The 143,705-nt window shown below is 37.5% G+C and overlaps 1 protein-coding gene across 2 annotated transcripts; it reads left to right on the forward strand.

Annotated features, from left to right (window-relative positions):
- Positions 1-2,488: 2,488 nt before the first annotated feature.
- On the forward strand, positions 2,489-111,921 carry Strn (striatin). 2 transcript variants are annotated; one of them, XM_042675479.1, is made up of 19 exons: positions 2,489-2,815; positions 44,107-44,210; positions 51,491-51,564; positions 61,905-61,983; positions 65,954-66,121; positions 68,553-68,685; positions 73,195-73,330; positions 78,707-78,817; positions 80,843-80,929; positions 81,383-81,526; positions 86,360-86,496; positions 88,698-88,873; positions 91,208-91,255; positions 92,757-92,878; positions 94,210-94,377; positions 100,481-100,621; positions 104,485-104,592; positions 106,093-106,179; positions 106,266-111,921. In XM_042675479.1, exons 1-19 carry the CDS (start codon positions 2,582-2,584, stop codon positions 106,433-106,435), a joined length of 2,427 nt encoding a protein of 808 aa, XP_042531413.1. In that variant the 5' UTR covers positions 2,489-2,581; the 3' UTR covers positions 106,436-111,921. The 2 variants fall into 2 exon arrangements, with proteins under 2 accessions (XP_042531413.1, XP_042531414.1); XM_042675480.1 differs by lacking the exon at positions 80,843-80,929.
- Positions 111,922-143,705: the final 31,784 nt, after the last annotated feature.

Below are 143,705 nucleotides of genomic sequence, written 5' to 3' on the forward strand. Positions count from 1 at the left end.
TATTTTCTTAAATTAATTTAGGAATTTTAAGAGAAGGCCTTCTACCTAAAAATGCTTTGTTTTGTTTTTTTGGTCAAACTACACACCAAATATTACCACATGGAAATTTTTTTCTTTTTTCTGTCAGTTGTGGGGCTTGAACTCTGGGTCTGAGTGCTATCCCTGGGTTCTTCAGCTCAAGGCAAGTGCTCTACTGCTTGAGCCGTGGAGCCATGTCTGGTTTTCTAGTGGTTTATTGGAGATAAGAGTCTCACAGACTTTCCTACCCAGGCTGGCTTTGAACTTTGATTCTCAGATCTCAGCTTACAGGCATGAGCCACTGGCGCTTGGTGGAAAATTTTTCAATGTGAGAAATACATTTCTTCATAATCCCAATTTACTATAACTATTCTTAGTATTTTTTATAATAAATAGTACTGATAACAGATCACTAATACTATTTTGGATGTAATTATGTCCTTGCAAAACAAAAAAAAAACATTGCGAGTAGTAAAGTTTATGAATTGAAACAGTGCTTTTTAAAGTATGTTGTATTCTAGATTATAAATGTAATTATGTTTTATATTCTGATGTGAATTGCCTTAAGGGAAGTGTCAGTCATGTCTTCTATTAGAGAAATAAAAGCTCTTTTTAAATTTGTAAAGTTATTTACATTTGTTATATGAAAAGCAGAATGCTTTGGTAGTAATCCGGTAAGGCTAATGAGAGAAGTCATCCTGTTAACGAAGCTGTCACTGAACTGGCAGGCAAACTGGGTGCTAGCTTTGACTTTCACTCACTCCACGTTTTTCTTTCTCTCACCAGGGACGAGTCTTGATTTCTTTGAACTATAGTTTCTTGAGTTTAAATGAGAGGATTAGGTCGCATCTCAAAGGACATTCACAGCCCAAGTAATTTATGACACAGGGAATGTGGCCAGTCCTGGATCAACTTTTTATGATAATCAAGAATGAATTCACAAAGCAGAAACATTCAGTAACTGGGAGAAGAGAGCTTGCCATCTTTATTTGCAACCAGAGCAGATACAATGTGTTTCCTGTCTTTTCCACAGTACCCATGGGAACGGGGGAGGGAGGAGGGGACAGGGACAGGATGTCCTTCCCTTGCATGTCACTCATTACTCTATATACTCTTTAAAAAAACAATAACTCCCATAGCTACGGGGTCTGGAATCTTACAGTTCATTCCTCCGCGTCCCCCGCCCCCCCCTTCAAAAAGAACCTAGTAGGATTACAGAGAACTAGTTATAGCTTGAAAAGCAGTAATACTTAATTTCATTTTCATTCCTTCCATATTTTTCAGGCACCGTCTTTTCTCCCATCCGTGTTGGGTGATTTTGTTGTGATTTAATGGGAGGAGGGGGGAATCCAGAGAAGGAAATATTCAGTCACTTAACAGGAAAGGACTTTGATGAGTAGAAGGCTGATACCCTACAGGTGAAAGATGGAAAGAAAACAGTAAACAAACAAAAACAAATGAAAAAAGGAGAGGTAGTGGACACTCCAGAGAGCTCTCCAGCACCAGAGGGCCGCGTCCTGCGGGCTACATTAGTCTAGATACTTCTGTCCAATTAAACGGAGTCAAAGCTGTGCAGGAAGGACAGGAAAAGCGAGGCTTAAAAAACCAAACCCACCAGCCACAGCACCTGTAATTAGATAGCTAATTAAGCTTTGACCGGGTTTGCTGGGCTCTACGAGGAAAAGGGGACTTCAAAGCCCAGGAACTTTTCTGAGGCGAAACCCCAAGGAGCCGAGGCGTGGACTCCCAGGGAAAAGAATGAGAGTTCTTGATAAGTGGTCAGGAAACAGGTTTAAAAAAGGAAAAGAGAAAAGGCAGGCGTGACGGCGACCCCCGTGCGACGCGGCGGCGCTGGGCCCGGCAGGGGCGGTGGGCGCCGTCCGGGATCCGAGAGGAAGGCAGAGGGTTGCCGGCCGGGGCTGAAACCGCGGCGCATCGCGAGCTTGTCTTTTTAAACGAACCACCAGGAAGCCCTAAAAGAAGTGCGGCTTGGACTGGCATTTTGGCGTGATAACTTCCGTGTGTGTGTGTGTGTGTGTGTGTGTGTGCAACAGGGAGCGCCGCTCGAGAACTTCCGCGTGCAAGCGAAGCTGCGTTGGCGCGACCCAGAGCGGGGCACAGACCAAGCCCACCCAGCCCGCCCAGAGGAAACCGACCGCTCCCCGCCCTGCGGTTCCACCACGCAGGGCGGAGCACCGCCACGGAGGGCGGGGCATGGGCGGGGCGACGGGGATGGGGGCGGAGCCACGGCCCCGCCCCCAAAGCCAGGCGAGCAGCCCCACAGGCTGCTGCGCTGCACGCTCCGCCCTCCGAGACTACATTTCCCGGCGAGCCCCGCGCGCCGCGCGCCGCAGTTGACCCACTTCCCGGCCCGTCACGGGCTCGCCCGGCCTCCGCGTCCAGGCGGCTGCTCCCTGCTGACTGGGGTGTGGGCGGGGAGCGGCGGTAGCGGCGGCGGCGGCGGCGGCGGCGGCGGCGGGAGGAGGAGGTGGAGGTACTGCTGGTTGCCGCTGTTGCCTCCGCGGCTGGGCGCCTGGGCTGAGCCCGGGTTTCTGCGGCCACCATGGACGAGCAGGCGGGTCCCGGCGTTTTCTTCAGCAACAACCATCCGGGCGCCGGCGGTGCTAAGGGGCTCGGGCCTCTGGCGGAGGCTGCCGCGGCCGGCGACGGGGCGACGGCGGCGGGGGCGGCCCGAGCCCAGTACAGCCTCCCCGGGATCCTGCACTTCCTGCAGCACGAGTGGGCCCGCTTCGAGGTGGAGCGAGCCCAGTGGGAGGTGGAGCGGGCGGAGCTGCAGGTACGGACCCTCCCGGCCTGGCCCTCGGCATCCCGCCTCTCCGCTCCTTCCCGCCCCGCCCCGGACCCTCTCTCACCCGCAGCCCCCCGGCCCCCGCCTCCCTTCCCCCGCGCGCCTCGGCCCGCGCCCCCCCCCCCCCCGCACCCCTGGCTTTCGCTGACCCCACTTCTTCCACCCCGCGCCTCCACTCCCATCCCGGATGCGTTGTTTACCCGCACGGCGCCTTTTTGGCGTTGGCTGCCTCTCGCTCACTCTTTAACTCCCAGTCGCATTTCAACTCTCGTTGCCCCCCCCCCCCCCCCCCCCCGGCCCATCTCAGGGCGTCCCTTTCAGTCTTGCGAATCGGGCTGACCGTAAGTTTTCCGAGACGCGGTGCCAATGGCCCTGTCTTAGCGAGTTCCCATCCCGGGTCTCCCGGACGTTCACCGCCAAAGGTGTTGGCAGTTGGCTCCCTCCGCGGGGAAGGTGATTAAAGACAGCACAAGTTGTGTCAGAGAGGCCCTGGGCTTTTTCTGCGTGAAGCTGACGTTTGGTCGGGCAGAAGTGTGAATAGCAGTGTCAGCTCCCGGTTTTAATGTGTGTCAACAATGCTTCTCTACTCTTCTCTCTTTTTCTTCTTTCCCTTCCCCTTCATTCCCGTCTCATGTTTCTTTTAGATTTCATGGATTTTCAATGAAGGACCTAAGTGATCACAGTCGGATGATGAGAAGTTCCGAGATGGTTCCCTTGAAACTTCTCAAGAATTAATGTCATGTGTATAATGTGAGATTGACACGTACTTTAAAAGAAATGAAAGAGGCTTGGACGTTAGTTACATTGCCTTGCATAATCTGCAAGATAAAAGCTGTATCCAGAGAGGAGTTTTTGTGGGCCTGAGAAGAGAGAAAATGAGGTTGATACTTTACAGGTCACTCTGAGTTGGTAAGCAGTAGTGGTTCTCAAAACTAAAGCATAGACTTAATTTTAGGATAAACTTAGAGAATTGTGAGTGGTCATGTCTTTGTGCTTTATAGGCCAATCCTGAGTGCTTATGGCTTATGAGATGCATGTGCTGTTTTTTTGTTGTTGTTGTGCAGGTCCTTGGGCTTGAGCTCAGGGCCTGGGCACTGCCCCTTATCTTTTTCACTCAGGGTTGGTGCTCCACCACTTGAGCTACAAGTCTACTTTGGCTTTTTAGTGGTTAATTAAAAAGTCTCATGTACTTAACTGGCTGGACTGGCTTTGAACCATGATCTTCAGATCTCAGCCTGCTGAGAAGCACTTAAAGTTTAAATGCTACTCAATGTGCTGCTTTTGTGTGTGTGTGGGACATGCATATATATGAATATATATGTAATATATACATTTTTTGGCACTAAAAAACAAAAATCTGCTTAATAGAATCTATGGTTAAACTTTTTTGCTTGTTGCTAGCTCTGCAACCTTGACCTCTTTGGGCTTAGTTTCATTATTCACCCCATGTTTACTGAGTGCCAGCTATGTGTTTAAACTGACAAAGCTTCTGCCCTCATAGGATTTATATTTTAATGGGAGGGCAACCAAGAAATGCAACTATATAATAAAATGGTGTATACCAGAGACTGCAATGAGGAAAAAAGTTAGGGGTCAGAATAGAATGTAATAGGGTCAGTTATTTTAGATATGGTGATCAGAGAAGCTTCTGGAAGAACAATTGAAGTGGAGGGGAGATGGACAGCTTCTATGACTCCTTTTTCCTTCTAAGTCTTTGACAACTTTTTCATCCCTATTATATTGCTTTAATATCTAGTCTATTTGTAAGTTTCCTTAGAATTAGCCTGATCACAGCTATCTCGTGCCCAAGAAATTCAAATGCTTATATAATTCACTATTACTGGTGATGCATTCTATAAACAAGGACTTTGGGCTTCAAGGAAGTGTGAAATGTGCAAGTTCATGAATTTTTTTGTATGCAAATGCTTAACTTTCAATTTCTTTAATGTAAAATGAGTTGCATGAAAATAATGCTTACCTTTCTGTCTGTAGCAGTTTAGGAATTTACAACCTACCTGCCCACTGTTCACCCTCTTTCTTTATGTTTAACTTTACAATTTACTCATGAATGTAGTTAGTCTTGAGTTTACACACAGATATGTGTGTTAAACTTCAAGTAAGTTTCCCATTGATTCTCATGATATTTATTGACTACATTACGTTCTTTTTTTTTTTTTTTTTGGTCAGTTGTGGGGCTTGAACTCTGGGCCTGGGCGCTGTCCCTCAGCTCTTCAGCTCAAGGCATGCGCTCTGCTGCTTGAGCCACAGTGCCACTTTACATTATGTTCTTTAACAGTGTCTTTTTTGTTTGTGTGAACCTTCCAGGAAGAAACTTAGAAATTGTGTCATGTTTTCTGAACATACTAATATTACATATTTTGGGGGAAGAGGGTTTATAGTAATGGATGATCTTTGACCTCCTTATTATCATAATTGAGACATTAAAAAACTTACATTAGACTAACATTAAATTAGAATCTTTCATTGGAATATTCTTAGAAAAATAAGTAAAATATTTTCATGGTTGGTGGGTGAACTATTCATCACTTGGTGTCCTTTTAAATTTCTTTTCAAGTCATTAACACCAAAGTCAACGAAATGCTTCTAAAATTTAGTCTCATTTGTCCTTTCAGGAACCTGTCAGTCCTGCTCTTTCAAGCTACCTGGGTAAAGTTGTAAAAGCAATCTAAGTTCTCATCTATTTAGGGTGTAAAGAAATAGCCACATTGTATCAGAAACACCTTTTATCATTTATTTCTCCCTTGTTCATTAGTTAATAGACCCTCTTTCTCTTTGAAGTAGTGCTCTTCCTGTTTTGTGAGAATAGATAATTCAGGGGAAAGAAAAGAATGACCAAGATCTCATGGAGCTTTATGTTTGTGAAAGGAATTGTGGGCATAATAATAATAATATTTGAAACTATTTTCTACATGTGAGGCCTTATTTGAGAGACCCTCTAAAGTAAAGCATGCAGCCTAGTAAGAATGATAGAATATAATCAACATGTGGAAGAATCAGATGATTATCATTTGGGGGCCAGGTGGCTAATTTTTGGCTAATTTTCTTAGAATAGCGTGAGAAGATTTAGCAGTGAATGAGGAGAGGAGCAGAAGAAAACTTTATGAAGTGATGAGAACCTAAGGCTCAGTATTTGACAATTACTGACTTCTGGGAAAGTGAAAATGTAAATAAAAGTAATGGCCCTGGGCTGGGAAGGTGGCTCAGTGGTAGAGCGCTTGCCTTGCATGCCTGAGGCCCTGGGTTCGATTCCTCAGCACCACATATGCAAAAAGAAAAAGCCGGAAGAGGGCGCTGTGGCTCAAGTGGTAGAGCGCTAGCCTTGAGCTGAAGAGCTGAGGGACAGCGCCCAGGCCCTGCGTTCAGGCCCCACAACCGGACCCAAGAAAAAAAAAAAAAAAGTAATGGCCCTGAATTTTGGTATGCATTTGTGGCTGGGTGTGGGGAGACTTAGATTATTTACCTGGAAATTCTAGAATTGTATGGAAAAGTTCAGAAGTTTGAGTAATGTTGGGCCTATGTATTTGGAGGCTATATGCTGGAGTATTAATGGATCTGGGCTTTGGTGTTAGTGATTTATATTTTCATTAAGGACATAATTTTCAAGCACATATTTCATACCAGACACTGTTATAAACATGGAGAAGATACAACTGTGAATAAAACCGGCTCTTGCTCTCATGAAGCTTAATCATGAGGGCAGGCAAACAATGATATATACCTGAAATGTTGGAAGATAATAAATGTCCTGATAGGGTAAGGGAGATAGGGAGTAATGCTTCACTGATGAGGTATCATTTGCGCTTTAAATCTGAAAAGGTGATACCTGAAGTGAGGAAAGTAATCTAGGTAGAAGGAACAGCTAGGGAATGGGAGAATGCTTGGAATATCAGAAGACTAACAGGGAGGCAAATGTGGCTAGAGTAGAAGAGAAGGAAAGAATGTCAGAGAGTACTAGGTCTTATCCATTTGTAAATACTTTAAATATGCTTTGAGCCAAGAGCAACTTTAAAAAGGATCGCTTTGCACAGGTTCAGAATAAACTTGGGAAATAGAAGCAGGGAGACCAGTTAACATGCTATTGTAGTTAATTCAGGCCAGATGAGTGAGAATAGTGAGATTTGAGAACGTTCATTTTGATACGCTATCAAAATCTGATGGATTCTGGACACAGGAAGGTAGAACTAGCAAGATGTGCAGAGGGATCAAATGTGAGGTCTGAGTTAAAGGGGAGTCAAAATTATTGAGATCTTTTAACTGAACAGCTTCATAAGACTGCTGAACATTAAATAGTACAAAAACACTTAAAATGACTTTCAGAAGTTCAGTTATTTACCAAATCATGAAAGGCAACATGATAGAGATCTCGGTATAAATTCTTGTTCTAAAACTCACTGTTGTATTTCATGCCTATTGTACACGTTTTAATTTTTTCATGAATAAGGTGAAGATAATGAATTACTTTGTGATAATTAAATAACATGTTTTAAGTACCTAGTCTGGTTCATAACTCCAGTAAGCATTGAATAAATACATACACAAATGTTAGCAAAAACTTTTACTTATTTCTTTATCTCTAGACAGAAAAGCATAATCTTCAGTCATGAACTCTTCTAAAGTTAAGAGCATTTAGATGCCATCTTGAGACCTTGCTGGACACTATTGCTGGAGACTATTCTGGGTACTATGGGCATGTGTGTGTGAGTGAGTGTGTGTGTGTGTGTTCTAGAACTTGGCCTGGGCACTGTCTCTAAGATTTTTGGCTCAAGGCTATTGCTCTACAACTCCACTTCTGACTTTTTGGTAGTTAGTTTGAAATACAAATCTTGTGAACTTTTCTGCCGGTGATCCTTTTGAACTGTGATCCTCAGATCTCAGCCTTCTGAGTAGCTAGGATTACAGGTGTGAGCCACTGGTTGGTACCTGGCACAATATGTCTTTTAGTAAGAATGAATGATGGCCTTCAGTGACTGCCTCAAAACGATTAGAATATTATGCAGTGGGTGGTGGCTATCTTGGAATTCGTATCAGCTTTTCTGAATATAATTTTCTTTATGTTTTGATAACAAATTTTATACTTTTAATAACTCCTTTATAATACTAATCTTCAGTTTTATTTGGTTCTTTAAGCCATTTTAAATTTGAAACAGGTGAACCCTTTTGTGATATGGAATAGGTTCATTTTTTTCACTCTGTTCATATCCCTGAGAATTTAATCCTTGATCTTTAATTACAATTTGGAAAGGTTGTAGAAATTTTACTCTTTTAAAACATCCTGTTATTTGTCACTTTACTGTTTCTCAACAAGAATAATTTGGGGGAGAGGGGCTTTTTAAAGATAGTCTTTCCTGAACTGTACTGTAGACCAGTTAAATAAGAATCATAGGAATTAAGGCCCCTGTCGGTCTATCTATCTATCTCAATATTTATATCTAATATCTGTATCTATGTATATATACATAGATATAGATTTTTTCTCCTTTGTTCTAGTGTGCAGGGATTGAGAACCAATGCTTTTCTTTTTATGCATGCATACACATGTGAGTACACAGTGTATAAAAAAGTTTGGCAATTTCAATACTTGTGTTGGTGTATGGATGACTTTTTATAGACTTTGGGATATAAGTCATTATGTTTCCATTGTTCTTTCTGATAATAGCATTTTATTTTTAGGCAGGCAGTTGAATATTATAATTTGAATTACCTCCCACTGACTGAAATATATAATGACAGTGTAAGCTTTGAGCTGGAATGAACTTTGGAAATAACTCCAAACTTTTTGTGTAAGTAAAGTGAAGTCAGAGAGAGGTTAAATAACTAGGAATGAAATATTTTTTTTTTTTTTTTTTGTTGTTGTTGTTTGTTTTGCCAATCCTAGGGCTTGAACTCAGGGCCCTGAGCTGCTTTTTTTTTTTTTTGTCCGGTTGTGGGGCCTGAACTCTGGGCTTGAGCGCTGTCCCTCAGCTCTTCAGCTCAAGGCTAGCGCTCTACCACTTGAGCCACAGCGCCACTTCTGGCTTTTTTCTTTTTGCTTATGTGGTGCTGAGGAATCAAACCCAGGGCTTCAAGTATACAAGGCAAGCACTCTACCACTGAGCCACAACACCAGTCCCAATTTTTTCCTGTGTATGTGGTACTGAGGAATCAAACCCAGAGCTTCAGGCAAGCTAGGCAAGCACTCTACCACTAAGCCACATTCCCAGCCCTGAAATAGGTTTCATTTAACTCTGTCACTGTTTTCCAAATGTTTTTTGTACAATTATTTTCAGATACATTAGCGTTCTCCATCTCTTTCTACTTTTTCCAACGTTCTCTTTCTCTTCCTTGTTCATTTTCTCCCTCCTTCTTTCTTCCTTTCCTTCCCTTTTTTCTTTTTGTGTATATGCCAGGAGCTTGAACTCAGGGCCTGGATGCTGTCCCTGAACTTTTGTCCACAAATCTAATACTCTATCACTTGAGTTACAGTTTCACTTCTGGCTTTTTTTCTTTTTCTTTTTTTTGGGGGGATGAGGAGGAACAGGTTGGTCAAATGGAGTTTAGAGTCTCACTGACTTTCCTTCTCAATAGCTTACAGTTGTGAGCCACCAGCATCTGACTTTCCTTCTTTCTTTTTCTCTTTTTTCTTTTGCTGGTTCTGAGTGTGGATGCTGTCCCTGAGCTCTTTTTGCTCGAGGTTAGCACTCTATCCCTTGAGCCACAGCTCCACTTCTGGCTTTTTCTGTGGTTAATTGGAGATAAGAGTCTCATAGATTTTCCTGCCTGGGCTGGTTTCAAACTCTGACCCTCAGATCTCAGCCTCAGGAGCCACCAGTGGCAGTTTCCTTTTTTTCTTAATCTTTCTTCTCTTTTGGTCCTGGGGCTTGAACCCAGGGTCTGGCACATGGCCAAGCATACCCTCTACCAGTAAGCTAAACCTGGACCTACTATTTCTTACGACCTTCTGAAGTAATCAGCGCTACACTGTTACTTAATGTTTTTCTTTTTACTTACATATTAGAGGTTTTATTGCACAGTTTATTAATTGCATTTAAGGTTTGTTTTGGTAGTGTGTAGTTTCATTGATTTGTCTGGGTAGATGCCTTTTCATTTCGTGTAAGACTTTAAAAAAAATTGTATTTTTTGTCAGTGGTGTGGTGGTGGTGGTTTGGTGATAGTGACAGTGATGGTGCACTTCTCTAACATCAAAAGTTGGTGGTTGACATTTCATTAAATATGCAGATTATGTTAGAATTTCTAAATATGTCCCCTGCTAAACTTGCTCTATTTGGACGTCTAATTGTACATGTTTTAGGCTTTTTCCTTTTTTGTTCTCTATATTTTCCATCTTTTTATACTTCTGCCCTTTATTGTGGATAATTTATTCTGGCTTCTTGTTCATTGGTTTTCTTTTTAATTGAGTACAATCTATTGTTATGCAAATCTGCTGGAACTTTTCTGTCTTCCTCTTTCTTTCTTTCACTCTCCCCCTTCTCTCTCTTCCAAGTGTGTTGTCCTTTGCAACTATTTTCCAGATACTGTTTTATCCTTTAAATCTAGTAAGTTTTCACTTCTAGTTGGTGTCTCTATAGTTTGATATTTGAGTTTGTTGTATCGTTTGTAGTTTTTGCCGATTATGGTTTATTATGACTTGTTCCTTTGCAGTTGTTTTTGGCCTTCCTTGGGTTCCAACTCAGGGCTTCACACTTGCTAAGCAGGCCTCATATTGCTTGAGTCATGCTGCAGACCTAACTTGTCCTTTTGCAGTCTTAGTTTATCTTGTTTTGTGTGTTGCTCACTATCCTTGGAAAAACATAAGACTGGGTTGTGTCTTTGCTTCTGGTAGGTACATGCTGAGGGCGTTACTAGTCCAAAAGTGGTGTAAAGAAGATTTGTTGCTTAAGGAGTTGAGGACTATGGAGCTGATGTGAATTTTGGTTATGAATACATTTGGGGGTGACTACTTCTGCCACCTTTGTCCTGAGGTTCTAAGCACTATAAAAGTTTCTTACCTAAGTTCTTGTGAGATCTATATGAACTGTAGACTCTCCACTTGGGATGGATTGGTCTTTGAGTTTTTGCCTTTTGGGTTCTGCAAGGCTGTTGAAACTAAAATTTAGATTTGTTCTGATTGGCAAATACCCAAAGTGAAAAAAGTGGGCTTTTGTTAGTGTATTTCAGAGGGTTTCTGTTTTCTGTTATTTTGTCCAGAATTTTTCAGTAAGAAAGTCACTGTAGTTCACTGTTACAGGAAACTGATTTTTCTCCTGGTACTTTTTAAAAAATTTAATAAATAACAAATAATGGGCTGAGTAATTATTTGATGAAATTAACACTGATAGCATTTCTTCTGTAGTTGTTGTTTTGACTGTCGTGGTGCTTGAACTCTGGGCCTAGGTCCTGTCCCTGAGCTCTTAAGCTCTACCACTTGAGGCACAGTGCCACTTTTAGTTTTCTTGTGGTTAATTGGAGATGAGTCTCATAGACTTTCCTGCCTGGGCTGGCTTTGAACTGTAGTCCTCAGATCTCAGCCACCTGAGTAGCTAGGATTACAGGCATGAGCCACCAGTGCCTGGCTTGCTTTTTTTAGTCAGTTGTGGGGCTTGAACCATGGACCTGGGCACTGTTCTGAGCAGTTTTGCTCAAGGCTAGCTCTCTACCACTTTGAGCCACAGTGCCACTTTCAGTTTCCTGGTGGTAAATTGGAGATGAGAATCTCAGGGACTTTGCTGCCCAGGCTGAATTTGCATACTTGGGATATGGAAACAAGAGAATCATAGTAAGTCCAGCCTGTGAGACCCTAATCCAAATTTTGGAAGACTCTCTTTCAAGCCCGCTGCATCTTGTATATACATTTCTCTAATCTGGGGAGGGGAAGGGGAATAATAAAACGCTGAAACAAGGACACAGGATGACCCATTGCAACAAGTATACACACAGGACAGTATATTGGAAATGAACTTTACAACTTGGGGCGGGGAATGAGGTGGAGAGGGGAGGAGTGTGGGAGGTGGGGGAGGGAAGGGATAGTGGGACAACAACAAGGGAAGGGGTAATAATGATTGACAAGTAATGGACTCATTGCCTTACTCACGTAACAGTAACCCCTCAGTACAGCATCTTTACAATAAAATTAAATTAAGAAAAAAAAAAGCAAGCTGGCTGTGGTGGTGCCCATCTGGAATACCAGCTACTCTGGAGGTGGAAGTAGAAGGATCATAGCCAAAGCTAGCCTTAAATTCATGATCCTCCTGCTTCTACCTCTATGGTATTGATTATAAGCTTGTGCCAGTGCAACTGGTTCTATTTTTTTCCACCCTCTTTCCCTTTCTTCCTTCTTCCTTTCCCCCACCCCATCTCCCCAAGTTTGCAGCGTACTGTCCTGAATATTGCTGTTGCATTGGTTTACACTTTGAATCCTTTAAACTTTATTTCTGTATCTACATTTCTTTGAATTCCATTAGTAGGAGGTGACCTACTGTTTTTCTCTTAAATCTTGGTAATTTAGGCAGAAACTGTTCAAAATTGATCACTATGCAGTCTTTGAGAAGGGTTCAGAGTCCAAATAATTTGATTTCTTTCTGCCAAGCTACTTAGCTACTCGATATCAACTATACCTTTTGATTTATCAATGTTATTAATGACATATCGGTTTCATTTCTGGAATATTAAAAATAAAGTTTCCCTTATCATCCTTGGAGTTGTTACCTGGCTGGTTAATATAACAAAGCAGTCTTTTGATCATCATAATTTAGCAGTGGGGCTTTGAATTAGACATCTATGTTCTAGTTTTTAAATTTTCTAGGCCTCATTTTTATTTGCAAAATGTTGATAATCCCAACAGTAATGGTAAAGCTTAAAAAGACATGAAGTATGTAAAATTCGAGGTGCATGGTGGTTGCCCAATAAGTGGTTTTCTTTCATTGGTTGAGATGTTGGTAGACAGAATGCATTGAATTGTATTATTTACTTAAATCATATCTTAGAAACCAGTAGATCCATTCAGCATAATAGCTTCTAGATTTTCTTTCCATGTAAGTAGTGGTTTAAGGAAAATAAATAGTTTTTTGTTTTGTTTTTGTTGGCAGTGGGGCTTGAACTCTGGGCTTGGGCGCTGTCCCTGCATTCTTCAGCTCAAGGAAGTGCTCTACGACTTGAGCCACAGTGCCACTTCTGGTTTTCTAGTGGTTTATTGGAGATAAGAGTGTCAGGGACTTTCCTGCCCCATGATCCTCAGATCTCAGCCTCTGGAGTAGCTAGGATTACAGGCATGAGCCACCGGTGCCTAGCACAATAAATAGTTTTTGAAGTTAGAGGATTGGGTAGAGATGGCAGGCTGTAGCAGATGGAGATAGCTTGTAAGTTCTGAGGACTGGAGAGAATAATAAAGGAAAATTGGGGGTTCAGAGAGAAACTTGAGGCAAGAAAGAGTAGTTGGAGAAACAGTAGAAGAGGAGGAAAAAAACAAGACAGGAACAGAAGGGTAGAGAGGACCCAGGCAGAGGAAGAGACTGTATACAATGTTAGTGATCTATTTTTTCTTTCAGCATTTATAATTACATAATTATAGAGCTTCCTTACCCTGCCCAGTGTCTCTATTCACCTTTATATCTTTTTTTGAGATTAGTGATTACATAAATTTCACAGTATTGTGAGATAGTGATACTTAGCTAAAGTCACAAACATTTTAACCTTTACAAGGCAAATTGTCATTATCATGATCTATAAAGTTTATGAAGTCTACAAACTTTGACAGTACAACTATTTCTTCCAAATCAGTTGATATGTACATTTCTTTCCTTGTGCTTAGTGCTTAGTGTAAGCTGTTCCCTCTTTCCCTCTCATTCCCTCCCTCTCTATCTCCTTTTTTTTCTTTTTATGTTGGTTGTGGGGCCTGAACTCTGGGCCTGGGTGCTGTCCCTGAGCTCTTCAGCTCAAGGCTAGTTCTCTACCAACTTGAACCACAGTGGTACTTCCAACTTTTTCTGCTTATGTGGTGCTGAGGAATCCAACCCAGGACCTCATGCATGCGAGGCAAGCACTCTACCACTGAGCAAATTCCCAGCTCCTCTTCCTTTTTTTTTTTTTTTTTTTTGTTGTTGTTGGTTGTGGGGCTTGAACTATGGACCTGGGCCCTGTCCCTCAGCTCTTCAGCTCAAGATGAGTGCTCTACCACTTGAGACACAGCACTGCTTCCTCTATCTTCTTTTTTTTATACCAAGAATATTTTGCTTCTACAGGAACTTTAAAATTTAAGTAATCTTATCCCTTTTTAGTTAGAACAAGAGTCGTAGTGATTTATCTGAGGTCATTCTTAGAGTTAGTGTAGACTTAGTTTAAAATTGAGTTGTTTTAGTACCCAGGCTAGCATTTGTTTTCTATACCAGTCCCTTCCTTTTATTGCTTCTTTACTTGTGTGTAATTGTTCCTGACCTAAAGAACCAAGCACATTGAGATATTTAGAAGATTAAATATTCTTTGAATGGCTATTATAATTTAATTTCTTATCGTTTATTAAAAGGTTTTCTTGGGTTGGGAATGTGGCTTAGTGGTAGAGTGCTTGCCTGGCATGAGGCTCTGGGTTCGATTTCTTAGCACCACATAAGCAGAAAAAGCTGGAGGTGGCGCCATGGCTCAAGCGGTAGAGTACTAGTCTTGAGCAAAAGCAGCTCAGGGACAGTGCTCAGGCCCTGAGTTCAAGCCCCAGGACTGGCAAAAAAAAAAAAGTTTTTCTTCAAACAGAACAATAATAAATACCATAAATGATAAAGCTAGAAGCTCAGGAAAGTAACAATTTATTTTCTTAAAAAAATGTTTGACAATATATTATCCTAAATGCTTTTAATAATTTCATTTTTGTGTAGGGAATACTAAAATGTTTCTTTTTTTTTTCTTTTTTGTATTTTCTTTTTGAAATGTTTCTTTCTTTTTTTTGGCGGGGGGGTCTGGTTGTGGAGCCTGAACGCTGGGCCTGGGCGCTGTCCCTCAGTTCTTTAGCTCAAGGCTAGCTCTCTACCACTTGAGCCACAGCGCCACTTCTGGCTTTTTTCTTTTTGCTTATGTGGTGCTGAGGAACCGAACCCTGGGCCTCAGGCATGCAAGGCAAGCACTCTACCACTGAGCCACCTTCCCAGCCCCAGAAATGTTTATTTCTTAAAAAAAAAAAAAAAATCCTGCTGGGCGCCAGTGGCTCACGCCTATAATCCTACTTACTCAGGAGGCTGAGATCTGAGGATTTGGGGCAGGAAAGGGCAGGAAAGTCTATGGCACTCTTATCTCCTATAAACCACTAGAAAACCGGAAGTGGCTCTGTGGCTCAAGTGGTAGAGCTCTCAGGGACAGCGCCCAAGCCCAGAGTTCAAGCCCCACGACTGACAAAAATAAAAAAAAAACAAAAAACCCAACACTCCAAATTTGAGACTTTTCCACCTTGTGCTAAGGTTAGCTTAATTATGTTCAATGTATATATTTTAATATAGTGTTCATTGATTACACAATAATTTAGTTTTGGTTATTAGACTTTTCTTAGCCTATTTTACATACTTTATGATAGGTCAAAATAGTAAATATGTCAACTGTTTATTTGTTCTTATGCAGCAAGTTACTTGGGGAAATCACTTTCTTTGGCAGACTTTGTTTTACTTTCGTTAAAAAATATTTTATTTGAATAAGATAATGGAATATTACAAAATATAGTAAAGAAGTAAATTGTATTGTAGAGTTAGCTTGAAGCAGATTAGCAGAAGAAAAAAGGAGTAGGTGTTTTGGAGGTGCGGTGGGGAGTAAAGTACGGGAATAGGAGTTCTGGAATTAAGGTGAACTTGGGGAAGTATTGAATAAGGTTGGATGGAAAGGTATTTTGGGTGTGGCAAGTAGGTTTCTTTTTGGCATAACTACACTGGTGAGATCCTTTCCTAGGAAAGAGCCCAAGGGAATATTTGATTGCTGATCACAGAAGTTTCATTAACACTCATAAACATGTGACAGAAATTGGATCCAATACCTGTATCTCTACTTTGGAGAAATAAACACGATGTCTAATTCCACAAGGGTGATACCAGTTTCACCCAATGGAAAATTACAGCCCAGTTTAGTAGTTGCTCTCAGGTTTTTGTATTTTTTGTTTATGCTTCCTCAATGGGAAGTTTAAGCTGTGAGCAAAGGAGTTTAAATTATAGGCACAACCCCAACCTGTCTTGAAGAATGCAGATTCCTATAAAGCTGAAAGGAGGGACAGGGAGGAGCCTGGAGAACTGGGTCAGCACAGTCACTGAACTTAAAAGAATAGAGTTCAACGGGGAAGAAAGCACCCTTAGCCTCAGTAATTCATCCCATACTTTTATGTTTCCTCTGTCCTTTCTTCTTTAACCTCCCCAACCAATACGTTTCATTTATTGAGCCTTTATCTTGCCAAAGCACAATGCTAACCACTTTATATGTAAAATCTCTTTTAATCTTTGTAAAATTTTATTGGTAGTTATTAACCCTAATTCATAGATAAAGAATTTGAGGGACAAGGATAAATAATAATATGCCATAGATAAAGGTTGACTCATATAGATCTGGGTAGAGTAAGTGGAAGGAAATATTTTGACATTTTAAATTTTCTTCATGCTTCTGGGTCAGTGTGTAGGACATGAGTTTTTTTCCTTTTGTCTGCCTACTAAATTTCTAATCATCTCTGAAGATTAAGTTTACTTTCTCTGGAAAACCTATCTGCCTTCCAGATCCAAGGAAACATCCTCTGTTAGTATGTATATAAGGTAGAAGCATTGTTATCCAATACCTTTTAGACTTGTGGATGATCATTTAATCAGAAAAGATAGTCATAATGATACCTTAAATATTTTTTGTTAAAAAATATATTTGTCAAGCTAGACATTGATGGCTCACGCCTGTAATCCTAGCTCCTCAGGGGGCTGGAGTCTGAGGATCATGGTTCAAAGCCGGCAGGGACAGGAAAGTCCTGGGAGACTCTTATCTCCAGTTAACCACTAGAAAACTGGAAGTGACACTGGGTGGTAGAGCTCTAGCCTTGATCAAAACAGCTCAGAGATCAAGCCCAAGCTTCACAACTAACAACAATAAAAAATGTGTTTGTTTGCTAATGTCACTTTTTTCTCCAAACACAGATTAGAGTTCTATATTATCATTCTTGAATAAGCCACAGTTCTATTGTTTATGATTTCTGGTTTTGGTTTTCTTTGAGTAAAGTACTCTGAATGCAGAATCTTTTTTTTTTTTTTTTTTTTTATGACCTTTACCCTAGTCTTAATGGTTGTTTCTTCCATACTAGTTTGAAAGTGTTGTTTTTGATGAGTCTCCTTTATTGTCTTGTTGTTGTTGTTTGTTTGTTTATTTCTTGCTTCTTTAGGAGAGAAGTGGAAGTGCTGGAGATTGAACTCAGCCTCATTCATATATGTTAGTCAACCACCAAGTTCCATTCTTTGAATGTCTGATTTTATTTAAGTAGTATTTGAATTACTCAATTAAAATAACAAGTACAACTAGCATAAACAATTTTGGGATGAGTGTTGGTGAGCTTTTACAACTCTTATGGAAATTGAAATGTATGGGTGGACTTTAAAGAATGGCTACCACCTATGAGTAAGATATCTGGGCTTTGGGCAGTGTTTTACAAAGGGACTAGATAATACTGGCTAAACCATCTGGTTGGTTAAAGGGATTAGTGGCAAGAACATCTACTGTTGTATCTATTACATCACCTATCTCATACTTTCTGTATTTGTTTCCTCCTAAACTCTGAGTCACTGAAGGGTGTTTTTATTTTTATAAGGTGTAGCAGAGTGACATAGTTATTGCTTAATAAATGGTTCTTAAGTGAATAAATATATTGTTACTGAATGTATATTCAGTGTCTGTTTCTCTTCTGTTTCAGAAAATTGTGTTATTAAAGGCAGGTCCTGTATCTCAGCCTGTTTGATATTTATGTGACTATGAAAGTTGTAGTAGCTAGGGAACATTGTACTTGTCCCTTTTGTTACCTTATGACTTCCACTGGAAAAAGCCTTTAGAGCATTGAACCTTGACAGATCATTTTGACAAGAGTTTATTTCAGGATACTGCTGGCTACATACTTGCTGCTGGGTGTCAGCTGCAGCAAATGACAGTTGAGTTTTGGTAATTGTGAGTTGTCTCCTCAGTTCTTTGTCATGTGTTGAATGCTGACTATCAGGAAATGTATTTGACATCACTTCCTAAAAACTTAATCAGCAGAATTCTGTAACATTTTTCTTTTCTTAAGCTCCTACCTTCAGATTTTTTTTCCTTTTTTTGTAAAAATGCTGTACAGAGGGATTACATTTCCTATCCAGCATTGTTACCTCCTCCTCCCTTCCCTCCCACCTCCACAACGCCGCCCCCCCCAAGTTATAAAGTTCATTTCAACATAGTGTCTACCTTCAGATTTTATGTTTCTTATTTCTTCTAAATAGATAGCTAATTGAAGGTAAATCTTATTTTAAATAAAAATATCTAACCCGAGCAGATGCATTCCTATAATCCCAGTAATCCAGTAGCTAAGGCAGGTGCATGACAAATTCGAGCCAATCTGGACTACAAATGGAACTCTGCATTAAACATGAAAATAAATATGATTATCATTATTTTTTATTTTCTTTATATGTTACATTACTAATATACTGTGATATTTAGACTTTTTTGAACTCCTTTAAATAAATGATAGTGTAGTAGGAAGACCCCTACTCAGGCAGGCAAGCCCACCTAGTCGTCTGGAGTGACAGAGCCTACCGCAACAAAGTTGTTAACAAAGAAGCAACATTATTGAGAAGGTTCCTACACTGACGGGTCAGGGCCACAGCACAGGCTAGGGAGCTGAGACTGTGACCCTGAGCGGCCCACATACTTTGGTTTTTAAAGGCAAAATCCACGAGGTCGAGCCTGGTCATGCGTATGTGACCAATGGGATCATAACACACACAAACGATTGTACTGTCATACAAGACCACACACAGGTGGCCAATAGGCGGAGTTTACTGTAAGCATGTGCAAAAGGCAGGGTTTACCATAAGCATGTGGTTTCACCAGTTGGAGCCAGATTACAACCTATCTGTTTTATGGATCAGTCTTTAACTCAATAATCAAGGGTAGGTTAGGTTGTTAAGGGGAGGGGGACCAAATGTATTTTTTTCATTACAGGAGCTAGGCCCATCAAGTCTAAAATCTCTAAAACAAAGGCAAAGCTCAAAATGGAATCATACCAGCTGGGGCCCCATCTCAGGGTCCACTTCAGGTAGAAATACTTAAGTTATTCAAAGCTCAGAATGAACTTGTTTGAGCTTTCTTTTCATCAAAACTTAAGGCTTAACAGGGTGCTGGTGGTTCATGTCTATAATCCTAGCTGAGATCTGAGGATCACGGTTCAAAGCCAGCTGGGGCAGGAAAGTCCATGACACTCTTATCTCCACCAGAATACCAGAAGTGGCACTGTGGCTCAAGTGGTAAAGCGCTAACCTTGAGCTGAAGAGCTGAGGGACAGTGCCCAGGCCCAGAGTTCAAGCCCAATGACTGACCAATAAAACAACCAAAAAACCCTTAAGGTTTAGTTGAAGTTGTATAGTTAGTAAAGTAAGACCAAATGCAAAAAAGACTAGAATAGATAGAAAACAAACTTGCCAAAATCTCATTGAAAATGAGATCAAGCCCAGCTCAGTGGTGTATACCTGTAGTTCTAGCTGTAGGTGGTCTTGAGTCAGGATGATCAGTCCAAGAGTTAAAGACAAGTATGGGAAACATTGAGACCCTGTCTTAAAACAAACCAGAATGTATCATGAAAAATTTATATATTTTGTTGTGGCTGTACTGGAGTTGAACTCAGAGCCTTATACAGATTCTCTGCTTGTTGTACAGAAAATGTAGGGCACTTAACTGAATATCTAAATTCTCTTCACAGAAGAGATAGTAGAAAAGAGACAGATATGGTCCCAGCTCATATGAAACATTTAATTAAACAGTAATTCTTAGGGTCCCAGCTCACATGGAACATATAATTAAACATTAATTCTTAACTTTTGGTCCGCTCAAGTCTAGTATATCAATGGTAATGCTCACTTCAGCCATGCCATATTAGTTTCCCCTATTTAAAAACCAGGTAACAGAGTAAGCTAAAGAGAAATCCCTTTCTCAGTTCTCTTATCCAATAGTCATTCCATCCCAATTCAATTTTAGTTTGGTTTGCATTTCTCTGAACAAAGATCACATGTACTACCTTCAACCTTTTTTTTTTTTTTTTTCTTTTTGGTGGTTTTGGAGTTTGAGCTAGAACATTTGCTAGGTAAGTGTTCTACTCCTAAGTCATGTCTCTAGCCCTTTTATTTTTTTGTGCCAGTTCTGGGGCTTGAACTCAGGACCTGGGTGCTGTCCATGAGTTTATTTGCTTGAGGATAGCACTTTACCACTTGAGCCACAGCCCTTTTTTTTTTTTTCTTGGTGCTGAATTGGAGATAAGTCTCCTGAGCTTTCCTGCCTGTCCTGGCTTCAAACTGCAATCCTCAGATCTCAGCTTCCTGAGTAGCTAGGATTACAGGCATGAGCCACAGTGCCCCTGCTATGTTGGTTAGTTTTTGAGCTAAGGTCTCATTTCCTGTTCAGGTTTGAACCCTGGACTGTGACCCACCAATTTTTAGCTTCCCATTGCAGCTAGGATGACACCTTGTTTCTGTTGAGAATGAGTCTCTCAAACTTTTCTGGCTAGGCATGCCTAGAACTGTGCAGTCTGAGCTATCCATGAAGCTAGGGTGATGAGTGTATACCACCACCCCAACCATGAATTGAGAAGTGGTCTCATGTGCTTGGGCGTCTTGCACTGTGATTCTCCTATTCTCAGTGAGGATTATATTTTATTTTGGTTGTTTCTTAGATTAGTATTGACATTTCAACAGAAAACAATGACAAGCTGGATAATCTGATATTTTTCAAGTAGATAAAATGAAATAATTGAGATCTTTATTTCAGTAACATTACTTAAAATAATAGCATTAGATTTATTTTAAAAAGGTTTCTTTATTAAATGAATTCATTAATTATTATTAATTAACTAATTAATTGGTATTCAGGGCCATTTGCTCTTAGTCAGCTTTTTTACTCACAGCTGGCATAACTTGAACTTTGCCTTTAATTCCATCCTTAGGTCTCAGCCTTCTGAACCACTGGCAATGGGCAAAATATATGTCTTCTTTTTTTTTTTCGGTTGTTCATGGGGCCTGACCTCTGGGCCTGGGCGCTGTCTCTCAGCTCTTCAGCTCAAGGCTAGTGCTGTACCACTTGAGCCACAGCGCCACTTCCAGCTTTTTTATGCTTATGTGGTGCTGAGGGTCAAACCCAGGGCCTCATGCATGCGAGGCAAGCACTCTACCACTTGAGCCACCTTCCCAGCCAAATATATGTCTTTTTGCTCTTTTTTTTTTTTTTTTTTCCTCCATCTGACTCTTCATATAGAAAAGATCAGAATGAGGGCTGGGAAGGTAGCTCAGTGGTAGAGCGCTTGCCTTGCATGCATGAGGCCCTGGGTTTGATTCCTTAGCACCACATAAGCAAAAAGAAAAAAGCCGGAAGTGGCGCTGTGGCTCAAGTGGTAGAGAGCTAGCCTTGAGCTGAAGAGCTGAGGGACAGCGCCCAGGCCCAGAGTTCAGGCCCCATGACCGGACCCCCTCCCCCACCAAAAAAAAAAAAAAGAAAAGATCAGAATGAAATTAAACAACTGTTCATATTGGTTACCTGTGTGGGTGGGATGAATTAGAGGAATAGATCTTTCAGTTCTTCCTTTATGTTTTTAATGTAGGTTAGTTTCTTCCCCCTGCATTTTATATGATGTTTTAATGATTAATAAGAATTTTTCCAAGACAAATTAGTTTGCTGAACTTTTTTTTGAGCATTTGACCTTAAGTAGTAAATATACACACATATATTAATTATCATCAAAGCAGTACACAGTAAAGTAATGTGATACACTTTTATATTTTAAAATTTCAAATAGATGAAAACTAATTCAGTGTTGGGAGAGTTGTGTTAGACTTTTACTATGTTGTTGCTAGTGTTATTAAGGATACTATATTTCACATCATGGGAAATAGTTAAATATTAACCTGTTAATCTCACTTGTGCTATTCTCAGGGAGATAAATGTAAAAAATTAAAGTATGCATGAAGAACAGTATTGGAACCTATTTTATAAAAGTGAAAAATTACACATATCAAAATGTACAATTATAGTGGGATAAATTATCAGTTAAGAATACTTTGGGATACCGGTAAACCCCAGTGGCTTTCAAAATAGAGATCATGTTCTCTCACATGAGAAGAATGTAATTGCTGTAAGCTTTGTGCACTGGCTTAGTGATGACATAAAGAAACTGGTTTTGGGGGCTGGGCATATATCTCATTGGTAATGTGTGCACTTAAGGTTTGCAAATCTAGTTTTTTCCATCTTCTTATCTGCCACCCCTCATTCCCAGTATTTGTTGCTTGTCCTCTGTTAAATTAGCACAGATTGCTATAATGACACACATTAAGACCACCAGGCAAAACAGCAGAAATGTTTGCTTGGGTTATTTTTGGATTGAGTCTCCTTAATCAGTGAATGATAAACTTTCCCACAAGTGCTTTCTCGTGGTCTCTAGCAAACATTTATATATATATCTCTTGGTCACATAGCCATGTCTGACCACAACAGTCTTAAGAAAGCAAGCAGTTGGCTTTCCAGATGCTATAGGGGGAAGCTTCATAGTAGAGCGGCTTAGGAATGTGGATTTTTTTTTTCTTGTTCTTTGGGGCTTGAACTCAAGGCCTGGGCACTGTCCCTGAGCTACTTTGGTTCAAGGTTAGTTCTTGAGCCACAGTGCCACTTGTGACTCTTTCTGTTTGGGTTGTACTGAGGAATCGAACCCCGTGTTTCATGCATGCTAGGCAAGCACTCTACCACTGAGCCACATTCCCACCCCCAAGAATGTTTTTTTTTGAGTTTGAGTAGCCAATCTATATCATGTTCCACATTGCTTAAGTTAGTTATGGCACATTTATTTCAAGATATACAATGTAACAAATTAAAAATGATCGTGTAAAACATATTTAAGAATTACTATTTTCAGAGCTTTTTATTAGCCTATTACTATTTGTTTCTGAGTAGGACCTAGTTGTTGACTAATATTTATAAATATTGACCTAAAAAGGTAGCCTATGATTAGGTATTTCTTGTGCATATTATTATTCCTTTGAAACATATAGACCATTGTGTAAAATGTCTTGTATTTTAAAGTATTTACTACGTGTCTTCCTCAAGTTTTGTGTTAGTATGGATTTATGTATTTTACTTGTTAAACTAGTTTAAATCCTATTTTTTTTTTTTTTTTTGTCGGTTGTGGGGCCTGAACTCTGGGCCTGGGTGCTGTCCCTGAGCTCTTCAGCTCAAGGCTAGCGCTCTACCACTTGAGCCACAGCACCATTTCCTGCTTTTCCAGCTTATGTGGTACTGAGGACTCAAATCTAGGGCCTCATGCATTTGAGGCAAGCACTCTGTCCCAGCCCCAAGTTACATTTCTATTCACTTTTTCTTCTCTTCAGCAAAGAATAATTATGTTCAAAAAACATTGTTAGACAGTAGTGATTCATAGGTAAATAAACCAGGTGCTTTTGGCTCACGCCTGTAATCTTAGCTACTCTGGAGGCTAAGATCTGAGGATTGTGATTCAAAGCCAGCCCAGGCAGTAAAGTCTGTGACACTCTTATCTCCAATAAGCCATCAGAAAACTGTAACAGTGCTGTGTCTCAAGTGGTAGAGCACTAGCCTTGAGCTGAAGAGCTGAGGGACAGCACCCAAGCCCAGAGTTTAAGCCCCATAACTGACAACAACAACAAAAAAGACACAGTTCATATTTTGAAGTAGTTAATAATTAGTCATCTCACATGGACTCTCCCAGCATCATGCTATATTCATAATTAATATATCTAGCAAATATATTTAAGAATTTTTGTAGAGTAATACATGCATACATTTAAAGGCAGATAGTACTAAAAGGTTTATGATGAAAACTAGCTGCTGCTTTCTGTACTATTTCTTTCCTCAAGTATAAAAGTATAACTTCAGAATCAATCATTTATTTTTTTTCACTTTTTTATTTATTTTTATTTTATTTTTTTTATTATAAAGATACTATACAGAGGGTTACAGTTACATGAGTAAGGTAATGAGTACACTTCCTAAGAATCAATCATTTATAATTTTAATTTTTTTTTTTTTTGATCCTGGGACTTGAACTCAGGGCCTAGTTGCTGTCTTTAAGCTTTTTGACTCAAGGCTAGCACTCTACCACTTTGAGCCACAGTGCCACTTCTGGTTATCTGGTGGTCACTTGGAGATAAGAGTCTCACAGATTGGTTTTGTACCATGAGCCTCAGATAGCCTCCTGAGACGCTAGGATTACAGGTGTGAGCCACTAGCTCCTAGCCTCAATAATTTTCAATTTTTTTTTTTTTTTTTTTGCCAATCCTGAGGCTTGAACTCAGGGTCTGGGTACTGTCTCTTAGCTTCTTTTGCTCCAGGCTACCACTTGAGCCACAGTACCACTTCTGACTTTCTGTTTATGTGGTACTGAGGAATGGTACCCAGGGCTTCATGTATGCTAGACAAGCACTTTACCACTAAGTCACATTCCAAGCCCTAATTTATAATTCTTATATACCATTTCTGGTATCGTCATACTAATTTTTCTTTTTTTTTTTTTTTTTTTGGGTCCGGTCGTGGGGGCCTGGGCGCTGTCCCTCAGCTCTTCAGCTCAAGGCTAGCGCTCTACCATTTGAGCCACAGCGCCACTTCCGGCTTTTTTCTTATGTGGTGCTGAGGAATCAAACCCAGGGCCTCAGGCATGCAAGGCAAGCGCTCTACCACTGAGCCACCTTCCCAGCCCTTCATATTGTTTTGTTACTATCCTTTATCAATTTTAAATATTATCTACTAACCTTTTCTGCTTTATGTCCTACTTGAATTCATTCAATAGAGTTGGCTCTTAGTATTTAATATGTACATATCATGCATGTATGAAAACACTTTTTCATTTCTAAGCCAACCATGTTGTACAACTTTTCATTTTTCCTAGAGTTAAAGATTAGCTTTTTTAAAAAATAGATTACTTCGTTTTCTTTCACTAGTAGACCTTTTCTCAGTAACATTTTAAGACATATTTGTGTGTGGTGAAATCTATAATTTCTTGGTCTCTCCTCCTTGCACCACTCCACCTTTTGCAATACAGTCTCTTATTCCTGCCATGCTCTGTTGTGGGCTATGTGCTATTTAGACCTGTGTTCTAGCTGTTACTCTACAACTGCATTTTGCCTCTCGTTAGGACACTTATTTCCTGGATCCTATGTTTTCTTTTTTAGTCTGTCCTTTCATTGTAACAGCACTATTGGTCTCTTTAAAAAGAATATTTGGTAAGTAACTTAGAAATGTGTTTGAAAATGATTAATTAGTGGATTTCCAGGTTCAGTATGATTTTAATACACTGCCTCATCTTATTGTAGCATTATTCTAATTCTTCTTAATTCTGTTTCGTCTCATTTTTTTTTTTTCTTTCTTGAAAACTTTTCATCTCTGGTGTGTTTCACTTCTGTTACATAGTAGTGAATTTGATTTTGCTTTTCAGTTCTGATAACTTTGTTTTAACATTGGTTGATATTCTCTTCATTTTCTCGTTTGCTTGATGGAATTTAAGACAACTAGATGATTAATCTTGTATTTTTGTTTAAAATTTTGCTTATTATTTTCCATTTCTGTTTTGTTTATATTTTAGGAAACTATTTTTATCTTATTTCAGCAATGGGAATAACAGTTTTATAGGGTTATATAAAGATTAAGTACAGTAATACCAAGGCTCTTGGAACATTTAATATTTTTTTCTTTAAAAATATCAAAGTCTTGGAAGTGGTGCTGTGGCTCAAGTGGTAGAGCACTAGCCTTGAGCTGAAGAGCTGAGGGACAGTATCCAGGCCCAGAGTTCAGGCCCCACGACTGGACCCAAAAAAAAGAAAAGAAAAAAATATCAAAATCTTTTCAGGTTTGTTCGACATTTGCAGCATCTATTTTCTCATCTTTATCTTTTTTGTTTTTATTTTACCTTTTTTTTGTGCTGGTATTCTGGCTTGAATTTAGTGCTTGGTTACTGTCTCTTAGCTTTTTTGCTCAAGACTGGTGCTCTACCAGTTGAGACACATCTCTACTTCTGGCTTTTTGCTGATGAATTGGAGATAAGAGTCTTTTTTTTTTTGAATTTTTGTCTTTTTATTAGCAAATATTAATTTCACATAGTAATTTTATTGTGTTAGGAGATAAGAATCTTATAGACTTTCCTTCCCTGGCTGGTTTCAAACTGTGATCCTCGGATCTTAGCCTTCTGAATAGCCAGGGTTACAAAGATATAAACCACCAGTACTTGGCCTTCATCTTTATCACTTACTAGCTGGAACCTTTTTTTCAAGAATCTAATAGATCAGTAGTTCTCCTTCTCAGTACAAATAATGAACTCAGGTCCTTGAGCTTTGCTCAGCTTGCTTGTTCACATCTGGAGCCTTGAGTCATGCCTCCAGTTTTGCTGGTTAGAGATACAGTCCTCCTGGACAATATATATATATATATATATATATATATTTTGTTTTGGGTCCAGTCGTGGGGCCTGAACTTTGGGCCTGGGCATTGTCCCTCAGCTCTTCAGCTCAAGGCTAGCACTCTACCACTTGAGCCACGGTGCCACTTCCGGCTTTTTTTTCTGCTTATGTGGTACTGAGGAATCGAACCCAGGGCCTCATGCATGCAAGGTAAGCGCTCTATCACTGAGCCACCTTCCCAGCCCCCCTGGACAATATTGCCTGGACTTGCTTTTCTAGGATTATAGGCATGAGTGATTGGCAATATGCTTTTAATGGACATGTGTGTGTGTATGTGTGTGTGTGTGTGCGCGCGCGCACGTGTGCTAGCTCACTACCACTGAGTCACACTTCCGCTTTGGTTATTGGAGATGAGAGCTGAATAGTTAGGATTACAGGTGTGAGTCACTATCCCTTGGTTTGTAATGGGCCATTTTTAAGAGTGGCAGCTTCTGTTTGTGGATTAGCAGTAGTAACATACAGGCTTCCCTGAAGGATGTTTAGGCCTTCACTGTTGGATGGTGTGGATTTAAGTCTGTTGGGTGTTCTGTTGAAAGACTCCAAATGTCATAATTGAATCTTTTTTTTTATTCTGAACTTATTCAATTTTCCAGAAATTTTCTAGAAAATGGGAATTTTCTAGAAAACTTTGAGAAACAATTTGAGAGATGGGGCCTAGATGATAGGTATTGTTGGAACCTTCCTGGTGAAATAAACTAGAGGTCTTATCTTTAAAAACTGTTCATTTGTTATCTTTTTTGTTATTTAGTGCCTCATTTTTTTTTGGGGGGGGGGGGCGGTCGTGGGGCTTGAACTCTGGGCCTGGGCGCTGCCCCTCAGCTCTTCATCTCAAGGCTAGCGCTCTACCACTTGAGCCACAGTGCCACTTCTGGCTTTTTTTTCTTTTTGCTTATGTGGTGCTGAGGAATAGAACCCAGGGCCTCAGGCATGCAAGGCAAGCGCTCTACCACTGAGCCACCTTCCCAGCCCTTAGTGCCTCATTTTTATCTTCTGTTTACTTACTGCTCTTGAGTCAAGACCGGTTTCATTTTTTCACAGTAAGTTTCTGATGTTTTGTAAAGATAGAAAAATTGTCTTCTGAACACAAATAGTACAGGTAGATTCCTTGGAGCTAAGACTAGTTTTCATATTTTTATATAAAAAAATGTTCATTTCATTCAATAGTGATAGGGATTGACCCAAGGCTTTGTACACATGAGACTAATATTCTTACCACTGAGCTGTATCTCCAGTCTTAAAAGCCTGTTGTTTTAAGCCTTGTTATACATGTGCCCCATCTATGTTTGTCATCTTCTAATTCCTAAGCATTTTAAGGCACTTTTGAGGAAGCTACTAGCTTCTCCTTGGAAGGTTCTTTGCAGAAACTTAGTTTCTGATGTGCTGAGTTAGCGACCCTTTTAAAATTATTTTCTACTCTCTAAAGATTATTGTCCCTGGACTCCTGTTGCCCTTGTTTAATATCCTCTTTGATTTTGTGGGCTTATGTCTTTTTAAAAGATTTATTGAATGTTATTTTTATGGGTTTTGGGGGAAAGGTCTATTCTATCATCTTTTAAAATCTATGTATTATCTTCGTTACTACATTGAAAGTGCATGGATTTATTTTCCTTTAACTTCCTTTAGTATCCTTTGGTTTTTCATATAGCTTTCAAGTTCTATAAATTATCTCAAGGGACTTTTTAGTAGTTCATTTTATCTTGATTAAGTCTGTACATTAGTGTTTTGTTAAGTAAATTTTGCTAATTAAAACAGTAGTGCCTTTATCCCTCTGGAACCAATATGGGAGCTACTAATTAATCAAAATACGTAAGATAATTCATGCCAGGCATAGGTGGCTCACTTTTGTAATCCTAGCTACAATCTGAGGATCACAGTTTGAAGCTAATGCCAGTAGGAAAGTCCACAGAGACTCTATGTCCAATTAGCCACCAAAAAAGCCAGAAGTGGAGATGTGGCTTAACTGGTAGATCACCAGCTTTGAACAAAAAGGTTCTTTAACCCTGAGTTCAAGCCTTGTTATGGCCACAAAAAATAAAGAGAGAAAGAATTCAGTTACTTAACCACTAGCTATACATTTTCAAACATGAATAGCCACTACAGGTAGCGTAGTGGCTTTATTGTATACCACAGATAAAGAAAATTGCCATTATTACAGAAAGCCCAGTTGGACAATGCCGTTCCAGAGTGGTTTTGCTTTTTGTTTTGTTTTGTGACATTAGGGATCAAACCTAGGACCTTGTGTATATGAGGCAAGTGCTATAACTGAGCTTTAGTCCCAGGCACTGTTCTAGAATTTTATAGATTTTTTTTCAGGTATATGTCTAATACCCTCAATAAAATTACTACCAATGTATTCATTTGTTATTTGTCACTATTGTAAATAAAATCTCTTTTGTTTATTGCTAATAAATGACATTACATGAAAAAGTCCTTATAGACTATGTGGACAGGCCACATGTAAGATGACTAGATCCTCTGCTTTATTATTTCATCTTAAAATTCTTGTTTTATTAACCAAGTACACAACAGATTTAAATGATGTTTTTAAAATTCATGGGAGCTTTGTTCTTCTAGTGACCAGAATATTTATAACCTATGTCTAGGTATGTGCTGTAGAAAACCTGGGAAATCAAACTGGTAATCACAGATTCACTTGGTGAATTTGGATTTGAGTAAAGGAAACAAAGGCATGAACTCATTTTGAAAAGTTCACATGAAAAACCCTCATGAATTATTGTTGACCAGTAGTATATATTTCTGTAGTGACCCCAGATAATATCTTATATTTCAATTATATATTTGGGAAATTCTTATAATTTTTTTATAGTTATATTTTCCTTACAGACTCCTTCCTTTATATCAGATATCATTGCTTTGAAAGTTAAGTTGCAATACAAATGATTAGTTATATACTTGGACACAAGGTACTGGACCATCCTGCCAAAACTTGAGTTTTCCAAGTTCTTTTAAGTGACCTACTTACAGACCATATTTAGAATTGGAAACTGTAACAGATTATTAAGGTTTTTTTTTTTTTTAAATAGTGATTTTGTTGTTCTTATTCTTGGAGGGTAACCATCTGCCCTATTTGTAGATTGAGAATGAAAGAATGGTACTGGGTTTTATGAACTTAATTTATATCCTTCCACCTTGCTAATTCACATGTGATTTTTAACTTTTTCCAATTTCTTTGGGAAGCTATATAGTCTCTGTAATTATAAAAAATAATAGTTTCTTTTTTTTCTTTTTCTTTTTTTTGTTGGGTGTGGGGCTTGAACTTGGCACTGTCCCTCAGTTCTTTAGCTCAAGGCTAGCACTCTACCACATGAGCCACAGCGCCACTTCCAGCTTTTTCTGCTCATGTGGTGATGAGGAATCAAACCCAGGGCCTCATGTATGTGAGGAAAGCGCTCTACCACTGAGCCACCTTCCCAGCCCCCAAAATAATAGTTTCTTAATTAATGGAACTGGAGATCCTCATGGTAACTAAGATAAGTCATGTTCAAAAAGCCAAATATCACATTTTTGCTCTTTGTGTAAGCTAATACTAATTAAGACATATATATAGATACATACATGCTTACGTACATATATGTGTATAAACACATACATAGGGGACTGTTTGGAGGGATGAGGTGAAAAAGTCATGAGTATGACTAATATTATAATGCATTATGTATGTATATAGCATAAGGAATGTCACTGAAAACTGTTGTATAATAAAGGCGTAAGGGAATGGGGAAATAGCAAGCAATAGAAGATCATCTTGCTATATATATGCATGTGTGACATGCCATGATGAAACCATATTATACAATTAATATACACTTAAAATGATGAAAAAAAGGAATGAACAGAAAGTAAAACAGGCTCTGTTGGGAGACAGGTTCTAGCAGGAGAGGGGAGGGCCAACAGAGGATGAATGAAAATTAATGTGGCTAAAGTATTTTATATACATAAATATAAACAGAACAATGAAAACTGTTGAACTTGACGTAAGAATAGGGAAGGAGATGAGGGAGAGTGCCAGAGGGGGTGAGTTTGATCAGTGTGTTTTGTATTTATGTATAGAAATATCAACAATTAGGTAAAAAAAATTGCATGAAAAAAATTAATACTCCTTTGCTTTCCTCTACCCCACCTAATTGTCCAGTAGTATATATTTCTGCAGTGACCTAGGTAATGTCTTCGATTTTAATTGTATATATGGGGAATTTTTTTTTCTTTTGGTTGGTTGTGGAGCTTGAACTGGGCCTGGGCACTGTCCCTCAGCTCTTCAGCTCAAGGTGAGTGCTCTATCACTTGAGCCACAGCGCCACTTCTGGTTTTCTGGTGGTTTATTGGAGGTAAGAATCTCATGGACTTTCCTGCCCGGACTGGCTTTGAACCTTGATCCTCAGATCTCAGCTTCCTGAGTAGCTAGGATTATAGGCGTGAGTTACCAGTGCCTAGCTTGGGAAATTCTTATGTGTTTTTATTTATATAATAATATTTTCGTTGCAGACTCCTTCCTTTGTATCAGACATCATTTTTTTTCCCCTGGTACTAAGGCTTGAACTCAGCCTTAACCTCACTCAGCTTTTTCACTGTTTTTCTGTCACTTGACTCATACTTCTAGTTCTGGCTGTTTGGATATTTGGAGACAGGAGTCTTGAGGATGTCTGTCCAGGCTGGCTGTGAATCCCAATTTTCAGATCTGAGCTTCCTGAGCTAGGTATATAGATATTGTGCCACCAATGCCTGGCCTCTTTCTTCTTGAATGGTATAAACATACAGTTGTATATAAATCATTTTTATTACTGTGTTAATGAAATTGATGACAGTGTCATTTTGGATCATCTTTAATCTTCTCCTTTAAATGTCATTGTGACTTACTTTTAGGCAGTTAGTGCCAGTCCAGTCCCTGAAGACACAGTTCTGATTGCCATAATCCTGAATGCTGAAATTCAGAAGGATGTTGAAATTCAGAAGGATCAAAATTCCTTACATCTAAACTCTCTACAGTGACAATCCCAAAAAATTAAGTAAGAACGTTGAAGTTCTGAAAGTTGAAATCCCCAAAATCACAATTTCCGTTAAACTACTCAGAAAAAGCTGGAAGTGATATTGTGGCTCAGATGGTAGAGTGCTAGCCCTGAGCACAGAGAGGCTCAGGGACAGAGCTCAGGCCCTGAGTTCAAGTCCCAGACTGGAAAAAATAAAGACAGTAAAAGGAAAGTTAGAAGCCAGGTGATAGTGGCTCATGCCTGTAACCTCTGAAGATTATGATTCAAAACCAGACCATGCAGGAAAGTCTGTGGGACTTTTATTTCCAATAAACTAATCAAAGAAGTAGTGCTGTGGCTCAAGTGGTAGAGCACTAACATTGAGTAAAAGAAATTTGGGGACAGTACCCAGACCCAATGTTCAAGCCCTAGGACCAGAAGAAAAAAAAAAGTAAGAAATCTGAATATTTAAGCCGGGCGTCAGTGGCTTACGCCTGTAATCCTAGCTATTCAGGAGGCTGAGATCTGAGGATCGTGGTTCAAAGCCAACCTGGGCAGAAAAGTCTGTGAGACTCCTATCTCCAATAAACCACTCAGAAAATCAGAAGTGGTACAGTTATTCAAGTGGTAGAGTGCCAGCCTTAAGCTGAAGAGCTGAGGGACAGCTTTCAAGCCCAGATTACAAGCCCCATGACCGACAAAAAAAAAAAAAAGGAAAATAAAAAGAAATCTGAATATTTAATATTTGTGATTTTTCATATGTTAGTATCAACCTCTTCCTTTTTTTTTTTTAAACGGAGATAAAATTGTTTTATTATGTCGCCTAAGCTGGCCTTGAATTTCTTATGCCTTCTGGGCTGGCTTTGAACTAGCTATCCTCCTGCCTCAGCCTCCCAAGCGCTAGGCTTATAGGTGGGAGCCACCATGTACAGGTAGGACTAAAACCTTTTTTTCTTTTTTTTTTAAATTTGGTTGGTCATAGGGTCTGAACTCTGGGCCTGGGAGTTGTTCCTTAGCTCTTCAGCTCCAGGGGAGCGCTCTACCACTTGAGCCATAGTGCTACTTCCGGCTTTTTCTGCTTATGTGGTGCTGAGGAATCGAACCTAGGGCCTCATGCATGCAAGGCAAGCACTCTACTGAACCACCTTCCCAGCCTTAGGACTAAAACTTCTACTTGTTTAGTTTCAGTAGTACAGTTGTATTTCACTTTCACAGTCACCTACATGGTAGGTTAAATGAGAATTTATTTTCAAATTTCAAAGCTCTAAGATAAAGAACTTCACAGCTTATGGCAATTAGTTTTTATACTTAAAGGATCCAGAACATTTAAACAGGATTTTTTGCTTTCAGATAGAAAGTACTGTGTTCTTGAATTTCAGAGAAGAGTGAATTGAGTATACACATGCTCAGATTTGATGAAATCTGAAAATGAAAGGGTTTTGGAAGATAGGAGGGAAGACAGTAGAGTAAAGGCCAACGCCTGTGAAATTCAGGCTGTATGTATTAAACACTGATGGCTTCAAGTTGGAGCGTTTGTAGAGATTGTGAAAAACAGCTGGAAATGGCAACTGGGAATGAGAGCTGGGGACAGATTGTGAAGAAACCTTATTCCATTGAAGTGTTTCTGATCTGTGTGTATGCTACCTTAGATTTATAGGTTCATCCTTTACATATAGAAAATGGATGCTTTAATTATGAGTGTGGTCCTTTAAAGAATGCTTCCTTAAGCCAGGCTCTGGCGGCTCATGCCTGTAATCCTAGCTATTCAGGAGGCTGAGATCTGAGGGTCAAGGTTCAAAGCCAGCCTAGGCACCAAAAAGCTGAAGAAGAACTGTGGTTTAAGTGTTAGAGCACTAGCTTTGAGCAAAACAGCTCAGAGACAGTGCCTAGGCCCTGAGTTTATGACCCAGGACTGGCACCAAAAATAAAACAAAAGCTTCTTTAAAGATTATGTATTTCTCAAAAAGCAATTTTTAAAATTAGCATTAGAAGTTTGTTGGAGCTTTCTAATCATAAGCAAAGTCATATTATATATATCATATTTCATTTGTACTTTCTGGGACCTAATTTTAAAATTCAGAGATCTGTGCATAGGATAATTACTTTTACTGAATTATATTTCCATTGAGAGACATTATACACACACACAGACACAGACACACCTATTATTCAGGTTAATATTCTTTTGAACTTAAGTGAATTTATTTCACTTGATGAATAATTTCTGTGCAGCTTGGATTATTTGATGAACTAGTTTAATCTTTTTTTTTTCCTGAGACCAGAACTTGAACTTAGTATCTCACTCATTCACTCATTGGTTGGTACTTTACCATCTGAGCCACGCCTTCAACCTCAGTGGTTTTATATAGCAAACATGTGGTGGACTTGTTTAATTCAGACCTACAAGCTGTTACCAAATTTGACATTCTGTTCTTTTTCTTGTTAAGAGTTTTCATTTTCTTAGTCCTTAATATTATTCTTCCAATACTATTACTAGTGGCTTGGCTTTATTTGGTGGTGATGTGGCTGACATTTTCCATTTAAAAACAACAGGTGTTTTAAATAAAAATTTTAGTTGAAAAAAAAAATCTTTTAACTTGGAGATGTATAGGAGTTAGATTGAACTCACATGTTTCTAGTCTTTGGATTGGGCCTTAGCCTGTGTGCATCTCTATACGTGTCTCTACATGGCTCTCAAAACAGTCTAACATTCAGAATGTGGTAGTATACTGCTATAGTTCCAGTACTGGGGAAGCTGAGAAGGAGGATAACAAATTCAAGGACAACCTGGGCTATATAGCAAGAACCTATCTAAAAGAACGATCAAAACGGTATTCATGGAAATTATTATTACTATTCTTGCCAGCTCTGAGGGCTTGAACTCAGAGCGTTGGTTCTGTGCCTGGGCTTTTTTGCTCAAGCTTAGTGCTCTTCCATCTGAGCCACAGCTCCACTTCTGACTTTTTAGGTACATTGTAGATAAAAGTCTCCCAGACTTTCTTGCCTGGGATGGCTTTGATTCACGATCCTCAGATCTCAGCCTACTGAATAACTAGGATTACAGGCATGAGCCACCGGTGCCTAGCTAAATATTAAAAATTTAAATTTAGATGACATATGTATATCCACGGGAATTCCTCTGTTGATATCTTATTTTTTACTCCTCCATTTGTGTATATGTGCATGAGAATGCATGTGTATGTGTATATATGTGTGTATATATGTATATTTTTAGTTTTTATTTAGAATCATCAGGTTAACTGTGTGTGTATGTGTGTATACATTTATAGATTTTATTCAGAATCATCAGTTTAACTCTACAGTCCAGCTGTTGTTGGAGAGGAATACGGAAAAAACAGAATCCAAACTGTTGGAGTGAGAGCACAAGAATTGTAGGTTATTTTGCGCAGGGAAGGGTCTTCTCCTGAACCACAGAAAGAATGGTCTAATGGTTAAGATTAATAGGCGTCAGGGGCTGGGAAGGTGGCTCAGTGGTAGAGCGCTTGCCTTGCATGCATGAGGCCCTGGGTTTGATTCCTCAGTACCACATAAGCAGAAAAAAAAAAAAGCCAGAAGTGGCGCTGTGGCTCAAGTTGTAGAGTTCTAGCCTTGAGTTGAATTGCTGAGGGACAGTCCCTAGGCCCAGAGTTCAGGCCCATGACCAGACCCCCCCCCAAAAAAAAAAAAAGATTAATAGGTGTCAAATGTAGTTGTCCACAGTTGGTAATGTTGATATTCTTAGTTGAAAGCCCTCTGTGGCTTCTAGGATGTCCATGCCCTTTTCCACCTTCCCAAAGACTACATGCTTGCCAACCAGCCACTTGTTTGTGGAAATGTAGATGAAAAGCTGGGAATCCTTTGTTTGGTCTGTTGTGAGTAGAACATTTGATAGGTCCTCCCTCTCTCCCTTTTAATTACTTATTTTAGACAAGAGTTTTAAATGTAGGCCCCTGAGTGTGGGATCACAAATGTGTGCCACTATGCTCAGCAGGAACTTGGTTTGCCTTTTCTATATTCTCCTTTGCAACAGGCTTAAATATAATGAGTAGTAGCTAATACCAAACATGATTAAACTTAAAAATGCATTGATTAATTTTATTTCCTTACCTGGAGACTGCTAACAATATAGTCATGAAGAAAGAACTTGGAAGAGTTTCAAAAGCTAGTATGTACTAGTCTGTTAGGTTGTGTGACTGTGTAAGATGCCATACTTTTGGTGGAGTGAAGAGCTGGAGTTGTGAGATGGTTCTGTTCCTTTCTTTGTAATAGCCTGTTTACCTTTTCTTTGGCCATCTAACTAACTATGTCACAGATGTGTAAGTCTGTGGTTTTCCAAATGTGGTCATGGATCAACAGCATGAGCATTACATGGGTACTTGCTGGAAATGCAGACCTGCAGTTCCCACTACAAAGCTCCTGAATTAGAAACTGGGAGTGGAGCCCAAAGCAATCTGTGTTTTAACAAGTCTTCTAGATATCACCAAGTCATCATTCTGTCATTAAGGGAGAGGACTAGAGGCAATGTTTATATGGGAGAAAACCAACTAGCAACTTATTATATTAAAGTGTAGGTAGGGGTCGGTGGTGTGGCACAGTTGGAAGGATGCCAGCTAATGAGTGAAAGCAGGCAGGTTCTGAATTTGAGTTCTAGTCTCAGGCCTAAAAAAAAAAAAAAAAGAGTAATTCAAAGTTTTTCTAAGGACACAGGTATGGTTTATAAGAAGGGATTAAGACACAAAGCAGATTATTGAAACTTTGTGGTATAGCATTAATATAAGTAAATTATATTACTGACATTTCAAATATTTTGCTTGTTTTTTTTTTTTTTTGTGAGTTTGTGTTCAAGTTGAAAGGAGACCTTCTGGGCTGGGAAGGATTACAGGCGTGAGCCACTGGTGCCTGGCTGTATATTTCTTTTTGAATATACTTTTTCAATAATTTCAGTTTTTTGAAGTCTAACACCTTTTGATTTTAGACTAGTGATAGTTTTCATTGGTTTTAGTAAATTATGTGGTTCCTTTTTAACATTTTGCTTATTACTGTGTCTCCATACTTAGAAGATTCCTGTTTCTTATACAAATTGAATATCCTTTATCTGAAATGCTTGGGACCAGAAGTGTTTTAGATGTTGGAGTTAGAATATTTTCATTAATCTCATTGGTTGACCACTCCATATCTGGACATCCACCATCTGAAATGTAGCATGATGCTCAGAAAGTTTCAGAATTTTTTCTTTTCTGTGCTGGTACAGGAGAAACAAACCAACAAACTTGAACTCAGAGGCTCAAGGTCTTACTCAGTTTTTTTTGCTTATGGCTGGTGCTCTGCCACATGAACTACACCTTTAGTACAGTTTCAGATTTTGATGGATTTTTAGATTTCAGATTTTGTACATTAGGGATGTTCAAAACTATGTATATCCTTTTGACAAATTAGAATTGCAAATATAATTTGCTGTTCGTTGTGCAGACGACATGATGAAGTACTTGCCTAATAACTGTTAAGTTTTCTGGTTTTTTAAAAATATGTTTTTATTGTAAAGATATGTACAGAGGGGTTGTAGTTACACAGGTAAGGTAATGAGTATATTTCCTATCGAGCATTTTTACCCCCTCCTTTGTTTTTCCCCTACCATCCCATCCCTCCCACTTCCCCAACTCCTCCCTCTCCCCACTCCTGAAGTTGTAAAGTTTGTTTTCAACATAGAGTCTTGTACATCTCATTGTTACAGTAGGTCAACCTGTATCTGTTTCAGTGTTTTTGTTATTTCCCTTCCCCTCCTCAAATTAGAAAAAATGTATATACAAGATGCAGGGCATTGGAATCAAATACAGTGAAAACGGGTTATACTATGGGGGAAGAATATAAAAGAAATTTTTTAAAAATCACATAGTACATAAAAACATCAGCAGCAAAGATAAAACCTCATGTCTCTATCTTGGGGTTCATTTTGCTTAGCATCATCTTATATGGTCATATGTGCATAGCTTGTTTGGTAAGATTATCCTAGACATATACTGGTTATTGAAAATAAGGGAATCCACGGGATCTATGTTTCTTTGGGTCTGGCTCACTTCACTTAATATAATTTTTTATTAACAAATGGGGTGGTATCATTCTTTCTGAAGGAGGCAGAGAATTCCACTGTGTGTGTGTGTGTGTGTGTGTGTGTGTGTGTGTGTGTGTGTGTGTGTGTGTGTGTGTGTGTGTATAGTAGATGAATGGATCAAGAAAGTGATATATATATATATATATATATATATATCACATCTACTGAGGGGCATTCATATCTTAGCTATAGTGAATAATGCTGCAATAAACATAGTTGTGCTGGTAGCTTTTTTTTTTTTTTTGCTACTAGGAAATTTACAATCTTGTAAGATCTACTGTTAGGTAAACTTACAAAAACTTAGAAAGCATCATGGAAGTTTAGTGTTATTTTCCTTGGAGATTATTCCAAATAAAAAAAATGTGCCACTATAATAGGCTTACTTATACAGATATATGGATTATACTGATGTGAGATTTTTAGATTATATTTGTAACACTTAAAAGATATTTTCACATACCTTATCTGTTTGATCAGGTTGAATTTTTCTAGTTTTCCCAATTTTTTCTTAAGATATTGATAGCAATACAATTTTATTTATGTTTTCCTGTTTTTGGAAAGTTCAGGATCATTTACCTTTCAGAATAATGACATTAGGGGCTGGGAATGTGGCTTATTGTTAGAGTGCTTGCCTAGCATGCATGAAGCCCTGGGTTTGATTCCTCGGTACACATAAACAGAAAAGGCCAGAAATGGCTCTGTGGCTCAAGTGGTGGATTGAGCACAGGGAGGCTCGGGGACAGAGCCAAGGTCCTGAGTTCAGGCCCCAGTACTAATTTATTAGTATAGGTGACTGAGATTTCTAAAAAAAACAAAACCAAAAACAAATCAACATGTTAATGATACATAAGGAAATATACTTATAAAATACAAAATTAAACAGTTGAATCTTTTCTTCCTTCCTTCACAGTTGCTAGGCAAGCACTTTACTGTTTGAGCCATAAATCCATCCCTTTTTAAGATGGAGGCCAGCCTGGACCTTGATCATCATCTTTATAGTTTCTGCCCTCGATGGTATGGCAGGCATGCACTACCACATCTAGTTTTTTCTATCCTGGCGGGGTAGGGTCTTGTGAACTGTTTTGCTTTGGTTAGCTTAGAACCATTTTCCTTTTCAACTCAGCCTCCTGAGTAGCTAAATATAGGGGAAACCCAAATAATCTCCATATTGCTAAGTTTGGAGATGAGAATCATGTATTTATTCTCTAACTAGAATTTTCTGTTTATTTCTGCTGGAAGTCTTATAGTGATGGATAGGGAGAAGTTAAAGGTTCCTCTTGATTCTCTGTGAAATCCTCATTATTGATAACCCCCTATGTTCAGTGTGCTTCTTGATTTTTCCAAGTGATAATGCATTTATAACTTGGACCGTCATCTTAGTTCATTTGTGAGAATGCTGCTGTTAGAAATACAAACCACTTCATCTCTCAATGCTTCATTTTATTCCTCTCTAAAAATAATGAGTTTAGCCTGGAACATCAAGACAGTGTGTCTACAAATAATGGGGTATGGGTTTGGATTTGGTGGATATGTTTTGTTTGGTTTTAACACTTTGCAATTAAAATTCTTTTAAGCATAGTAACTATGGTTCAATCTTCAAAATGCGTAGGGGGAGAGGGAACATTTAAAGGTGGGCTTAAACAGTATCTCCATCTCCTTGTCACCTTGTTAGCTGTATAAGCATTTATAGTTGCTGTATATTTGTGAATTATTCTAGTGGTAATAACCTACACATAGAGTTATAATGATATATTTACTTTTTTCTTAGAAAACCAATTAGTGGCAAACTATACACATTGTCTTATGTATTACTTTCCCCTTCCCCCATTTACTTTTATCTTGGATATAATTTATTATCAATCTCTTTAGAACTGTCTCCCTGAAACAGCTGTATGGTATCCCTTGATATAGATGCCTCCTTCTGTTCCTTCTTTTCTTCTGCTTTACCTTTTTCTCTTTCTGTCCTCTCAGTCTTCTGCCTTTCACTCTACTCTTGCCAATTCAAACAGCAGTATATTGCCACATTTAGAGAATGTTTAGTTGGAATTTATGCTTTAAAGTAGCAATTATTATGTTTTAGATATACATTTTTTTTTTGGGTCCGGTCGTGGGGCCTGAACTCTGGGCCTAGGCGCTGTCCCTCAGCCCTTCAGCTCAAGGCTAGCGCTCTACCACTTGAGCCACAGCGCCTCTTCCGGCTTTTTTCTTTTTTCTTATGTGGTGCTGAGGAATCTAACCCAGGACCTCAGGCATGCAAGGCAAGCGCTCTACCACTAAGCTACCTTCCCAGCCCCTGATTTACACTTTTTTTAACAAAAAGAAAATAATTTCCTTATGTAGGAACATGTGCTTTAAAGACTAAGTTTTCCAGAGGAAAAAAATTCGAGATGCTGGGCATTGGTGGCTAACTCCTGTAATTGTAGCAGCTCAGTAGGCTGAGGTCTGAAGATCGCGAAAAGCAAAAAAAAGCAGAAATGTCTCCATGGGACTCTCATCTCCAGTTAACCACTCAAAAAACTGAAATTGGGCCTGGGAAGGTGGCTCAATGGTAGAGTGTTTGCCTTGCATGCACGAGGCCCTGGGTTCAGTTCCGCAGCACCACATAAGTAGAAAAAGCTGGAAGTGGGACTATGGCTCAAGTGGTAGGGTGCTAGCCTTGAGCTGAAGAGCTGAGGGACAGTGCCCAGGGCCAGAGTTCAGGCCTCAGGACCGACCAAAAACAAAAACAGCAACAACAAAAAACCCTGAAGTTGTGGCTCAAGTGGTAGAGCCCTAGCTTTGTGCAAAAGAGCTCAGGGACAGGGCCCAGGCCCTGAGTTCAAGCCCCATGACTGAAAAAAAAAAAAAAAAAAAAAAGAGATTGTCATCTCATGAATAGAAACAAAGTGAACCTCTTGTAATATATTCCATGTTCACTAAATTTTTTAAGAATTAATAAATTGTAATTTTGATTTGCTTTAGTCCCAGTGATTGAACGTAGGGCCTTAGCAAATCTTAGTCAGCACATCCTCTACCATCACACTACATCCTCCAGACTAACCCATTACCCTAATTTTAAAAGTTTCTATTTGGGTTTGTGCTTTGACTATTTTGTACTATAATTCTGTCCATCAGTGCTACTTGTTAAGTGACTATAGAATTGTAGGATTATGTTTTAAAGTATTTTAAGGTATGATGTTTATTTTTCAGTTGCTGTTGTTTCAGTCAGTCAAGGTTGCATAGTGTTTAAAGATTAGAGAGAAATGAAATTATTATAATGCTGAGTGCATGCATTTAAGGATCTCTGAATCTTTTCATGTCATTTTTGCTGTGCTCTTTAGTAAATTATTTTTAATTTTCTTTGTATAACTTTTTTTTTTTTTTTTTGGATGGTACTGGGATAGAACAAGCACTCTATCACTATGCCACCAGTCCTTTTTGCTTTAGTTATTTTTGCCTGGGCTTGCCTTAAACTATGATCATTTCCAGTCTCTGCCTCCTGAGTAGCTGAGATTACAGGCATAGATACTGTACTCAGCTTATATAACTTTTTTTTTTTTTGTCGGTTGTGGTGCTTGAACTCTGGGCCTGAGCTCTGGCCCTCAGCTCTTCAACTCAAGGCTAGCGCTCTACCACTTTGCGCCTCAGTGGCACTTCCAGTTTCCTGGTGGTTTATTGGAGATAAGAGTGTCACAGACTTTCCTGCCCAGGCTGTCTTTGACCATGATCCTCAGATCTCAGCCTCCTGAGTAGCTAGGATTACAGGCGTGAGCCACCAGTGCCCGGTTTATATAACTTTTTAATATCCATTTTGTTGGACTTACCTGGTACTTGCTCATACTGTTTCTAAGTTTTTTTTTCTATTTTCTTACAGAGGAAATAGAAAAATTTCTTACTTGACAAAATTGCATTGGCCAGCGCTTCAAGCTCAATGTTGACTAAATGTTTGTGGGGACACGGATACTCTTATTTCATTCTAACTTTATTATCTCTGTTTCTAGGGTTTCTGTGTACATAGTGCTAGTGTTTGAGTAGAGAATTTTATCTTTAAGAATGTTGGCAAAATATTTCAAAATTTTAACAAAAGCTTAAACTGAAAGTATAATTAGAAGGATCATACAAAGAACTTTTTTTTTCTTGAACCATATGAGCTAGCTGCTAGCTAACTTGATAGTCTAGTGGCTTCTACCAAATACTTCAATGTTTATTTCTTATAAACAAGTACTCTCCATGTAACCACATATCACATCAAAGCCAGGAATTTAATGCTTTCTGATATTCAGACCCCATTCTTGTCCCCATAATGTCTTACAGATAAATGCAGTTCAGAATCATACATTGCACTGGCTTTTCTTGTCTGTAGTTTTCTTCAATCTGGAACAGTTTTCCTTAGCTTTCATGAACTAATAGTTTTGAAGATTATAAGAAAATTATGTGAAGTGATCCTTATTTTAAGATTACCTGCAATTTTCTTTTTCTTTTTTTTTTTTAACCTACTATTTTCTTATGATTGATTTTAGGTTATGTGTCTTTTGCAGGCTGTCTCAGAGGAACTCTGTGGTCATGAAGGAGTATAACAGATTTTCTATTCTTTTATGTTTGCCTTGGCCACATACTCATCTTTGTAATCATTCTCTTTTGCAGTTTTGAGCCATCTCTTTTGATTAAATATTTAACTAATCCAGTGCTTGGAGGATAGGGAAAGCAAATACACTGGGAAAATATAGAAATAGCCAATGTTTTGGAGACTGGGTCATAATGAAGACTTTCCAGTATTAGAGGCTGACTTTTAGAAATATACAGGAACAATGGTAGAGGCAAAATGCAGAGTTAATCAAAAAGTTTAGAGGACAAAATTGGTAATAAATGTTTTTATTCACTGATTAAATAATTGTATTGATTAGATAAATTAATTATTAGATGATTAGGTTATTACATTTTTCAGTTCTTGAATTTATTAAAGCCATTTTAAAGAAGAATGTATAAAATTCTGTTTCAGTGAATTGTCTGGGCAAATATGTTGGGCTATCATTTCCTTTCGTATTTACCTTTAAGTGTATGTATCATTGTTTTAGGTACAATAATTATCTCATTACAGAAAATACAATTTCAAAACACTTTATGATGTTTGAGGCAAGTCTGATGTCTTTTCTTCCATATATAAAATGTATAAAATTGAGTTGTTTTCAGTCTGCTCTTAATTATTTCAATAAGATAAATATTATTTTAATTAAAAGGCAAATTTTGAGGGAAGAAGTGAGCAATAGGAATATGGTGAAGGAGGTGAATTTGTTCAAAGTATTGTTTGCATGTTTGGAAAGATCACAATGAGACCCACTCATATTACAAATGTATGTGAATGTAAAGAAAGGTAAAATTTAAGAGCTCATTGAACTGAAGAAACATTACAATGTGTCTGTCTTGGAGGTTATAAGAGTGGCTTTTATGTTCATTGTAGTACCAAATGAATTTAACTGAGTTTTATTTTTTAGGGATCAGATAAGGTTGTCCTTAAATATCAAATTCTTGCGAATGTCAAATGGATAGCATTGTGGATATATAAATAACGTTGTTATCTGTCTTGGTTAATATAATAGAAATTATGAGTGTGGTAGTATGTGAGAATAGTGAAATTCATAGCTATCCTTCAGGGACCTTAAATAAATAGAGCTCCTACCTGGCTTTTCTAGGTATTTGAGTTACTTGGATGAATTAGTATTTCGTAGATCAATTTTTTAGTTGAAGATACTAAATGTATAAAGATCAAAGTTGTTTAAAGTTTTGTCTCATGTGAAAGTGCAGGGTTCAGTAATTCTTTGTGGAGTGGGAAGTAATGCACAAAAGACCATTCCTTTTAGTTTCCCTTTATCCAGTTTCTGTGAACTATATATATATATTTCCCTAAAGCAATGGTTGGGAGTGGGTGTTGTGAGACAAGGTGTAAGGTATTTAATATTTGTAGGGAAGCTAGTCGTGGTCCATGGAATAAATGCAATAAATATTCTACTGAAAATAATGTAAAGTTGCTCAAGATATGGAAGCCCTCATAAAATTTGTGTGTGTGTGTGTGTGTGTGTGTGTGTGTGTGTGTGTGTGTGTGTGTGTGTGGCAAAACTCTGAATTTAAAAGATTGTAAGAATTCTGATTTTACTTTCCTCCTTCACTCTATTAAAAGTTTTAAAGGCATAAAAGACATTTACTTGAACAAACTGCACTGTATGTCTTCTGTGTGTGTGGGGTGTGTGTGTGTGTGTGTGTGGCTGATTTATAGGTTCTAAGGGAATATAGACAATTAACATGCCTAGTCTGAAGTAAACTGTACATAGGTGCCCCCCTTTTTGTTTTCAGTCATTTTCTCTCTCTCAGTTAATGCTTTCTTGTATTCCTACAAACTTTGTGACTGCTATGCAGAGAAAATATTCTACTTGTTCTGTAATCCTAAGGCTCTTTTTCTTAACTGATTTTTTAAAAAAATGTATTTGCTCCAAACTGATTTTTTCCTTTCTCACCCATTCATAGGCTCAGATTGCTTTCCTTCAAGGAGAAAGAAAAGGTCAAGAAAATTTGAAGAAGGATCTTGTCAGGAGGATCAAAATGTTGGAATATGCTCTTAAACAAGAAAGGTAATTTATTAAAATAGAAAGTATTCTCATAAATTTCAGAATAATTTTTCTACCATTCCTAAAAGAAATCTATATTTTAATATTGAATAGATTAATATACTCTGGAATTCAAGAATATATGTAATAAACATTTTATTTATGATTATAAATGTTAATTTTATTTTAATAATAATGTTCAGTAAACTGATTTGATTTAAAACATTTTACCCACATTTTCCCGCCTCATCAATCCTGTCTTAAGAAACTTATTTCTGGGGCTGGGAAGGTGGTTCAGTGGTAGAGCGCTTGCCTTGCATGCATGAGGCCCTGGGTTCGATTCCTCAGCACCACACACACAAAAAGAAAAAAGCTGGAAGTGGCGCTGTGGCTCAAGTGGTAGAGCACTAGCCTTGAGCTGAAGAGTTGAGAGACAGCGCCCAGGCCCAGAGTTCAGGCCCCATGACCGGACCAAAAAAAAAGGAAACTTATTTCTGATCTTTTATTTTCTTTCTCTCCTTCCCTCCCTCCCTCCCTCCTTCCCTCCCTCCCTCCCTCCCTCCCTCCCTCTCTCTCTCTCTCTTTCTTTCTTAAACTCAGGGTATTAGGTACTATCCCTGAGCTTTTTGTTGTTCAAGGCTGGCATTCTACCACTAGAGCCACAGCTCTACTTCCAGCTTTTTGCTGGTTAATTGGAGATAAGAGTCTTACAGACTTCCTGCCCAGGCTGGCTTCAAACCTTAGATCTCAGCCTCCTAAGTAGCTTAGGATTACAGGTATGAGCCACTAGCACCAAACTATATCTGATTCTTGATAAGATTGAAATTCTTTTTAATTCTAAAGGAAATCTCTGTAACGCTTTTCCCTTCCCCTGTCATCTAATATTCAGTTTGATGTAGTTTCTTAGGAAAAATAGTCTGGCAGACTGCTGAGAATTTTTTTTGTCACTTTGTTGGCAGCTCTTCCTGTCTTTCCAGGTGTTAATGTCTTTCTGTCTTGCTACTGTCTAAGATACTCAGTTTGTATTACAGGTAAAGAAAATAGGGCATGAGTTGAGAGTTTCAGATATTATTATACTGTTTATTTACTTTAATAGTTGGTCTGTAGATTTTTATTTTTGTCAGCAATGTGAAGCAGTTCATTGTTTTCAATAACCTGAATCTTTTTGATAATTGACATTGGAATTCTTTCCTTTGCTACTTGTGTGTGTGTGCGTGCACGTGCATGTACGTGCGTGTGCGTGCGCGTGCGTGCGTGCGTGCGTGCGTGCGTGCGTGCGTGTGTGTGTGTGTGTGTGTGTGTGTGTGTGTGTGTGTGTATGTCTGTCTGTCTGTCTGTCATGGAGCTTGAACTCTGGGCCTGAATGCTGTTCCTCAGCTCTTTAGCTCAAGGCTAGCACTCTACCACTTGAGCCACTGTTCTACTTCCCATTTTCTGAGTGGTTCATTGGAGATAAGAGTCTCACTGACTTTCTTGCTCAGACTGGCTTTGCACCACATTCCTCTGATCTCATCCTCCTGAGTAGCTAGGATTACAGGCGTGAGCCAGTGGGGGCGGCTGCTTTGCTACCTTTTATCCTCTGCTGGTACTAGACCTTATTCAGCACTTGGATGTTGTCAGTTAGCTTTTTTGCTCAAAGCTAGCTTCTACTTCCAGCTTTTTGGTATTTAATTGGATGAGAGTCTCATGGTCAGAGCCACTGGGGCTGGGCTCATTATTTTTAGTAGAATATTTATTGCATTTATTCCATGGTCCAGGACTAGCCTGGACCATGATCTTCCTATTTAGGCTTCTCTTTGTAGCTGGGATGACAGGCACACACCATCACATCAAGTTTTCTATTGGCTGAGATGGGAGGGGATCTTGGGAACTTTATGACCAGGTTAGCCTTGAACTGTGATTAGATTTCTGCCTCCCAAATAACTTTGATTGTAGCTCTGAACCACTGTACTCCTCCCTTTCTTGCCTTTTGAAGTTGGCTGTTTGTGAAACTGCCATAAAACAACATTTATCACATATTTATGAATACTGAAAATAGCTTAAACTTCATTAGAACTTGTGTACATCTTCATAAAGGATCTTTAAATGACATCTGAAATTTTATCTCTGGCTAAAGAATAGATGTTTCCTCTCTTACTTTGAGAAGCTGATTTAAAGCCATATTGGGAAGATAGAAAAAAAAAGTCATTTTAAAAGCAGATGGCCTTGTATTATTTGAAATCTTAAGCTGTCCAAATTGGAGGCTTAACTCAGAGAGAGAGGGGGGGAGGAGAGAGAGAGAGAGAGAGAGAGAGAGAGAGAGAGAGAGAGAGAGAGAGAGAGCAAGCAATAACATTTCTAATAACTATTCATTGAACTGGTATTGTGTACCAGGCCCTGAGGCTTCAAACTAAGTATTCTGCAGTGGCAGAACTTTGGTGGAGCTATGGATGAGATCCTTCAGTATTGTCTAATTCTTAAGGCTGTGCTGTTTACCAGTTTATTTTGCTACCTTACAAAACAGGAGAACTGGAATATACAAATACCAAAGTAACCAGGGGTTATGTGTGTGGGTGAGTGTGCATATCCAGACTTGTAGATCACAGAAGTACAGTGAGTTAGGATAGGTGCTGTGGTAGTGGTATGTGCAGAGTATACAGTCCAAGTCAAAGTGAAGTGAGTAGATATTACCATCTTGGGGGTGATACAGAAAGGTAAACCAGCATTTTAACAAGTAGGTAGGTGCTTGCCATTCAGGCATGGTACAGAGGTAGAACAAAATAGTGTGGTGTTTCAGAGATTTGTCCTAAATTGTGTGTGGAGAGTTGAGAGTTGTGATTTCATGAACAAAAATTTTAGAGGAGGATGAATTAAGACAATGGAGAGTCTACCTAAGAAGTTTAAACTTATCAGTCATGATATGGAACATGGCAGTATTCAAACAAATTTTATTCCAGAATGATCCTAAACTAATGGAAAACTTGCAAGCACTTTTTATGCAGTCATCAACTATCGATTAAAAATTATGAACTGAATTAAAATATGAGTGAAAGTACATACTTGGGAATGTACAGTAGATTACAAGAGATATCATGGAAGGAGAAGAGACAACTAGCAGGCAAACAGTTCAGTGTATGTTTTCAAATTTTTTCTTCAGTATATATATATATATATATATATATATATATATAACAAAAAAAGGTATTTTTTATGTAACCACAGCATATTATCAAATTTAAGAAATTTGATGTTGATATAATTTTGCTATCTATATTCATATGATTCAATAATATCTTCATAGCATATTTTTCTTGGCCCAGGATTCAGTCTGTGTATATGCTATTCAGAATTCTTAAGCATAAAATTTTGTGAAATATATTTTAGAAAGAGCACCCTTTCTCAAAATGGGAGCTGTAGTGTAATGATGTGTTATATCAGGTGGGTAGGTTTTAATAATCTGCTGAAATAAGCATCTTCCTTAACTCATTTTAAGTAGAATCCATAAAATTTAGAGATAAATGAAAATGGTAGAGAAAGTAAGAGAGAAGAGTAATTCAGTAATGACTCCCTGGTTCCTGGCTTGAAAAGCTGTGTGGATTTTAAGTGAGAGTTTAAAAAATTATCAAATGGATTAAAATAAAAGGGTGAAAGTACATTCTTGGAATATACAGTAGATTATAAGAAGTATCATGAAAGGAGAAGAGACAACTAGTAAGAACACAAGAAATGGAAATGTTTGAGGAAAAGGCAGAAGAAGAAGAGCAAACAAAGTAACGGAAGGATAGAACAGTTTTGTAAATGAGCCAATAGGGGAAGGAGTTAAGACAATTGCTGATGCCAAATCTCCAAGTTAAGTTGTGTACTGGAAATAATTTGGATTTGCCAGTGGGCAGTTTGTTATCCTTGCCAGGGCAGTTTCTGCGAGGTAGCAGCAACAAAGGGCAAGTCACAGGGATGAAGGAATGACAATAGGAGACAGATACAGTTGCTTACTTTTTCAAGAAGTTTGACTCTGAAGAACAGACCATATTAAGAACTGGCTGCGTCTGGGGAAGATTTTTCTTCTTAAGTAATGGGAGACTCATGAAAAAGAGTCCCTGATTTTATATCTTTTTGGAGTTATAGAATGTTTTGATTTGGGATTACTCCTGATGCAGTGGCACTTTTAAAGTATGATAAATTAAAGATTTAAAAGGCATTGTGTGATTGTATGTGTGTGTGGGGAGTGGATCTTTCGTAGATTTTAGTTCTTTTTATTCCAAAATTATTTTTCCACGGCTTTAATGCTTGGAATTTAAAAGATGGACTCCTGCAACATTAAAGTGCTTTCATCCTGAAATTATTTTTCCAATGTATTAATGTCAGAAATTTAAAATTTTGTTTGGATTGAGAAATACTTTAACAATTAGTATGTTTGTCATTCTTGTTTAATCATCATGTATTTTCAATTCTAGCCATCATGTCATTTTACCCATACATACTTGAGTATAGATCACTAAGGATCATGTTATTGCATTGTTATATTTTAAGTAGTCCCCCCTTTAATATCCATTATTGAGTAAAAAAAATGAATCTTTAACATTACCAAAGGAATACTTCCTTGGCAATAGATTTATCAAATTATTTCCTAACATGCCAGCACACGGAGTCTTTGAAGAATGCACAGTGTATAATCTGAGATTTATTCAGAAATTTGTATCTGAGTAATTTCAGTACTGTATGAAATACTGTTCGGCTCTTGTCCCCATTTCTCTACAGTCACTGCCACTTCCCTTCTATCCACACCATGAAAGAACCCAGATGTTTTCCTTGCCCCCAATATCTCCGTATTCTACTTCATTGTTACACAGAATTCATTTTTAAAATGGAAATGTGATCATCATGTTATATCCCTGCATAAAAATACCTGAGTAATTTCAGAGTTATTCTTTTGTAAATTTTCTATTACTTTCTCTGAATTCCATTATTTGGGATATTAGTGTACTACTTGGCTGTGTTTTGAGCTGCTGTGTGCTTATTTTTTTACTTCTATGGTATTTGGATAGACTGATTCTCTCCATCAATCCATTTGTCCTACTAGAAAATGTCTGTTTTTTTTGAGCTTCAGCTAAAATCTTATGGGTTAACTTATTTTCAATAACTTTATTTGGCACTGCTTTTGACAGAATTAGATAATCCTTATCTACATTCCAATAACACTTTATATAACTTTTAGTTGTTATCATGGTGTGCTGTAGTTATTTGCATGCCTGTCTCTTAGGCATCCTTTTGCTTCTAATCTCCCCTGACTCCAAGTTGCAGGTTATTTCTAGTAGCCAACACACTACTTGGCATGATATAGGAATTCAATAATAAGTCTTTAAAATTAATGCTTATTTTTAGCATCAGCATTTAAAAGGTGGTTGTGCATGCTATGTTACATTCCTGGCACATTATTTACAGGTTTTGAAATAAAGCTGGAATGAGGTGTCTTTCATCTATATGATTATTACACATTTTTCATGTTACTATATCCAGTAAGGATCAGTTGGAGAGGTCTAGCTGTATTAAATGTGGAGTTGTTCATCATGAAATCTGCTTATTTATCTTGTAGTAAGAATGAGACAGATAAAGAATGATGAACTCAAGTATTAAAACAGTGGAAGCAATATGGAGAAAGTGTTTTGGTGTGTTCACTTCAAAAGGATTGTTATTAAGCTTGAAAAGAGTTCTATTAGTAATTATTATTTATTTTAACAAGTCAGTAAGACAATGGTTTAAGGGACCATAACTTGTCCTATGTTGGCCTAATTTTGTTAAAATTTGTTGGCCTTAATATTATTTTTATTTTGTAGAATTTTTTTCTTCCTTTTTAGAACAAGTTCTGTTGCATTTTGTTAAGACCACTAGAATGCACTATAAATTCAATATTTTGTTTTTGAAATATTTTTACTTTTATAAAAAATATAAGTAAATTTCTTAAAAATTTTATTTTCACTTTTACTTTGAAACCTTAAGTATAATCTGTGCCAAGGATTGTTGTATTCTAGTCACTCTTTTGTTTTCCAAGGGTATATAATTACTTTGTCTTATAGTAGATGAAACATTTCTGAAAAACCAGAGAATGACAATTATATTAAAATTTTTATTTACTTTCTGGTAAATGTAAGTCCACTTAATAATCAACATTATTAATCAACATTGTTAATCAGCATTAACATTATTATATTGAAATAGACTTGGAAAATTTTGTCTGGTGATAAAAATCTCTCTGCTCGCTTGCTCGCTTGCTCACTTGCTCGTTGCTCGCTTGCTCGTTGCTCGCTTGCTCGTTGCTCGCTTGCTCGTTGCTCGCTTGCTTGCTTGCTTGCTTCCTTCCTTCCTTCCTTCCCTGCTTCCTTCCTTCCTTCCTTCCTTCCTTCCTTCCTTCCTTCCTTCCTTCCTTCCTTCCTTCCTTCCTTCCCTCCCTCCCTCCCTCCCTCCCTCCCTCCCTCCCTCCCTCTCTCTTCCCTCCCTCCCTTTCTTCCCTCCCTCCCTTCCTCCCTCCCTCCCTCCCCCTTTCTCTCTCTTTCTCTCCTTTCTTTCTTTCTTTCTTTCTTTCTTTCTTTCTTTCTTTCTTTCTTTCTTTCTTTCTTTCTTTCTTTCTTTCTTTCTTTCTTTCTTTCTTTCTTTCTTTCTTTCTTTCTCCTCTTCCCCCTTCCTTCTTTCTCTTTTTTCTTATTTATTTTTCTCTTTCCTTCTTTCTTTGCAAAAAGTTCAATTCTGAGTCCAGATATGATGTTATACACATGTAATCCAAGCTACGTAGGAGGTGAGAGGCGGGAGATTTTGAGTTTAAGGCAAAGTTAGTGATAGCCCTATCTCAAAAACAAAACAGAAGAACTGAGTGGCTAGCTTAAATGGTAGATTACTTACCTGTACTTGTAGCCTTTGATTGAATCTACTACATTGAAGGAAAAACTCCCTCAATTTGTGAAAGATTAATCTTACCAACTTTATTTCACAGTCTAAACTTTTTTTACTGCCTTGAGATTAAATTCAACTTTCATCAAGAAAATTTGAACAAATAGCTAGAATGTTACATGGTTCATTTGTAATTCTAGAAAGAAGATTTATGGCTCTGAATGTTATTCTTTTGTCTTTTTATAGTAGCATTTGATGATATAGGAACAATAAATGTAGATGATGTTATATTAGTTTGGGCACCACAGAAGAATATGAGCCTTTGAAAGTTCTAGGAGTGTCTAGCCCACACTATTGCATACTTATAATGACTCCTATTACATATCTTAAAGTTCATTTAAATATGTTTTAAGATGGTTTATGTTCTCTCATTTCTTTGTTAGAGCCAAATACCACAAGTTGAAATATGGGACAGAATTGAATCAGGGAGATATGAAGCCTCCAAGCTATGATTCTGGTAAGCTAATTTTAAAGCAAGCTTAAATGATAAAAAGAAGTAAACATCAACTGTTTTGTAGAAATAATATTTATAATTTCTAGTTATTTGCATGCTAGTTACTCTTTCTGACCTGCTTATCATTTGGCACTAATTATTTACTATCACATAACATCTTTTTCCACCATCTTTCTTTTCCCTCCCATCCAACCCATTTTCTGCTTATGTTCTATACTTTGTAGAAAGTTCAACTTTCATGAAGTATCATAAACATAACTTCTGTGTGAGTTTTTCCAGTAGTAATGGGGACTTTGAAATATGTAGTACATAATATATGATGTCCTTAAAAGCCTGAGAAAGAGTAGTAACTGGGGACAACCAGTTTCCTTTCAAGGTACAGAGGAACTGACTAAGCTTAAGGAAAGTTGATTACTCAGTTCAGATTGTCTCGAACTTTTTTTAAGTTTTTAAAATTGTTACTATAAAGGTGGATTATGTAAGTCAGGTAATGGTACATTGCTTTTTTAGACAACATCATCCCTTCCTTTGCTTTCTCCCAGTTTTTCCCTCCCCTCACCATCCACAAGTTGTATAATTAATTTTCCACATAGTGTCTAGTGAGGACCACTGCTGCATTTGTTCACTCTTTGTCCCTCCAATTTTGTCCTGTCCGCCCCCCCCCCCCCAGCCGTTAGACTTTGTTATTCATGGGAAGTTCAGTAAACAGAACATGTTTAATTGTATCTTTTATTACTTTTTGTCTTCTATCGTTTTTTTAAACCACTAAAAATACAAAATGGTATTTGTAACAATTAGATACTAAGGATTACAGACATTAGTTAGTAGGTATAGGGAAAGGATGATAATAGTTATTAGTTAATACCATGTTTCAGATGGGTGACTTTTTTGGTACAATTTCTGATTAAATCCTCAATCAACTATCTGAGAGTATTAACAATCATTTATATTATTTATTGAAATGTCTACCAGCTAAAAGGATACAAAATAAACGCACAAAAATCAGTTGCCTTCCTATACACTGATAACGTACAGGAAGAGAGGGAAATAAAGGGAGCAACCCCATTCACAATAACCTCCCAAAAAATAAAATATTTAGGAATTAACCTAACCAAAGATGTAAAAGAACTATTTAATGAGAACTATAAAACAGTTAAAGAAAGAAATTGCAGAAGACACTAGGAAATGGAAAGACCTCCCATGCTCCTGGATAGGCCTACTTAATATAGTAAAGATGGTAATACTTCCAAAACTAATATACAAATTCAATGCAATTCCTATTAAAATCCCAATGACGTACATCACTGAAATACAGAAAACAGTCCAAAAATTTATATGGAACAACAAAAGACCTAGAATAGCCAAAACAATTCTAGGGGATAAAGACAATATGGGAGGGCTATCCATGCCGAACTTCAAACTCTACTACAGAGCTATAATAACAAAGACAGCATGGTACTGGCACAAAAACAGACCCGAAGACCAATGGAACAGAACAGAAGATCCAGATATAAATCCACAGGCCTACAGCCAGCTGATATTCGACAAAGGAGCCAAAGACATACAATGGAAGAAACACAGCCTCTTCAACCGCTGGTGCTGGGAAAACTGGGCAGCCACATGCAGAAAACTAAAAGTGGACCCCAGCCTATCACCATGCACCAACATCAACTCAAAATGGATCAAAGACCTTAACATTAAACCTGAATCTCTGAAACTACTGCAGGACAGAGTAGGAGAGACACTTGAACTAATAGGCACAGGAAGGAACTTCCTGAACAGAGTCCCAGGGTCACAACAAGTTGGAGAGAGACTCGACAAATGGGACTACCTTAAAATAAAAAGCTTCTGCACAGCTAAATCTATCGCAACTAAGCTAGAAAGACAACCAACTAATTGGGAAAAAATATTTACCAGCAATATATCAGACAAGGGTTTAACATCCTGTATATACAGGGAACTCAAGAAACTAATCCCTCCCAAACCTAACAAACCAATTACTAAATGGGCAAGGGAACTAAAGAGGGACTTCTCAAATGAAGAAATAAAAATGGCAAAGAAACACATGAGGAAATGTTCATCATCCCTGGTGGTGAAGGAAATGCAAATAAAGACAACCCTGAGATACCACCTCAACCCAGTCAGAATGTCCCACATCCACAAATCAGCCAACGACAAATGCTGGAGGGGATGTGGAGAAAGAGGAGCCCTATTACACTGCTGGTGGGAATGTACACTTATACAACCACTTTGGAAAGCAGTCTGGAGGGTCCTTAGAAAGCTAAAGATTGACCTCCCTTACGACCCAGTCATACCACTTCTAGGCATCTACCCTGAACAACAGGAACCAATATACAAGGACACGTGCACCTCCATGTTTATTGCAGCACTGTTCGCAATAGCTAGGATATAGAAACAACCTAGATGCCCCACCACAGATGAATGGATCCAAAAAATGTGGTATCTATACACAATGGAATATTATGCAGCCATTAGAAATGACAAAATAATGGCATTTGCAGGGAAATGGATGGAGCTAGAAGGAATCATGTTGAGCGAGGTAAGCCAAGAACGAAGAGACAAACGGTACATGGTCTCCCTGATAAGTGGATGCTAAATCCAAAATGTTAGGTGATACGACAAAACTAACAGGACTTAAGAAACAAAGAACTCCTGCTCATCTGGTTGAACCACTACTAAATATCCCCATGCTGCTGATCACAAATATGGTATATAACATGTGAACACTGTTATATATTACAGACTGTGGTAGACAATTTGCTCCAGGGAAGTTAGAATGAACTTGTGACTTTGAAATTAGGTAATCACTTAATCACAATCAAAAAAAAAAAAAGAACCTCGGGGAAGGGAGGGAGGGAGGGGATGGTAGGGGGAAAACAATGGAGGGGGTAACAATGTTCAAGAGGAAGTGTACTCATTACCTCACTCATGTAACTGTAACCCTCTGTATAGTATCTTTACAATAAAAAAAAAAAGAAAAAAAGAAATATCTACCAGCTAAAGGCTGTGTTAACTTTAATTCTTAAAAATGGTTACTTACAAAAATAATGTTTTCTTTTTTTGTTGGATGTGGGATCTGAACTCTGGGCCTTGTCACTGTCCCTCAGCTCTTCAGTTCAAGGCTAGCACTCTACCACTTGAGCCATAGTGCCACTTCTGCTCATGTGGTACTGAGGGATTGAACTGAGGGCCTCATGCATGCAAGGCAAGCACTCTACCACTGAGCCACCTTCCCAGCCCCTGTTTTCATTTTTTAAATGTGAATTTTAAACTCAGAGAAATGGGGAAACTTGCCCAAGATCACACAGCTATAAATGATAAGATATGGAGCTGAACACATATTTTTCCCATTTTACCACTCTCTTCAGTATTTAACGATAACATTCCAAAATGAATGCATTCTAAATACATTTCAAGTTTTATAATTAATAGTGTGATAATTATTATTGAATATCCATAGCAGAAAATCAAATTCTTGCTATTTAGAGCAATATCAGTTAGGCCCTGTGTAATTTTTTTCTTTTTTTTTTCTCTCTCCCCACCTTTGGAATATATCTGTTCTGGTTGTCTGAGATGCACTTAGATTTTAGAAATGGAATTTAAAAAAATTTAGGCTTGATCTGGTGTAGCTACTCATGCCAGTAATTCTACCTATTCAAAAGACAGAGATCAAGAGGATTGTGTTTGGAGGCCAAACTAGGAAAAAAGTTGGTGAGCCCTCTTCTCAGCCAATAAAAGCTGGTTATGATGGCATATACCTCATCCTTATTATCCAGGCAGTATAAATAGGAGGGTGGTGTTTTAGATCTCCCTGAGTATAAGTATGAGACCCTACCTGGAAAACAAATGAAGCAAAAAGCACTGGAGGTGTGGCTTAAATATTAGAATGCTCTTGCACAGGGCTCTGAGTTTAGACTCCAGTACTGCCAAAAAAGAAAAATAAACCTACACACTGCTTGCTTCTAATTAAAAACTTCTTCATTATCTTAGTTCAAATATAATTTAAAAACTTAATTTTCCTTTTTAGATATCCCCATAAGTTTGACTGTTTATGAATATAAGGCCTTGATGCAGTACACTTAAAATTATAAATAAGCTTATAAACTTATTTATAAGATTTTGAAATCTTTTTTTTTATATTGGTTGTGGGGCGTGAACTCTGGGCCTGAATACTGTCCCTCAGCTCTTCAGCTCAAGGCTAGCACTCTACCACTTGATTTACAGCACCACTTCTGGTTTTCTGGTGGTTTATTGGAGATAAGAGTTTCACAGACTTTTCTGCCCGGGCTGGCTTTGAACTGCGAGCCTCAGATCTCAGCCTCCTGAGTAGCTAGGATTACAGGCATGAGCCACAGGCGCCCGGCTAGACATTAATTTTCTTAGTACACAGTTCCTAGTTAGTACCTACTATCGTTCTATCTATTTTTTTCTGCCATTTATTCATCTTATATATATTAAATATATATATACTGCTTACCAAACCCAGCAGGAAATCAAGCAAATAAGACAATGCTTTGTTGAAACTTTACAGAAACTATAGACAGTTAAAGAATGATTATAATAAAATGTAAAATTTGTAATGAGGAAGTACTAGGTATTACTAAACATAGTATTAGGGAACTAATTCTAGTCCAAGTGGTCAGAGAATGCTAATTAGAGGGAGTGATGTTTAACTTTGACCTCTGAAGGAATTAGAAAGGGCAAGTAGACTATTTGTTGAATAAGGCAGACTGGGCCATGCAGAATACAGCTACTAAGCTTCTGGGTTTGGTACCTTTGGGAAATAGAAGACTAGATAGTAATGAGAGGGAAGGAAGGAGTGTTTCTGTGGAACTAGGGTTTGCCCATACCAAAAAAATATGTTATAAGGCCTTGAAAAATATGCTAAGGAGATGATACTTTGTTAAGAGGAGAAGGCATTACAAGTATCTCCATTAGAAGGTTGTGACAAGATTTGTTGTTACTATGACACTGTTGCAGAAGGCAGATTAGAGAAGAGCAGAAGAGCAGTACTGAAGAAAGGGTGACTGATTAGAGGTCTGTTTCAGCCACTTGGCTAATTGAGTAAGATTACATTGACAATGGTAACAACAAGAAAGGTGCACACTTATGGTTATATTTAGAAAATATTTAAGAAGTAAATATGCAGGAACTAAGTCTTAACTAGATGGAAGAGGTGAAAGGAGCTTAAATGAGACCAGAAGTAGTTTAGAAATGGTGAGTTCAGCTTGGGATTTATTTCTTAGGCACCCAAGTGAATATGATTAGTATCAGGAACTCAAGCCTGAGGTATGGATTACAAGTGAAGATTTGAGAGGCATCAGATAAAGTAATGATGGAGCACAAAGCTATTGGGGTAGAGAAGATCATCCAGGGACTTTTTTTTTTGGGTCCGGTCGTGGGGCCTGAACTCTGGGCCTAGGCACTGCCCTTCAGCTCTTCAGCTCAAGGCTAGAGCTTTACCACTTGAGTCACAGCCCCACTTCCGGGTTTTTTCTTTTTGCTTATGTGGTGCTGAGGAATCGAACTCAGGGCCTCAGGCATGCAAGGCAAGCACTCTACCACTGAGCCAACTTCCCAGCCCCATCCAGGGACTTTTTGCAGAGTGAGAAAGGAAACTAAAATTAAGCCTTGAGGAATCATAACATTTAAAAGACGAGAAGAATAAACAACCCTGACCTAAGCGTGATGACTCATGCCTATTATCCTCACTACTCAGGAGGTTGAGATAATGAGAACTGTAGTTTGAGGCCAGCCTGGCTAGAAAAATTCACAAGTTCCCCTTTTAACCAATACTGGGGGAGTAGTATATACATGTCATCTAGCTACAAAGAGAAGCTTAGTATATACATGTCATCTAGCTACAAGCTGGTAATAAATGGATTCTTCCAGGTGTCCAGGCAAGAAGTGAGTCCCTATCAGAAACGATTAATGCAAAAAGGGAGGTGGGAGTATCTAGAGACATGGCTTAGGAGTAGAATGCTTACCTAGCAAGCAGAGGCTGTGAATTAGAACTCTAGAACTATTAAGTATTAAAATAAAAACCTGAAAAGGAAACCGAAAAGGACTACTTTAATGATACAGGGTAAATCAGGAGTGTGGAATCTAAGAGGATACAGTTTTAAAATGAGGATTACTCAGCACTCCTAATTAATTTCTAGAAGGTTAAAAGTAGTGACATAAAGTTGACTATGAATGTAATTGCAGTCAGTTTTAGGAGAGAGGTGAAGACAGAAAGACAAGAGTGTAAAATGAAGACTTGAATGTGGTCTGTTTTCAAGAAGCTTAGGTTGTGAAAGTGAAGGAGGATTGGGGGTGATAGCTGAAACAATACTGGGGTCAAGGGGAGTGGGGTGCATGTACACCTGTGTGCTGTGTTTCTTAGAAGAAGAAACATAAGCCGGGCGCTGGTGGCTCACGCCTGTAATCCTAGCTACTCAGGAGGCTGAGATCTGAGGATCGCGGTTCAAAGCCAGCCCGGGCAGGAGAGACCGTGAGACTCCTATTTCCAATAAACCACCAGAAAACTGGAAGTGGCGCTGTAGCTCAAGTGGTAGAGCGCTCGCCTTGAGCTGAAGAGCTGAGGGACAGCGCCCAGGCCCAGAGTTCAAGCCCCATGACCGACAAAAAAAAAAAAAAGAATGATAAGAAGAAGAAACATAAAAGGGAAAGAGTAGAAATACTCATCATAGGAAGGTATCTGAAAAATGATACGGATTTCATAGCAGACAAGTTGGAGGAAAAGCATGCCTGTGAGTAAGAGTGAATGGAAGAAGTCAAGTAATAGTTTTATATGTTTGGATTTCAGTTTGGTGATGGATATTTCAGGGAATGTTCATATGATAGCTTTACGTATGAGACATGATTAACTGCTAAGAGTAGGTCAGACATTTAAGAAAGGCAGAAGTTTGTAATATTGATATTGATCACTAGGAATTAAGTAGAATTGAGAAAAGCTAAGGGTTCAATTGAACTGTTTTTGTTTCAGCAGTCCAATGTTTATAATCTTTCCAATGAATTTATTGTCCCAACTGGCACACATTTGAGAGAGCATTGACACACTCTTAATAGTTATATAGACATGAATATGAGACTATCCCCTAAACCAAGAAATGTGTGATCACTTACCAAATTCTTTTTTGCTTTTAATCTGTTTGATACTTTTCCCTTTTTCTTTTCTAATTAGCATTCACCAGTAGTATAAGGGTTTTCATTGTGACAGTTCTATAGATGTGTACAGTGTTCTTTGAACAAGCCCACCCCCTCTATTATATCTCCTTTCTTTGTTTCTCCCTTTTGCAAACAATATTTGATGAGTTTTATTATTCTATCTCAATCCTCTTTTTAAAGTGATTTAAATAATAATAAGAAAAATATTTCCAAGTCTCATTATCTGGCTTAAAATTTTGTTTTAGCATATCTTGCATATGAGATGCTGGCAATGAATTCTTTTAGCTTTCATAAATTTGAAAAGTATTTTTTTTCCTTACTGACATTGTTTCCAAGACATATCTGCCTTTGTCTTTTTCTTTGTTCCTGTGTATGTAATGTGACTTTTTCACTATTAGTTCTAAACAATTTTATTTTGTTATGTCTTAGTGTACTTGCTTCTCTCTACAATGGTTTTTAGATTTGGGTTTGTTGAGTTTCTTGAATCTATGGGTTTAAAGTTTTTATGACATTTGGAACTTTGTAGCCATTATTTCTTCAAATATTGTTTTTGGTCCTCCTCTCTGGTGTCATGATCAGAACCCCCAGCAGTAGCAGGAGCAGTCATAAAGTTCATCATTTTACTTCCCTTCTGTCAGTGATTATTGAAATACTTGGTGTTTTAAACCCCACTGTTAAATCTATTTATTTTATATTTATTTCAGGTAGATGAGAAAATTAGTTCCTATTGATCCAACATGTCTATTGAAAGTTAGATACTTTCAATAATTGAAGAAGTTAGAAAATTTAAGCTAGTATAGACTTTAAAACACTCACTTTTATATAATGTTATTTTTGAACTTGATAAGGTAAGAAGGAATCTGATAGTTGATCACCATTAAGTAATCATGGAAAAAACTGTGAGCTTGTCCTAGGTATAGAAGTATTAGAACAATTTATCTTCATATTAATTTGTTCTTTTATTAAGGAAGAGTCTACATTCAGTAAAATTGAACACCTGGAGTGCTTTTGAACATATTCAGTGTTATAACTACTATTCTTTGTAGGCACCCCCTTCTTTTACAAACTTTATTGATAACCACTAAAATACTAAAGTATTTTCCATATTTATAGTCTTACCTTTTCCAGAAAGCCATGTAAATTACAGAAGATAGGTTTTCCCTGTGGCTTATGACACTTCACATAATATGTTTGAGATCCATTTTTGTTGGTATGTAGTTCATTCCTTGTTCTTGTTGAGTAATAGTCTATTAAATTAATGTATCATACTTTGGCAGTATCACTAGATTCTAAAGTAGATAGTGGCAGTTGAATGTATCTGAATACAACATTGAAAGGATTTAGGCTCATTTTGATGGGAGATTAAATGCTCTTACAATTTATTTCCATATCTGGAAATTTTAAAGTCTTGAAATGCTAGTATAAATATTCTTGGTTGGCAAGTACAGATTTACTTAATTGACTGAGGAGATATAGCCAACATATTTTGTTTTAAACACAGTTCTGAATTAATTTGACTTAGTGGAAATATGATGTTTGTTTTTTCATTGCTATGACAAAATACTCAAGCAAAACTACTTAAAGGAAATAAGATTTATAGCCACTTGGTTCCATCACTGTGAGCCAGTGGAGAGGAAGAGAAGGCATAATTGAGCAGAGCTTCTCACTTCATGGCAACCAGGAAGCAGAGGAGTATGGAAGGAGGGAAGACAGATGCCTGCACTGGAGGGCTATCTCTCCTTTCCCCTTTTATTCCATCTTGGCTGCTACCCTTTGGAGTAGTGCTGCTATTTGAGGTGGGTGGGTCTTTAGCTAATCCTCTCTGGAGATGATCTTAGACACACTGAGAGGTATGCTTTACTAATCTCTTAGCTACTTCTCAGTACAGATCAAATTGAGAGGATAAACTATCACACCAGATGTATTATTTTTTTCTTAGTATTGGGGCATTGTTTTTGTCTTTTTTTTTAAAAAGAGATTACCTTAGAATAGCCAGGCATTCCTGGTTCACATGTGTTATCATAACTTCCCAGGAGGCTGATATCTAGAGGATTACAATTCAAAGCCAGCCTAAGCAAAAAAAACAAAACAAAACAAAAAAACAAAAATTCCCACAAGACTCTCCAAGATAACTAGCAAAAAGCTAAGGTGGAACTGTAGCTTACGTGGTAAAATGCCTGCTGAGAAAGCAAGCACAGTAAACTCAAAGTCCTGAGTTCAAACTTTGGTATTTCCCCCTCCACAAAAAAAGTAGAAGTTAATTTAATTTGTCTCATTTTTTTTATTCTCATATCTAGTCTACTGCTATTTCTTTGGTATATAACAGAATTTGGCCAACTTATTTCAGGAGAAGAATAAATAGGCAAGATCTAATTCTTACTTTAATCACATATTTCTTTTTTTCCCCTATCATTTTAATGATGGCATGTGGAGGAAAATGTTGGCTCAAGAATGAAGCAGGCAGGATTTTAACACTTAGAGCTGTATTTCTAGGAAGCCTCAAAATTATTCTCTAAACTCTGCTTTCTCATTTTTAAAATGGAGATTGAACACTTACCTTCAGAGGTACTGAGAATTAAAGGGATTTTATGCATACATGTGCACACGAATAGTATATACATACACACACACATATGAGAGAAGGTTTTTTTTTGCCAGTATTGAATTTAAACTCAGTATGCTCATACTCAACCACTTGAGCCACACCTCCATTTATTTCTATGTTTGCTGGTTATTTTCATAATAGGGTCTCGTGGATGCTTCTGCCCAGAGTGGCCTCGAACAACAATTCTTCTATTCTTAGCATCTAGAATAGTTAGGATTACAAATGTGTCTCACTGGCACCTAGACACTGCATACATTTTTAGTACATTGTTGGGAACATAGTAAGCAGGTAGTAAATGATTAATTTCAAATATCACTACTTGTATCTCTATTTGTATAAGACTCTATAAAGATCAAGAGTTTCTCATACTGTAACCAAGGGCTGATTAAAAGTGTAATTGTTTCACATTGTTAAGGTTGAGCCATCATTGCCCCCCCAGAGTAATATAGTCTTAACCTCATAAATGATTATTGGACATTTTTTATGGTTTGAGAGGCCTTTAAATATGTAAAACAAGTTAGCTTTATTATGATTCAATGTTTTCCAGATGAAGGTAATGAAACTGAATTGCAGCCACAACCAAACAGTCAGTTAATGTGGAAACAAGGACGACAACTACTTAGACAGTAAGTATCCCAAGGTTATACTTACAAAGAGTAGAAGGTACTGTCATGTTTTCAACTCAATAGAATAAGCTTTTCTCAAACTACTGATGGAAAGAAGTTTAAGGTAGATTATTTATTTTTCATTTAAAATACTTTCCCTCTAGAGAATTTATGTAATTAAAATAATTTACTGTATTTTTTATTGTAAGGAAAATGTTGAGAGGGGTTACTTATATAACTCAGGTGTTGAACTTTTCTTCTTGAACAGTATTACCTCTTCCCTCGTTTTCTGCCAGTTTTTCCCTCCCAACCCCCTCTCCCACAAATTAGTTCATTTTCAACATATTGTCTATTGAGTATCACTGGCTGATTTAATTTACCCTTTGTCCCACCATTTCTGTGCTTCCCTTTCCCATCCCCATTAAAAGAATTTTATATCTGTAAAGTTTTTCTTCAATTTATATCAACTCCATAAGAATATGTGTATGCCTTAATATAAGTCCAGTGGCTATTTGCAATCAGTAATTTTGCAAGCAGTATTATTAATCAGTAATTTTTTAAGTTTTTTGTTTTAAATCAATTGAAGAACTTGAATTCCCCAAATTTTCCCAATATTGCCTATTTTCTCCTATAAAATGTATTATCTGACCCTAAACAGAGGAAACAAAGCTCTATTGAGGTTCTGATGTCAAATGGTGCAATAGATCCACTCATCAATAGAGCCTGGTCTTGTATACTATTTTTGTAACTAGTATTCAAATTTATGCCAAAGTAATATTAAATCTACATATTTTGGATTTCTGAGTTTTCTTATGACTAGTTTAGATTAAGGTTTCAAAGTGAAAGATTGTTAAATGTTTCAATTGACTATAAGAAACTCTCCTATCTGTTCTTTTATTTAGACAAAGTTGAATAAAAAGTGAATAATAACAATTATGTGGATTGAGTAGATTTTCATTAACATTCATTTTGATCCTATGAGTTACATGAACTTTTTTTTAACCTTCTTTACCAATACTAACATATATATGTTAGGCAAGTGCTGTTAACCATGGAGCAACAGCCAACACTCTTTTACTCCTTTTTATTCATTTTTTATTTCGAGACAGGGATCTCATTAAGTTAGTTGCACATTAAGTTAGGCTGATTTTGAACTTTTTATCTTTCTGTCTCAGCTTTCCAAGTAGATGTGATCATAGGTAGTATATTTCACCATGCCTTTGCTTTTTCTTGTCTTAAATAGGTAAGCGTATGTGAAATGCTGATTTCTTCTTTTTTTTCTAAATGAGAAGTAGTTTCATAATGAGATATTTAACAGATATTTCAGAAAATTGAAAGACATAACCTGCTTCTCAAAGAATTGATGAAGTAATTGTTTAGTAAAAGCACCTTTAGTAAAAGCAGTTTTGAAAAGGTATTTGTAGTGGTCATGTTGCCAAAGGGAGGTGCATATCAAATATTGCTAAAAATAGAAAAACAAGCTAACGCCTGTGATCTTAGATGTAACTTAGGAGGCTGGGATCTGAGGATCTGGGTTTGAATCCAGTGTAGGCAGGAAAGTCCATGAGATTTATCTCCAATTAGCCAGCAGAAAACTGGACGTAGAGCTTGGCTCAAATGATAGACCACTAGCCTTGAGCACAAAAGCAGAGTTAAATTCAAGTTCCAGGTCCAGGACAACAAATTAAAAAAATAGAAAAACAAATATATAAGAACAACTCATTAAGTTCAGGAAAGTTAGAAACATGATTTATGATTTCAAATTTTGATTCAGACTTTTGTGTAGATATTGGGTGAGGCTTAAAAGTGAGCATCTTGCCTAAATAAACAAAAACACTGTTCTCAACCATTGCTTTCTTCTCTCATCAAGTAGACATCACTGCATAAGTCAGTGCTAGCTGGGCGCTGGTGGCTCATGCCTGTAATCCTAGCTACACAGGAGGCTGAGATCTGAGGATCACAGTTCAAAGCCAGCCTGGGCAGGAAAGTCTGTGAGACTCTTATCTCCAACAAACCATTAGAAAACCGAAAGTGACGCTGTAGCTCAAGCGGTAGAGCGCTTGCCTTGAGCTGAAGTGCTCAGGGACAGCAGCACCCAAGCCCAGAGTTCAAGCCCCATGACCGACCAAAAAAAAAAAAAAAGTCAGTGCTTAACATTTCATATCATGTTTGTTAATAGCATTTATCTCTTTTATGATCCTCAAACTGCAGCTTTTGGTGGTTTAATGGTTTAACAATGAATCCAAGTATCAATTCAAAATGTTTTTATGTGGATTCTCAACATTTTTGATGTAAACTTACTGTTTATTTTGCATAAATTCTTTACTAAGCATTCAAGACACTTTTGTTATATGAAACACAAGGATAATAGTCAGCCTTAAAAGAGAGTCTTGTTATCTACATACAATTAGAAGTCAGGACAAAGAAAAATACCCAAGTGTTATTAAATATTAAGTGAAGAATTCTTGGTTTTAAAATCTAAAGTACCATGACTGAAATGCAATAGTAATGATAAAAATGCAAAAGTAATAATAGTAACAAGGACAAATTCAATTTTATAGCTGAGAGTTTTATGTATTCTTGAAGAAAAATACAAAGTCAGAAAGATAAGAAATGATGGTAACAAGTCTTAAATTATTGAATGCACAGTAGTTTTAAATAGGTCTTTATAACTTCATCATTAAATTGAACCTTTAGATTACATGTTCCTAACATTGTAGTTTCATGTCTACTCCATCTTCGTGATGTGTGTTGCCAGCAGTGGTTGTAATGTGGAAAAGCCACAACTAGATTTTATATGTAAAATATTCATTATATATATATATATATTTTTTTGGGTCTGGTGGTGGGGCCTGAACTCTGGGCCTGGGCGCTGTCCCTCAGCTCTTCAGCTCAAGGCTAGCGCTCTACCACTTGAGCCACAGCGCCACTTCCGGCTCTTTTCTTTTTGCTTATGTGGTGCTGAGGAATCGAACCCAGGGCCTCTGGCATGCAAGGCAAGCGCTCTACCACTGAGCTACCTTCCTAGCCCCTCATTATATGTTTACAGATGAAAAAAGTTGTATTATCCCTAGCTAATTGTACAAAAAGGTTCCAGCTCAACACGTTATTTTATGAGTTATTTTATCAGTGCATCTTGATCAGTGTCACCTATTTCATAATCCTCCCATCTCTCCCAACCCCACCCATCCCCTCAATTTTCCTTTTGGTCTTTTTTGGTGTTGATAGGTATTGGGTGTTTTATATATGCCCAGGACAGTATTAGGGATAGCTTTCCAGGGAAGGAAAACTGACATTTAGGAGAATTAAGCTATGCAACAAGTAGGTGGCAGAAATAGGCTTATGAACTAGAAGTAATGCTTAATACAAATGAGCCTGTGCTCATTTGTCTGTATTATTATCTTCCTGATACAAAGTCATACATGTGTACACATACCTTACATCCTACAGTTTAATTGTGGTCTTTTTATTTTAAAGTTGCCTCCAGATAGAAGGTTTTTCTACTGAGGTGACTCTTGGGAAATCTGTATCTTTCCTATACATGATAGAGGAAGGCGTATGTATAAAAAAAAACATTTTCTGTAGATCTTAAACTATCCTTAACTCTTTGCATTAGAAATGTAAAAAAAATCTACTAGAATCATTATTATAAAATAGAAATTTGCTAGAGTTTGAGGGTGAGATTGCCTCTATCCTGCCTAAAGAAAAGAATGTGCCATGAAATATATTAAAGAATACATTCTTCTTAGGATAAATGTAATGAATGGTGTATTGTATAGTTCTTTGATTTTTTCTCAGTGACTGTAGAGGCTGGTACTGCAAGAGACAGCTCCATCTGCAGCTGGAAGATTATTAACAAATCTTACTAGCATAGTACTGTACTGTTGAGTCTTATATAGGCATTGAATTTGAAGAAATACTTTTGTTTACATATTGAATTTTAGAATAGTGGTAACTGTGTGACTAATTTGTAAGGATCTTCTTCACACAGGTATCTCCAGGAGGTGGGATACACAGATACTATTCTAGATGTGAAATCTAAACGAGTGCGAGCTTTGTTGGGCTTTTCAAGTGATGTCACTGACAGAGAAGATGACAAAAATCCGGACTCAGTTATAAATGGCACAGAAGCTGAAGGTAAAGAGACAGCAATGATTGGGTAAGTAGTTTGTCTGGTAAATATTTCAGTTATGAATTTAGTTCTTGTTAAATAATTTTGGTTTGAGTGATATTATACTTTAAGGTAGTGATTTAGAAATAAGTATAGTCAATTAAGTGTCATAATTTTAAGTTTTACTAAACCAAACACAGGGATTGAAGTTATTGCTTATGATTATTTAAAGTAGAGAATATTTGAAATCTTCTTTATTAGGATTTTATTCAACATAAATTTTAATATCTTGAAGCCACATACTGTTAAAATCTCAAAGATTTTACCTAATGAAATTCAGTACAAATCTCTTGGAATGAAATTTTATTATTAGTGAATCTGAAATAAAATTAAAATCATAGAATTTCAAAAAATTTAAGAAGTAAATTTTTTTGACCACTCTTGTTTATGTCAAAATTATATAACTCATCTGACTTTGATACATTGTATCTATTTTAAGTATATATATTTCAATAGGTTAAGCATGAAAAACTGAATTAGCTGTTTGAAATATTTTCTTTTTCTTTTTTTTCTTTTTTGGGAGGGGTTTGTAATTTTTTTTAATTGTGAAAATACCGTATTTTATTTTTCTTTTACCATATATCATGCAATTATAAATAATTCTACTTAAATGCATATTAACAGTTTAGTTAAAAAAAACTTCTTACCAGAAAAAAACTGCATAATTCAAATCAGTAATTTAATAAAAAGTCAATAATTCTGACAAGTCTAACTATGATGTTACTTTGTTTTGACCCATGTTAAGGCTGGAAAAATGGTTTTAACTAAACTGTAAATTTTCTAGTGAGACTGTAGTTCCTGTTATTTGGAAAATAAATTAAAACTATATGATTAGGTAAAGGTACAAAATAAGAATTGTATAAGCAAGTGTCATTGGAACTTTTGTAAAATTACTAATAATTAAGAATGCATTTACTTGTATTTATAAATGCAAAGTGTAGATTATTCCTCTTTGTAGTTATATACCCGCTATTTCTGCTTGCATTTTTGTCTTATGGCTTAAGTTAATTTAGATAATACAGATATAATTTTTTATATTTATTATTTTTGTGCTGGTTCTGGAGCTTGAATTTAGGTCTCTGAGCTTTTTTGCTCAAGCTAGTGCTCTGTCACTTGTGCCACACTTTCATTTCCAGCTTTTATGGGAGATGGTGCTTAGTTGGAGATAAGAATCTCCTGGACTTTCCTGCTCACCTCTCAGATCTCAGCCTCCCGAGTAGCTAGGATTACAGGTGTGACCCACCAGCATCCAGCTTAATATAGATATTTTAAAGAACTATAACGCAGTAACAGTTTACAGAAAATACTACTTTGTTGTGTGTTGAGTGTTGTGGTATTGACCTGTCTTTTTTTTTTTCTTTCTTTCTTTCTTTCCTATATTAGTTCTGGGGCTTGAACTTGAGGGTTAGGCACTGTCCTTGGTTTTTGTGCTCAAGGCTAGCACTCTGCTACTTGAGCCACAGCTCCACTTCGGGCTTTTTGATGGTAAATTGGAGATCAGAGTCTCACAAGCTTTCTTGTCTGGACCGGCTTTGAACCTTGATCCTCAGATCATAGCCTTCTGAGTAGCTAGGATTATAGGCGTGAGCCACTGGCACTTGGCTTGACCTTTCTTTTGAAACTGACAAGGATATTATTCTGCATTTGCTAGATTTTTTTATAGGGATGAAGAATGGTGGAGGACAAGGAGCAAATGAAAGAACAAAACAATAGTTCTCAGCAGATTTGAAATTTAAGATTTATCTGTTCTTAAAGTTCTATCTATAATTGTGGCTTTATTTTTTTCTTCAGGAAAATGTCTTTATCTAAATCATTTCCTAATGAACTAGAGAGAAATCATTCTGTTCTAGATATTAGGAATTACTGAGGTTATTTTGAAGCAATTGTATTCAAACCTTATATTTGAAAAATCCAATAATTTCTCTTAAAAATGGTTTATTTAAGGTCAGATATATGCATAGTAGTGTAATTACTAGAACGTTTTCGATAACTCTCCATGTACATTTGCTATTTTCACTTTTTTAGCCATTTAACAAGTATAAGATTGAGAGAGAAAAAATGACATATTTACTAATTGTCTGTGGTTTTGGAAGCTTTTGAAGCTTTACAAAAAGAAAACAAATGAAAGCAGAGATAGTGAAAAAAAGTACTTCTTTAAAGTGTGTACATTGAACTTGTTATAAGAATCAGAGTATTACTGAATCTGGAGGGAAGGAGTTCTTTATATGAGATTATTACTAGTCTAAATAGGTATGATTATAAAGTGTCATTAAAATAGTAGTATTTCCTGCTTGCTTTTCAGTTAATCCAAAAAATTCAAATAGATGAGACTTAATGTAGGTTATATTATAATGTTGTTATTATAAGGTAAACAACATCTGGAAATTAACTGAGTAAGGATGTATGTGTTTTAAACCAGAAAATCCGAGTTAACAGATTCTGCCTCCGTGCTGGATAATTTCAAATTCCTTGAAAATGCAGCTGCAGATTTCAGTGATGAAGATGAAGATGATGATGAGGGAAGAGATAAAAGTGTCATTGATACTTCAACGGTGAGTTAGATAACTCAGATGGCATAAATATTTCCAGACCTTAACTTTTTTTTTCATGAAGTTGAGGGAATGGGGAAGAATTTTTAGCACTGATTTCAAATTCAAGAATATTTAATATTTCACCTTTGTCATAAAATACTATACTTTGATTTTTTATTAATTCATTAATCATGCTAGCATTTCAGTAGTGCTGGTGAATATGATAAATGTATCTTATAACTGCAGTTTTTTTGATTGTGGTAAGATAATTGAACTGTCGGACATATGATAGTGCCTACAGCAACTAAGATCAGCTCAGATTTATGCTGTTTTTCTCTCTTGTATTCAGAGTTGCTTTGATACACAAGTTCTGTAGATTTTCAGAACTCTTCCATTAAATTTCTCTAAAATTGTTTAGGATATTTCTGTATTTTTGTTTAGATCATTATGTTTATTGATTTTTCTCATGACAGGGAAAGTCATGGAATAAGAAATGTCTCTGAGTGTCTATTTCTTCCTTCTTTTCCCTTCATAACTCTTGTGTTTTCTACTTTTCCTCTTTTTTCCTTCTTCTGTTTCTTTTCTTTTTTTCCTCTCTCTTTTCCTCCTTCTTTTCCTCCCTCTCTCTGTCTCTCTCTGTGTGTCTGAACCCTCCCTCCCTCCCTCCCTCCCTCCCTCCCTCCCTCCCTTCCTTCCTTCCTTCCTTCCTTCTTTTTTGGTGTTGTGTTGGTTGTGGGGCTTGAACTCAGAGCCTGGGTGCTGTCCCTGAGATTTTTTGCTCAACCACTTTGAGCCATAGTGCCACTTCTGGTTTTCTGTGGGGGTTGATTGGAGATAAGAGTCTAACAGGCTTCCTTGCCTGGTCTGGCTCTCTTCTTCTTATTCCTCTTCTCTCTTTTTTTTTTTTAAAGTAAGAAGTTAGGACATGCTTTGTTTTATTTAGGAAATGTTTGTTGTTTTCTTTCATATTTATTTAAGAATAAGAAGGAAAAAAGTAAAGTAATATGAAGCAGACTAGACCTAGGGTTAAAAGATTTGAAACTGCCACTAATAGTGCTTCTTAATGGGTAAGGCTGTTTTTATACTTTGTAAAATGAGGATTATAATAAATACACATCCCCTGAAGATTTTGTGATACAAAAAATACTATATATGAAAGTAAGTTTAGTGGACATATGTGCCATGATAGCCTCATTTCTAGAGGTAGAAATGATGAACAGTGGCCCACACAGAATACCCTATTCCCTTTTCCTGATGGTTCCTGACCCTGTTCAGTGTCCTCAACATCCTATGTGTCAGAAACAAGCACTTTCGTGGTAGTTTTTATTGTAACTGATCACTCAATCCTCTTTGGAAAGACAATGATACTCTTTTCAGTTGTCTTTTAGGATTGGACAATTTGTTAGTAGTTTTGGGACAGTGTTATACTATGGACTGTAATGCAGTAGACTATTTAAAGACACATTTAAAGATATATATTTGATTGATATGAATATGCCTGTTTGCTTTACTATACCTGACTTATTTCATTTCTTAGGTTAAAATGAGAAATATATACTACATGTTTTTGTTTTGGTAGTTAATTGAAGATAAGAGTCTCATGTATTTTCCTGCCCAAGGTTATTACTTGGAACTACCAGCCTCCTGACTTGCAGAGATTATAGGTGTGAGCCACCAGCTTAGAAACCAGTAGTTTCTAAGTGCAATTTCTGTTTTCTTATGTCCTCTTCTTCCGAGGATCCATTAAAGACTCTTAAATTATTACTGCCAAATTGCTGTTTTTCAAGATCACTAATTAGTAATACTGTAATACTGATAACAGCTCTGCCATGATTATTACATGAACTTTAAGCACTCACTCAAAACTTTTCTGATCCAGACAAGTAGTACTGGCATATGCCTTCATTTACAGTGGCAAAAAAAAAAAAAAAACGCCTAAAGGTCCAGAGTACTTTTTCTCTATCCTAGTCACCTGAAAATTGCGAGTCATTATAGTTTCTGTGGGGTGATTGCACTGAGATGATATTTTCTTATCAGAATTCTTTGTAGCCTAGTGGTAAAAAACACTAATTATGATGATGTAATTTTCTTTACTGATTATATCAATTTAAGTATTATCAGTTTAACTATTAAACATATTAAAACTATTTTGAATGCTTTGACTAGAAATTTCTAAGAATAGCCTACATTTCTAACCACTTAATTTTTCTAATTCATCGTCATTTAGGGTTTTTTTTTTGTTTTTTTTTTACATAATCAGATCCGTAAATGTATGTTGTGTCTTTTGTTAAGTGCTCTTTTAGCGAGCACTGGATTTTCCCTGCCTTTTTTGTCAGACAATGCAAACAATTCTCTGTTTATAAAATATTAGTGATGGCTCCTCTAAATTACAACTGGCAGCCTATCTGAGTCAAAGATCAAAGGGGATCAAGTCTCTAGGATAAAGGAAAGTGGAGGTGGCAGTGTATGTATAGATGAGATTTGTATGTGGCCTGTTGATATAACTCTTCAGAAGCATTTCTTGGGCTGTGTAGAGTGCTTGTCTCATATGCACAAGGCCCTGGGTTCAGTTCCTCAGTACCATATAAAAAGCCAGAAGTGGTGCTCTGGCTCAAGTGGTAGAGTGCTAGCCTTGAGCAAAAGAAGCTCAGGGATAGTGCCCAGGCCCTGAGTTCAAGCTCCAGGACCTGAAAAGAAAAAAAAAAAGCAAGCATTTCTTTGGTCTGGTTTCCAGGGAAAATTGGAAGAAATGATCAGCATGGGTTTGTGAGTACTTGCAGAAGACAACCCATCTAATAAGAGCTTTCTGTTTATAACCTGCCATACTAATCTTGTTGTTTCTTGTTTGTTTGCTTGTTTAGTTGCTAGATTTTAGACTGGGAAGTACTTTAAGCATAGAAGTATTTCTTAATTTTAGAAAAATACTCCAAAATTAGTAAACCAAATATAGCATCATTAAATAATCCTTGATTTCTCCTGTTCAGTTTTTGTGTATCCTTATGAATAGTTAAGACAGGTTGAGTCTGTAATGTTAGCTCTGTCCCATTAGTAGTGGCTTCCTGAACTGTGGAGGATTTCTGAGGCTGTGTTTCATCTTTGATGAAAAGAGCTGCAGTTGAAAAGTGATACCTGATGTGAGCATGAAAACAGGGCCATCAAGTCAAGTGTTATTTCTTAGAGTCTTTTTATTTAGGGCTAAACCTTTAAGTACTTTCTAGAGTGTTTAACTTTAGTATGTTTCATTTTAAACACTCAAAAAGTTCCAGGAAAAAGTATAGTCAGGTCATGCTATTTCTGTTTTACATGAAGTAACAAAACTAAAGTCTGGAGAAATTAAGATTTTGAAAGAAGCTCTAAACTACTTATTCTACTTTCTTTGGGCTCATATTGGTTCATGTGACCACAAAGGAAGATAATTTATCAAGAGCACAAACATATTGATCTCAAAAATCATCAAAAAAATTTTTAGCTCTGGATTTGTAATGCTAAACATTTCTCTATAAACATATTAAAATAAGATAATAATCTTTACCATAGTTGGTATTAAATCTAGGATATATTACTTTGAAAGATCAGGTTTTTTTTTTTTGAGGACAAAGTAAATATATAAAGATCTAATATACTACAAGTTGGCACTTTAAAAGCTTAGGCAGGAACATCTCAAGTTTGAGGCCAACCTGGGATTCAAAGCAAGACCCAGTCTCAAAAACTAAAATAAACTGCTATTGGAGAAGGTGATACAAAATTAGAACAGTAGAAATAATAATGGGAACCTGAGAATATCTTGTGATTCTTAAGAAGTATTTCTGAGTTTGTAGTTTTTGTGATTTGGTGTTTGTGTTGGGGTAAGAGAATTAAAGTTATTATTCATAGGATTGATGATGTGGCTAAATTGGTACAGTAATACCTGCCTCGCAGGAATGAAGTCCTAAAGTCAAACCCTAGTACTGCCCCCCCAAAGTTATCAGGATTATATTTTGAAAAATTCTTGTAATATTTTATTAAACTTGTTATTGGGGGCTAGATTAGAATGTTTGCAAACTGCACAGATAGCATCCAAGAAATATAATATCTGATTGTTGTTCATAATACCGTGTATTAGGGACATGTTAATTTATCTATAATTTAAGTACATATCTTATACTCCAATGATATCTATCCTTTATGTAAAATGAGCCATTGAACAAAGTTTAAACTATTGTTTTAAAATGTATAATATATATCTTTTTAAATGATCTGTGTATTTTTTACAGAATTACATAGTTTATCAGCTGGATGCTGGTGGCTCATGCCTGTAATCCTAGTTACTCAGGAGGCTGAGATCTGAGGATCACAGCTCGAAGCCAGCCCCGACAGTGAAGACTCTGATCTCCGATTAAAAAGCCAGAAGTAGTGCCATGACTCAAGTATTAGAGCACTAGTCTTGAGCACAAAGAAGCTTAGGGACAGTGCCCCAGGCCCTGAGTTCAAGCCCAGGATTGGCAAAAAAATAAAAAAATATTCTAATGTTTAAATTTATTTTTTCATTAGATTGTTAGGAAAAAAGCATTGCCTGATACCAGTGAAGATCGAGATACAAAAGAAGCTCTAAAGGAGTTTGACTTCTTGGTTACATCAGAGGAAGGAGACAATGAATCTAGAAGTGCAGGTGATGGAACAGACTGGGGTAAGGAAGAACTGGATTCAACTAGATGCCTAAGTAAACAAAAGAAGTCAATGATTTACCAGGAGAGCAATGCCTTGAAGAACTATAATATTGAAACAGTGACCATCCCATGAAAATTTCACTCCTTTTTTGTTCATGGGGTGTGTTTTTGTTTAAGGAAGATTGTATAACTAGTTACATATACCTATTTATATGTGCTATATAATGTGGAAACAAATTTGAATTGGAGTACAGAATGTTATGTTTTGTACTTAAACAGTAGCACTTGCAAACCTAGACTTTTGTGGAAACTTCAATATGAGAAAGTAAGAGAGGATTTTGAAGATGACATTTCATCTCCAATATCTTTTGTGCACAAAGAAGTAGGTTAGAAATTCATAGTTGCTCATTTTGCCAGCTTAGATGGGCATTAATTAGGAATTTTTTGTTTCTGTTTAAATGAAGCTAATATTTTAACTTCTAACGAGTTAAATATTTTGGAGAAACTTCTATACCATAGATTATTATTATAGTAGTTTGGAAATTCATTTACTGTGTGTGTGTGTGTGTGTGTGTGTGTGTGTGTGTGTGTGTGTGTGTGTTCAAGAGAGAGACCAAGAAAAAGGGAAATTCTGATACTTGAATAGGTGTTTTTTTTTTTTTTTTTTTGCCAGTTATAGGGCCTGAACTCTGGGCCTCAGCTCTTCAGCTCAAGGCTAGCGCTCTACCACTTGAGCCACAGTGCCACTTCTGGCCTTTTCTGCTTATGTGGTGCTGAGGAATCGAACCCAGGGCCTCATGCATACAAGGCAAGCGCTCTACCACTGAGCCACCTTCCCAGCCTTGAATAGGTATTTTTTGAGAGAATATAATGTAACTAGTGGTTGAAAGAACTTCAGTGTTCTTTCAGTGTTAAAAGATGAGCCAATGGCTTCTTATTTGAAATGGATGTTTCTGAGTTAATATTTCGTTTATAAGGATAAAAGTAGCTGTAAACATCATATAAAATTATTAAATCATTATTTAAATGTTGATACATGACATTATAAACATTTTTCATTTGCTTTTCTTCAAACAGCTACTTTAAATATTGATTTCGGTATGACTTCAAGAATTTGACTGCATTACTAAAACAAAAGCATCACTTATCCCTATAAGCCCTAATTTTTAAGTTATATTCTGTCTGCCTGGGCACAGGTGGTTCATGTCCGTAATCCTAGCTACTCAGAAGACTGAGATCTGAGGATCATGGTTTGAAGCCAACCCTAGCAGTAAAGCCTAAGACTCTTGTTTCCAATTAACTTTCAAAAAAAGAAGTGGAGCTGTGGCTCTAGTGGTAGAGTGCTAGCCTTGAGCAGAATAGTTCAGGGATAGGGACCAGGTTCTGAGTTTGAGCCCCAGGACTGGCACCAAACAAACAAAACAACGTAACACATCCTATCTCGAGGGTATACAAAAGCATTCTAAGCCAAAAAGAAAAGCCAGTGGCTCTTACCTATAATTCTAGCTATTCCAGAGGCTGAGATCTGAGGATCTTTGTTTGAACCCAGCTAAGACAGAGAAACCTGAGACACTCTTCATCTCCAAATAACCATCAAAAATCTGAAACTAGAGGTATGGTTCAGGTGGTAGAACCACAGCCATGAGTAAAAAAGCTGAACTAGAGCACTAGGATCTGAGTTCAAGACCCAGTACTGACACACACACATACAGATGATACCTTTTCCTTCTCTTATATTAAAAATTTTGCTCAATTTTCCCTCTTTCACACTTGTTTAACCAACCTAAGTGGCTGACAAGAAGACTATCAGGTAAGTTCAAGAGAAATATTTTTAGTAAACAGAATTTATGTATACATGTATGTGTATTTGTATTCTTTTTTTCTACCTGAAACACTCTTAACAATGAATATCATTATGATCACCTCCAAGAAAAAATGTTCTTTCTCTGTATACTATGATTAATCCCAATAGCACATGATCTGAGAAAAGTGGATTATATAGGAATTACTTTTCTTCTTTTGTATTCAAGGTAGATTTGAACTCTTCTTACCCAAAATCTATTATTATACTAGAAGCACTTATGGAATCTTATGGTGACTTTTCCTATTGAGCTGTTAAGTAGGTCACCAATACAAATCACTATTATTTTGCATTTATTGGAACTCCTCATGAGAGAAAGGAAACTCAGCTGACTTTTTACTGTTCTTTCAACTCATTTGCAAATGTTTCTAGGCTAGCTGGCTGGTTCATTTGTCACAGAATCATTGTAAATGGATATTGTGGTACTGTGATAATATTGACAATTAGAACCATGTCACATACTAGATTTTTCATCTGTCTTTATTTTTTCTTAAATCATGTAAATTTACTGTTTAACCCTTTAATTTCTTACTTAAGGGATTCTGTCTTGATACTATTGCTATTTATTCCTTTTTTGTGACAAAAACGTGAAGAATTATTTATGATAATTAAATAGAAAAATACACTTGCTTCAAGAGAACAAAGTTTTGAAGTTTAGTGAAATTGCTTTTTATTATTCTCTACTGAACTTATTTATCAAGTTACCTAGATATTTTAGGCAACAATTCCACATTATAGGAATAGCTTCAGCTATATCACAGTTAAGGTGTTTCTCTGAGAATCACATATCTACATAGATGATAACTGACCCTCTTTCATTGCCAGTCTCATTACAGTTATTTGGGACTTTTTTTTTCCTACCAAAACAGCTATAATTTCCCTTGTATAACTTCTTTCATTTCATTGTGTGAGTCACTGTCCAGTATATTACATGATGCATGTGTATACAGTTTAACCCAATATTGTATGAGGTAACTGGTGAAAACATGTTTGAATTGTCATATTCTTTTGTAGTGTACTTAGGTCTATCTGTTCATGAGTGAATAGAAGTGGAGGCTTCTTCACCTCTAGTTTCACCTGTTTAAGGGTCAAGTAGTAGAGCACCAGCTGAAGGAGCACATATGAGACCCTGAGTTTTAAAACTTGGTGCCAGAAAAAAAAATCCACAGAAAAGTTTTTGTTCTAATTTCAGATAATCTCAATATTCACTTAACAAATATTGTTTGATCGGGTGTTTTATATGTGCCAGATCTTCCAGATAAATTCTTACTTCTGTAATGCCTACAATCAACTAAGAGGACCTAGACAATGATCAATAGACCTAGTAAATGATACAGGATAGCAGTGGGTGATAAATGCTATGAAAAGAGCAAAAGAACAGAGTAAGGGAAATAAGGAGAGCTCAAATTGGGGGTGGTAATAAGAACAGGGATGCCATGGTAAACTCCATTAAGAGGGTAGCATTTGAGCAAAAGACTTTAAATTGATAAGGAAGTTGGCCAGGTAGAAGTATTTAGAAGGAAGAAAGTCAGAGTAGATACGAAGATAATAATAGTCCTGGAATGGCTAAGGAATTCAAGCAAGCCACAGTAGTTGGAGCACAGTGATTTCCAGGGGGCTCATAATAATCAGTGGCCACATTATGTAAGGCCATGTCAATTATTGGTGAGATGGAGAACCTTGAGAGGGATTTGAGCTGATTTTTATTTTATTTTATTTATTTTTTATTTATTATTTTATTTTATTTTTTTGTGAACATACTGTACAGAGGGGTTACAATTACATGGGCAGGATAATGTGTACATTTCTTATCAAGCATTGCAGCCTCCTCCTTTGTTTACCCTTTTGAGCTGATTTTTAAAGCAACACTCTGACTACTATACTGAGAATAGGTTACCCAGAGAACCACTGATAACCACCTTGAAGGAGAGGAAATAATTATTGCAGTCTTTCTTTCTTTCTTCCTTTCTTTTCTTTCTTTGTTTCTCTCTCTCTCTCTCCCTCTCTCCCCCTCTCTCCCTCTCTCTCTCTCCCTCTCTCCCTCTCTCCTTCTTTCTCTCTCCCTTTCTCTCTCGCTTTCTCTTTCTCTCTTTCTCTTTCTTTCTTTGTTGGTCATGGGGCTTGAACCTCTGGGCCTGAGTGCTGTACCTCAGCTCTTCAGCTCAAGGCTAGCACTCTACCACTTGGGTTAAAGTGCCACTTCCATTTTTCTGGTGGTTTATTGGAGATAAGAGTTTCATGGCCTTTCCTGCCTGGGGTTGGCTTTGAACTGTGATCCTCAGATCTCCGCCTCCTAAGTAGCTAGGATTACAGGCGTGAGCCACTGGTACTCGGCTATTGCAGTATTAAGAGATCCCAGTGGTCAAAGAAGTGAAGTGATCTGTTGAAAATTCACATTCTAGATGTATTTGAACATGGAGAAAACAGTATTTTCTGAAATATTCACTGTGGAATGGAAAAGAAAGGTTTTTGATCTAAGTAGATAGAAGTATAGAATGACTATTACATGAAGTACAGAACCCCATGGAAACAGATTGGATGAGGAGGAAACTGGGAGTTTGTATGTTCAGTTTGCAATGTCTGTTTGACTTTCTAGTGGACAGTAGAGTGAGCAGAATGATATGCAGGTCTTGAATTCAGACTAGAGTTTTGAGCTGACACTTCCATGGTATTATTGAGCACAATTATTTTATAGTAAGTGTAAGAGATCAAGCTTATATTTACTGTTTAACTTTTTCTGAAATAGTATTGAGTATCTTTTTTACTAGAAGCTCTGTTTCTTATTTTGAGAATTTATAGACTAACATCAGTTTTAATTTTTGACCTTACAAATTGCTATTTTTAGTATTTTTATTTACTTTTTTTGTCAGTCATGGGGCTTGAACTCTGTGCTTGGGCACTGTCCCTACGCTCTTCAGCTCAAGGGGAACGCTTGAGCCACAGTGCCACTTCCGGTTTTCTAGTGGTTTATTGAAGATAAGAGTCTCATGGACTTTCCTGCCTGGGCTGGCTTTGAACCGTGATCCTCAGATCTCAGCCTCCTGAGTAGCTAAGATGATAGGTGTGAGCCACCTGTGCCTGGTTTCAAAGTGCTATTTTTAAAGTCAGTAAAATAAAGAGTATGTCAGTGAACACATGCCAAAATCAAAAGTGTTGAAATAGAAAGATCATTACAGATGAGTTTGTATTATCTCTGAATAAGTCTTTTCTCTTTAGCACAAAAATAAATATGAAGTGTATTTTGTGAGATTCTATTCATGAAAGAAATCATAAAATATAATGAATAATAATGAGAGGTTCTTGAGTATAAGGTATTTGGAGAGTTGCTTAAATTTCTTGATTTTTTTCACATATCTCTTTCAGAGGAAATTTATTTTTGATTAGGGATTGAACTGATGATTACTTCTCAGTGGTTATATTTCTGTGGCTAAGTAAATAATGCTGTAGAGAAAATGGTGTCTATCAGACATATTGACTTTTAGAGTATTTGATATCTTATTGAAAAAGGCTATTTCATTTGTTTTACTCTGTTTAGAAAAGGAAGACCAATGTCTCATGCCTGAAGCCTGGAATGTGGACCAGGGAGTAATTACCAAACTCAAGGAACAATACAAAAAGGAGAGAAAGGGGAAAAAAGGGGTGAAGAGTAAGTGGAAAACATTGTATCTGTAAATCATAAATCTTGCCTCTTTTTACATCTCCTAAGTTTTTTTTTCAATGTTTTCCTAAAACTACTTACTCTTTTTCATTTCTGCTCCTGACCTCTTTCCTTTCACCTACTCTCAGGGGTTGAAATTAAATGGTTAGCCATTTGATTATGAAGTTAACAAAAAACCATATATGAGTATGGAATAATAACAAATTTAGAGCCTTATGAGAGTATTAAACTATATATTTAAATAGTGATAAGTTGATATTCAAAAGCGTATATGCCGAATTACAATGATATTTATTCCTAATGGCAGTTTATAAATCTCATCTAACTTGATCTTCTGACAAACCAGCAAAGATATTGCTTATACTTTAAGATTTTGGATACAAAATTTCTACCCCTGAATGCTTCATGTTCACAATACACAGTTCATTTGCTCACAACCACTATATGCTATACAGGGCACAGAATCAAAAGCATAAAGTCTTTTTGTAATTTAAAAACTTTGGCCAATTTAATTCATAGCAATTTTACTAGTTACCTTTTTTTTCTTTCCAATAATATATTTGCTTTATCAAAAACGAGCTAAAATGAAAGTTCCAGCCCTGTGAATCATATAATTCATTATGCAAATGAAAGGTTTAACAATAGACCTAGTTAAATATGTAAAGTGGAAATACTAACTCTTTCAAAACATCTCTAAAAACAATCTTCAACATTTATTTAGGAGAACAAGGCTAAAGAACCTTCTCATATTCCCACCCTCATTGTTAATCGGCCTCCCCTTTATGGTAATAGAAATTTCATCCATTGTGATATAAAGGGCAGTATAAGGTGAGATTAAAGTATTAACTTAGTGAAAAATGTATTTATAACCTGAAAAAAACCAGAGGGATATGCTTTATCACTCTATTTTTAAATTGTATCAACTAGTTCAGGTATGACATTTTTTACAGTGTGGTAGTAACTTGAAAACATTTAGAACTTTATTTTGAATACTTAGAATTTATTGATGTTTAAAAAAATTCATTATCATTAGTAGTACAGTATCAACAATTACCTACTGAGACATATCATTTAGTACTATCTCAATATAAATTAAATCAGAATGAAAAGATTACTATTAAAACAAGAACATTTCATACTTTTTATCAAATATACTGATAAAAATTTAATCTTCATAGATGTCCTGTGACATGAATTGTCATGACTTTTGGAGCCTTGACCAAGCAGTTAAACTGAAATTTTGAAGAAAACTGTTTATGTCATATTTGAGAAATAATTTCTAGATTAGCTTAACAGTTAATACATTTAAGTCATTATGGTATAAGAATGGATATCTCGAAATGTGAACATATTTTGATTGGAAACCTAGCCAAGACTTACATAGAATTCATCTACTCTCACATAGATGATTCAGGTCTTGTCAAGTGTCAAGGTATCACTTAAGATCTAAAATTGCACCATTTGACTGGAACAGTATTCCTACCAATAGAAGCAATTGCATTTCCCGAATCTGAGAATTAGAATCTGGCTCTTTTTGTGTGTGTGTGTGTGTGTGTGTGTGTGTGTTTAGTAAAGTAAATAAAAAATTCTGGGGTGGAAAGAGATTTGAATATCTCAGGTGGAGGGAATGTAGACTGAAGTTCAGCAGATTTTTTTTTAAATCATTTTTACCTTTTACCTGTTACTTTGCTAAGTAGCAGTGTAAGAAACAAGTGAAGATTTATGATTAAAAAAACCCCAAAACTTTGAATGGACTTAATGAAGCATTAATTTATAAACTACCATAATGTATTTTTAGTTGGACTTAATAGAAGAATTTGAGTCTTTTAAATTGATGTAGTATATATATTTTTTCCAGTCAAATTGTGTACTCTGATCAAACTATCTTAAAATACAATTTTAGGTATTAGTTAAAATTGCTTAGAAATAGTTGTATCTTTGCTGGTATAGGGGAAAAAAAACCATAATGGACTATGGGTAAGATTTTCCCATTCTTAATTAAACTTATAACAGGAAAAACTACCGAAGATCTGTTTCAGCCTCTATCCTATATAAAACAGTCAAAACAGGGATGTGGGAGAATGAAGAATCAAAGCTCAGGTAAGTAATTAGTAGGGCATGAGATTTCACCTTGGGTACCATAGCTTCAGGATGTAAGACAGTGAATGAAATTTAATTTAAACAAACGGGTGTTACTGCTTTAATTCATAGTTCACAATCTGAGGTGTCTGTCTTCATTTAGAGTCCGTATCATTGATTATAGACTATTAATGACTTTTAATTGGTCCAACTTGTATATAAATGTTCTTTTTCATTCAAATAATGATTCCATTGGCTTAATTTATAAAAATATATCTAAAATACATTTCTTTTCAAGAAATAATAAACTTTTAGAATTTAAAAACTTAAAGTAATTCTTATTGATAAATCTAGGATGTTTTTAAAGATAAATGTTGATAGATGTGAAATAAGGTTGATGTCACAATTATGATTTAGTACATAATTCTGTTTCTTCTTTTGTTTCCTCTCCCTGTCCCCCTTTTTTTTGGCTAGGACCCAATAGGTCAAAACTACAAGATATGCTTGCTAATTTGAGAGATGTTGATGAACTTCCTTCATTGCAGCCGTCTGTGGGTTCACCTTCCAGACCCAGCAGCTCCAGGCTACCTGAACATGAAATCAGTAGGGCAGATGAAGGTACATATTTAAGATACTCTGGAACACAGAAAGTACTGAAACACAAAGCTGTAAACTCAGTTATTACTATAAAGGACTCTCCTGTCATAGAATTTTACTCTGAAAATATTAGATGTACATAAGTATTCTCTAAATGTAGGCTTTTTTGTATTCAGTTAGATTAATTCCCACTTCATCTTTACAACTTCATAAACTTTCATAAACTTTAAAACTAATTCTTACATTTTGGTTTAGAATACCCTGTAATTCCTGTGCAAATAACATTCAGCTGCTGAGAAAATTAAGAACAAAAATAAGTAATAAATGTTTACCTTGAGATTCAACACAAACATTTTATTTAAGCTATTTATTAGTGATAAAAAGTGTGTATGGCTGCAATTCACCTAACAGTTGAGTCACATCTTCAGCTTCTTGTGTTTCCTTGTCAACATGCCTTTTTATATATACTTACATAGATACTTTTTATATATAAGTATATATGTACTTTTCTTATATAATAATTCAGTTTTATAGTTAAAATGATTTTTAAGGCAGTATCTCACACCTGTAATCCCAGCTACTCATGTGGCTGAGATCTGAGCATTGGAGTTTGAAGTCAGCCTGGGCAGGAAAGCCTGTGAGACTCTTTATCACCAATTAACTACCAAAGAGCCAGAAGTGGAGCTGTGGCTCAAGTGGTAGAGTGCTAACCTTGAACAAAAAAAGCTCAAAGACAGTGCTGAGGCCCTGAGTTCAAGCCTCAGAACTAGCACAGAAGAAAATAATAATTTTTTTGTTGAGCCACAGCACCACTTCCAGCTTTTTCTATGTATGTGGTACTGAGGGTACTACCCAGGGCTTCATGCATGCTAGGTAAGCACTCTACCATTAAGCCACATTCCAGCCAGAAAATAATAACTTTTAAACTTACAACTCTTAATATTAAATATTATCCTTGAGATGACACCAATCCCTTTTGAATATTGTTATTCAGTAGTTGTTTACAGCTTTTTATGGTAACTCTTTTGTTATATAAATACACACACACACACACACACACACACACACAAATACAGTTTTCTCAGAGGTAGTGATATGTAGCTCAGTGGTAGAGCATTTGTCATGTGCAAGGCTTGGATTTACTCTTCATCATCACAGAGAGGGAGAGATCAAGAGGGAAGGGGAAAGAAAGGATGAGAGAGAGAAAATGAGAATAAGAAGATGAAATAAGTTATATATTTAATTTTGTGACATACTTCTTGGTCTTCTCCACTTGCAGAAAAAAGCCTACGTATGTTCTATAGTTTTATCACTTGATTTTTTTTTTTTTAATTTTATTTTATTTTATTTGAGAACATACTGTACAGAGGGGTTACAATTACATGGGCAGGATAATGCATACATTTCTTACCAAGCATTGCATCCTCCTCCTTTGTTTACCCTTCACCTCCCTTCCCAGCCTCCCCCCTCCCTCCCACCCAATCATACCCCCCCCCCCCCCCCACCGACATTGTAAAGCTGGTTTTGACATGACATTTTGAACTTCTCATTGTTGCAACAGGTCCACCTGAATCCTTAAACGACTTGTTTGTCCCCGTCTCCTCCACATGTTATACTGACATCAAATATAGTGAAAGCAGGGGTTACACTGTGGGGGAGGGACACACAAAGCAACAAAGAAATAATCTTATAAATGCATTAGAAACACATGTATGAAAGAAACAAAAACATTAAAATACATATTTGAGGTTTTGTTTTCCTAACATCACATTATCTGACTTTTTCCGCTTGACTCATACCTATACTAGATATTGCAAATAAGGGAAACCATGGGACCTATGTTTCTTTGGGCCTGGCTTACTTCACTTAATATAATTTTTTCCAAGCCTTTCCATTTCCTAACAAATGGGGCAATGTCATTCTTTCTGATGGAGGCATAGAATTCCATTGTTTATCACTTGATTTTTATTCAGAAGGTAATGTTATATTTAAGAGGTATAGTTACATAACTAGAAATGTGAGCTATAGTCTTAAGTTTGGGGCCTTTAGAGAACAAGATACTCAGAGCATAATGCCCATTGTTGCTCCTCTCTTCAGACATCTGCTGACTATCCATGGGGGTATGAGGATATTGTTGTTACCTTCTTTGTTTTTAGTTTTACTTTGCAATTTCTGGAGCATTGGTTAAAACTAGCCCATACAGTGTGTATGGTCAGAAACCTTGGTATTTGTTTAAAGTTGTTTTAGTTCACAGTTGATTGTTTGAAATGAAAACAAAATAAACAAACTCTTGTCTTAAGACCTAGCTTCCTACTCTCAAAATAGTAGTTTCTTTGTAAATTTGGCCTGAGAGTTATTTTCTAAATTAAACAATTTCTACTGTATATTAATAAATATTTAGAGCTTTTTGTAACCCCGAGATATCACATAGCATTTAGGCAAAACCTATTTTTATTATTGCTGCTGTATTATAAAGTGACTTGGTAATGGTCTTAATTTTTTTTTTAATTTAATTTTATTTTATTTGTGAACATACTGTACAGAGGGGTTACAATTACATGGGCAGGATAATGCGTACATTTCTTACCAAGCATTGCAGCCTCCTCCTTTGGTTTACCCTTCACATCCCTTCCCAGCCCTCCCCCCTCCCAATGGTCTTAATTTTTATTCTGTTTTATTCTGACAAGGATTTTTAAGTAGAGTTTCTGTCTCTACTATTAAAAATAATTATTTAATTTAATCAACAAATATTTAGTATTAGATATGATTGACTGTAACACCAAGAAAAAAATCTTGTTAATCTGTTAATACAGTTGACTTGTTTAACTTCGGAGAAAAAAGATAATTTTTCTTTCTCAGAAGTGTTTGTCATCAATAAAGTAATTACCTCTAGAAACCAACTCCAAGAACATGTCTGATTGTCAGAATAAATTTTCGCTTAAAATTTTAAAGAGTTAAAGTATAGGAAGTGGCGCTGTGGCTCAAGCGGTAGAACTCTCTCCTTGAGCTGAAGAGCGCAGGAACAGCGCCCAAGCCCAGAGTTCAAGCCCCATGACCGACTCCCCCCTGCCCCCCCCCAAAAAGAGTTAAAGTATATTAAAGTATATCATAATTTGGCATTTTACTTTTAACTGATTCTTTTTTTTTTGGGGGGGGGGGTCCAGTCATGGGGCTTGAACTCTGGGCCTGGGCGCTGTCCCTCAGCTCTTCAGCTCAAGGCTAGCGCTCTACCACTTGAGCCACAGCGCCACTTCTGGCTTTTTTCTTTTTGCTTATGTGGTGCTGAGGAATCAAACCCAGGGCCTCATGCCTGCAAGGCAAGCTCTCTACCACTGAGCCACCTTCCCAGCCCTTAACTGATTCTTCTATAATAGTTATTGAAAGGATTACATTGTGTATTCTTAGTTAAAAAAACAGAATATTCAAATTTATCACAAAGTAAGGCTATGTCTTGAAGCACTGTTAACAGGAAACCATAAAAGTGTTAAATAGATCTAAAATCTTCAGAGAATTGAGCTACTAATTTAAGTGGAGTACTTGCCTAACTTGTGAGGCTCTTGAGTTCCATCTTAGTATGTGACATTGACACAGACACACATGAAATATACCCTCTGACATAACATTTTTAAATAAAGTATACCCACAAAAAAGTACTGAAATAATAAGGGAACAATTCAATTAATTATAATAAATTCAGAATTATCAGCCATCTGTGCTACTACCTCAGGTTAAGAAGTAGAACATTATCAAGGCCCTAGGAGTTGAGCTTGTATTACCTTTGGATCACTGTCTCCTCCATGCCTCTCAGATGAGACTTGACTTTTTATTTTTAAATTTTCTGTGCTCGTTCTGGGGCTTAAACTTGAGGCTTGGATACCATCCTTGAGTTTTTGTACTCAAGACTAGTGCTCTTATACTTGAGCCACAGCTCCACTTCTGGCTTTTTGGTGATTAATTGGAGATCAGAGTCTCACAGGCTTCTTTGTCTGGGCTTTGAAAAGCAATCCTCACATCTCAGCCTCCTGAGTAGCTAGATTTACAGGCATGAGCCACCAGTACTAGCTGGGCCTGACTTTTTTTTTTTAATTTTTTATTGTGAAAATACTGTACAGAGGGGTTACAATTACATGGGCAAGATAATGGCCTGACTTTTGACACTACAAATTAATTTTGCCTCAGGCACATCTTAAAATTATAAACATTTTTATTTTAAAATTTCTTTAGTCTTCCAGGTTATAAAATCGATTAATTTTGATTGACTCCAGCAGTGTTGAGAATTAGTTGTTTGAAATATTAAGTGATTGATAACAGTGATTTGGATAATTAGTATAAAATATCAAATGGGGGAACTTACTTTGTTTTCTGTGTAATGAAAAGGGAAAGCCAGTATTAGATTTGGTTCAAGCTTTACTTTTCTGATTATATGAAATGCCTTTAGTTGTGGATAAGATAGGAAAAGAAAATTATTCAAGGTTTTCTGTTCATTGACTTTTACATATTTTAAAACATTTTAAATAGTTACATATATACATTACAAAGACCTTTGATTAAAAAAATGAAACTAGTTGTTGATAATTTTAAAAAGTTCTTTTTTTTAAATGAAAAAAGTATTTTATTCCTAGGATTTCTAGGTAATTGGCAAAGAAATTTTCTAGTCTGAATAGTAAATTCAGTAAGCCAGTGAGCTCAGCTATCACATTTGGAAAAAGTATCCACATCACCTCCACTGAAAATGTCATTGTACAATTCTGCTTTAGAACACCATTTTCAGAGAAGCATAATCCTTAAGCATAATCCATTCATTTTTTATAATCCAATTTTAAAAAGTTCTCAATGTTTATCTTCTTCCTTCAGTTGAAGCACTGACATTTCCTCCTTCTTCTGGGAAGTCTTTCATTATGGGAGCAGATGAAGCCCTTGAAAGTGAACTAGGACTTGGAGAATTAGCAGGCCTTACAGTGGCCAATGAAGCAGACTCACTAGCTTACGATGTAAGTGGTAGTTTTGTTTGTTATGTTTTTCCTTAGTTTTTGAAAATAAAAAGTTGGATTTATAGAAAAATATGGTTGTGGTAAAATCTTTACAAGTATAGACCTTGTTTCAGCTTTGATTACACACTTTGCAAAGATGAATAAGAAGATAAATTATTTTAAATAACCTAATGATTAAAATTATAGTTTTTTGCCTGGTTAGTAATGTTCAAAATAACAGATAATTCTCAAAATAGCACCTATTGTTAACACTGCTCATTTTCTTAATGTGTTAGCAATACTTGCCCAAGTTTTTTTTTTTTTTTTGTTGGTCGTGGGGCTTGAACTCTGGGCCTGGGTGCTGTCCCTCAGCTCTTCAGCTCAAGGCGAGCGCTCTACCACTTGAGCTACAGCGCCACTTCCAGTTTTCTGGTGGTTTATTGGAGATAGGAGTTTCACGGTCTCTCCTGCCCGGGCTGGCTTTGAACCGCGATCCTCAGATCTCAGCCTCCTGAGTAGCTAGGATTACAGGCGTGAGCCACCAGCACCCGGCTTGCCCAAGTTTTTTTTAAGTCTAGTATGAGTTTACTTTTTGAATGTGAAGAAATCATATATAGTGCTAATATAAATAAATGCCAGCTACTACTTCAGTTTTCCTGTTATTTGGAATAAAAAAAAATAGTGCTTTTTTCCCTCAGTTGTTGGGAGTTACTATGAAGATAAAGGACATAATGATGTGTTTCTTTTACCCACATGTATCTATCTATCTATCTATCTATCTATCTAAATATATATATATATATTTTTTTATTTTTTATTTTTTGTCAGTCATGGGGCTTGAACTCTGGGCTTGGGTGCTATTTCTGTGCTCTTCAGCTCAAGGCGAGTGCTCTACTGCTTGAGCCACAGCGCCACTTCTGGTTTTTCTAGTGGTTTATTGGAGATAGGAGTCTCACAGACTTTTCTGCCCGAGCTGGCTTTGAACTATGATCCTCAGATCTCAGCCTCCTGAGTAGCTAGGATTACAGGCGTGAGCCAATGGCGCCCGGCTCACATGTATATTTTTTACTATCTGATTGTTTCCTCTAACATTTTCTATTTCCAATTTATAAACCTGATTTTTAGTTTGATGAAGAAAATTTAGCCCAAATTAGAACGTTAAAAAAAATGACCATGTTTTAAAATGTTAACGTAAATGTAAAGATTACTTAATTTTTCAACTCCTTATCCAAAGTAACTTTTTTCCCCCCTGGGGATGGAGGAAACAAGTAATCAGGACCTTGCACTGGTTAGGCAGATGCTTTACCACCTGAACTATGCTGCAGTCCTTAAAATGATCATTTCTATACCGTAGTTTAGATTGAGTTGCATGGCTTAGGAACCCTCCTAGTTATATTAGTCACTTCCTATCATTGTCACTTCCTATCATTGTGACAAAATTCTTGTGATAACTGCTTACAAGGAAGGAACATTTATTTTGCATCACAGTTTTCAGTTTTCAGTCTGGTCAGTTGATTTGTTTCTTGGAGGCTTATGTAAAGTTTATCATGATGGAGGAAGGGTTAGGCAGCTGGGAAACAAAGAGAAAGAGAAGGACAAAGGGTCCCAATAAATCCATCAAGGGCAAACTCCTCAGTGATCTAACTTTCTTTCCAGTTGGCCCATCTTGTAGAGCTTCTGCCACCTCATAGTAGTTCCATAGCCTGGGGACCAAGCCTTCAACAAGTGAATCTTTAGAAGGCATATAAGATCTAAACTAGAATTTGTGAAAGCCTATTTTTCTATAATTATTTGATATACTTTTTATATTGAGTCCGTATTTCTTCAGAGAAAACCACTGTTGACATTTGGCTGTGGTTTGGTTATTTACATTTAATAATTATATTGATTTGAAAGTTGTACAATGTGATGGTTTAGTAAGAAGGCAACAAGAATTAATGTTTAGGGGCTGGGAAGGTTGGTCAGTGGTAGAGTGCTTGCCTTGCATGCATGAGGCCCTGGGTTTGAGTCCTCAGTACCACATAAGCAGGAAAAGCCAGAAGCGGCACTGTGGCTCAACTGGTAGAGTGCTAGCCTTGAGCAGAAGAGCTGAGGGACAACACCCAGGCCCAGAGTTCAGGCCCCACGACCGGCAAAAAAAAAAAAAAAGAATTAATTTTTAAATGTAAGAAGTTTTTCTCCTAGTCTGAATGAACTATATCTTTGTTTTGTTTCATTGATAGATAGCAAACAATAAAGATGCACTGAGGAAGACTTGGAACCCTAAGTTTACATTAAGAAGTCATTTTGATGGCATCCGAGCCCTTGCTTTCCACCCCATTGAGCCTGTTTTGATAACAGCATCAGAGGATCATACACTGAAAATGTGGAATTTGCAGAAAACAGCTCCAGCCAAAAAGTGAGACTATTGTACTTTAACTTTATTTGATATTTCAGTTAAGTTTCTCAGGAAGAATACATTTAATTACTTGCTGTTCAGTTTCTTCTAGCTCTTTCTTCTTTACCATGTCATGTAATTTAGTTTTTCTTTTCATTAGAGTCTAATGTTATGTTGGAAAAACTGACATATAGGAAAGGAATGTTTTAATCTGATATTTTCCCCAGAGTTTATGAATGCTGATTTACAGTCCTTTTTCATGCAGTGTTTTTTGATATCTGTCATGTTTGGAGAGCCTCTTGTTTCTACTGAAGATTCATACTGTTAGTAAAATAGGCATGTTTAAAATGACCAAATCTTCACCTTCTTCTGCTCTATTGTTCACTAAGTTTGAATGTACAGAGTGGAGGAGAGAAAGGACTGATTGGGAGCAGTAAAGGACCTGTCTTGGTCTTAACTTTTTAGGCTGCGGTACATTTCATACCAACCAGTATCTCTAAATTGAAAAGTACTACTTAGTTGCTAGTCTGGTCTTGAACCATTGGTTCTAAATATTAATGGACATGATTTAGTATAAACCTTCTTAGAAGTCCCTGAAGTAGACTTGATTCTACATGATGGAACACTTAGTGGAGCTCTTCTTCTTCCTTGGATCACATTGTTCAAAACTAATATCTGCCATCAAGAACTCTTCTGCAGTCTGAGGAACAAAAGTGTTCTCCATCAAATGGAGAACATTATTGAAATTTTTTCACTGATAAATCTGTTGTCCAGTTTGAAAGAGATCAGTAGTATTTATTCTGTGAGTCATATATAAAGTAGACTAGGTATTTTCAGTTGAGAAGATTGTTTTTTCTGTTTGTTATACCTTTTACCTTTTAAATTTTTTTAATTGCAATGTACTAGCTGCAGTTCTAACATTAATAGTAACTATAATAGAACTATTAATAGAACTATATAAGTGTCTCATTTAGAAAAACATTGAAACAAATTTCTTGTTGGAGATAGCTTACTAAAAATACTTTAACATGAAAATAACAGATGTTTAACCTTTGGACTTAAAGCCTGAAAATGACTTGAGGAGAGATGATAAATGCTTCAAAATAACTGCAATACAACGTACTTGACTTTAAATCCAGTTTTCATGATAAGTAGGTAATGTAGTTTATCCATAGTAGCCGTAGTAGTATTGTTAGTAATGAGTAAAATACTGACTTTCAGGACAGTTTCTACAGAATCAAGGATAACCTTCATGGAAAGCTAAGGAAATCAAAGTACATTTGTTGAAATCCTATCCTGCATTTGGTTTTATCCTGGGCTGTTTTTTTTTTTTTTTTCCCTAATCTTTCTGGGCTGTTTTTTAGGTTGTAGAAATTAATTTAATCAAATGAGTGTTTCGTACTTTCACCATTTTTCTTTTTTGTAAATCTGAACTTTATTCATTTTTTTGCACATATCTTTCCCCAATTCATAGATTTTTTTTAAATCTCTATGTATAAACAATTTTTCTATTTACTTAAAAAAAATCTGAAGTTGTCTAAGTCTAAATAGCTTACCTAAAGTTAATACTTAATTTAATGGCAGAACTGGAAATTGAAGTCAGAAATGTATCCCTATAAACCCCTTGTTTTTCTGAATAAAATTGTCTCTCAGCTGGGTGCTGGTGGCTCACTCCTGTAATTCTAGCTACTTAGGAGGCTGAGATCTGAGGATCGCTTTTCAAAGCCAACCTGGGCAGGAAAGTCTGTGAGACTTTTATCTCTAATTAGCCACCAGAAAACTGGAAGTGGCACTGTGCCTCAAGTGGTAGATGCTTACCTTGAGCTGAAGAGCCCAGGGACAGCGCCAAAGCCCAGAGTTCAAGCCCCATGACTGAGGCTCTCCCCCTCCCCCCACCCCCAAAAAAAAGTTGTCTCTCCTTTTTTTTTTTGGTTGGTTGAGGGGTCTGAACTCTGGCCTGGGCACTGTCCCTTGGCTCTTCAACTCAAGGCTAGCGCTCTACCACTAGAGTCATAGCTCCACTTCTGGGCTTTTCTGCTTATGTGGTGCTGAGGAATTGAACCCAGGGCCTCATGCATGCAAGACAAGCACTCTACCACTGAGCCACCTTCCCAGCCCCTCCTTTTACTCAGATTGTAACAGTGCTGAAACCATTGTAACAAAATTATTACTACTGCATAAGGAACTTGTTCCATGACACCAGAAAAAGTAAGTGGAGTTAGGTAAGTTTTCTTAAGTATAGTGTAGTTGAGAATTACCAGGATGACTATATTTCTAAAGGCAGTTTTATGACATACATTATTGTATTGTTTATTGTTAAATTTAGAATTGTTACTTGTCTCCTTTCTTATTTAGGAGTACTTCTCTTGATGTAGAGCCTATCTATACCTTCAGGGCTCACAAGTAAGTATGTGTTTGTTTATTCATTTGTTCATTCAGTCATTCATTTTGTCAATCATTGGACTTGAACTCAGAGCCTGAGTGCTGTCCAGAGCTTTTTTGCTCAAAGTAGTTTTACTATCACTTCCAGTTTCCTAGTGGTTAATTGGAGAGGAGAGTTTCATGGAGTTTCCTGCCTGGTCTGGCTTTGAACTACAATCCTCAAATCTCATTCTCTTAAGTAGTTAGCTAAGATTAGAACACTTGACTTGTGTTTTTTATTTTAAACTGGTATCATTGTAAAACAGAATTGTAAACAATCTTTAATAGGATATTTTTATTTCGCTTACATATTTTTATTACTTAATTTTAGTATTTAGTTCTGGTTTTCTTGTAAATGTAAAAAAATTGACAAGTATTACTGTGCTAAATACAAGTTTATTGCTACTAAATAGGGTCCTTACTGAAAGGTTTTATTTGCATGATGCCTAAATGATGTATGTACACATCTTAAAATAAAGTTGAGGCAATTAGGTTTAAATATTAGAAATCTTGGCAATGTTTTTCTCTTAAAGATGATTGACATAAACATATCTAGGCAGATAGATTTACAAGGAGATTCTAATACCTTTTATATATAGGGTCAGCTGGTAAATATTTTCTGGTTTTGTAGGCTAGATACTTGCAATTGGCTTTGTTTATTTGGTTTTGGTTTCTGTCTTGGGGATAGAACTCTCTAAGTTTTGGTTTAGTATATTCTTTGGTTGTTTCATTTTGTCTTTAAGAATATAAAGAAATATACTTTATTTACCTTTAAGATCTCACAGTCCACTGTTAGATAGAGATGGTGTACATTATGTGAAAAATGAACTGTGAAACTTGAAAGTTACACAGAGTATGGATGGGAAGGGACAGATGGAAAAGAATAAAGGAAGGGGTGACATTGACCAAGAAGCATTGTACTTGCAACCTGACTCATCGAATTATAACCTTTTCTACAACTACTTAAAATTAACAAATAAGAAAGAAAGAATTACTGGGCACTGGTGACTCACACCTGTAATCTTAGTTCTAACTCAGGAGGCTAATATCTGAGGATCACAGCTCAACTCATGTAGGAAAGTCTGTGAGATTCTATCTAACTAGTGCCAGAAATGGAGCTCTGGCTCAAGTGGTTGGGTTCTAGTCTTGAGCAAAAAAGACAGCGTCTAGGTCCTGAGTTCAAGACCCATGACTAATTTAGCACCCACATGTGCCTGCACACACATACACACACACATTTGTAAGAATCATTCTTAGCTTGAGACTGAACAGAAACAGATTACTGGTAGAATTTTGCCTACAGCCATGATTTTATAACCTCTGGTTTGAACACTAATTTGACAGTATTTTTATTCATTGTTTTAGGCAGAAAAATAGAAAGTCATTTGAGTAATTAAGCATTTGTGTCTTTGACAAACCATTATAGGACTTATTTTTGAAAACAGCAGTTTACTTACTTACCCCAATTTATTTAACTTCGCAGAGGCCCAGTGCTTTGTGTGGTAATGAGCAGCAATGGTGAGCAATGCTACAGTGGTGGTACTGACGGACTGATCCAGAGCTGGAATACCACTAATCCTAACATTGATCCCTATGATTCCTACGGTAAGTCATTCCCAATGTTTTAAAAGACCAGTGTTTGGTCTGCCGCATTTTCCCACAATGGCTTTAAGGTTAACATTAGGTATTTTTTTCTTTTGTTTTATTTTGAAAATACTGTACAGAGGGGTTACAATTACATGAGCAAGGTAATGAGTTCATTTATAATCAAGCATTGTAGCCTCCTCCTTTGTTTCCCCTTCCCATCCCTTCCCATCTTCCCCCGCCCCCCCAAAAATTAAGTATTTTTGAAAATAAGAGAAGCGTATCTTCCTTTGTTTGGTTAGGAAATAATTTGATATGTATTATGCAAAAGAAAAAACAAGTTCTTACTGAGAAAACAGTTCATATTTCCCCATATTCAGCTTGAGTAACTATTGTTTTCTTCATTTTAGGCTTCTATATGGTACTTGAAGCATTTCTAACCTATAATCATTTCATCATTGTTCTTACAAACAACTTTGAAGGAAAATGAATGTTATCATTATCATTAGAGGATAATGATATTGGAGGGATATAGACACTTAGGGTGTTTTAAGTATATGCCACCAAAATATTTAAAAAGGCTACAAGATTAAGAAGTGTCCTTTAAATCTTAGAAACAGTATCCTAGGCATAAATCCATATTATATTTATCACTCAATAGTAACATAAGTTCTCTTTCAAAATTTGTATAGGAATGGGTAGATTTGGTTTTCATTTAAGTTGTACAGTGGTTTAAAATGTCATAAAGCTGTTTTGCTGAATCTTTTACAAGAACATCTGATTTTTAAAATAAACCATTTAAAATGTGGAATCATTTAAAAGCTGTATAATGTTTTAAAGTGTTATTTGTCATAAAACTGTATTTACTATCTACTATTTAATTTCCTTGGATTTTTTTTTTTGGGGGGGGGGTCACTCATGGGGCTTGAACTCTGGCCCTGGGTGCTATCCCTAAGCTCTTCAGCTCAAGGTGAGTGCTCTACCACTTGAGCCACAGTGCCATTTCCTACTATTTAATTTAAATTTACTATTTAAATTTTACTATTTTTTGAGTTTTGCCACCAATTCTAAGTAAACATAAATTTAGTAAACAAAAATTTCTTTTAACACTTAATAAGCATTAAAAATAGATCATTTTCTCTAAGAAAGAATGTACTTTTAATTAAAGTTTTAATTAAAGTTGAATTCCACAATTGTATATTTCCAGGCCTGTTTTTAATTACTACAACATTTAAAAGAAACTAGTCAAAGAATTTCACCCTATTATCAGAAGCTTTTATTTTACTTCTACGGAACCTGTAACAATAACTTCATGGTAATTTTCTCCTGGTTTTGTACTCTTTTTTACATAGACCCTTCTGTATTGCGAGGCCCTCTGCTAGGTCACACGGATGCAGTCTGGGGTCTGGCGTACAGTGCGGCACATCAGCGTTTGTTGTCCTGCTCAGCAGATGGCACTCTTCGTTTATGGAACACAATGGAGGTTGCTCCAGCTCTAAGTGTATTTAGTGATAATCAAGGTACATACCTTAGATTATTTTGCTGAATCTTTTGTAAAAACATCATATTTTTGAGACGGAACAAGCAAGCAAATAAATAATTCTGTAAACTCTATTTAAATCTAAACTCTTTTTAAATCTAAAGTTATTTTTAAGCAATTTTTCAAGCAATTTTTTAAACTTATTTGTAATTCTTAAAAGCGTAGTATTTGGTGAGAAAACATTTCAAACTCTAAAAATTGGGAAATAATTTATATATACTGTAGTAAAAAATACAGATCTTCAGTGCCTAATAAACTAATTCATTGCTATAAATCACGCACAGATCAATACCTAGAATATTTCTTTCACCTCTCCAGAGCTCTCTCTGTTCACAATAGGTTATTACCATTGTGATTTTTTCATCATTAGATTAGTTTTGTTAGCCCTTAAACTTCATAAAATGCAATAATAAAGTTTGTACTCTTTTGTACCTGGCTTTTGACTCACTATAATCTTTTTGCAATTCATTGTCAGTTTGTTTCTACTATTTTAAGACTATTTCATGAAGCTATTGATAGTCTATTCATTTACCTCTTTTTCATAGTGTATATTAATTGTACAGAATGAGAGGTTTCCCTGTGACATTTCCATACATACAATGTACTTTAATAATGGTCACACTATTATTCTTTATTATTCCTCTTCTCCCCCAGTTTTGCTTTTGTTTTTGTTTTTTTTGGGGGGGTGCATGGGGCTTGAACTCTGGTCTGGGTTCTGTCTCTGAGCTCTTCAGCTCAAGGCTAGCACTCTGCCACTTAAGCCACAGTGCCACTTCCAGTTTTCTGGTGGTTAATTGGAGATAAGAGTCTCATGGACTTTACTGCCTGGCTCAGATCTCAGCCTCTTTAGTAGCTAGGATTACGGGCATGAGCCACCAGTACCCTCCCCAATTTTTAAAAGTTTTTCTTAAAAATTTTAAGTGATACTTGAATGTGAACTTACACATTCATTATTGGTAGACTGGTCTTCCACCACTTCAGTACTTGCTGATTTTTTAATATGGGTTTATTATTATTTATTAATATTGTTGTTGTTGGTCATAGGGCTTGAACTCAGGGACTGGGCACTGTCCCTGAGTTCTTTTTGCTCAAGGCTAGTGCTCTACCACTTGAAGCCCACAGCTCTATTTCCAGTTTTCTGATGATTAATTGGCGATAAAGAGTCCTATAGACTTTCCTGCCTGGGCTGACTATGAATGACAGGCTTTGAACTGCAATCCTTAGATCTTAGCCTCATGAGTCACTAAGATTGTAGGTATGAGCCACCAGTGCCTGGCTTATTATCTTTTTATTATGATCTTTACATACACATACACACATATACATACTCTCACACATACACACACAGAGTACTTGTCATGCTTTTCTTACCACTTGATGAACACTGAGTTGGTCTGAGTTGTTCCAATTTTTGGTTATTAGGAGCAGAGCTTCTGTGAATATTCATTATATTTTCAATTCATATGTTTTAATTTTATATTCATAATTTGCCTATTCACTTACCTTTTGATAGATATGTTGGTTATTCCAGTTTGAGGCTTTTATGAACAAAGCTATTATGAATATTCATATATTTTCCTTGTAGGTGGATGTAGAAATCCAGAGGTAGAATTGTTGGACTTTAAATCAGGTTTCTTTTCTTTTTTTACTTTATGCAAAACACCACCATTTTTTCCAACATGCTTATGACTTCTTATACCACTTTAATTTGCTCTATATCCTTATCAACACTTTAGGTATTAATCTATATAATTTTAGCCATTTTGGTATATATTAGAATTTCTGATTAGTTTCAGTATTTGTTTTCCTTAATGTCTAATTATGTTGAGCACTTTTTATTTACTAGCTACATATGGTTCTTTTTTTTTTTACTTTTTAAAAATTATCTTTAAGTAGTTCAAAGAAGTTCCCATTCTACAAAACAGTATATGAGTACAAAGTGTCTGACAACATTGTCACCCATCTCTCTTAACCCATCCCTTCTCACTTTTTTTCTTTAATTGAGATTAGGTGATTACATAAATTTCACATATTTCACAGTATTGTGTAATAGTGATACTTAGTTAGAGTCACAAACACATTTTAACGTTCATAAGGCACATTGTCATTATCATGGTCTATACACATTTTAACGTTCATAAGGCACATTGTCATTATCATGGTCTATACAGTGTGTGAATTCTTTGAGCTTTGACAATACAAGTTATTTTTTCCACATCAGGTGATGTTCACATTACTTTCCTTTTGCTTAGTGTAGGCTGTTCCTACTTATTCTGTTCCTCCTCCTGGCTTCCCTATGTTGCATGTATGTATCTACCATATATATGGTCTAGAACATGGAGTCATTTGGCAATGACAAAATGGGTGGCTGTCCTTTGTTTCTTGAGTCCAGTTAACTTTGTCATATTTTCTTGTATTTTGGCTTTAGCATCCACATATCAGGGAGACCATGTGCCATTTGTCTCTTTGTTCTTGGCTTACTTTGCTCAAAATAATCTGCTCTAATTCCATCTATTTCCCTGCAAATGCCATTATTTTGTCCTTTCTAATGCCTGCATAATATTCCATTGTATATAGGTACCACAATTTTTGGATCCACTCATCAGTAGTGGGACATCTGGGTTGTTCCCAAATCTTGGCTATTGTGAACAGTGATGCAATAAACATGGAGGTACCTGTGTCTTTGTATGCTGGTTCTTGTTGCTCAGGGTAGATGCCTAGGAGTGGTATGGCTGGGTCATAGGGGAGGTCTATATTTAGCTTTCTGAGGCATCTCCAGACTGTTTTCCAAAGTGGTTGTATTAGTGTACATTCCCACCAGCAATGCAGTAGGGTTCCTCTTTCTACATATCCCCTCCAGCATATGCTGTTGGCTGACTTTAGGATGTGGGCCATTCTGACTGGGGTAAGGTGGTATCTCAGTGTTGTTTTTATTTACATTTCCTTTACAGCCAGGGATGATGAACATTTCCTCATGTGTTTCTTTGTCATTTTTATCTCTTCTTCTGAGAAGTCTCTCTTTAGTTCCCTTGCCCATTTCATGAAATGATTTGTTAGATTTGTGAGGGGTTAGTTTCTTGAGTTCCCTGTATATAATAGGTATTAGACCCTTGTCTGATATTTTGCTGGTAAATATTTTTTTCCCAATTAGGTGGCTGCCTTTCTAGTTTGGTTGCTATTTCTTTGTCTGTGCAGAAACTTTTTATTGTAAGGTAGTCCCATTTGTCCAGTCTCTCTCCAATTCGTTGTGACCCTGGGACTCTGTTTCGGAAGTTCCTGCCTCTGCCTGTAAGTTCAAACGTCTCTCCTACTCTGTCCTGCTGTAGTTTCAGAGTATCTGGTTTGATGTTAAGGTCTTTAATCATTTTGAGTTGATGTTAGTGCATGGTGATAGGCTAGGGTCCACTTTCATTTTTCTGCATGTGGCCACCCAGTTTACCCAGCACCAATAGTTGAAGAGGTTATGATTCTTCCACTGTATGTCTTTGGCTCTTTTGTCAAATATCAACTGACTGTACATATGTGGCTTTATTTCTGGGTCCTCTAGTCTATTACATTGGTCTTTGGGTCTCTTTTTGTACCAGTACCAAGCTGTCTTTGTTATTATGGCTGTATATAGAGCTTGAAATTCGGTATCGTGATCCCTCCTGTGTTGTTTCTTTTGCCTAGAATTGCTTTGGCTATTCTAGGTCTTTTGTTGTTCCATATGAATTTTTGGACTGTTTTCTCTATTTCAGTAAAGTATGTCATTGGGATTTTAATAGGAATTGCATTGAATGTGTATATCAATTTTGGCAATATAGCTATTTTCACTATGTTAATTCTGCCTATTCAGGAACATGGGAGATATTTCCATCCTCTATGATTCCTTTTTTTTTTTTTTTTAAGGCTTTTATAGTTTTCATGAAATAGATCCTCTACATTTTTGGATAGGTTAATTCCTAGATACTTTTCTTTTTTTGAGGTTATTGTGGATAGGGTTGTTTCCTTGATTTCCCCTTTCTGCTTGTACTTTGTTGGTGTACAGAAAGGCGACTGATTTTTGTGGGTTAGTTTTGTATCCTGCTACTTTGCTGAAGTGGTTTATAAGCTCTTAAGTGTTTGGGGATGGAGCCTTTGGGATCATTAAGGTATAAACTCATGTCATCTGCAAAAAGAGATAGTTTAACTTCTTCCTCCCCTATGCAAATCCCTTTAATGTCTTTTTCCTGCCTTACTGCTCTGGCTAAGGATTCCAGAACTATATTGAATAGGAGTGGAGAGAGTGGGCATCCTTGCCTTGTTCCTGTTTTTAGGGGAATTGATTGTAGTTTTTCCCCATTAAGTATGATATTAGCTGTTGGTCTGTCATTGCATATATAGTTCTTTTTTTTTTTTGGTCCGATCCTGGGGCCTGAACTCTGGGCCTGGACGCTGTCCCTCAGCTCTTCAGCTCAATGCTAGCACTCTACCACTTGAGCCACAGTGCCACTTCCGGCTTTTTTCTTTTTTGCTTATGTGGTACTGAGGAATCGAACCCAGGGCCTCATGCATGCAAGGCAAGCACTCTACCACTGAGCCACATTCCCAGCTCTGCATATAGTTCTTTTTTTTTTTTTTTTTTTTGATTGTGGAGTCTTCTTTTATTTATTTGGGTTAATTCAATAAATATTGAATGAGCAAGTTTTATGTGTCAAGTTCAAGTTAGAGGTTGCTGCTACATTAGTAAAATAGTCAGATGCTATGTCCTCAAGACCCTTGACAGCTCCTAAATGTACACATGGATATGTAACTGCATATAGTTCTTTGATACATACATTTCTGAACTGTTAGCTTGCTTTAGATACTGAAAAAATTATTCATTTTATATTTATCATTCTACTTCTAGTACCAGTAAGTTCTAAGCCTAGTTTCTGGAGAAGAAATAAAAAATCCTTCTTTTAATCTTTGAACTATCATAACTTGCCTGTAGACTTTGATGAATTGCCTGCATCATTGGAAAGTACTCTTGTTATTGAACCACATGCCCAGATTTTGTAATTTTTTTTTCTAGATGGATGCTCTATCACTGAGCCATGCCTTTAGCCCTTTTTTGCATTGGTTATGCATAAAATAAATTCTCACATCTTGCTCAGGCAAGTGCCAGGATTGGGGTGCACATATTCATGCTTCTCATGTAGCTATGTCAACACGTATATGTCTTGTGCCCAGCTACTAGTTGAGAAGAACTCTTACTAAATGTTTTGTCTAGGCTTTCCTCAAACTGCAATTTTCTGTCTCACTATCCCAAGTATCTAGAATTATAGCTAGGAGCCACCAGCACCTGGCTGAGTGGGAAGTTTTTTTAATGAAGAATTTCTGCTATTTCAGTCAATAAGCTCAAGTTTGAAGTGGAAACATACATACTTAGACTGTACATAGTTTCTCTTTCTAACTAATATGTGCATTCCCTTAGTATATTAACAGAATTAATAGGTAAAAGATATACTACCTACCCATTATTATTATGTAAGGATAAAAAATAGACTAAGAGAGTCAGGCACCAATGACTCAGAGCTGTGATCCTAGCTATAGTGGCTCATGCCTACTATATGATTTACTCAGGAGGTTGAGATCTGAGGATCAAGGTTCAAAGCTAACCTGGGCAGACAAATCCCAGAGACTTATCTCTTATAACCAACAAAAAGCTGGAAGTTGAGGCATGGCTGAAATAATAGAGGATCAGTTTTTAGCAAAAGAGTCTGTGAAAGTGTGAGGCCCTGAGTCAAGCCTTAGTACCAGCATACACATACACACAAAAGTAGACTAAAGGCTGGGGCATGGCTCAAGTGTAGAGCACTTGCCTAGAATGAGGGAAACCCTGTGTCTAATCCCTAGAAACGGCGCACATACATACCCACACACAATATTAATAAAACTAAAATAGACTAAAAGTTACAAAGAAATCATCTTCATTGAATAATGACCAGCTAATTCTTACTCTAATGATAAGCCTTACCTACTTACTAAGGAAATGCTGCCACTATTGGTTTTATGACATTTTGAGCGCATCGTCAAATAAACTTTACTTCCCATTGTCTTTCAATATGTTCTGATGTTTTTAGAATTGGGAATCCCTGCCTCTGTGGATCTTGTGAGCAGTGATCCGAGCCATATGGTTGCATCATTCAGCAAAGGATATACAAGCATCTTTAACATGGAAACACAACAACGAATTCTCACTTTAGAATCCAATGTAGATTCAAGTATGTATACCAATAAGTAGCCTGTGTTCTGATCAGTTTATTAACTTAATCAAAATTATTACTGCTAGAATCAACTATGAAAAGTACTGACATTATAAAGTATTAAACCTCAAAACACATTCACTTAGAAGGAGAGTATAATGATTTACAATTGAGTTTTTTGAGAGTTAAAAAAGCATTTTTTAAACATTTATAACTATACTATTATACTCTTTTATGTCTCTATTATTCCTCCTATAATTAAACTTAGTTTGGTACCAAATGACTAATTTTCAATTCTATTGAAAGGAAAATTTTTGTTTAAAAATAAAAAGTATTCTTTTTTCATAATTACATTTTTAATCAATTTTGTATTAATAATACCACCAGTTACAGTTCAGTACTGATTAGGATGTAGGACATATTAAAGCTCTCAGAATCCCAAATCTGAAACTTCTTTTTGGTTACGTAAGTCAGTTATAAGGAAGACATTAGAGAATCTTTTTAGTTTTGGTTTTTAAAATGAGTGTTCTCTATCTTTAGCTATAATCCACACAAGCACAGTTTAGTTGCAATAGATAAAGACAATTGAATGCATATATACTGTTACAGTCATCCCTCACTATATTTCAGTTTGCTTATTGCGGCATCACTGTATCGTGGGGTTTGTTTTTTGTTTGTTTTTAAATACATAAGTAGTGATCCCTCACCTGTCATGGTAATTATGTTCCAGAGACGCCTGCAGTGGGTGAAAATCTGAGAAGTAGCAATAAATGAACTGCGATATACCAAGGGTAACGCTGCTGCTTTGCAGATTTTCACCTATCTCAGGGGTCTCTGGAACATAACTCCCATGATTGGTGAGGGATCACTATTTTAATCTGGGAACTAGCTGTAAAAGTAATTACATGGGTATATGTGAGGATGTACATTTACTTGTCTTTCTTTCTCCTCACTTTCCCTCTTAAAAATTTCATTTTTTTCCGTTTTCTCTACCTAGTCTTTGTTTTCTTCTGATATGCTATAGAATGTACTTAGAGAAGTAAAAATGAACAGAACTTTGAGATGTTCATAATAAAAAGATAAAGACAGGAAAATAAAAATTGAAATTATGGCATTGAAAAATATTTTTTTCAAGTAATTGATTTTTAGACTCAAATTTTAAAAATTGAAATAAATTTAAAATGACATTTAAATATATGATTTGACACAGTAGTAAAATTTGAAAAGCCAGCATTAAAATAAGAAGAGCGGGCTGGGAAGCGGGCTGGCTCAGTGGTAGAGCGCTTGCCTTGCATGCATGAGACCCTGGATTCGATTCCTCAGCACCACATAAGGAAAAAGAAAAAAGCCAGAAGAGGCGCTGTGGCTCAAGTGGTAGAGCGCTAGCCTTGAGCTGAAGAGCTGAGGGACAGCGTCCAGGCCCAGAGTTCAGGCCCCACGACTGGACCCAAAAATAAATATATAAAATAAAATAAGAAGAGCATAAGCAACTTTAGAATTACCTTCAGAGCTTTAGCCAATTTCTGTAATTTCCTGAGTGGCAAGTGTTGACTTTTCATGACTAAGTCGCTCTAGTCTATTGAATAAGATAGATAAACTGAACTAGGTTATCCCATCTATTTTTCTCTATGAGCTGTAATTATAAAGTAATAAAGATATTTTGCCTGTTACTGGAAATGTTTTTAGGCAAGACTACTAGAAATGCTTTTAACAGAGGCAGTATTAGAATAAGTGATAATTATTTTGACTTACAATAACATATTCTGACATTTCTAGGTTATCTGTATTAGTATTTTTTATCACTATATAAAGAAGACTTATTCATTGTATTGTGGAATATCTCTTTGCTGTTTAATATTTGATTATGTTTTTCTACTTTGAAGTTCAGTAGTTTTGTTTTTTTCTTTTTGGTAATTAAAATGGACACTAGTGGCTCATGTCTGTAATCCTAGCTATTCAGGAGGCTGAAACCTGAGGATCAAGGTTTGAAACCAGCTCAGAAAGAAAAGTTCTTGGGAACTGCCCAAAAATTGGAAATGGAGCTGCAGTTCAAGTGGTAGAATGCTGGTCTTGAGCAAAAAAGTTCAGGGATAGTTTGCAGGCTCTGAGTTCATGCCCCAGGACCAGCACACACAAAAAATTTTCCAAACCAAATGTGTTTCAGCGTCAAAGTGCATTCCACATACAGTTTACAGTGAGGAAAGATGTTTGTTGTTAGAATAAATTATATTTCTTCTCATTGATGTCAGTGGTGATTGGACTGCAATAAAGTCACAGGTAATTTAAACAGGTAATTGGGTACTTGTGGGAGAAAAAGTTTCTAAGTCACAAGTTAAATGTGAATACTTGAATTATTTTGGATTCCCTAGTTTTGCATGTGTGTGGGGGTGGGAGTAGGGGTCCTGGGGCTTGAACTCAGGGCCTGGGCACTGTCCCTGTGCTCTTAGCTCAAGGCTACACTTTTTTAGTTCAAGGCTCATGCTGTACCACTTGAGCACAACTCCACTTCCAGTTCTTTGGTAGCTAATTGGAGCTCACTAATTTGGTAGCTCACTGACTTAGGAAATTTAATAATTCAGTAATATTTAAATTGTGCCATTTGTTTCATTCAGATAGATAGATGGATAGATGTTGTTGGTATTAGGACTTGAATTCAGGGCCTGGCACTCCTTTTGGCTTTCTTGCCTACATCTGGTGCACAACCACTTGAGCTACCCCTCCAGTCTGATTTTTTACTGGATAAAGATAGAGTCTTGTGGACTTTCTCCTCAAATTGTCTTCAAACGGATTCTCCAGGGCTCACTTTCCTGAGTAGCTAGGATTACAGGCATGAGCCACTAGTGCCAGTGCAATCATATATTTTATGACATCCCTTCCTCTTTCAAAAATCATAGGATTTTTTAACTGTCATATCTCATTAGTGTTAAATTTATGTCGATTTTAAAAAGTATCTTAATGAAATTCATCCACTAAGCCAGTTTCTCCTAATTATCTACTCTTTTTTTGGGGAAAGGCTTTCATAAGAACTAGTAATAGTTTAGGAACTAGTTTTAGCAGTTACCTCATCTCCTCTCCATGGAGTTTTCTCACCTGATGTATGGGAAGTCATAGCTCTTCCTTGGTATTTACTGTCATATGGGTTTAGTGATGGTCTATCTCATTGTATATTTGAATGAAATCTCTGAAAACTCTTAAATAATTCACAAAAAACCAAGGATACTATTTTAAAATTCTAAGCCCAACAGACTGTCATATGATGACTATTTCTATTATGATGAGGAATAATCAAAGGTCTATATATAAAGAGGTAACATTTAAATTTAAGGATTGTTCTGGGAATGTAGCTTAGCAGCAGAATGCTTGCCTAGCATGCACAAAGCTCTGGGTTCAATTCTTCAGCACCACATAAACAGAAAAAGCCGAAAGTGGCATTGTGGCTCAAGTGCTAGCCTTGAGGGAAAAAAAAAAAAGCCTAGGGACAGTGCTCAGGCTCTGAGTTCAAGCCCCAGGACTGTCAAAAAAATAATAATAAACTTAAGGATTATCAACATATAAAATGATGATACAATTTTATTGTTAGCAAAAGTACCACACGTAGAACATTGTAGAATGAGATGTTAGTGTTTATGTTAAATGGTAGGTAGTGCTCATAAGATGATAGGTAGTAAAACAGGAAATTCTAATTTTTAGGTACTTCTAGATATGTTAGCCTGGTATAACACAGGCAGTTTGAATTCCTGCTCTTGAAGTTATAGAAATAAGGAGAATAAACAGCAAAATAAAGCCATACGGTTGGCTTTTCAAACTCTGTATTTCTTTCTTCTTTATGTAAAAATAAACACTTGGATAATTTGTATTACTCTTTAATTTTTCCATTTTAGCATCCAGCTCTTCCTGCCAAATAAACAGAGTCATCAGTCATCCCACTCTTCCTATCAGCATCACTGCTCATGAAGACAGGCACATCAAATTCTTTGATAACAATACAGGTAGGAATTTATTAAGAAATGATATTTGCTAAAGTATTCTCTATGAAACATAAGCTAATTGTGGTGTCAGGAAATAGTTGCTGAAGCACAAATACTTTCCTGGCTCAGTTTCTGTTCATTCCATTCACATCTGGTAAGATTAGTCTTCATTATACAATATAGAAATATTTTTGCTTAATACTTAGTAAACTACATATTTAGGCTGTAGTGCCAAGTTTATCAGTAGGGACATAATGAGAAATTAATTCATTTACTAATGAATGTGATCTTTTGCTATGATCTATTATAGTATATAAGGGAAAAGTAGAAACTTGTTGGAAATAGAGGCATATAAATAGCCTTACTTAATATTCAGTTATTCAGTTATAAAATAGCTATATTCAGCATTGAAGATGGTTTGTTTCACTCATTTCTCATCTGATTAATTTGAATTGGGCCATGGGGCTTTCCCAATTTTTCTTGGACTACATTTCACCAATCTAATGAAAATGTATGACTGTGCTAAGAGGAAAACACTCTTTTAGCAGCCATATTTCCAGGACTCTGCTACTGCCCTTGTTGACATGGAATGGTAACTTGCTAGTAATTTGATGTTTTAAATACTTTTCTATATGTTGTTTCCATGAAAATTATAGCCATATTTTCTTTTTAAAATTTTTTTATTTTTTAATTGTCAAAGTGATATACAGAGGGGTTACATAAGTAACATAAGTAAGGTAATGTGTACATTTCTTGTTGAAGTTGTTACCCCCTCCCTCATTTTTCTCCCTCTTTCCATCTCCCTCAATCCCCTCCTCAGTTGTACAGATTATTTCCAACATATTTTCTTGTGAGTATCACTGTTGCTTTGGTTCACCCTTTGTCTTACCATTTTGTTGTTTCCCTTCCCTTCCCTAATTCAGATAAATGTATATACAATACCCAGGGTACCAAAATCAAATACAGTAACATCAGGGGATAAACCATAGGGGGAAAATACAAAAGAAACAAGAAATCACATACATTGAGAACAGCAACAACAAAGAAAAACCTCTTGTGTCCATGTCTTGGAGTTCATTTTGCTTAGCATCATCTTATATGGTCATATGTACATAGCTTTGAGCTATTCTGCTTATCTTAGAGCTATATTTTCTTTCTGCTCCTTTGTCATTCTTTGTCTTAATCTTCTTTCTGTGAATGTGAACTCTCTGTTCCTATAAACCAACAAATTTTTAGTTAAGGATGCAAAGTAGAAGCTTAATCTCTTAAGTTCTAATTAATGCACAGGTAAACATTACTGAGTTCTACCTTAGATTTAAAAGACAAGTACAATCTGAAATTTGAATTTTCCCTCTCATTATTACTGTGAATGGAGGCAAGAAGGGGAGGTGCATTGTTTTGACTGTTAAAAAAGTTTTTGATACAGGAAGTACAGAGGAGAAATCAGTATAACATGGTTTAGTCAGTATGTGTTCAGGATAAGAGAATCATCAGTAAAGTAACCATCTTCTTTTTCCAAAGGCAAACTGATCCACTCAATGGTAGCCCACCTAGAAGCTGTCACAAGTTTAGCAGTTGATCCTAATGGCCTGTACTTGATGTCTGGCAGTAAGTACATCAATTGTAGGTTATTTGTCCTTTTTATTTTCATGATAATGTAATTGTTCCTTTCAACTTCCTTTCTTTTGGTATAGGTCATGACTGTTCAATACGTTTATGGAATCTTGAAAGTAAGACATGTATCCAAGAATTCACAGCTCACCGGAAAAAATTTGAAGAATCAATTCATGATGTAGCTTTCCACCCTTCGAAATGCTATATAGCCAGTGCTGGAGCCGATGCACTGGCTAAAGTCTTTGTATGACAAAATGCTTCATCTTCACTTCTAGCTCTTTATAAATAATCAACTGCACAAAAGAGATATGGAAGACCAGGGCAAGAATCTACTCATGCTGCCCATTTGTTCTGCTGAAGGAGCACAGAGAACATTTGTTAAAGTATAGTTTTGCAATTCATAATACTGTTTGCTAAAGTTAAGGTTTGTTTAGGTTGCTGCAAGCTCAGCTGAATTTGTAAGCCTGAAAACAGTTTCAGATTCTCCCCCCAAAAAGGCGCTGTATTTCTCAAATTGTCTTAATTCACTAGGCAAGCCTGAGCGAACACAGGTGTAGCCTGTCTTATCCCTCTTTGATAAACAAGACGTGATATAGTAGTTAATTAAAAGCTGAATGGCTGGGAATGAGTAGAGGATGAGTAAAAAGTTATATTTAATTCCCCCTTGTGAAATCCTGTATTAGGTAGTCAAACTGTCACCTTTACTATATCTGCTGTACTAATCCCATTGTGTACAATGACCAGACAGTGTTGAAATGAGTTTTTAATTTAGCTTTCCTTGCAGCTATTTGCATAAAGCATGTACAAGGCATTTTACCTTTTATGAGGAAAAGATGCTAAATGTATTATTCAGCCATGCTAAACAAATACTTAGTTTGCAAGCAGATTTCTGTGTTGTATTATAGTTTTGACAATATACTTGGTACCCTAAAATTCAACTGCCAGGCATCACCATTATGAAGAATAGTTAATGAATCTGCCTTTACTACAGGATTTAACTTACTTGGATTTGAAATTCTGTTCTAAGGGCAAACAAGGAATATCTCTAATAATTCTAGTTTTAAAAAATTCTTATTTACATGACAGTTATAACACCAGAATTATTATTTCATACTGATGAAAATTAAGTGACTGGAGAAAAGGAAATTATTTACTAGTACTCATTTGTCAAAACCCACATACCCATGCTTCAGATGATCTCTGCTCTTTGTTTTACATTTGTGTTATCTTGACAGCTACAAAAAGAATTTGTAATTGTTTTGTGTTTTAATAGTCCAGAGAGTATGGCTCAGGCAATTTTTTTTTTAAAGCAGAACTAACTAAAACAAATGTTTGGTACTTTAGAAGCTCACTATTAGTATTTCTAAGATTAACCTCCTGGAAATCTAGATGGATGAGTTTTATGCCTTATCATTGGCAAAAAGATCTCTCCTTCACCTTTCCCTATTGTTCAGTTGGAATATGTGTTTGAATGGGCAGTGAATCAGTTTTGTTTTTAGAGAAGACCATGTGTTGAAAGGCCAGGTTTTACTTTATTTGGTATCCACATGTAGTCAGCTTCAGGGATTCTCATGATTCTGCTGTCTAGAACTACAATTATCATGACCCCTCTTTATGTTCTTCCCTTCAAATACAAAAGATCAATATAAGCATTAAAATATTAATGTACAACTTTTGCCAAAATGTATATACCATAGGCTTCCAGTCTTTTAAGAGCTTATAACCATAAATATTTTAACTCCTTAAATAAGTCCTACATTTCTATCCCCATATATTCCATTGTCATAGCAATGATACTTCCAATACTAAGTACTTCTTTGAAGTGTAGTGTTCTCCTGATTTTGCAGATATTAATTGATAATACATTTTTTTCAATTTCTGCTGTCTGCCTCTAGAATTCTATAGTACAAGGATATCTTTTTTTTTTTTGCTAAAGCTGTAAGATCTGTGCTAAACTTATGCATATGTAATGGAAACATGCTCTAGTATTTTGACACACTGCTTTTTAAACTGTGCTTCGGTTAACAAGCTGGCGTAAGGAACTTCTTTGTGTAGTCAAGTGAATTCACCTAAGCATAAGTTACCAGGTGACTGTTTATGTTTATATGCAGATATACAATCTCACATTTAATTTGTAAATTCCTTTCAGTTCTTCACAAAGTAAACAAAGTGAATTGCTAACCTAACATTTGTAGAGCACTGGTAAATTCCAGTCAGATACCCTTACATGGTATATTTACGAAGAATAACCACAAAGCTATTATTCTACTGCTTGTTGCTTTAATTTCCTTCCAAGGTCTTCATTGCTTGCGTATGTCATTGAAATTCTGAAAACCCTCATATTTTATTCTTTTCTCATTTCATGCCTCTTGTGCAGACTGTAGTGCAAGTGATGTAATGTTGAAGGTTTCTTAGGAAGCCAATACTATGCCATTGGAGACTATAGAGAAAGATTTTTCTACATTAACACTGTATCATCTCAGCCTAGAAATGAGCCAGAGCTGTCTTCCAACTAGGTGATAGCATATACAGGAGTCTTAACTTTTCCCCTGAACCTCTGGAAATTTATAAAATGAGCAAATTCAAGATGCAGTCATTGCAGTTTTTTCACAATGCTTGACTTATAAATAGTTTGGAGGAAATGTATTGGAATAATATGAAAATCAGCAGGTGGTATGGGTCCCTGCCTTACTTTCAATGCTATGGATATATCTCTTGGAGCTTGCAGTACCCTTTTCAAAACTCAGCTGTCATATGGATCTCATTTGCTACTCACATGTAGACAAATATTTAACATAATTAATATAATGACCTTCAGTATTTTTCTATTGAACAAGTTTAGCAATTTTTGCCATTAAGTAAATAGTATGCAAAGTATTTAGCTTTTATAATCATTTTAGTTATGACTAAAAGGGGGAAATTGAGCTGTAACACTGATAATGAACTTTGTGAGAAATTTTTGTTATCTGACTTTCATTCCTTCAGTATTCTTGCTATAAATTTTTTTTGGAGATGATGAAGATTTATTTGAAAATGTCTAAAATGTATGTATATTTTATAAATATATATTATATATATTAGAGGAATATATATAATATATATAGACTATATATATATATCTAAACCATAGGTGCATTTTACTGTTTTGTATTTTCATTTTGGAGATAGTGTACACAGCAGATAATGATGAGTATGACAAGTGTTGTGCTGTTTGCTTTTGCAGTATAATATATAGTTCTAAATGTTTAAATTACTGTATATACTATATTCATTATAGGCTAGCATGCTTGTTTTAAAGATTGTCATTATAGTTTATTAAAATCTGAATGTAAGAAAACCTGGCTATTCAAATGTGAATTGAAAAATATTCCATTCTCAGTACTGAACTATCCATTGAGCATTCAGGCTTTGTAACAAAATATAAATCATCTGGAAGGCAATAGCTAGAAAATGAGAGGTGCCTTTTAAAAACAAAACAAAACAAATGCAGCCTTACAGTGAGAATGAAAATTGAATTTGTGAAGGTGGTGGGAGGGAAAACAGAGACAGAGCATGTGTGTGTGTCTGTGTGTCCATGTGTGTGTGTGTGTGTGTGTGTGTTAATCTGTGAAGGTCCTGTTTAGTGGCCATCAATGTCTTTTTAATTTGTCTGCTCCACCTCTAGGACTTCAGGGGACATTTCATGCCGTCTTTGCGCTCTTCTGAGCACCATTGTCTAGTTTCCAAGAATTTTGAATGTGAATTCCTAGATATTTCAGTAGAAAATAAACAATTGTCCTTTATAGTGAAGTTCAGGTAAAAGGAAAAATTATTGGTTCACCCAAATTACAGAATCCCCTTAACATAATTTTTAAAGGCTCACTTTTCTTTAGTACTTTTAAAGGCTCACTGTTTTTTTAGTTTTTGTTTTTTTTATTTTTTAGTATTTTGTGTTTCCCTCTAAGAGTATGTCATAACATTGGCAAAAGCAAGGATTCAGCTAGTAAAAATTATTTTCAGATTAAGCACCTGAACTAGTTAAAACTCCACCTAAGAATAGTCTTAATGTATTTAAATGGCATCTCTCATATCTACCTCGTCATTGCTGCCATTTTAACTTAAGCAAATCTTTATGACATCTGAAATGATGGTTGGATGCAATTAAAAAAAAATCTATGTTGGTGCTTTTCTCAGGTTTTGTCCTTTAAGTTGTATTGTCACAAATCAGTCTGAAAGGTTTAGGATTCATTTTAATTTACTTTTGAAAGAGCGGCTTACAGTTAGCCATCCTATCAGTGTTGTTAATGAGTGGAAATAGTTAATGTGTGTGTGTGCGTGTGTGTGTGTGTGTGTGCACGTGTGTGTGTGGGCTCACATACACACGTGTGTGTGTGTGTGTGTGTGTGTGTGTATGTGAGATGCTTTCAACCAAGAGATAAACTTACTGAATTTATCTGTAAAAAATGTTCTGAGTACAACTTTACTCAGTTTACTTTATTCTTTGAAAGCTATTTCCATATTATTAGGTAAATAATCACTCATTTTACTTGCTCAGAAGTTGCTTCCCTTGCTTTGTTACTTGTTTATTTATAAAATTGAACTTTTTCAAGTGTTTTGACACTGGGAATCTGGTTGTACAAAAGTAGTAGTTGACTGAAAGATATATATTTTTGTGAAATGTACTAATTCATAAGGTCCATTTTAGGGAAGGTCCAAAAAACTAACTTATCTGTGTTTAGCTGGTTATGGTAAATGATCTGAATTTTACTTTTGACACCAAAACGTTTTTAATTGGCCATATCTATCTTCCAGTTGGATTTCCATATCAGTGAAAGGGATTCTAGGTGGACAAATTATTTAACAAATCCTGGATCCTCATTTTATTTTTAGATTTGAAAACAGCAGATGTTAGACCAAAAGAGATCCCTTTGTTCCATGCACTTGTTCTGGCAGTATTGGTGCTCAGGGGTCAGAATTTTCTGGATCTTTGCTAGTGAAGCTTTTGCTTTTATTTTCCTGGGACCACAAGTTTATTATCTCTCCAATGAAAATTAGATAGTTCATTTTAATTTAGATTAACTAATGTCTGCCTGAGTTTTTAACAGGCTGTGAACCAGTGAGTGCCTTGTTAATGTAGAATGATTTTTTTCCCCCTGTTGTGCATTAGCTTTCTCTGAAAAAGTCTCAGAGAATGGTATTTTAATTGACTTGTAGAGAGCTGCTGCTATATTTGGTATCAATCAGCATCAGAAAGTCTTTGGTCTACCACACATTATTTCTCCCTGCTTCCTCTTCATTGTTTGGCTGAATTTGGCCCCTTTGGAGAAAACAAATATGACCCGTTTATACTGTTTTCCAGTCCAAATTAAGAGATACTCTGTATCCCTACTCCAACTATATGCTCTATACCTGTTTTGGTGGGGAACTACTTACTTTGTAATACTAAAATGTACTGGTTGTTCTGTGTCTTCTCAAGGTCAGTTTACTAGTGTGGATCTCAGGGTATCATCAGTTCAGATTCCTAAATAACCCTTTCACCTTCCAAGCCCCTAGCTGGTGAGCCCTGTACCAGATTGTTTGATCTTCAGATATTTTAAATTTTTAGTTATAATACCAATTAATGTAAATCCAAATGCTAATTTTTGTGGTGCAAGAAGTTTCTTTTGTAAATTCAGGGTATGGATAAGCTAATTAAGATATCCAATTTTGGTGGCTCTTAAGTGTATTATTTGTTTTTAAATAAAGTCTACAAATAGAGATATTGTGCTATAGGTGTCTCATGAATTACAGTATTTATCAGATTGGGATGTAGCTCCATGACTCTGCAGTGAATCAGCTAAAATAATTTAATATAGTCTGATTTGGGGGTTTTGTTGGAGGGGTAGTAGAGGGGTTTAAGAGAAGTCACAGTATTAGACAAAGTAGATATTAGCCCAAAGTAAATGAAACAATGTTATTTGTTGATTATGAAGAAGCTTTAAAAGTTTACCATTACATAAAATTTGGGCCTTTTGAAAAATGTTAAAATCAAAATAACCTCTCTGGGTGCCTTTAATCCTAGCTACTCAGGAGTCTGAGATCTGAGGGTAGAAGTTTGAGGCCAGCCTGGACAGAAAAATCAGATTCTCACCACCTATTAACCACAAAAAAGACAAAAGTAGTTGAGCACCAGCATTGTGCAGAAAAATCTAAGGAACGGTGCCTAGGTCCTGCATTCAAGCTCCAGTACAGGCGGCGCGTGCGCGCGCGCACACACACACACACACACACACACACCACATACACACACACACACACACACACACACACACACACACACACGACCTTATTGTTGGACCAGTCCAAGTTCCAGGGGCATATGCATGTTTAACAAATAGTTTCATATTTTTAAGTGTTCAACTGAATAATTTGAAAAAATTATACACATAAAGTTAGTATGCGCCCCCCCGCCTTTTGGTTACTTTCACAATCACAAGCTTTCCATGTCCTCTTTCCCTTCAGTGCAAGGACTCTGCCTGCCCCAAACCCATAATGCCTTTGTTGCACATTATGCAACCTATGATGTAGAATGTAAAATGTCTCACTTCTAGCTCCTGAAAGTATTTGTTTTTCCATTGATGTTCTCAGTGCTGGTACAGTATTGAGAACAAGTGTGTACATACTTATGTATGTATTTATCAGTAGTTTTAGAACACATGCTTTTTCATAAGAGCTGAGCATGATTGGCTGAAGTAATTTTTTTTTTTTCTGTCTATTGTGGGGCTTGAACTCTGGGCCTGGGTGCTGTCCCTCAGCTCTTCAGCTCAAGGCTACTACTCTACCACTTGAGCCACAGCTTCACTTCCAGTTTTCTGGTGGTTCATTGGAGATAAGACTTGAAGTAATTTTTTGAATTATGTAGCTCAGAACATCAGGAGACGCAAAGCTATTCATGAATTTATTTGCAGTCAGCCTAGGTTGAAAGTTGTTGTGTGATCTTCCTTAGATTTTTGAAGACCACTGAGGGGTTCTGGCCTTGTACTAGACTCAAGGTATTTCTAGAAATGCCTGGAGGCCTGATGAATAACAACACCGTAAATGTGAGGCATCAGTTATCATGACCAGAACAGTCCAGTTCCATCAAAAAGCATGTACACAGACACACACACAGCTCTGAAACTCTGGAAATTGCACCCCTGATTTTCTGAAACAGATCTTTGTTTTGTTTTTTCCCCAGTGATAGATACTGAACACAGGGTCTAGGGTATACTAGGTAAGCACCCTACCAGTGAGCCACACTCTCACCCCTCCAGAACAGAAATTTTAATTTTCCAAAATCTACCCAACAACAAATGAGTCACTTTATATATCACTTAGATCCTATAGAGCCCTAAGCTCTTTCAAATGGATATGATTTGTGAACTGAATCTACACTATACTGCTGGTGGGAAAGCCCCATTGCATGTAAAATTCCCTTGTCTTTAGTGATTTAGCCATTCCACCTCAACATGGAGACTGATCCAGATGTTAACTCTGTGCTGACTTTTCCTGCATACTTCTCTAGAGAGCTAATTAGTCCAGTGATATAAAGAAGAGCCCACAGAAAGACATCTGCTGAATAGCATTTGGAGTATTACAATTAGAACTAAAAGTTCATGTGCCATAGTTTTTTAATGTCTTCATAATACCCACAAAATGTAACAGATTCCCAGCTATAACCTCAAACCAAAGATTTAAAAATAATGACGGATGGATGGATGGATGAGATCAATAGACAGATTAATAATTAAAGATAATGGTAGAGTAGTTCATGCCTGCAATCCCAGCTACTCAAGAGGCTGAGATTTGAGGATCAGAGTTTGAAGTCAGGATGGGCAGGAAATTGTAAGACTCTTATCTCCAACCATCCTCCCCTGTCCCACCTCCCCCATGCAAAAAATAAAAGATCAGAAATGAAACCCCAGCTTAAGTGGCAGGAGTGCTAGCCTTGAGCAAAAAGAAGCTCAGGGACAATGCCCAGGCCCTGAGTTTAAGCCCCAGAACTAGCACAAAAAGAAAAAAATACAAAAATGGTAGAGAAGCCTATCATCTACAAATAAGAACTCCCAAATTGACAAGTTTCCTTAGCAAAAACAAGTCCACAGAAAGCAAGATCTGATACTAATTTTGAGTTATAGGAATAAGCAATTTGTATGTTTATTTATATTGTACTGAAATGTTAACACATACTTCCAAGTACTACTCCCTGTGCAGGTGGGACCACGGCAGAGACTTCCCACACATGAACAGGATTAACTTAGAGCAAAAGTGCTTTCAGCAGAAGCAGCTTACTTACTTTGGATTCTGGAAATTACGAATGAGATTGTGGGAACGAAGTATCACAGCCAGAAGAAAAAGCAGCTAGGCCTGTAACCTGGGCCGCATTGTCTTCCATTGTAATTTAAGGAGACAGGAAAGACTTCCTGTTTGACCTCCAAAAGGGAACTGTTCAGATTTGACTTGTTTGTCATTGGTCTTTGTTGTCTAAAGATTTTTTTATTAGTGTATAATAATTGTACAGAGGGGTTTCGTTGTGGTATGTCCATACATGTATATAATGTGCTTTCATCAAATTTACCCTAAATTAAAGGACTTTAATAAAACACCAAAACTGAGAGTCCTGTGACTGAAAAAAGTATCAGCCAGTTTTTTTTTTTAATTATAATTAAAACAAGCACAAGTGTGTTAAATCATCAGAAAGAAGACCAAACTTAAGAAATGTGACCAGGCATAATCTTATGAAAAAAAAATAGTAATTTTTGTTGTGCATTCTATTTTGAGGTTTTAACTGTTTAAAGTATTTTATGTACTTAAATATTTATGTATTTTGCAGTATGCTGTTGATAAGCTAACTGCATATTTCAGAAAAAGAGTAACTCTGATCTCATCTGTCTTTCTACAATTGTTCAGAAATAACTCTACTGCTGTGTCCAAATGCTTACACTGTAAAACCTCAGTATTTGTTTACAGAAAAATCAGTGTTTCTGTGCATAGCTTGCAAGTAGAGCCTTTGATAGGTGGTAAAATGGGTGAACAAGAAATTTATGCCATGTATACCACAGTAATGGTCTTAATAACAATGTCCTCTCCCAGCTAAAACTTCAGATTTTGCAAGTGTGGCAGTTCAGCAAAAACAGCATTTCATCTAAATTTATTTAAGTAGAAACCTTGTTTTTCTTTTTTGGGGGGCAGGGGGGGAGGTCCGATCATGGGGCCTGAACTCTGGGCATGGGCACTGTCCCTCAGCTCTTCAGCTCAAGGCTAGGGCTCTACCACTTGAGCCACAGTGCCACTTCCGGCTTTTCTTTTTTGCTTATGTGGTGCTGAGGAATTGAACCCAGGGCCTCAGGCATGCAAGGCAAGTGCTCTACCACTGAGCCACCTTCCCAGCCCCGAAACCTTGTTTTTCAATGAAGTAGAACCTGCTGTTTCTTTGTATATCTCAAGTCAAAAAGGAATCCGGCTTTCTTCCAACTATAAAACATTCAGTTTCAATTTTTTGTAAAAAAAAAATATGTGTACATATTTATAAAAATTTGATATTTTGAGTCATCTATATTGGGATCTGATGAACTCTAATTAGCATATCCATCACTTTAAATTTACCAATTTATAATAAATACATTCAAAAATCTTCTCTTTTAGCTACTCAGAGATACATAATGTATTAGTATTAAGTATATTTACCCTATCATGCCATAGAACACCTGAACTTACTCAGAACTTAATAACACTTATTCAGACCTAATTACAGGCTCATGGACCAATACTTCTCCAACCCCCTCCCATCTGTCATTCTGGTAGTTTTCCATTTCTATTGATCAGCATTCTACATGGATGAGATTATGTAGTTTTTATTTTTCTGTGCCTCTTAACATGCCCTCCAAGTCTATCCATGCTTTGACAAATGATAGAATTTCATGCTCTTTGGTTTTGTTCCTTTTTTTGTTTTGTTTTGTTTTTGGTCATGTTTCAGATATGGTCTTATGATTGTACCTAATGCCAGCCTTGGAATTCCATCCTCTTACTTAGTCTCATGTCAGCTTCCCAACCTATGACCAGAGATATGGTCTATTTTTGCCTGGGCTGGCCTTGAATTACCATTCTCCTGGTCTCCACTTTCTATGTAGCTAGGATTACAAGAATGAGGCAGCCTTTTAAGCAAGACAATGGGTTCTTATTTCTGGAAACTTCTCAGGAATGCCTGCCTGCTGATTACAGACTTTTTGTTTTAGTTTTCAATAGCTTTCAGACTCTCAAAATATTTTTTAAATTTTTATTTGTTTATTTATTTATTTTGTCGGTTGTGGGGCCTGAACTCTGGGCATATGTGCTGTCCCTCAGCTCTTCAGCTCAAGGCTAGCGCTACCACTGGAACCACAGCGCCACTTCCGGCTTTTTCTGCCTATCTGGTGCTGAGGAATCGAACCCAGGGCCTCATGCATACGAGGCAAGCACTCTACCACTGAGCCACCTTTCCAGCCCCTTTCAAAATATTTCTTTCTGAGAGCAGAAGACTTTTGCTTTCGAACTTGAGTGTACATCAGGGCAATCTTATGCCCTCATTGCATGCATTGATAGCTTGTCTCTGCTGCTGCTACTAAGTACATTAAAGTTTCATTTTGTGTGATTTTTAGAAATTACTTTGAAAACACTAAAACTGACAAGGAAAAACATTATCTTTGGAGATCTTTCTGATTTTTTTTTTTTTTGAAGCATGGGGATGGAGTAATGACAAGTATTTTGCTCAGTCTGATTTTCCTCCATTCTCTGAATGTATTCCTCCATTCTCTGAAATATTGCTCGTTTATCACTTAGCAAAATAAAAGTTAAATGATTACTTGTTTTTATAAGCTCATTGATACAGGAACCCTGTTTGTGCTTCTTATCTTCCTTTCAACCTTTACTTGTGCAAATAAATAATTTGTTTAGTAATCAATAGAACCCATTTCAAAATTCTAAATCTATACTAATCACCAAAACCAAAGAGGGAAAACCTGCTAGTGCCTAGGCAGTGCTCACGTGCATTGTATGAGTGATCTGATCCTAAGAGAAGTTTGGACCTATCCTATAGGTGGGAATAGAATGTCCATGGCACGCCCTTTGGTGCTGCACACTTCTGGTCCTGCATTTATTGAACTGCAGAAAGCGTTAGGGAGAGGAGGAGGTGTGTAAATCCTGTTAATGGCATTCCTGGTTACCCTGCTTCCTTGCTGCTCTGCATCAGTGTCATGAGCTGTCATTGACAAGACAAACATTTCTGTACCTGCTACAGCTTACATTCCAGTTGGGAGACGCAGTAAACAAGTGAGATAGAGAAATACTAGTGGCAAGTGCTGCAGGAAACAAAAAGTGAATCGGAAAGGGGTTTGGTATGGTGTTTCTCTGACAACCAGGGAAAGAACAACCAATACATATGACTAATAAAATGAAGTAAAGATATAAAACAGCAAGCCAATCTCCCACTATATCCCTTCACTCTATACCTGATACTTGTAAGAGTCATACAAATGTGTGTACGCAAATGATTATATTACAGACTGTGTCTTATTCTACATGTTATCTTGATATATACAATGAGTATGTACTAGTGTGCATACATGGATCACTTTAAAATTTCTTAATATTCATATACACATGCACAGACGTAGATAAATGAGATCATTTGGTGAGTCCATTGCTTTAAGTGGATATAATTACACTCTGAATCTCCCTTTCCTCTTTCAACAGTCTATGCTGGAAAGTTTGAATAAGAGCTCTTATTCTTTTTACTGGCTACATATTACTATGTATTGTGGCAGTATCATGACTTATTTAATCTTTTCCATGAAGATGGGTATTTATTACTAGCTTTTTACCATTACACTAAACTTTTCTGTTTATGTGTTTGACAGCTTTACTTTTGTAGAATAGATTCCTTGGAGTAGATTGCTGGAGTGAGGGATATGTATATTTAAATTTTTGCTATATGCTGATAGACCCCACCAAAAAAGGTGGGTATAATTTATATTACTGTCAAGTTTCTTTTTTTTTTTTTTTGCCAGTCATGGTGCCTGAACTCTGGGCCTGGGCGCTGTCTCTCAGCTCTTCAGCTCAAGGCTAGCGCTCTACCACTTGAGCCACAGCGCCACTTCCAGCTTTTTCTGCTTATGTGGTGCTGAATTGAACCCAGGGCCTCATGCATGCAAGACAAGTGCTCTGCCACTGAGCCACCTTCCCAGCCCCTATTTCTGTCAAGTTTCTAAAAGCACTTTTCCTTTATATACACTGTCAATAGATGCCATAGCATTTTTTTAATAGAAAAGAAAAGCCTGGTGAGTGGTAGTGATTTGATTTTTTTGTTTGGGGGTGTTTTGTTATTGTTGGTGGATTTTTGTTCAATCTTTTGTTGTTGGTTTTGTTTTTCTAAGGATCTCATGTAGCCAAGGCTAGCCCAGAAGTCTCCATCCTTGTGCCTTAGGCTTTGGACTGCTTTATTTGCAGGTGTGTACCACAATGCCCAATTTTATTCTAATTTCCAGTATTTTGACTACTGTCATGTGAACTTCCTTTCATATATTTGTGGAACATTTGGGTTGCCTCATCAATGATAATTAGTTTTCTGTTGCTATATAAATTGCCACAAATTTAGCAGCTTAAAGCAGTATCTATTATCTCATAGTTCCATAAGTAAAAATGCTCAGCCAACTTCTTTGGACTCTGTTCAGAGCCCAGCAAGGCTGAGGTAAAGCTCAGTGGGTTCTTACTGTGTTAGATTTACTTCCAAGCTCCATAAGGTTGTAGGATGCAAATTCCTGTTTCCTTGTTGGCACAGTCAGTTCCTAGGTTGTTCTCTGGGCTTTGCATGTGGTTCCCTTCATTTCCAAAACTGTTAAGGATGCATCAAAGGTTTCTCTTATGATGTCTTGGCCTACTCCTACTTTTTTTTGGGTGGGGGTTGGTTGTGAGGCTGAACTCTGAGCCTGGGCACTGCCCCTCAGCTCTTCAGCTCAAGGTGAGCACTCTACCACTTGAGCCACAGTGCCACTTCCAGTTTTCTGGTGGTTTATTGGAGATAAGACTCTCACAGACTTTCCTTGCCTGGGCTGGCTTTGAACTGTAATCCTCAGATCTCAGCCTCCTGAGTAGCTAGGATTACAGGTGTGAGCCACCGCTGAGCCGCCACACCCAGCTGCAACTTCTCCTACTTTTAAAAGGCTTTATGACTTGGTCAAGTACAACCAGATAATCCCTGTATGTTCAAGACAGCTGATAAATGATCTGCAAAGCATCTCTGCCCTGCAGTGCAGCCTTATGGCAGAATTAACAGCAGGGACAAAGTTCCAGGGGCCATCTTCTTATTCAATTTTTTTTTAAGTAACAGGAAAAAAAAAATCTGTTTCCTATAAAAGAGTGACTTCCTATAATAGAGTGACTTCTACTGAAAACAGTTAAAACTTGACAATTTTTTTTTTTTTACAATTATCTTGAAAGCAATGGTAAGGTGACAGGGTAGTAAGAAATTATCTGGTCAAAATCACAGAGAAAATGGGAACCCAGTGAAATGCAGGAACAAAAGACCTCTTTTATCTGAATTTCAGTTTCACCAGCCTTGCAGAACCCAAAAGGCAAAAACTCAAAGACCAGTCCATCCCAAGTGGAGAGTCTACAGTTCACACATCTCACGAGAACCTAGGTAGGACACTCTATAGGGCTTAGAACCTCAGGCCAAAGGTGGCAGAAGTATAGTCACCCCCAAATGTATTCATAACCAAAATTCACATCAGCTCCATAGTCCTCAACTCCTTAAGCAACGAATGTTCTTTAAAGCACTTCTGGACTAATAATACCCTCAGCATGTACCAGAAGCAACCCAGTCTTACGTTTTTCCAAGGATAGTGAGCAACACACAAAACCTAAGAATGCAAAAGGACAAGGTAGGTCTTGGCAGCATGACTCACACAATACTAGGCCTGCTTAGCAAGTGTGAAGCCCTGAGTTCAAACCCAAGGTAGGCCAAAAAAAATCGCAAAGGAACAAGTCATGATAAACCATAACCAGCAAAAACTGCAAACCACACAACAAACTCAAATATACAAACCAGAGACACCAACTACAAAGTGAAAATTTCCGTACTTAACATCTGGAAAATATTTGCAAAGGACAAGACACAGAGAAAGGGGAGGGGGAAAGAGGAAGGGGAGAGAAAAGATCCAGCAGATTTGCATACCAATATGATAGTTTATACTCCATTAAGAAGAAAGCCAATGGACTAGAAGCTAAACCAGAATAACTTATCTACAATAAAGGGCAGAAGGATAAAAAAGGTGGAAAATAGGGAGAACAAAAAGGGAAAGGCTGAAAACATCTATAGTTAGATATACAAATGAGAAAGTGCAACAGGGGACATATGTAGAAATCCTAACACGTTCTGCAGATTTAATGAAATGTAAACCACCAACTTACTGAGCTTAGAGAAGTACACCATCACCATCACCAAACCACCACTGCCAAACCATTACCACAAAAAATACAATTTTTCAAAAGTCTTACACAAAAAGGGATATATTCTCTGACAATAAACTATGCAGTAAAATCTCTAATTTTTAAGTAAAAAACAAGCTTTTTCTATGAAGTAAAATCTCTGTGTCTTGATATTTATTTATTTATTTATTTTTAGGGTCCAGTCGTGGGGCCTGAACTCGGCCTGGGTGCTGTCCTTCAGCTCTTCAGCTCAAGGCTAGCGCTCTACCACAGCGCCACTTCCGGCTTTTTTTCTTTTTGCTTATGTGGTGCTGGGGAATCGAACACAGGGCCTCATGCGTGCAAGGCAAGTGCTCTACCACTGAGCCACCTTCCCAGCCCATGTCTTGATATTTAAAGGAAAAATGAAAACAGTATCAATGTGGCTCTGATTACTTCAGAAGGTTGTGCATGGCGGGGGCAGCAGTTCGGTAAATAAACTTTTTCTGCCTGATTTTTAAAAAAAGATAAATTGAGATAATGGGTCTAGGTTTACTTATTGGTAGAGGATGTGCTTAGTCATGTGCCATACCCTGGATTCAATCCCCAGGACCAACGGAGAAGAAAGATTAAGAAAGAAGGAAGCCTGGCACTGATGGCTCCCATCTCTAATCCTAGCTACTCAGAAGGCTAATATCTGATGATCATGGTTCAAAGCCAGACTGGGCAGGAAAGTGAGACTCTTATCTTCAATTAATCACAGAAAAATCTGGAAGTGGAGCTGTGGCTCAAGTGGTAGAAGTGATAACTCAGGGACAGTGCCCAGACCGAGTTCAAGCCGCACAACTGACAAAAACCAAAAACTATTCACTTCTTGCATTTATATATTCCTGTGGTATATAACAAACTTATTATATATACTTACTAAATCTCAAGAATTCTCGCAGCTTTTACTGACATGAAGTGGTGTTAGTATTTAGTTATTTAAATAATTGTATTGTTACATGTTGATCCTTATTTAAATAAATTCTTTCCTGTTTTGCCAAGAGATTTTATTTGGACTAGCTACTGAATTATATCAAATGTCTCCTCAGCATCTTTTGATGCCTGTAAGCTGCTGACTATCTGGTTATATGTATAAAGTTCTGACATTAAAACACACTTGCTGACTTGAAATAAAAACCGGCGTTACCACAGTATGTTCTTGGCTTAAAAGTCTGTGCCCGAGGGAGTTCCGGGAAGATGGCGGAGGAGAAGCTGGAATCTGAACAAGCTCTTGCATAGAAAACAGTTTCAGAGTTCCAGTGAACAGTCCCGAGCCAGAGAATCACACCAAGTGTGCCATCACAGGACAGAGAGTTAGACAAGAGAGGGGAAGCCAAGCAGACACATCTGAGCGCCTGCCAGCAGCTGCCGCTGCGGCGGCAGGGTCGCGGCGGCGACCACCGCCGCGGGGGCCATACCTGAGACACAGTCCGGGACGAAGGAGCCAGACACAGCGGACGAGCGGATTCTACTCAACACCAGCAAGAACCGACAAGGAGCGGACAACTTCATCCTGCACTTTGCAGACCAGAGACGACCCAGGATCCAAGACTCGGCGTGAGTAGAAGCCCGACTTCCTCACTCCTTCTCAGGGAGCAGAGGAGGGAAGGCCACCCCTCCACCCCCAAGCACCGGTGATCTCCATCTTGGATACTGACAAAGCTCGGAGGAGCGGCTAGCTCCAGCTCAGGCCTTGGAATAAAACGAGTCATTTAGCAGGTCACAAGAACTTAACGGCGAAGTGACCTTACAGACTCAGTTCCATCCAGGGAAAAGTCACCCAGCTCAGGCGCCAGCCATTGGAGTGGCTCTCCTCACTGGGTAACCAGAGCCAGAGGCTGCCCCTCCCTCTAGCAGCCACCACAATCAATTGAAAAACAGAAACCCTGAGAATGGCTCCAGGCTGGGTGCTGTGAGTTTTTTTTCACAAAATAGCCCCAGGGAAAAGCTACTGTTTGTTGAAAGGCCTCAACTCTACCCAGAACCTAGCCTCATCACTGCATCCCCCTCTTTTGTGATTCTCAAAGCAGATCACCCTCCCAGTAAACTAACCTGGGAGGGGGATCTCAAAATCTTGGGTAAAGCAGAGCATTTTCCTGCCTGTTCCAACAAACTGACTTAAGAAACCAATCAAGCCACAGGACCTCAAGCTGACCAGAGACTCCAACCAGACTCTGGTTACAGACAAAAGGGAGATACAGGACTCTTCCCACCCCTCCCAAAAAAAAAAAAAAAAAAAAAATCAAAGAACTTTTTTTTTTCTTCTTCTTCTTTTCTTTTTTTCTTTTTTCTTTTTGTTTTTTTTTCGTTTTTTGTTACCTTATATATAAAAAAATTTTTTTCCTTTTCTAAAACTTTTATTAATCTTTGATTTTTGCCTCTTCTGAAAAAATAATTGTTTTCCAGTAACTTTTTTTTTCTCCTCTTATAATTTTTATTTTAGGAATACGTCAATGTGTGTTTTCCTTTCTTTTCTTGTCTTTTTTCTCTTTTTCTTTCATTCTTAATTATCTTTTTGTTTTTTGTCTAGCTCTACTGAACTTCTGATCTTTTCTTCTCACTTTCCTATCCTTTCCACCTTTTCCTCTTTTGTTCTTCTTTATGTGACTTAACTCTTGTCCTGCACATCCTCAGATAAACCCGTAGTTAACCAGTAGACCCTATCCCCCATTGTGTACACACTTAATCCACAAACTTATTACTCAATTCAAAACCTCTGAGACTTAAATTCATTAATAGCAGTACTACCTCTTTATACCTATATAATATTTTAAGCATTTTTTTAAAGTTTTTCACATCTCCTCTATGTCCCTCCCTTTCTCTCAACATATTCACATTCCTCTCTAAATAGATGGTCTTTTGATCTCTATAATAACATTAATTTTTACGTTTCTATTTTTTTTCTGGTCTCTTTTCTTTTTTTTTTTTTTTTTTTTATTGTAAAGCTACTATACAGAGGGTCACAGTTACATGAGTGAGGTTATGAGTACACTTCCTCTTGAACATTGTTACCCCCTCCATTGTTTTCCCCCTACCATCCCCTCCCTCCCTCCCTTCCCCGAGGTTCTTTTTTTTTTTTTTTTTTTTTTTTGATTGTGATTAAATGATTACATAATTTCAAAGTCACAAGTTCATTCTAACTTCCCTGGAGCAAATTGTCTACCACAGTCTGTAATATATAACAGTGTTCACATGTTATATACCATATTTGTGATCAGCAGCATGAGGATATTTAGTAGTGGTTCAACCAGATGAGCGGGAGTTCTTTGTTTCTTAAGTCCTGTTAGTTTTGTCGTATCACTAACATTTTGGATTTAGCATCCACTTATGAGGGAGACCATGTACCGTTTGTCTCTTCGTTCTTGGCTTACCTCGCTCAACATGATTCCTTCTAGCTCCATCCATTTCCCTGCAAATGCCATTATTTTGTCATTTCTAATGGCTGCATAATATTCCATTGTGTATAGATACCACAATTTTTGGATCCATTCATCTGTGGTGGGGCACCTAGGTTGTTTCCATATCCTAGCTATTGCGAACAGTGCTGCAATAAACATGGAGGTGCACGTGTCCTTGTATATTGGTTCCTGTTGTTCAGGGTAGATGCCTAGAAGTGGTATGACTGGGTCGTAAGGGAGGTCAATCTTTAGCTTTCTAAGGACCCTCCAGACTGCTTTCCAAAGTGGTTGTATAAGTGTACATTCCCACCAGCAGTGTAATAGGGTTCCTCTTTCTCCACATCCCCTCCAGCATTTGTCGTTGGCTGATTTGTGGATGTGGGACATTCTGACTGGGGTAAGGTGGTATCTCAGGGTTGTCTTTATTTGCATTTCCTTCACCACCAGGGATGATGAACATTTCCTCATGTGTTTCTTTGCCATTTTTATTTCTTCATTTGAGAAGTCCCTCTTTAGTTCCCTTGCCCATTTAGTAATTGGTTTGTTAGGTTTGGGAGGGATTAGTTTCTTGAGTTCCCTGTATATACAGGATGTTAACCCCTTGTCTGATATATTGCTGGTAAATATTTTTTCCCAATTAGTTGGTTGTCTTTCTAGCTTAGTTGCGATAGATTTAGCTGTGCAGAAGCTTTTTATTTTAAGGTAGTCCCATTTGTCGAGTCTCTCTCCAACTTGTTGTGACCCTGGGACTCTGTTCAGGAAGTTCCTTCCTGTGCCTATTAGTTCAAGTGTCTCTCCTACTCTGTCCTGCAGTAGTTTCAGAGATTCAGGTTTAATGTTAAGGTCTTTAATCCATTTTGAGTTGATGTTGGTGCATGGTGATAGGCTGGGGTCCACTTTTAGTTTTCTGCATGTGGCTGCCCAGTTTTCCCAGCACCAGCGGTTGAAGAGGCTGTGTTTCTTCCATTGTATGTCTTTGGCTCCTTTGTCGAATATCAGCTGGCTGTAGGCCTGTGGATTTATATCTGGATCTTCTATTCTGTTCCATTGGTCTTCGGGTCTGTTTTTGTGCCAGTACCATGCTGTCTTTGTGATTATAGCTCTGTAGTAGAGTTTGAAGTTCGGCATGGATAGCCCTCCCATATTGTCTTTATCCCCTAGAATTGTTTTGGCTATTCTAGGTCTTTTGTTGTTCCATATAAATTTTTGGACTGTTTTCTGTATTTCAGTGATGTACGTCATTGGGATTTTAATAGGAATTGCATTGAATTTGTATATTAATTTTGGAAGTATCACCATCTTTACTATATTAAGTCGGCCTATCCAGGAGCATGGGAGGTCTTTCCATTTCCTAGTGTCTTCTGCAATTTCTTTCTTTAACTTTTTATAGTTCTCATTAAATAGTTCTTTTACATCTTTGGTTAGGTTAATTCCTAAATATTTTATTTTTTGGGAGGTTATTGTGAATGGGGTTGCTCCCTTTATTTCCCTCTCTTCCTGTGCGTTATCAGTGTATAGGAAGGCAACTGATTTTTGTGGGTTTATTTTGTATCCTGCTATTTTGCCGAAGTGACTTATGATTTCTAAAAGTTTGGGGATGGAGTTTTTGGGATCGTGGAGGTATAGTATCATGTCGTCTGCAAAAAGGGATAGTTTCACTTCTTCTTTCCCTATGCGGATCCCTTTAATGTCTTTTTCTTGCCTTATTGCCCTGGCTAAGGGTTCTAGGACTATGTTGAAGAGGAGTGGAGACAGTGGACATCCTTGCCTTGTTCCTGTTTTTAGGAGGATTGGTTGTAGCTTTTCCCCATTAAGTATAATATTGGCTATTGGTCTGTCATAAATGGCTTTTATTGTTTTTAGAAATGTTCCTTCTATTCCTATTTTCTCCAGAGCTTTTAGCATGAATGAATGTTGAATTTTATCAAAGGCCTTTTCTGCATCTGTGGCGATAATCATGTGATTCTTGACCTTGGCTCTGTTGATATGCTGGATTACATTTATTGACTTACGTATGTTAAACCATCCCTGTGTCTCTGGGATGAAGCCTACCTGATCATAGTGTATTATTTTTTTTATGTGTTTCTGGATTCTGTTAGCTAGAATCTTGTTAAGGATCTTTGCATCTGTGTTCATCAAGGAGATTGGCCTGTAATTCTCCTTTTTGGTTGGGTCTTTGCCTGGTTTGGGGATGAGTGTGATATTGGCTTCGTAGAATGAGTTTGGGATAGCTCCCTCCTTCTCTGTTTCTCTGAAGAGCTTGAGGAGTATGGGTATTAGTTCTTCTTTAAAGGTCTTGTAGAATTCTGCTGTGAATCCATCTGGTCCTGGGCTTTTTTTTGTTGGAAGACTTTTGATAGCTTCCTGTATCTCATTATAGGATATTGGCTTATTTAATTGGTTAACTTCTTCTTTGCTCAGTTTGGGTAACTTGTATTTCTCTAAAAATGCATCCATTTCCGCCAGATTTTCTTCCTTTAGAGAGTATAGCTTTTGAAAGTAGTCTGTTAGAATTGTTTGGATATCTTGGGTACGTGTTGTGATGTTTCCCGTGGCATCCCTAATCCTATTAATATGGGTTTCCTCTCTTCTTTTTTTAATTAATCTTGCCAACGGGCCATCAATTTTGTTTATTTTTTCAAAGAACCAGCTTTTTGTTTGGTTTATTTTGGTTATGGTTTTCTGATTTTCTAATTGGTTAATCTCTGCTCTCAATTTGGTTATCTGGCTTCGTCTAGTAGCTTTAGGTCCCATTTTTTCTTGTTTTTCTAGCTGTTTTAGTTGCAACATGAGATTATTTACTTGGTCTGTCTCCATTCTCTTGATGTGGGCACTGAGGGCAATAAATTTGCCCCTCAGGACTGCTTTTGCTGTGTCCCACAAGTTTCTTTGTGAGGTGTTTTCATTTTCATTGAGTTCTAGGAAATGCTTTATTTCTTCTCTGATCTCTTCTGTTACCCAGGCCTTGTTAAGGAGTGTGCTGTTCAATTTCCATGTATTAGAGAAATTTCTGCGGTATGCTTTGTTATTGAGAGCTAGCTTGATTCCACTGTGGTCAGATAGGATACAGGGGATTATGTCGATCCCTTTGTATTTGCTTAAGTTCCTTGAATGAACTATGATATGGTCTATTTTGGAGAAAGTTCCATGAGCTGCTGAGAAGAATGTGTACTGTGTTGTTTTAGGGTGAAATACTCGGTAGATGTCAGTTAATTCCGCTTGAAGTATGGCCTCACTTAATTCGGTATCTTCTTTGCCAATCCTCTGGTTGGTAGACCTGTCCTTTGGTGAGAGTGGCGTGTTAAAGTCTCCTAGTATTATCGTATTGGGATCTATTTTATTCTGTAAGTTTGAGAGCATTTGTTTAACATATCTGGGTGCACCGATATTTGGGGCATATAAGTTGATGATGGTTATATCCTCCTCTTGGATTGTTCCCTTTATTAATATGTAATGTCCGTCCTTGTCTTTCTGTACTGATTTTAATGAAAAGTTTATTTTGTCAGATATCAGGATAGCTACACCTGCTTTCTTATTGGGGGAATTTGATTGGTAGATCCTTTTCCACCCCTTCACTCTGAGTTTGTTTGTATGTTTGGCTGAGAGGTGGGTCTCCTGAAGGCAACAGATGGATGGGTCTTGTTTTCTGATCCAGTCCTCAGTTCGTTTTCTTTTAATTGGCGAATTCAGCCCATTTATATTAAGAGAAAGTATAGAGAGATGCATTGTTGTCCCTGCCATTCCGTTTTCCTAAGTTTTTCTTCTTTCCTTTCCTCCTGTGCTTGCTCAGTTAGACTTTGAGTAATGCCTGTTTGGGGCAGGTCCCAGTTCCTGGTTGCTTTCTTCAGGTTGTGTCCCCCCTCTTAGAATTCTTTGTAATGCTGGCTTAATGTTTATGTATTCATTTAGTTTTTCTTTGCTATTAAAAGTTTTCAGTTCTCCATCGAATGTGAATGCTAGCTTTGCCGGGTATATCAGTCTGGGTTGGCAGTTATTGGCTCTCAGGGCTCGTATGGTGCTTTCCCAGGCTTTTCTTGCATTCATTGTTTGTGTGGAGAGATCTGCAGTGATTCTAATTTTTTTCCCGTTGTAGTATAGCTCCTTCTTCATTTTTGCTGCATGCAGGATTGTTTCCTTATTATTCAGATCCATCATTGTTACTATTATGTGCCTAGAAGTGTTTCTCCTGGGATCTTGCTTGTTGGGTGTTCGATAAGCTTTTGTGATGTAGTTAAGATGGTCGTTTTTGAGGTGGGGAAAATTTTCATTGACTATCTTGTTAAATAGGTGTTGCATTCCCTTGCTCTGGAATTCCTCACCTTCGTCCACTCCGATTATGCGAAGGTTAAATTTTTTAGCATTATCTGCTTGCTCTTGAATTTCCCTTTGGTTTAATTTGAGTGATTTTTCCATATCTGTCACTTTTTGGTCCAGTTGGTGTATTCTGTCTTCTGTATCTGACACTCTACCTTCCATTTCATTCACTCTGTTGACCGTGGCTTCTATTGTGGTTTGCATGATGGAAATGGATCCCTTTATGGATTCAATGTTGGTTCTCAGAGTACTGATCTCACCTCTCAATGAGGTGATATCAGTATGCATTACCTCCAATTTGGCGTTTATCTCACTTCTTACTGAGGTTTGTGCAGCTTCTATTTTTGCATCCAATTTTTGTTTGATATCCTGTATATCTTTTGATAGTTCATCCTTGTGCTCTTTCAATTTCTGATCCATTTCTCGCTTTATTTCTTGAGTCATTGCCTCCAGCAACTCTTGGATGTAGTTTTTGTCTTCCATTCCTGCTTTGCTCCCACTGGGGCTCTCCCCTGCGTGGCTGCTGGCTTTTGAGGTGAGCTTGCTGTCCTGGGTAGTGGTAAACCTTGTGATTTTTCTCTGTGATTTTCGCATGGGGGTTCAGGAGACTGCTCTTCAATCTTGTTTTGGTGTGTCTGTCTTTGCTTGGTTGCTGATTCTCTATTGGTAGAGAGAGTCTGTGTCTGATCTGGATTCTGTTGGGAGCCTATTTCCAGCTGCTATTCACTTAGGATTCTCAGCTCTCTGCTGTAGCAATTCCCGCCTTTGGAAGGGTTGAGCAGCCTAGACTGCTTGTGTTTGCTCCTGCGGGTGCTCTTGGGAAGATCAGATGCTCTGGATGCACTCTCCCAAATACTGGAGTCTGCTATGGGCTCCTGATGTGTTTTTGTTTGTTTTGGGCTGGTTGTGGGCTTGAACTCTAGGTTTGGGTGCTGTCCCTCAGCTCTTCAGCTCAGGGCTGGCACCCTACCATTTGAGCCACAGCCCCACTTCTGACCCTTTTTGCTTTGTTCAGGCGCCGGTCCCCTGGCCTGGTTCCGGCCCCAGCCTGGAGCGCGCTCGTTAGGCCTGTGCTAATGTGTATACCACCTTGGTTATGCAGCCTGGAGGACACAGTTCAAATTTCTTCTACTGTTGGTAGTCTTGACCCAGGGGCACTGTTCCTGGCTTGAGCATTTAAGCTCCCTTCCCAGGGCGCTCTTGCTCTGGCCTGGCCAGCAGAGTGTGCTCCACCGGCTGGTGGGGCTCTCGAACAGTTCCCAGTTTTAGTGGGTCCTGTGGTCCGGGTGTTGGGGTAGGGAGTCTAGGTCAGGGTCTGGGGATTCCCTCCAGCTCTGGTCTCCCTTGATGGATTCCCTGTCCCCTGATGGGTACTCACCCTGTAGGTCGTCAGTTGTTGTTGCAGTCCGTCAGTTGTTGTTGCAGTCCGAGTTCAGTTGGGGTGGTTGCGGGCTGGGTTGGGCGGCCCCCCGCCGGGTCGTTGCGATCGCGACAGGTCCCTTTGTGGCGCTGCTGGTGCCGGGCGGCTTTGGCGGGATGGAGCCTCTCCGCTCCGGTGGAGAGTGATGGGTGGGGTGGGATCCTCCTGGAGACTCCCGGCTGGTAGGTTTCTCTGTTCCTGGCGATCCGCTGTTCTGCAATCCGGTACCTGGTGATCTTCTGGTCTCTTTTCATTCCCCTTTCCCTTTCTTCTTTTTCTCTCTCTCTCTACTTGCATCCTACCCAACCTATTTCCTGCATTGTGATTAGGACATAGTTAACTCTCCCTGTGCCTCCCCACACCAATCTATTCCTATTTTTTACCCACATCTCTCCCTAACCCTAATAATTTCTGGTTTTCCAAATTCTTCTCTGCGGTTCGAAGTCCTTTAACATATAGTTGTTTGATGTCGAATAGATGTATCTGTTGAACTAGATTGTATCTGTAGACTATTGACTGTACAAATGCAAACTTTGGTTGATGGTTGCCTTAAGATAGTGTTCTAGCACAAAACTGGTGCTATCTTCATCTCAAATGGGCAGAGTAAGCAGGAAAAACACAAGAAAAATGGCAAATTCGGGTATCTCAATTCCCAATCTTGATAATCAGGGGTTAGAACAGATAATGAATAATCCAGAGGAGAGTTCCCAAATAGCTCTACAAACACTGCTGGCAAACATGATAAATGAGAAGTTTGACAACGTACAAAGGACTCTGTATGAGCGTGATAGGGAGAGAGAGGAGGCATCCCAGAAGTTTATACAGGAATATCATAAGCGTGAGGAAGCTACTCAAAAACTGATACAGGATTTGCGTGAACAACTTGAGAATACTCAAAGAGAAAGGGAGGAATGGCGTGAGCAGGCTGAGAACACTCAGAGATCTGCAGGAATCCCACGAACGGGAGGAAGCTAATCAAAGAGTAATACAGGAATTGAGAGACCAGGTAGAGAACACACAAAGATCACTAAAGGCATTCATGGAATCCATTAACAAAGAGCTGAAGGAAGTCAGGGAGACCACAAAGGGAATGCTGAATGGAACCCAACAGAAGGAATGGGAGCCCAAAGAAACCATAACCAATCAACTAAGTGATTTGAGGACAAACACTGAACACCAAATTAAGGAAGTAAAGAAATTCATACAAGACCTAAAACAGAGCTTCAACAAAGAACTTGAAGCCATCAAAGCTGACCAACTAGAAGGAAAAGAGATAAAAAACAAAGTAGAGAGTCTTGACAGCAGGTTAGACCATGCAGAAGATCGAATCTCAGGGATTGAAGACAGCCTAGATATTATAGAGAAAGAACATACAACCATCCAAGACAAGTCCAAGAAATATGATAGATCTATCCAACACCTGGAAGACACCATCAGAAGGCCTAATCTAAGGATAATGGGTGTAGAGGAGCACCTAGAAACAGAAGTTAATGGTCTAGGAAATTTGTTTAACAGGATCCTAGCAGAGAACTTCCCAAACATGCAAAAAAGATAGGCCTGTCCAGATACAAGAAGCCTTTAGAACCCCAAATAGACCAGACCAGAATAGGACATCCCACTGTCACATTATAATCCACACAGGATCAACTCAGAACAAGGAAAAGATCCTTAAAGCTGTCAAGGAGAAAAGGGTAATCACCTATAAAGGGAAACCAATTAGAATCACCTCAGATTTCTCAGCAGAGACAATCAAAGCAAGAAGAGCTTGGAATGATGTATGCCATGCCCTAAAAACAAACAACTATCAACCAAGAATACTGTACCCAGCTAAACTCTCCTTCATAACTGAAGGCCAAATAAAAACCTTCCATAGCAAAGAAAAATTGAAACAATACATCTCCACCAAACCAGCCCTACAAAAGATTCTTAAAGATGTCCTACACATAGAAAACCAACAAGACCGCAATAAAGGCCAAGAAACTGCACCCAAACTGAGAATCCAAGAACCATAGGAAGAACCCAGTTTTCGCAGCCCCCAAGAAGGTAGATAACATGGCAGGAACTCCCAAATACCTCTCAGTCCTATCTCTTAATGTTAACGGACTGAACTCTCCAATTAAGCGACATAGACTGTCTAGTTGGATTAAAAAACAAGACCCTTCTATCTGCTGCCTGCAGGAGTCACATCTTGCCCGTAAAAACAAACACATTTTCAATGTTAAAGGCTGGAACAAAATCTACCAAGCAAACGGACCGCATAAACAGGCGGGAGTTGCAATCCTAATATCAGATAAAATAGACTTCAAATTAAAATTCGTGAGAAGAGATAAAGAAGGTCGCTACATACTAATTAAAGGATCTCTCCTTCAGGAGGATATTACAATTCTAAATATCTATTCGCCAAACAATGGAGCACCCAAATTTATCAAAGAAACACTACTTTCTCTCAAATCCCATATAGATCCAAAGACATTAATTGTTGGGGATTTTAACACACCACTAACCCCACTAGATAGATCAACTCGGCAAAAATTCAACAGAGAAACCGCAGATCTAAACAGCTGCATAGATCAACTAGACTTAACAGACATCTACCGAACATTTCACCCAGCAGCATAAGAATACACGTTTTTCTCAGCAGCACATGGAACGTTTTCTAAAATAGACCACATTTTAGGCCACAAAGCAAACTTGTCTAAATTCAGAAACATTGAAGTTATACCTTGCATTCTCTCTGACCACAAGGGAATAAAATTAGAACTCAACACCAAAAGCCACCAAAGAAAGTCCGGTATCACATGGAGGCTGAACAACACACTGCTGAATCATGAGTGGGTCATGGAAGAGATTAGAAAGGAAATTCAAATGTTCATGCTATTCAACAAAAATGAACATACAAAATACCAGCTCCTCTGGGACACAGCAAAGGCAGTATTCAGAGGCAAGTTTATAGCTCTGAGCTCCTACATCAACAAATTGGAGAGATCTGAAACTAATAATTTAATGACACATCTAAACCTCCTTGAAAAAGAGCAGCAAGATAAACCCCAATCCAGTAGACGGAAAGAAATAATCAAAATTAAATCAGAATTAAATGAATTAGAATCCAAAAAAACTATAGAAAGAATCAACAAAACAAAGAGTTGGTTCTTCGAAAAACTTAACAAAATTGACAGACCCTTAGCAAATCTTATCAGAAAAAGAAGAGAACACACCCAAATTAATAAACTCAGAGATGAGAATGGAAACATCACCATGGAAACAACCAAGATTCAGAACATTATAAGGGAATACTTCTCAAAACTTTATGCTAATAAGTTTGAGAACTTGACAGAAATGGACCTCTTCCTAGCAAATATTGACATGCCAAAACTAAACCAAGATGAGTTAAACTATCTTAACAGGCCCATATCAAGCACTGAAATAGAAACAGCAATAAGAGACCTCCCAGCTAAGAAAAGTCCAGGACCGGATGGCTTTACAGCGGAATTTTACAAGGCCTTCAAAGCAGAGCTCACACCAATTCTCCTCCAACTCTTCAATGAAATTGAAAGAGAAGGTTCACTACCTAACACATTCTATTAAGCCATCATAACCCTCATCCCAAAACCAGGCAGGGACTCATCAAAGAAAGAGAACTATAGACCCATTTCTTTGATGAACATTGATGCAAAACTTCTCAACAAAATTTTGGCCAACCGACTTCAACAATTCATCCAAAAAATCATACACCACGATCAAACAGGATTCATTTCAGGGATGCAAAGCTGGTTCAATATATGCAAATCAATTAATATTATTCATCACATCAACAGGAGCAAGAATAAGAAACACATGGTTATCTCAGTAGACACAGAAAAAGCATTCGACAAGATCCAACACCCCTTTATGATGAAGGTTTTGGAAAAATTAGGAATCCACGGAACATTCCTCAATACAATAAAGGCTGTATATGACAAACCTACAGCCAACATTATACTCAATGGTGAAAAACTAAAGCCATTTCCTCTTAACTCAGGAACAAGACAAGGATGCCCACTCTCTCCACTTCTCTTCAATCTAGTATTAGAATGCCTAGCTACAGCAATAAGACAAGATGCAGACATAAAGGGGATCCAAACAGGGAAAGAAGAAATAAAACTCTCCCTCTTTGCAGATGACATGATCTTGTATTTAAAGAATCCCATAGACTCCACTCCCAAATTACTCAAGCTGATTCAAAACTTTGGCAAAGTAGCAGGTTATAAAATTAACCCCCAAAAATCAATGGCTTTTCTGTATGCCAACAATGAGAAAAGTGTGGCTGAAATTAGGAAAGCAACTCCATTTGTAATAGCCCCACAAAAAATAAAATACCTAGGAATTAACTTAACTAAAGAAGTGAAGGACCTCTATGATGAAAACTTTAAAATCTTGAAAAAGGAAATCAACACAGAACTTAAAAAATGGCAAAACCTCCCATGCTCCTGGATTGGAAAGATTAACATCGTGAAAATGCCAATACTTCCCAAGGCTATCTACAAATTCAACGCAATACCTATCAAAATTCCACCCTCATTCTTCAAGGAAATAGAAGAGGCAATCCAAAAATTCATATGGAACAATAAAAGACCCCGAATAGCAAAAACGCTCCTCAACGGAAAGAACACTGCTGGAGGAATATCAATACCAAATTTCAAACTCTACTATAAAGCCATAGTAATCAAAACAGCTTGGTATTGGCATAAGAACAGACCTCAGGACCAATGGAATAGAATTGAAAACCCAGAAATGAACCTACAGACCTATAGCCATCTAATCTTCGATAAGGGAGCTAAAACAATAGAATGGAAGACAGACAGCCTCTTCAGTAAATGGTGCTGGCAAAACTGGTTAACTACATGTAGAAAACTAAAGCTAGATCCTTATATATCACCCTGCACCAGAATCAACTCCAAATGGATCAAAGACCTTGAACTCAAAGTAGACACTCTGAAAACATTACAGGATGGAATAGGAGAAACCCTGGGTCTCCTTGGCTCAGGCCGAAATTTTCTGAATAGAGACCCGGAAACACAACAAATCAAAGAAAGGTTGGACAAATGGGATTGCGTAAGGTTGCAGAGCTTCTGCAGGGCAAATGACATAGCTAGCAAGATCAATAGAAAGCCCACGGATTGGGAGAAGATCTTTACTAGCCATACAACGGACAAGGGTCTCATATCTAAAATATACTTGGAACTCAAAAAATTAAACCACCCAACAACAAATCCTCAAAGAAACAACTGCCCAATAAGTAAGTGGGCGAAAGACTTAAAGAGAAGCTTCTCTGAAGAAGAAAGAAGGATGGCCAATAGACACATGAAGAAATGTTCAACCTCCCTAGCCATAAAAGAAATGCAAATCAAAACAACATTGAGATATCACCTCACTCCAGTTAGAACGGCAAAAATCAAGAACTCTAACAACAACAGATGCTGGAGGGGATGTGGACAGAAAGGAACCTTACTTCATTGTTGGTGGGAATGTAAACTTGTTCAACCACTTTGGAAAGCAGTATGGAGGTTCCTCAAAAGACTTCACATAGAGCTCCCCTATGACCCAGCAATCCCACTTTTGGGCATTTACCCTAATGTTTACAAAAAAGACCACACTAAAGCTACCAGCACAACTATGTTTATTGCAGCATTATTTACCATAGCTAAGATATGGAACCAACCCAGATGCCCCTCAGTAGATGAATGGATCAAGAAAATGTGGTATATATACACAATGGAATTCTATGCCTCCATCAGAAAGAATGACATTTCCCCATTTGTTAGGAAATGGAAAGGCTTGGAAAAAATTATATTAAGTGAAGTAAGCCAGGCCCAAAGAAACATAGGTCCCATGGTTTCCCTTATTTGCAATATCTAGTATAGGTATGAGTCAAGCGGAAAAAGTCAGATAATGTGATGTTAGGAAAATGAACCCTCAAATATGTATTTTAATGTTTTTGTTTCTTTCATGCATGTGTTTCTAACGGATTTATAAGATTATTTCTTTGTTGCTTTGTATGTCCCTCCCCCACAGTGTAACCCCCGCTTTCACTATATTTGATGTCAGTATAACATGTGGAGGAGATGGGGACAAACAAGTCGTTTAAGGATTCAGGTGGACCTGTTGCAACAATGAGAAGTACAAAATGTCATGTCAAAACCAGCTTTACAATGTCGGTGTGGGGGGGGGGAGGGGGGGTATGATTGGGTGGGGGGGGAGGGGGGAGGCTGGGAAGGGAGGTGAAGGGTAAACAAAGGAGGAGGCTGCAATGCTTGGTAAGAAATGTATGCATTATCCTGCCCATGTAATTGTAACCCCTCTGTACAGTATGTTCTCAAATAAAATAAAATAAAATTTAAAAAAAAAAAAAAAGTCTGTGCCCGTGGCTCAAGCCTGTAATCCTAGCTGTTGAGGAGGTTGAGATCTGAGGATCACAAAGCCAGCCCAGGCAGGAAAGTCCATGAGACTCTTACGTCCAATTAACCACCAGAAAACCAGAAGTGGTGCTGTGGCTTAAGTGGTAGGGTGCAAGCCTTGAGCTGAAGAGTTGAGGGACAGCGCCCAGGCCTAGGGTTCAAGCCCCACGACAGACCAAAAAAAAAAGTCTGTTTTATATATTCATAAGTGATATCTATAGTTTCTTTAGTGGATTTTTATTGTGTATAAAAATTACACAGTCTGGCAAGGGTATGGGAGTAATCAAGGCTTGTCCACTGCTAATGAGAGTGTGACTTGCTTGATTCAAACACATTGGAAAACCATTTGGCATGATCTGCTACAGCTGAAAATATTCATAGCATGGGATATAGTAATTCCACTCCAAGGTACACACCCAATAAAATGCCTATGTATGTTCACTAAAATATGTGTTCTAAAATGTTTAAAGCAACACCATTGGTAATAGCTTTAAGACAAAAACGTCCCAATAGTCTGTCACCCATGGAACAGATAAAATGCATTTTGTGTAATCAACATGAATTAATATAAAGTAGTGAGAATGAGCCATATCTAGTTATATACCACAGGGATGAAACATACAAACCTTACATAGAAAAGGATACTGAAGGCTTTTAACTTACTTAAAAAGGTGAGCAAAACCAATGGGTGTAACATTACAACTCAGTAGTTATTCCTGGTGGCAGGTAGTTGAGGAAGCTGTACTTGGAAGAGATTTAGGTCTTCTATAGTATTGACAATTATTTGAGTGTCTATATTGATAGCTGATTTTTAGTTCATGAAAAGTCATCCAACTTACATGTATATTTTTCTGCATATATATGTTATATGTTGATATTATAATTTAATGAAAGAGGTATTGTATCATATTTTCTAAGTGAGTTAGGGAACTTTTCATCTTTTTTTCCCACAGTTTATAATATTCACCCTGTAGCCCAGGCGGGCCTTGAACTCAAAATCCTCCAGCTTCTACAGAACTAGCACATGCTGGAATTACAGCATATGTAGAAATCCTAACAGGTTCTGCAGATTCAAGATGGTGTTCCTTCAAATAATTTCATATTTTTGACTTCCCATTTCAGGCATCCTTCTTTCATTTTACTTCCTGTCCATTAGAATTTATAAGTTAACTTTCCTCATTTCATGTTATTTTTGTTCCATAATGTTTTTGGTTTATTGGTTTTCTGTATTTTCTTTTGTAAGATTCAGACCTTAATGTTTAAAAAATATTGCTGTACACTTTATTTTTACTGTTGAGCTAAGTTTGGCCAGAGGAAGCTTCCATCTATGAGTTCTTACATACTGAACTGCACCCAAGCTTGCTATGCAAATTAAATAAACGATTAACTTGACTTCACATTTTCTGTCCATGAATGCCTAATCAACCAGAACTTTCTCAGAAACTGACTCTGGGGGCTGAGTGACTCCCAAATTGCTTTTTGTTTAATCAAACTCTGAAAAATTTAATTTGCCAAAAATTTTTTTCTTTTAATCTTTTTAAAAATCTTATTTAAAACATTTTTTTTCTGAGATGAACAATTTTGAATCTGGCATTTAACAAATGCATAGCCTGAGGCAAATAATTTAGCTCCTGTCTGAGTCTCTATTTTTTATAAAATGGTGCCTGAAAGTGTCAATATGGGCATTCATTTGGGTAACATATGCAAAGGCAACCAAGATAGTGCCAGGCATATGGAAATTCTCTCCAACCCCCGGATAGGGCTGGCTGTTCAAACCCCTTTCCCTCATCCTGACCCCTTGAAGTTCAGGGCTGTAAACAGTGCCTGCCCACAGTGGAAAACTTCACTGTGGAGAATTCTAGACCTGGAAACCAAAAGCAACACATTACAAAGACCTCTTGGTTTAGAAACATCCAGAGCCTACATGTGTTTATGTGATTTTATTTAGAAATCTTCTTAGAAAAGGGATCAAATTAAAGTAAAACTAATTTTCTCCATTCCTAATATTTTCCAGAAAATAGAGATCTGATTTAGAGGCAATGCCATATTCAGGAAGAAAAGCTAAGAAAAGCTTCCCCCCGTCCTTTTTTCCTATGTGTGCCTCTTCAGATGCTACCTGGTGTGAAAAGGGACGAAGAGGTAAATGGTAGCTGTCCACGTAACATCTAGCACCTGTGATCTGGGATTCCATGTTGCAGGGTGAAAAATAGATACAGCAAAAAACGTGTGTGGAGTTGAAGAGATAGTTGTCCATGGTGTGAATGAAAAGATGGCATCCAGAGGAAGAGAGGAGCTGAGGGTAAAGGCACTGGTGGCTGACAGGTAAAAAGAGGAAGGAAGGGAAGGTCAGAGAATGGTCAGGTTGCCATTTTGTACAAAATAGGCAGGGAACCTGCAAGTCAGGAAGCCTGGGTTCATGGTGAAGCTTTCCTTCCTACAGATGGTATGAACTGGGTCTTTGGATCTCCCTGAATACTAACTGAGGATGGAATAAATTATGAAACTATGTTTGACACATAGTAGACTCCTGATGATAGTCAATTGTCAAGCAAGACCATTCTCCCTGCCCCCCCCCAAAAAAATATGGAGGAAGGGTGGGTACTAAAAGGCACATCGTATTCAACACCATGGATTTTGTGTGTCTTCAGTGATGCAGTACAAATGCACATCGTGACACACTGAGACTTCATAACAGAGGTCAATCATTGGTTTTACCATTGTCACCAATATTTTTCTAGGTCTCTCCAACCTATGAATATCAAGTCATCTGGACAGTCACTACTCCGCTTTGTTGGCTTGTCCTCACTAGCGTACTGCAAGACTGGGCTTGGGTGTTTCCTCAGGGATACCCTAGGTCTGCTCAGGAACAAAGCTGTGGGCCCTGTCAGGACAGTCTTGGCTGCTGCCTAGGTGGGCAACATTTCAACGCCCCCTGGATCTACCAGTGTTTTGTTTGCAGAGATCTTTGCTGTCTGCTCAGGAGGACTATTGAGGTCTCCAGGTTGAAAGATGGCTTTTCCACGTCAAGAGAAAGCCCCATGCTGAAGGCAGAAACAGAACTGTGGATGATGCGGGCCTGGCACTTGGGTCATACACGCTGGAAGGCACTATGCTTCCCTGCTGCTCTTGTTCCCAGTTCAATGAGGGTATTCTCTTAGGAGAAAACAAATTACACTGCCATTTTTTCCTTTAGAGAACTCTGTGTGCTTATTTATTTTGCTTGCTGCATATCTGTTATTACCACAGTGGTTTGCAACCTTTTCAGCTTGTCCCTGTTCCCTCTCTGGCTTCCTATTGAGATTGTAAAAGAAACTCACGTTCACCGAGGTTCCAAAGAGAACTTGCAGGGTTTTAAAGCAATGGAAACAAAGATCAATATCATCATATCAGAATACAGGTTCACAGATGTCTTGGGGATGTCAGACCAACAACAATTAAATTGATCTTGGATCATGTTTGAGTGTTTGCACGGTTCCTATGGTTTCCAGTCCCTATGGAAATCTGCCCTGGGCAGTCTTGTAAAGGTTCCTTGTGGGAAACCCAGAATCCAATTTGCCATTAACTTGAATACACCCTGCTCACCTTAAGCAAGTGTGAGGCTGGAGGAGTCAGAGAAAGGAGCTATTCAGCGGAAATTATACTTTTTTTTTTAAAGCAAAGTCTCAGCTGCCAAACCAAGTATAGTATTTGCTTATTTGGGCAGCTCCCTGCCTCTAGGTCCAGTTTGTGTAAAAGGAATGGCAGAGAGAAAGCAGCTCAATCTTTTTCAATTATGAGACATTTTTAAAATCCAGCAAAGTCTGCTTTGAAATGGTGGTCTTTTGATCTTGTTGTCCATGTGGACAATGATCTAAGTAGAACTTTTCAATGAGATCTTCCCACAGGAACAGGAGATCGCATCTCGCACGTGATGCCTGCCTCCCTGACCATCACAAGAGCTTCTCAACACTGAATGGTGTGTAACATAACCGCTGGTTGCTGCTGAATCCAAGGAGAGTGAAGGGGAGTCTTAGAGGAAGACACTGGCTTGCTTAGGCAAAAGCTTCCCCGCAAAACAAAGGAAGACTGCACAGAGCTAGAGGAATGTCATTCAGCCCACTTTTGCTTTTTCAAACTCAGGAACTTGGGGACATGCATTTTCATTGGCAAGTGAAGAAACTTGAAGCTTCAAGGAACTTCAAAAGCGTGTTGCTTGTCGGTGATGAGAGGGAAGGATAAGAGTGCTCACTCCTCCCACACATCAGTGTGCATGGCTGGGTGGCCCTGCACTGTGGGGTTGGTCCCTAAGTGGAGGAAAGTCTTACTCTGTTCTCTTACAACCTAGCAATTCATCAATATCCGGATGAAGATATCTGGGAAGGAAGGTTACCAGGTCTCTTGTCCTGCTCCTGTCTTCATTCCATTTCTGAGGAGTTCATAAGTTACTGCTGTTTCCTACCCAAAATTGCCCTTTGCTTGAGCTCCTACAAAGTTACAAATTAAGTTTCTATTCCTTTCAAGAAAAGTACGAAACCTCGGTTGACACAGCCTCTCTTGGCCTGGTCCCTGTCTGTCCCTCCAGTTTTACTTCTGACCTCTCTTGGTCACACTGCTTTTATTCCTTAGCTTTGCTCCTATCCTTCCTTTTGCTATTCTTTTCTTTGCCTGGATGAAATGGGTTCATCTCAGAAAACCCAGCCTAGGAAGCCTTCACTGTCTGTCACATTCGTAAGACATTATCTGTGCAATTATTTTTCTCAGACTAGTCTGAAAACATCTCTAGCAGGGATTATGTCTCATTCATCTTTGTACCCTGATGTATCCCAATGTCTGACCTCACAGATAGTTATTAATGTGTGTTAAATCAAACTCAGGAGAGTAAATAGAAAAAAGAATGTTCATTTCTGCAGGAGAAATGAGAGCAGAAGGTGAGGCTCAGAGGAGCCTCATAGGAAGATCGTCAAAGAGGACTCTGGTCCTCGACAGACAGTGATTAGAAGTACAGTAGAGAGAGTGGTGCAACCTGGATGAAATTAGATTCTCCTGTTACCACTTCCTGCTTCTCCCTAAACATATCTACTCTTCATTCCATCAGTGATGCTACTATCAGGTGACATCAAGTGAATTAAATTCACAGCTTTTATTTTCTAGACTCCATGTTTTTGATCCTGTATAGGAGTTTGTGTCCCTTAAGGAGAAATAACTAAGATCTCTGGAAAATCAATAGGCTAGAATTCTATAGCCAGAGAACCTAAATTTATCTGGGCAAGTCAGAGAAGGGTCTAAAGAGGAGATTGCATTTGGACTGAGTCTTGGAGGATGAGTAGATTACCAGGACAATGGGAGGGGCCCCATAGGTGTAGGAATCCATGGTGTTTGTAGACTGTAGATGACAGCAGGATGGCTGTCCAGGGAATCAGAATGAGTCGTGGGGAATGTAGAGTTTACTCCGGGTATCTCCCAGATTCTGTTCATATTATATGTGAATTGTATTAACTAACATATGCGGGGCATACTTGTGGAATGTGTATTTTAAGTTTTAAGCCTGCCAGAGAATTCCTTAGACAACCATTTTGGTTATCTTGTGTAGTCCTTTTATGAGAAGCAATGTGGACAAGTCCATAGACCCTTGGATTAATTTTCAGAAACAGTCTCCCAACTCTATGACCTTGGGCAAGTTACCATTCCTCCAAATGCCTTCAGCTGCATGATCTCTGAAATGGGAATTAAAAAATACCTCAGCCAATCATGGAGGTGAGTTAATATGTATGAAACCTTATGGTGGTGTCCAGTCTTTGACAAACACTCAGAATTAGGCATAATTACCATTCTGTTTCTCCTGAGGATGCTTGCAATGGGTTATGTACTTTGGGCATACTCCCATGGTTATGATTATGCCATTTTAATTTTTCATTTCTTAGGGTTTCTCAGTAGACTGTGAATTCCTAAAATATATTTCTCCAAAGCAATTCATGTTTTCAAGCATATTTGTACTTTTACCGACATTTATGTATTGTGATTTAAGGGGAGATCTTCCCTTAGGATTTTGATTAAAATAGCAGCCTTCTCTTTTCTTTTTTTTTGTCGGTTATGGTGTTGAACTCTGGGCACGCAAGCTGTTCCTGAGCTCTTCAGCTCAAGGCTAGCACTCTGCCACTTGAGCCAGAGTGCCACTTCAAACTTTTTCTGCTTATGTGCTGCTGAGCAATTAAACCCAGGGCCTCATGCATGCAAGGCAAGTGCTCTACCACTGAGCCACCTTCCCAGCCCACATTATTATTCTTTTAAGCTGAAAAATCCTTGGTTTTAGGAGCATTGTCTATAAATTCATCCTGCCTGCTGAGACAATGGGTGGGAAAGTTGCTTTATGCAGATTTTCCTCTGTTCAAAAAGGATTACTTAAAGAGCCCCAGAGAAATAAGAAATATCTAAACTTTGTCATGTTGGCCAGAATTATTTTAAAAATGAGATCCTTATTGCAAAACTTTTACCCTTAGCAAAAAAATTTCTGTCAAAGGACCTTAATTTATGAGGTATGGGGAATGACATTGGGTGAAGTTGAAAGAGCCTCTGTCTCTGGAGATGGGGGCCAAGTGTTCCTTGTCTACTTGTGGTAGCTGACTTTGAGAAGAAAGGGCAGAGAGGAGATGTTTCTATTTAGACCACAGAATGAAAGACAAGGTTGCCTTAGGAGATTTGGTCCAGAGTCAGCTGCATTCAGAGAGCTCTGCAAAAGCCAAACTAATGTCCGGGTGTGTGCAGAACAAGGTAGGGTGGGAAAGGGTTGGGGTGGATATTCTGACCCCCACAAAAGGTGACCAAGAATCACTCGGATACATCTGGTTTAGTTCCAGTTCTCCTTGTCTGCACAACTTTCTGGCCTGTGTTTCCTCTCTTGCTGTTCGAGGGGTTCACACATTCTCTAAGGATCTGCATCCGCAGCACTGAGCATAGCTTAGGTTGCTGAGTAGTAGTGGAAGCCAGTCCTTCTACACCATCCATCAACTCCAAGACCTGGATGTCCAAAAGGCTCTGTGCAAACTCAGATTCTCTAACCCTCCTCTTCACCCCAGCCATTCCACTGGTACTCAGGGGACTCCTCTCTCTCTCATCAGCAAACTCCCAGAGACATCAGCATCTTCACCTGCTTACTTAATTTCCTAAGTGGCACCTGTTAGATCTCTCTCAGCCTTTGTCTTTCAGTCCTGGAATGAGGATAGGACTGCTCTGCATGATTGCTATTTCCCCCTAACCTCTAGCCCCCTACCTCCCATGTGAAGTTCTAACCTCAGACTGTGTTCTATCCCAATCCTGCCACTGCTGTCCTCTACCAATCTCTCGGTCAGTAGCTGACAACACCAGAGCTTGACTTACCATGTTGTGCCTCTATCTCAACTCTTGTCACTGCTTATGGTCACACAGCCATACAAACAATTCTGCGGACACAGTAGCCTTTGAGCAGCTCCACCACCTCCCCTGTGGACTGCCGCC

Source organism: Dipodomys spectabilis, unplaced genomic scaffold (assembly GCF_019054845.1).
Source record: "Dipodomys spectabilis isolate Male_0828 unplaced genomic scaffold, ASM1905484v1 ptg000026l, whole genome shotgun sequence".
In the NCBI taxonomy this organism is placed as follows: domain Eukaryota; kingdom Metazoa; phylum Chordata; class Mammalia; order Rodentia; family Heteromyidae; genus Dipodomys; species Dipodomys spectabilis.

Bases quoted from the DNA above. Each gene is read 5' to 3' on its own strand.
- Strn (XM_042675479.1), top strand. From the start codon at position 2,582: ATGGACGAGCAGGCGGGTCCCGGCGTTTTCTTCAGCAACAACCATCCG. The intron at 61,984-65,953 runs GTAAGTATCCCA...TTCTTCACACAG, and splicing joins GGACGACAACTACTTAGACA to GTATCTCCAGGAGGTGGGAT. The intron at 78,818-80,842 runs GTAAGTGGAAAA...AACTTATAACAG, and splicing joins GGGGAAAAAAGGGGTGAAGA to GAAAAACTACCGAAGATCTG.